The 105,983-nt window shown below is 40.3% G+C and overlaps 1 protein-coding gene and 3 long non-coding RNA genes across 14 annotated transcripts; 3 read left to right on the forward strand and 1 right to left on the reverse strand.

Annotated features, from left to right (window-relative positions):
* The first annotated feature begins 9,438 nt into the window (after positions 1 to 9,438).
* Positions 9,439 to 19,593, forward strand: LOC309542385. Its single transcript, XR_014224225.1, has 2 exons — positions 9,439 to 9,631; positions 16,768 to 19,593. It is a non-coding gene; the product is annotated as an uncharacterized lncRNA (long non-coding RNA).
* OSBPL8 (oxysterol binding protein like 8) lies at positions 17,501 to 90,340 on the reverse strand. Of its 10 annotated transcripts, none has more exons than XM_082241084.1 (25): positions 90,131 to 90,340; positions 74,558 to 74,645; positions 70,075 to 70,111; positions 64,881 to 65,018; positions 48,642 to 48,712; positions 47,968 to 47,994; positions 46,251 to 46,346; positions 44,276 to 44,377; positions 42,925 to 43,128; positions 40,976 to 41,060; positions 40,020 to 40,188; positions 37,556 to 37,781; positions 36,442 to 36,626; positions 35,274 to 35,355; positions 33,797 to 33,895; positions 31,693 to 31,789; positions 31,328 to 31,426; positions 30,046 to 30,143; positions 26,577 to 26,666; positions 25,948 to 26,084; positions 25,472 to 25,657; positions 24,700 to 24,787; positions 23,897 to 23,996; positions 23,535 to 23,637; positions 17,501 to 21,756 (listed from the first exon to the last, which is right to left on the reverse strand). In XM_082241084.1, exons 2-25 carry the CDS (start codon positions 74,597 to 74,599, stop codon positions 21,621 to 21,623), a joined length of 2,697 nt encoding a protein of 898 aa, XP_082097210.1. In that variant the 5' UTR covers positions 74,600 to 74,645; positions 90,131 to 90,340; the 3' UTR covers positions 17,501 to 21,620. The 10 variants fall into 10 exon arrangements, with proteins under 10 accessions (XP_082097210.1, XP_082097212.1, XP_082097219.1 ...); XM_082241086.1 differs by lacking the exon at positions 90,131 to 90,340 and adding an exon at positions 76,856 to 76,905; XM_082241093.1 differs by lacking the exon at positions 90,131 to 90,340 and adding an exon at positions 72,005 to 72,061.
* On the forward strand, positions 53,143 to 61,343 carry LOC309542381. 2 transcript variants are annotated; one of them, XR_014224214.1, is made up of 3 exons: positions 53,143 to 53,481; positions 55,252 to 55,355; positions 60,719 to 61,343. It is a non-coding gene; the product is annotated as an uncharacterized lncRNA (long non-coding RNA). The 2 variants fall into 2 exon arrangements; XR_014224215.1 differs by having other exon boundaries at positions 55,252 to 55,341.
* A 111-nt stretch (positions 90,341 to 90,451) lies between the features above and the next one.
* Positions 90,452 to 95,493, forward strand: LOC309542384. Its single transcript, XR_014224224.1, has 2 exons — positions 90,452 to 93,947; positions 94,102 to 95,493. It is a non-coding gene; the product is annotated as an uncharacterized lncRNA (long non-coding RNA).
* Positions 95,494 to 105,983: the final 10,490 nt, after the last annotated feature.

Here is a 105,983-nt window from a genome sequence, read left to right on the forward strand (position 1 = left end):
CTCTACAGCCCAGACAAGCCCGGATTGGACACTCAATCAACCCAATGTACTTGACCTTCTGGAGAACCTGAGCCTGTTAATCCTTATTATTCCATGCTATTATACCACCACATTCCCAAATCTCTGTACTGTACCCTGGTCAAAGAAAGGCAGGAACATAAAATGTACCATAAAATGGAGAGCATTCTGTTAAAACAGGCACGCTGCTACCTAACTAAATAAATAGAAGACCTTTAAAACTATCAATACAGAGACAAATGACAGTAAGCTAGTCAGTAAGCTTTAAGCATCTCAGTTGCATCTGTGAAGAAGCTGAAATAGAATATTTGCTGTGCATGTAAAAAGCTATTGTACTAGAGCCCATTTTAGGTTGGATTCCAACTTAGTCAGAACAGATCCACTGATAACCTTGGGATATAAACTAGTTGTGATTAGCCTAAATCCCATTGATTTCAGTAGGCCCACTATAAACAGGACTAGGCCTGAATCCAACCCATTGTCTAAGCAGTTTGCCTCCAGGGGAAGGGTAGCAGAAGTGGTTCCCTTCAGATGTTGCTGGACTACAACTGCCATCACCCCTGACCCTTGGCTGGGGCTGATGGGTGCTGGGGGCCAGCAACATCTGGAAGGCACAACATTGGCCACTCCTGCTCTAGAGGGTTGCTAGAGTTTTGCATGGCAGTGGCAACAGGAGCTGACTACAGTCTCCATCTTTAGCTCAGGAGGTACACTTGCCTGAAAATGCAGAGGCCACACCCTCATTTGTATTAGCCAGCACGGGGCTCAAATACACAAGCTTTGGTACTCTGAGCATCACATTCTGAGCCAGCCAGCTACAGGAGGGAAGAAAGTGTGTGTGGGAGAGAGACACACACAGAGAGAGAGAGAGAAGGAGAGTGCATTGCAAAAAGTTCTATTATCTATCCCTACTGTTTCCAGATAAGGATGAGAAAAATGCCTGTCTGTCCTGGAGAGCTGTTTCCAGTCAATATCAATACTGAGCTAGATAGCTCAATGGCATAAGGCAGCTTCCTGTCTTGGACTTCTTGTGCTTATAGGCCTGAGCAGGTTTAAAGGATCAAATGGGACCTGGTTGACTCAGTGTCTATCCTAGTTGAGCTGTTAGATGCAATTGCACCCTCTTGCCACCTGCAGCGACAGCACTGAAACATGGAAAAGAGCAGACCAACAGCTCCCTCCATTGGCAAACTAGCATTGTTGTGGAGATTAAGGCTCCTGTATAGGGATGGACAAACCCCTGTTTCTTTTTTTCAGGGTTCCTCATTTTTCCAAACTTAAGTTCAATTCTCTACATCTGTTTGTTATCTTTTCCAAAAGTCATAATGAAAATGCATTTGAATTTTAGTGTGAATCTCTCTTAATATACACTTTGGAGTGCAATTTTGCCTAATACACAGTTTTGCAAGCAATTTCCCTAAAGCAATGCATTTTGTATTTTTTTTATCCAATGTGCACATTTTTATGCACACTTCCCTAGTAAATTCATTTTTCTCCATATAACTTGCCTGCAGAACCGCATTGCAAAATTTGGAGAAGCGTGAATTTTAAAGAGCAGTTGCATTTTGGTTGGCATCATGTTTCAGGAAGAGCAGGTGCATTCAGTTTTACTTTAAATGCAAACTGAATTGAGTTTCTTGTCCCTCCCTACTCCTGTGTCTTGTGGAACAAGAATGTGAGGACGTCTTGTTCATTGCAGCACTCTGAACCAGCACTCTGTGGCCAACCACAAAAGCATCACCATGTACCATACAGAGTTTTCATTTATTTTGAGAGACATGCAAAACAATTTCTACTTCCACAAAATGAAATTGTGAGGCATTAGAGGAAACAGCTTCACAACCCGCTATTTTATTTATTTTGGCAGGCAATGTTCCTAAAGCATTTCCAATATAGAAATTTTCTAATTTATATCTTCATAAACAAATTGGTCATAATGGACACTTACAAAAGACATTTTAAAAATCTCCCAGGGGCTGGCTAGTCCTGTACTTTTCTCCTTCATGTCCTGTTCTTATCATCTGATCAACCTCATTGTGGTGGTCATATAAACTTTTATATTCTGGAAACTTCATAGCAGAGATAGCATTACTAGTTTCATTCAGTTAAACTCATATCTCTCACAGCCCTTCTTTTTTATGCTTCTGCCCTAAACTTGCTATTCTGGGGGACTTGAAATCATACCAAAGAGAGGGCACCCCTGCACTAATCTAACCAAAGGTTTTTTTGTGGGGGGGGGCGCAGAATCAACACTTTAGAGCATTTTCCTCCCCTGTGGATACTGTTCAGGGCAATTATTGTAAGCACTGAATAATATTTAGCATTCAGTAATAATGACAAAATAACATAGAACATGGCTTCAGTTTCTTTTATATTTTTCAATTTAAGCTGTACCAGACATGAATTCTTTCTCTCAGCAAATTAGCTAAAAAAGAGTGCTTAGCTGGTGAAATTGGTGCCTCATAAATTTATTAAGCAATATAAAATCAGATCAGGCTCGATGGCTTTAGAGATACATTCCCCTGGAACTTGTCTTACATCCTATCCAATTATTAGCATTTCAAAGCTCCCGATCTCCCTTTTGAGCTTCGTAGGAGAGGTTTTTATCTGTATATTAACTTTCTCTACTTTGTAGCTGTGGGATCTCTCTATTTTAGCTGCTAGAAACAGCAACACTGTGTCCTAAACTGGGGTTGGAAAGCAGGCTTGCTCTTTCAAAATGGCTCCATGACCTAACAGATATCATTAAACCTAAACTATGCAGGGAAAAGAAAACCCCACATGAGGGATACATGTTCAATGTGCTTCACTTAATTTGGGCTTGGGAGATTTACTTGGGCCGTGCACTGGATTTGGCTGAAGCCCAAATCCTGAATCTGGGACTGCCAGGATGTGGGGTGTCAAGTGGGAAAGCGCTTGAGAAGGGGCACCCTACAAGACTGAATATAGCTGAATCTAGCCTGCACATATCAGACTTATTCCCCATCAGCTGATGTCAGTGTTGCATTTCATATGGAACCTGCTGGATTGTGGTTTCATCCATCCTACTGCTGTAATGGTTAAAGACCACACCTGCCAATGACCTGGGGCCTTTCTAGCCAATGGTTGCCTCCAATCCAGGTTGAGTGATAGTTGTATGGCTCACATGTCTGCAGCTGCCAAGGTGGTGCAGCCTGAAACCTTGTGGAAACACCATGGAATGAATCCATGGCTAAGCGAGTCCCATGTCATAGCAAAGTCCAGCTCTCAAATGTCAAGGGGCTCCTTTACATTTGTTGTGGCTCCCTTGGCTACTCTTGCTAAAAGGTTGTGAGGAGCACGATCCAAAGCTACTCTCCGCGAACATTTTTGCAGGTGGGAACAGAACCGCTAAAGTTCAGTGCCAACAATTCCCATCCTACAGAGTCAGTCCAGGAGAACGTTGGTATTGAACACCACCGAGAAGTCAAGCGTCATTAACAGGGTTGCAGTACCCCTCTCTGGATAAAAGCCATTCATCGCAGTGACCAAGACTGATTGGGTCCCAAAGCCAGACCTGAATTTGGACTGAAATGGTTCAAAATTGTCGATGTCTTCCAAGAATGTCTGTGGTTGTACTGCCACCATCACTATTAGCAGCTGGCCAATAATTGTCCAGCACAGTTTTTCAATTGTCCAGCAGTTTTTCTTCTTTAGGTGCAGTTGTATAACAGCTTCTTTTACAGTTGTTTAGAGAAAAGGTCCTGTCTACTATATCAAGGGCTGCCAGTTATAGTTTACTTCTGTCAGCCTCTCTGTATCTAATAGTGGGGTGGGAGAGCTGAAAAAAATCATCTACCTATGTACTATCTGAAACCAAAGTGGTGCATTGGTTGCCTGCCAGATGCAAAATATATTGGCATTATTTTCAGCAATCCCACCCCACTATAAGGAATGTGACTAAATAAGTATGTGGTAACTCTGATAACAGCCATAGGGTGATTATATCAAGCAGTTGGAAGATACATATCTAGTTTCAGTGCTTCTCAAACAGTTTAGATCAGTGGTTCCCAAGCTTTTTTTGGCCATGCCCCACCTAAGCATCTCTAAAATCCTGGTGCCCTCCCCCTGTGACATATAATTTTTATTATTCAAAAAGTGAACTCCTATTCACATGGAGGAAGCCTAAAAGGCCATTAACTTGGTCTAACTCATTCTCGAATTGCCCCTCTTAAAAATCAAATTGCTCCCCTGTGGCAAACCTAAGGGGTTTACAGACTGTCACTATTTTACAAAAGCAATTAAAGAAAATTCAGGTATTAAATACAAGTATTAAAGTGGGATGAATTCATTAGAGTGGATTTTATAGGAAGGTAGGTGGCAGGAAAATGCAGGATAAAAATTGCTTGATGTGACACTGTATAACCTCCCCACAAACAAATCAGATTGCATGCTGAATAAACAGCTGGAAAGAACTAGCTGCTCAATAACCTCCCTGAAAACTTTGGACAAATAAATCAGGATGAGTGCAGAGTAAACAGGTTGTCTAGAAGTGAGTTTCATCTATACACCTTCAAGAAAAGACAAATATATACTGTATATTGAAAGGACTTTGGGTCTTCTTCTTTCTTATTGGAAGAGTGACTTAATCAAGATGAATAGGTTAGCTTTAGAGTGCTATCATACTACAGCCATATATTAAACAGATGTTGTTGTGACTCTGCTGTCAGATTTATTTATTTTTTAATGCAGCTAAGGAGATAAATACTGTGTTGTTGTGCTGGAGTGGGATTGCTATTAAAAAATCTGGATCAGAGCAGAACTTGGGCACAGACTGCTAAAGAGAGGTCACTAGGAGGACTCCAGTGATCATTAGCAAAATTAGGCCATAGCTTTTTCATTCCTCACAATTCTTTTACGGTAGCCTTGCTGCATAGCAACAAGAAAGATCACACCATTAAGTTTGGTGGGAGGGAGGGATTTGAAAGCATTTCTCTTAGCAAATCACAGCATCGTTACATAACCTGATTTCACTTTCAGCTGCTGCAACCAATCCTTTTACGATCGCTCCTTCCACAATCATCATTCAATTTAATGCCTAGCAAATATTGAGCCTTTTCATCTCTGTTCTCAAAACCGTAATGGATATTTGTATTTGTATTTCTGCGTTCGGTCTTTGTTCCTCCCTTGTTTGAATTGCGAAGACTTGCCTGGAATATTTTTTTGTTTTTGTTTGCCATACTATTATGAATTCCATGTCTCAAGCTGGTTATTGGAGTTCACACATTAGTGAATTGCTAATAATTCCCCTCTGATGCATATTTTGCATTGAATTCAAAATATTATTAATCCCTAGAATAAAAAGTAAGTAAAGGTAAAGGGACCCCTGAACGTTTAGTCCAGTCGCGGATGACTCTGGGGTTGCAGCGCTCATCTCACTTTACTGGCCAAGGGAGCCAGCGTACAGCTTCCGGGTCATGTGGCCAGCATGACTAAGCCGCTTCTGGCGAACCAGAGCAGCGCACGGAAATGCCGTTTACCTTCCCACTGGAGCAGTACCTATTTATCTACTTGCACTTTGACCTGCTTTCGAACTGCTAGGTTGGCAGGAGCAGGGACGGAGCAACAGGAGCTCACCCCGTCGCGGGGTTTCAAACCGCTGACCTTCTGATCGGCAAGTCCTAGGCTCTGTGGTTTAACCCACAGCGCCACCCGCATCCAGTACAGTAAATAGAGAAAAGAACATAAGAAGAGGCTGCTGGGTCAGGCCAATGGCCCATCTAGTCCTGCGTCCTGTATCACAGCAGTCAACCAGATGCGTCAGGAAACCTGCAACCAGGACTTGAACACAAGACCACACCTCCTGCGGTTTCCAGCAACTAGTATTGAGAACCATTGCTGCCTTTGACCATGGAGGCAGAGCATAGTCATCACGGTTGCTTGCAATTGATAGCCTGTCGTCTGCAAATTTGCCTAATTCTCTTTAAAGCCATCCAAGTTGGTGGTTATTGATTTGTTTGCATTAGTGGATTTTGCAACGCAGTCCTGTGGAGGTTTCCTTAGAAATAAGTCCTACAGTGTACAAAGGAACTTGCTCCCTCTCGGTAGGTGTGCATAGTATTGCAGTCTTGCGCACACACATGTACCTGGGAATAAGTCCCACTTTTTACCCATTTCCTTGCTGTCCATTTATCCCACACTTTCCAAACTGCAAAAAGATTTTTTTTTTAAAAAAAAAGTGGACTTGCTACTCTAGGGCGACAGAGTGCTTTAACTTTAAATGTGCTTTAAGTTCTGGTATATGCTTGAATCCCTCCTGCAAAATACTGACAAGTTGAACTTGCAGGGGGGGAACTTCCCTGATAGCTTTTCTTTTACAGTGGTACCTTGGGTTAAGTACTTAATTCGTTCCAGAGGTCCGTACTGAACCTGAAACTGTTCTTAACCTGAAGCACCACTTTAGGTAATGGGGCCTCCTGCTGCCGCCGCGCTGCCGGAGCCTGATTTCTGTTCTTATCCTGAAGCAAAGTTCTTAACCTGAAGCACTATTTCTGGGTTAGTGGAGTCTGTAACCTGAAGCGTATGTAACCTGAAGCGTATGTAACCCGAGGTTACATACGCTTATTTCTGGGTTAGCGGAGTCTGTAACCTGAAGCGTATGTAACCTGAAGCGTATGTAACCCGAGGTACCACTGTAGATGCATCTCCTATCCACCTATACGCAGACAGGGAATTCTGGTATCTCTTATGCCCTAGGAATATTTGCTTCTAATAGATCTCAGTGACACGGGAGATCTCAGATCTCATTCCAGGACCTACACTTAGAGCTCTGTATTGCACTAAAATGGCAGGTGCAAATCATGCTGTGGTGATGCTGCTATCTCCGAATGACCTAGCCAGTCTCCAGCATCATTTCAAAGAGAAATTTTGTATCTGCTTTTAAGCTTCGTACAAGTACTTTGTGAAACAATGGGGATAATTTTCCATCTCTTGCTACAGTGCCTCTAACCCTCAACGTGCTCCAAGTAGTACAGTGGTACCTCAGGTTACAAACACCTCAGGTTACAAACACTTCAGGTTACAGACTCCGCTAACCCAGAAGTAGTACCTCGGATTAAGAACTTTACCTCAGGATGAGAACAGAAATCGTGTGGCGGCAGCGGGAAGCCCCATTAGCTAAAGTGGTACCTAAGGTTAAGAATGGTTTCAGGTTAAGGACAGACCTCCAGAATGAATTAAGTTCGTAACCAGAGGTACTACTGTATAAGTAAACATGCAATGATGGAGGAGAACAGGGGCCATGTTCTGGGGTGGTCCAGTGCTCTCAAAACCCAGATCTTTTTTGCTAGACTTGAGGTCTCCTGACCCTTCCTGTTTTCCAATTCCCTCCCTCCGGGAAAAAAAATTGCTTATAGGGAATCTGAGTGCACTACTAACTGCAATGTCAGTGAAACGACAGCCACTCTCCATCTTAATTGACCCAGAAGCCTTTGCTTTAGTTCTAACATGTGCATTAGCAGCAGTTCTTGCTAATAGACTGAAAGGTCATGTGGAAGGCTCAATCCACCACATGCAGGACATTTCCAGACTTGTCACTATTTGTGGGTGGGATCCAATCACACAGAAGGAAATTCAGGTTGCAAAATTAGAATGAATTTGACGCTTTTGTGCAACAAACCAACTTTCCCCAAAGATCTGGCTTCTTGTGGTAAGGAAAATGAGGGGGAAATGCACTGGGAAGTTTGGAATAACACTCGCTCTGACATAACATCACCTAACATCTCTTAAATCAAGTAAGAATAATGCTCAATAAATAGATTGCCTGGAAACACCCAAAGTGTACCAGGCCCAGAAAAACCTGCAGATACTTATAGCTCAGAGTACATCCTAACAGCTGGACTCCCCTGCCACCCACTCAGAAAATCAGCTTACATTCGCATCTATACATACAAATGGATACATGCAAATTTATGTCATGATCTGTGCCCCAAATATTTTAACTACTGTATCTAGGAATATCCGTGGAGAGGGAGCTATTCCGCCCCCCTATCTCTGAATTATCTCTTTTATTTTTTTTTCTTAATCCCATGTGATGTTAGATCTAGACCTGGGGAGGAGATATACACTCTAAGTTGAAACGGTTTTTAATATGTAAGCATTGGTAGCCTTGCACTCTTCCTTTTTATTCTTCTAGATATGGTGAAACTTGACCTATGAAACACCACGTTCTTAAGGGAATGTGATTGTGAAAAGGAATTCCCCATCATTCATCAACAGATGTTGTGTTGGCAGACTAAATACATTTTTGGAGAAATTCAGAACATCTATAACATGCCATCTAACTTGGTATGTGTTGTCTTGAACATAGGGAATTGGATATTTGTTGAAGTTTTCTGTCTTTTGCTGATTAGTTGTTCTATATGTACCCAAGAAAAAAAAATGGTCTGAAGCTCAACATCAAAAAAACGAATATCATGGCCACTGGGCCCATCACCTCCTGGCAAATAGAAGGGGGGGAAATGGAGGCAGTGAGAGATTTTACTTTCTTGGGCTCCATGATCACTGCAGATGGCGACAGCAGTCACAAAATTAAAAGATGCCTGCTCCTTGGGAGAAAGGCAATGGCAAACCTAGACAGCATCTTAAAAAGCAGAGACATCACCTTGCCAACAAAGGTCCGTATAGTTAAAGCCATGGTTTTCCCAGTAGTGATGTATGGAAGTGAGAGCTGGACCATAAAGAAGGCTGATCGCCGAAGAATTGATGCTTTTGAATTATGGTGCTGGAGGAGACTCTTGAGAGTCCCATGGACTGCAAGAAGATCAAACCTATCCATTCTGAAGGAAATCAGCCCTGAGTGCTCACTGGAAGGACAGATCGTGAAGCTGAGGCTCCAATACTTTGGCCACCTCATGAGAAGAGAAGACTCCCTGGAAAAGACCCTGATGTTGGGAAAGATTGAGGGCACAAGGAGAAGGGGATGACAGAGGACGAGATGGTTGGACAGTGTTCTCGAAGCTACCAGCATGAGTCTGACCAAACTGCGGGAGGCAGTGGAAGACAGGAGTGCCTGGCGTGCTCTGGTCCATGGGGTCACGAAGAGTCGGACACGACTAAACAACTAAACAACAAATGTACCCAAGAAGGCAGTTAAACTTTTCTTTCCTGGGACTGATATGAGTAATTTCAAAGGAGAAAACTGTTTTTGATCCTTTGATGGAAAGCAGACTTATTTGCATCCTTGTTTTGTTCCCGCCTTATGATTCTGCTAGCATGAAGCTCGTAGAATTTTGATTATATCCACATTGTTGGAGTTTCCTATATCGGTGTGCAATGGTCCCCTAACTTATATTGCTCATTTCAGAACCGAGGCAGAAGATTTAACACCGCGGCGGTTTCCGCTTCAAAACAATTGTGAATGCAGATGATAACAGATGGGAGTGTTCCTCCTGAGTGCATGTTTGTGCCAGATATCCTCGTTACAGCTTGTTCTGAATTGCCTAGATTTCAAGAGCTGCTTAATTCCAGTGAAGGTGAAGAAACAAATAGGATGCTATATGAAAGGCAGACTCTGTGCATCCTAATGAATTTGCTCTGCTTATGTAGAGAAGAAGGATAAGTGACAGCTCAGATGGGCAGGCAAAGAGGCTGCTTGGTAAGTAGAATGAAAATTTTCGAAAGGCTGCTCTTCTCCTGAGAGTAATAAAGAAAACAGAGGGGCAGCAGAATTTAATGAAAGGCTTCTCTTCTTAGATCTGATAACTGGGAGGAAGGGATGTAACACATTTGCTAACCCAGCCAGTGAAGAAGGCATGGCCTATGTGGGGTTAACACCTATTTGCTTCAAAAGCCAGGCGATTCAGCTGCAGGATGGCATTTGCTGGGACACTGGCAAACAACGGGAAGAGGAACTTACATACACCCAGTGCTTTTTTTGGGGGGGCACACAGGGGTACGCATACCCTTAAAATTTTTGTGAACCTAGGTTTGACCTCACTGAGGGGCAGTATTTCAATATGAGTAGAAAAATGAGAGTACCCCTAAACATTATTTTTTTTTTAGAAAAAAAGCACTGCATACACCTTTGCCCTGCTGTGGTGACTACTGTACACTTGTCTGTTTTATTGTGTATTGAATATATGGTAAACTTTGGTTAGTAGGCAGGGCATAAATACTGCTAAATTTTAAATTTAGGTTTTTATTGTATAGTTTTACATTTTTTATTGCTGTGAACCACTTTGATATATATTTTAATGGCATAGCAGAATACAATTTTTAATGAATAAATAATAAACTACAGTACTGCTGAATCTTCATTGCTCAACTCCATAGGCCACACACACACACACACACACGATGGGGAAATCCAAATCAATTTAGCATATTTCATCAAATAACATGCCTTCAAAAAGGAAATAAATAATGTCCCCTCTCCTGAACAAAAGGGGCACTGATGCCTGCCGTTAATTAGCAGATAGGTACTGCAGGCATGATAGGGGTGTCCCCCCCTTTAATGCCTGTCAGAGACTGGCTGGATACTGAGGAGTGGGCACTGGGAGAAGGGAGGTTGGATCCTGACTTGGAAGAAGGGATCAGTGATGTGGGGGAGCCTGTGACAGCCAGGAGACAAGAGCCAGAGGCAGGAGAAGCTGCAGGACTGGAGAGTGAAGAATGGGCGCAGAAGTAGGGGAAGATAGGTCAGGCTGGTGTAAAGGCTTCCACTCCTCCTCCTCCTCCTCCTCCTCCTCCTGCCCCCAACTTCACTGCTCCACTGTCTCCTAGGACCAGGCGAGAACTGAAGAGGGAGAAGCAGTAGCAGGTTACACGCAGGCGTAGTCTTTGCCTGCTTGCGCGCAGCTTGGATGAGGGAAATACAGTATTTATAAAATGTGTCCAGATCTGTTGATTATCTTCCAAGAGCACCGCTGACTTTGAGGCAAAGCTCACTAAGTGTTCCTTTTCTGCACCCTCTAGATGTTTTTCAAATGTTTAGCGGCATATCAGCAGTTGCCAGCATTTGGTAACCGGCACTGTTTTGCATAGCAAGACAGACAGCAATGTAACAGCAACTCAAAGATACCCCTACTGGCAAAACAGAGCTTCCTTGTGGGAATTGCTCTGGATATTGCTTTTACAATTATCTTACTTTTAAGTGCATATGCACGGATGTTTCCATTCCAGCTATTTTTCTGGGGAGTGGCTGCTGTGAGTTTGGAACTGGCATCTTTTGTTACTACTGCTGTATAAGGATGCATGTACAAATGGTTCATTCTCATCCATTCCTGCTAAATATTCACACTTTGATATAGCTTGGTAAGCCTTCCAGACACGGCCATTTTCAGGTCTTTTAGCACTGAGTACATAGGATCATGTTGTAAATCTGCTAAGGACAGAGCAGTAGAGGAGAACTTCTGATTATCTGTGTATGCACATACTATTTTCCTAGCAGATTTAACTCTCCTAGATTTGTTTTGTTTTCTGTTAACACAACAGCGTCTCACTACAGAATATGTGCTTGAACACTAATTAGAGGCATTGTGTATCTCACTAAATGCTGCTGCGCAACTCTCATGCATACCTTGCGATTTTCATACTTTCTCCTTACAGCCCTGCGTCATAATCTATCATTCTGTCCATTTTCTGTAGCCTTTTCAGTGCTCTGGAAAGCACAAGCACTTTGCTCAAGAACACAAAATACCATCCCAAAGCAAGTAACAGAGTGCAGCTGAAGAGCAGGCCACTTCATCAAACCAACCCAAACACTTCTCTTAGCAGCAGGCAGTAGAAGCTGGCAAAATCCTGAGGTAGTTCCATAGTAAACATTGCCCTAATAATAATAATAATAATTTATTATTTGTACCCCTACCATCTGAGTTGCCCCAGCCACTAAGAAGCCTAGGAAGGCCTGAACAATTAATTTCCTGTGACTTGCAAAAAGCTCTCCTCTACTGACAAACACTCTAAAATGGATAAGCCGTACTTTTCTTTTCTTTTACGCAGTCATTAACATTTTCCTCTCGTTTCACACCTCATAGTACTATTTTGATGTTATTGTTCTTTGTGTGTTTCATTGGTTTCTGCAGTCCAGATTCGAAAAGCCTAAGACTGATTTTGAGGGGGGCAAATCCTCCCAGAAAGAGCAGGCTAGATAAGGTTTTGCTCAGTGGGCACATTTCCATCAGTTGGACCAAGACCTGAGAAACTAGGGTTCAAATCCCAATGAAACTCACTGGGTGACCCTGGGCCAGTAACTGCCTCTCAGCCTAACCTAATTTGTTGTTGTTGTTTTTTAGATTTATATACCACCCTTTATCAAAAGCTCCCAGGGCAGTAGACAACATTAGAAACATCTTTTAAGGAACATAATAATAGCATAATAATAAAAAGCATAATAATAAAATAATCATAACAGTCGTCGACGTCCCCTTAAATAGACCATAGATTATTTAATGGCTGAAGGTCTGGGTAAAGAGGAATGTGTTTTCCTGGCGCCTAAAGACATGTAATGGAGCCAGGCGATTCTCTCTGCGAGGAGCATTCCACAGATGGGGAGCCACCACACAAAAGGCCCGTTCTCATGTTGCCACCTTCCAAAATACCAGGCAGGGTTCAAGGATCCTTTCAATTGCAACAAATTAAATTAATGCCACCTGCCCTCCACAATGAGGGGTAGGGACGGAAAGAAAGGCAAACATGGAACTTTACCCCACACCCTTTTGCAAGATTCCTGTACCTTTAAAAGCCTGGTGATGACAAGACTCCTGTCCTGTGACAATGTGGAGTCTCTTCAGGATTTGCACCCCAGGCCTTTGCTTTGAAAGCCTGCTGGTTGGATAGCAGCACTGCAGCACTTGCGTTGAAAAATGGTGGGAGCACTGGTGATTTATTGTAAATATTATTGATGATGTTGTTGTTGTTGTTATTTCATTACCGAGGAGGCAGGTTTAGTCGTTGTTTGAAGACTATCCCTGCCTCCGGGTCTGGCCTTGACCAGATGGATACTGGAAACAACAGGGGAAACCCACATAACCTGAAGGTGTTGCTGTGTAATGCCAGGTCAGTGATGAATAAAACCACTGCCATCCACGACCTGATTGTGGATGGAGGATTTGACCTGGCTTGTGTGACAGAGACCTGGTTGAATGAGGCAGATGGGCCTGTCCTTGCTGCCGCTTGCCCACCAGGTTTCTCTTACGCACAGCAACCCAGGTCATGTGGGCGGGGAGGGGGGGTTGCAGTGATTTTTAGGAAGTCATTAGTTTGCATCAGGCGTCCTACTGGGAAGACCCAGTTTTCTGAGTGCATGTTCTGGAAGTTGGGCAATAGGGGCAGTACAGGATTCCTTTTGGTGTACCGACCTCCCCGCTGCACCAATCGGACAGGATTCCCTGTCCGAGCTGCTTCAGGTCGTGGCGGATGTTCTCCTGGAGACACCTAGTTTGGTTGTCCTAGGGGATTTTAACATCCATGCCGACATGACCTTACAAGGGGCCGCTCGGGACTTCGTGGAAAGCATGGCCTCCATGGGGCTGTCCCTGAATAAGTTGGGCCCAACTCATAGTCATGGATATGCCTTAGACCTGGTAATTCACCTCTAGTGACGTGGGTGATCTGACACTAAGTAAAAGTGAAACCAAAGAAGTGCCATGGTCAGATCACTTTCTGGTGCAACTGGACTTCTCCGCGACCCTTCCCCTCTGCAGGGAGGTGGGACCAATTCGGATGGTCCGCCCCCGCCACTTAATGGACCCAAATGGTTTCCAGAGAGTGGTAGGGCATGCTTTATCCCATGTTGATGGCCTTTCAGCTGATTCCCTGGTGGCCCGCTGGAATGCGGAGTTAACCAGGGCTATCGACTGTCTGGCTCCGAAGCGCCCTCTCCGATTGCATGGAGCCCGGACAGCCCCGTGGTTTTCTTCGGAGCTGAGGGCGATGAAACAATCGCTGAGACGGCTAGAGCGTCGGTGGCGGAAAACTCACTCCGAATCTGACCGGACACAGGTTAGAGCTCAACGTCGAGCCTACCAAGTGGCGATAGCGACGGCGAAGAAGACTTTCTTCACCGCCTCTATTGCATCTGCAGAAAATAGTAGCAGGAGACTCTTTCAGGTGGTCCGCAATTTAACGGAACCACCTTTACCACCGGGGCCTTGTAAAGACCCCAAGATCTCCTGCAACGATTTTGCAGTTTTTTGCAGATAAAATCACTCATATTCGGAAGGAGCTAGACACCACCGTGGGAGCAGGGCCGGGGCGGGAGAGTGCTAGAGCCCTGTCTGGTCAAGTTGCATGGAATCAATTTCAATCCGTTACCCCCGAGGATGTGGACAGGCTGCTTGGACGCGTGAAACCAACCACCTGTCTCCTTGATCCTTGCCCATCCTGGCTAATAAAAGCAAGCCGGGAAGGGCTGGGCGATGGGCTCTGCGGGGTGGTGAATGCTTCCCTCTGTGAGGGAACATTCCCAGATCCGCTGAAAGAGGCGGTCATTAAACCGCTTCTTAAAAAACCATCTTTAGACCCGGCCAGTATGGCCAACTATCGCCCAGTCTCAAATCTTCCATTCTTGGGCAAGGTGATTGAGCGTGTGGTTGCTGAACAACTCCAGGCACGCCTGGAGGATGCGGACCATTTGGATCCCTTCCAATCAGGGTTCAGGCCTCATCATGGGACTGAAACTGCCTTTGTCGCACTGGTTGATGATCTCCGGCGAGCTAGGGACAAAGGTGAAAGTTGTTTCCTAGTTCTGCTGGATCTCTCAGCAGCCTTTGATACAATCGACTATAACATCCTTCTGGACCGTCTAGAGGGGTTGGGAGCTGGGGGCACTGTTATACAGTGGTTTCACTCCTTCCTCCTGGGCCATGTTCAGAAAGTGGTGGTGGGGGATGAGTGTTCAGACCCTTGGGCCCTCACTTGTGGGGTGCCTCAGGGTTCCGTCCTCTCCCCCATGCTTTTTAACATCTATATGAAGCCGCTGGGAGAGATCATCAGGGGGTTTGGACTGGGTGTCCATCAATATGCAGATGATACCCAGCTCTACCTTTCTTTCAAATCAGAACCAGTGAAGGCGGTGAAGGTCCTGTGTGAGTGCCTGGAGGCGGTTGGAGGATGGATGGCGGCTAATGGATTGAAGTTGAATCCTGACAAGACAGAAGTACTGTTTTTGGGGGACAGGGGGCGGGCTGGTGTGGAGGACTCCCTGGTCCTGAATAGGGTAACTGTGCCCCTGAAGGACCAGGTGCGTAGCCTGGGAGTCATTTTGGACTCACAGCTGTCCATGGAGGCGCAGGTCAATTCTGTATCCAGGGCAGCTGTCTACCAACTCCACCTGGTACGCAGGCTGAGACCCTACCTGCCCGCGGACTGTCTGACCAGAGTGGTGCATGCTCTAGTTATCTCCCGCTTGGACTACTGCAACGCGCTCTACGTGGGGCTACCTTTGAAGGTGACTCGGAAACTACAGCTAATCCAGAATGCGGCAGCTAGACTGGTGACTGGGGGCGGCCGCCGAGACCACATAACACCGGTCTTGAAAGACCTACATTGGCTCCCAGTACGTTTCCGAGCACAATTCAAAGTGCTGGTGTTGACCTTTAAAGCCCTAAACGGCTTCGGCCCAGTATATCTGAAGGAGCGTCTCCACCCCCATCGTTCTGCCCGGACACTGAGGTCCAGCGCCGAGGGCCTTCTGGCGGTTCCCTCATTACGAGAAGCGAAGCTACAGGGAACCAGGCAGAGGGCCTTTTCAGTGGTGGCGCCCGCCCTGTGGAATGCCCTCCCATTGGATGTCAAGGTGATGGATAACTACCTGACATTCAGAAGACATCTTAAGGCGGCCCTATTCAGGGAAGCTTTTAATGTATGATATTTTAGTGTTTTTTTGTTTCTGTGGAAGCCGCCCAGAGTGGCTGGGGAAACCCAGCCAGATGGGCGGGGTACAAATAATAAATTATTATTATTATTATTATTCTTAGTACTATATATGCAGTGCTTTTTTCTAAAAATAAGAAACAATATATTTAGGGGTACTTTCATTTTGACTCAAGAAAGCCACCATTTTATAGTTCAAATCAGGGAAAATAAATACAGTAAATGGACAAAAGTACAAAGAACATGCATTACTCATATTGAAATACTGCCCCTCAATGAGGCCAAACTTTCATCAGTAAAACACTACACATCCATATACCACACTGCTTCACACATTAAACGCTCGCTTCCGCCTGAGACTCAGGAAACACCATGACAGGGAATGAGGCCGTCATCGGGGGTAGCAATGGAAGTGACGATTCACCGTGCTAACGAAGAAACGAAAATTTTTTAAAAGTTTCTTGTCCTGTTAAAGAGTCAAAGAACATTTAGGGGTATGCACCCCTCTGCGTCCCCCCAGAAAAAAAGCACTGTATATATGTTTCTCTGACCGTTATTGTTTTAATATTATGTCAAATGACGCTATAATTGAATGCTTATGGGTTTGTTTTCGGAGGCTGTATTAAATTTTACTTACTTAAAAAAATGATTAGTATTATGAGTTTTTCATCATATAACAGCAAGCAAAGGGATGTTTGCAATGTTAGTAATGATTTACTTTCTTGTATAAGAATAGCATGACTTTTTTTGGTTCCTCAGGGATCCAATTTGTTACAAAGATTGGTTATTATTATTTAATGTACTGCTGTTATAAAAACTGAATAAAAATAATTACTTTTTTAAAAAAAGCAGCAGCAGCCAGGTCGGAGTACTACATTTCCAAATTGCCTATTCTTCAACCTTTTTACAACAAACCAGGCTCTTGAGCTTCCACGCTGTCGTCTTCCAGCCCAGTAAACTTCTGTCCCAGGGGCCGCTGAGGAGGTGGGCAAGATGGCGCCATTATCTCCAAGCACTGCACTGAAGAACTGGAACTTCTAATGCTGGGTTTTCCCCTCGACCCCTCGAGGTACCTATTGCATCCACGTTCGGAGGCTTTGAAATGGTTCTGCTGAAAAATGCCAGAATGGTCTTATTTGAAATGGGGGAGCCATTTGCTTTGGGACAGGTATGGGCCAGCTTTTGGGGGCTAGTGGGGACATTTCAAGTTTTGAGACTGCTGTGGGCTCCAGTCACAAAATGGCATGGCTCGATGCAAGATGGCTGCCCAGAAGGAAGGCATGGCACAACGTACAATGAGAGAGTACCTGGCTGAAGCTTGACCGATAATTGTGCTTCCATATCAGAAAAGGCTTAATCTGTTGAATTTCTGCCTGGCACACAGCTCTTAAAGGCAGGAGAAGACCATTTTCATCAATTATCAACCCTAAACTAAAGCGTGGCTTAGTGACTAATTCATGTAGGGGTCACAAGGAGGAGAGGTCTAGTGAAGAGGAATATTTCACTGTAGCTTTTCAGTTTTTATATGACTGTGTAGTAGCAGGTTTGTTTTTTTTAACTCAATATTTTAACTTTGAATTATAAATGAGTCTTCTCAAGAGTAGCAACGACTTTTAGGTGCTGGTTTCAGCCATACAAAACAACTCAAGTGTACTGTTCTTGATCACAGCTCTTTATTTTATTTCTTCAAGTGTACAAAACTATTGACCAATGGTAGAGCTTTAAATTTACAAATGGCCTTTTGAACAAGTTGGAACTCAGCTGTACATTTAAGCATGCAACACACAATTTCCACTTCTTTTAAAGGAATTACTTGCTTCTCTTATCACACTGCATGCAGCATGATTTTTTTTAAAAAAAGAAAACAGTGCAATAATAATGCTACTTTACATGATATGTAGAAACAAAAAACTTTCATGAATAGGGTTTTCTTCTCTCTATATATATAAAATATGTGCATTAACATTCACATTGTCTGACATAACTTCTTACTTTTCCTTACATATATTGTATGCAACTGGATTAACCACTGGTCTGTACAGCTTTAGTAAAACAGCCCATTTTCAGTTTAAAAAGTGTAACAGTATAAAAATCCAAGCAATGTGTTAAAGTAAAAAAAAAATGTGGTGGGAACTGTGTGAAGCTCAAAAACTAAAGAATGTGAACAAGAGTTCAAGAATAGCAGAATGCTTTATATTTAAAAGTGCTTTCCAGATTTGAGCCAAAGTTTAAATCCACTAAAAGTGTTTTTTGGTTCACACAAGGAAGCTATTTGATTAGAAGTGTTCTTTTCCACAAGCTCCATCAAGAATTGGAGACCTAGTTTTCTTTCAATTCTTAGTAATTTTCCTCCTCACATCCCACACACACTTTTGTTCACAAAAGTTTATTTTCTCAGAATATTTTGACCCATGAAAACCAAAGTGAAGCCAAAATAATCTGTCTGTGACGTTATGATTTTTATTATGGCTATTTTTGTAGTATCACAAACAAAGCATTGCAGCTTCATTGTATAAGAAGACAACACTCCAAAATCTGGAGATCTTGTTGGATCCTAGTCATTACTAATTATTCTAAGAAAAAAAATCTGATGTGTTCTTCAATAAATGTACCATATCTTTTTCAAATTGTTTGTTTGAAAGTTAATATTGGAAATATAGCAACTTCCAAGTTTAATGAATAGATATGGCACAACCTTGACAACATTGTTATCATAAACACACCTCATCTCTGTGTGAATTCCATCAAGGCACTATTACAATACTCAAGTTTCTGATGGCCTGCTCTCAAAAGATGCCCCAAAATTGAGGATACAGTAGAAACATAGCAGTCACAAGAGTTTAGCAGTTAAGTATTCTATTTACAACAGGATAAAAACCATGAAGAAAGAGTTGTTAAAGCAAGTAACTACCATCGTGGTAGATGAGATGAATGTATTTAACTCTCATTCCATTTCATTAACATTGAATTGGCAAGAAGTTTTTCCCCAAAGGCACAGGAGGGCAGTGAACTGTAACATCCTTTGATACATACAGATTAGCTGTTAGAATGAACTTTTCATGAAAAGGAAGCATGCTGTACTCCTATAAGGGATGCTTAATAGTTAAAAACTAACCTAACACGTGAGTTACAAGTTTTTGTGTATTGCCAGAACTCTATTTACTACTTTACACCCAACACATTTAGTTTCTTTTTAGGTATGTTAATGGTTACATGGCATATTAAAGGCTTATAGTGCATTTCTTTTAAACAAACAGCCATAAATATGGCAGTAACAAGCAATTCTGAATATTTTCTACTTCTGTACATAAAATATACACAACTGAGTGAGAAATCAAGTGCTCTGCTTTAAATACTAAAAATTAACAGGAACGTCATTGCCTTCAGAGTTCTATAAACTGTACAATCAGGGTTTTTAGAACTATGTCCAGAAAACAGTTGGTCTGAAGGAATTTAAGGTCGTATACACATAGCTAAATATTATATATGAACAAACTAGGCCTATAATCAACCACATAGTATAAAAAAAATGAATCAGGCAATAAATTCCTTTGTTTTGCTCACGCAAGGAATTCTGTAAAGGAGCAAAGCAGGAATTTAAATTTTAAGAGCTGTGCTTTTTATATTTGAGACAGGAGAAGACAGGACTCTTGTGACTTAACTTTGCCACAGAAAGTTTTCTTAAAAGCAAATAAATAAATAAATGCCCCAAAGAATAAAGCAATTGAATACGTTTTCCAGCTCTACCAAAAAAATGCACGGACAGAACATGTGCGAGCAGGCTGAAATAGAATATATTAGGTATGCACATGAAGCAGACGGGGCGAAAGTCCAGTGAAAGCAAGTTAACTTAACAGTTTTGACCACTGGGTATTGCAGTGTATGAACAGCTAGTTGTCCCAAATGCTCACTAATACATATATATATCAACCTCAGCATAAATATTTGGTGGTGCTACTGTCACCGGAGATCTTTTACCAATTTGTATTTGTAACTATGACAGCATCCCAGGCAATCTGTAAAGCATCCAGCTAGGCAGACTAAACTGCCTGCTACAACCACGTTAAATCTTAACTTTTGATTTGCGGCACTAGAAACCTGTTAATACACTGTTATGGAATTGTGTGTTAAGTGTGCACTATTTGATGCGTATTTAAAGATGATTTTTAAAATTTGGATTTGGCAAAAAGTCCACAAGGCAGAACAAAAGGGAAAGAAAGACAGGCAAGACCAGGATGGGAAGCCTGTCCAAATATTGCTGGACTCTTAACTCTTCACTTTTACAGCCAGCAATGATGGGAGTTAAGAGTTCAACAACATCGGGAGGGCCACAGGTTGTCCATCTTGGGCTGGACATATGCAAATATTAAACCAGAATGAGCTGAATCCAGGATATCTTCCTCTGCTTAAGTTGTTTTAGACTACATAACAAAAGTAGTAAATTGACAGCTTCTTATATAACATTTGACTGCTAAATCGATCGACAGCGTGCCACATACACATGTCTTACTGAAAGAATTTATATTTGCTGTAAAATAAGATCACTGAAAATTGGGACATCCTACTTTTCTGCATGTTGCCTTGCATCTTAAATTCATACTATATATGTCATGTAAACAAGCAGAATAGCAGGACTAAAAATTGGTTTTGAACAGATTTGTCTTTTGGAAATTTGAATGCATCCAGTAAGATTTGAAGACTGGGTTTTTTTCATTTACAATGAGTGCTAGGATCTAGGCCCCCTCAAAGCGAATGTTAATAAACAGCACTGTGTGGGAATTACCTGGCTCCTGGGATTTATTCTTGAAACGCTGAGGTTGCTACCCAAGACTGTATATTATAGCATAACTGTTCAGACACAATTACATTCAGATGGCTCAAATGGCTCCATTAAACCCAATGTTTGTTGAAAGCCATGCTGATGCTTCATTACCCTAGAAAGTCTTTTCTGGTATCAAACAGAACAGTTTTTCCACCCCACAGCTTCCACTGTCTGCACCTCAACATAATGAGTTTCTGAAACTGTTCACTGTATAATACAGCACCTTGCAATTTGCCAACAAACGATGCTGTTTTGGAAGAATTGAATTGAATGTTGCTGAGCACACAAAGCTCTCTCTTTGGACTGTTGTAATGGTATTTCTCCAAAATTCACTAATGTGATCAATGGAATTCCATTTTCATAAACTTAGGAAAACTGCAGATAAGTAACAATCACAGAAATGTGCGATTAATGAAATGTTGGACTAACTGCGTAAACATCTTTTAATGGCAATGAACAACTGAGTAGTTTAATCTTTTTACCACTATTAAGTTTCCAAATGAGTATCACTGGATATAATTTTCCTAATGAATGTATGAAGACCATAATTCCCACTAAACTCTGAAGACGTTTTAGGTTAGAATTCACTTGTTTTGTTAATATGACCACTGGAGATTATATGATTACAGTGAAGAAAGATATGTGTTTTTGAATTCCCAGACTGCTATATTCTGTACTGGTATTTATCAGAGCAGTCTACAACACTTTAGAATATGCAAGGCGGTTATCCAGCGTTTTAAAGATGCAAAGAGAAAAGTACTGGTATGTAAGCATTGTCCATATCATCTGGATAGGACGGAATATAACGGACATTGCTCCATGTGACTTAAATCTTCTGTGTCCCTGTGTTTTAGATAATATTGCCTTATTTGACGCCAAACCAAGATGAAAATATGGTCCCACGAAGAACATGATATTTCCACTTCATATATTCATCTGTCCAGTCATTCTATTTAAACCAGTAATTGATTGCAAGCTGCAGGAGAATCATCAGTAAAATGAAGACATAGTGCTTGAAGTTAAAGAAGTTATTATCTGGAGTCTGTGAGCTTGAAGTCATTCTGGTTCTTAGAGCTGTGATGTCTCTGCAAAAATGTATGAACAAAAGAGGTGAATTCAAAAGGTTGCTAATTCTGAAACCACAGAGTTATTAAAATATAACATACTAAATACATGGCAATTAGATCAGGATTTGTTCCAGCTATTTTAGAAATTCCTACAGTACTGATTTTCACCAGCATCAGAGGCCACAATTAGAGCCTTGGGATGAAACCCCAAGATCTAAAAATGGGGGACCAAAGGGGGTGGGGTTCACTTTAGAGCTGGCACAAATATGTGGGCCCAACATCTACAAGCTCCAACAGTGAAATATTTGGAAATTTCTGCTCCAAAGTAACTTTTGCAAAAGCATATATTTGGCTATTTGGGGCATGATTAAAGCAAAAGACAACTGCTTTAGGGATGGTAAAAACTGAACAAAAAGAAATACCACATGACTATTCTCTAAACAATGCTCCTATACAGTTGACATTAATTTCAAAGGGATTTTGGCGAGAAACAAACATTAGATCAACTCTTTATTTAGAAAACTAAAACAGAGTCACATTTTTGATCTGTGAAGCTTTAATGAGTTTCAGTAGTAGATCTATCAACTAAAGTTTTAGTTAATCTACCATAATAATATCGAAATTTCTGGTAATCCACTTATTCAATGTGGAAGATTAGACCTAGATATTAACTCTCATGCCATAGACAAAAATGCCTGATAACTATTCTTAAGAGGGGGGGGCGATCTGGCTGCGACATCTGTCACCCCATTGATCGCCAGGGTTGATTCGGCTGATCTGGCTGGCTAGGCGGGTGTCCCCTTCCTCCCTCACCGCTCCATGTGCGTCCCTCCCGAAGCTGCGCGCTCGGTGGAAGAGGACGACCATCCCAGATAGAAGGAGTGTACCGTTCTTCGGTCAAGGGTATACAATAGCTGCGCTCCCCTGCTAGAACCTCCAAACAAGCTCAAGAGTGTACAATTATATGTTGTTTTCTGTTATTTTGTTTTGTAAATAATATAGAAATTGGGAAATCTGTGGAAGGGAAATGGGATTGTCCTTAGAAAAGCATGTAAAGGATGGGTATTTTGGTTTAAACTGAAGTTTATAAGTTAAATTTGGTTAACTAAGAAGAATCAAGTAAAATAATAATAAGGTAAAGGAGGGAGATAAGAACTTGCTGAGTAAACTATTGAAGTTGGAATGCAGGAGGGGGAGGTGTGGGGAAGTCTAGGAAAGTGGTTAAGAAATTAGGGATTTGAAATTATATGTGTTTGTATTTGTGTTTGTATGTTTGTGTTGTGTATTGTCTGTGTGTGTGTAAACTTTGAAAATTCAATAACAATTTTATTTTTTTAAAAAAAGATAACTATTCTTAAGAACGTAAGAGATCTTATGATCAAATGTTGTCTTGTTTTGGCCAAGACAAATACAAGAAACAAAACAGAGGATGAATATTGTGCAGATCTAAAGGAGGCACCTGAGACAAGTACTCCATGAAACAAACATGGAATTTTCCTACTACTGAACAAAACATGGGTAGAGACACAATAAAACTAGTGAATTCCTGGTCCACCCCACAAGTACAAAGAAACTGGTTAAAGAAAGTTCGGAGATTATATTGCGTTCATTTAAAAAACTGGTCATGCGTCACTAAAGAAGTCTGATTTACACATTTGAGAACTGATGACCTACAAGGATGGTTTGATATAATGTGTTTATTTAGCAGCTGATTCATGTATAAATAAGTGGCATTTTTTATTTTGACCAAAGCACTCGCGGTAAACATAGACAGAAAAACTTTCAAAAATACACACCTTCTAATGTCTTCTTGCGTCTCTCTTATAGATTCAATGGCACTTTGCAGTTCACCAAGGTCTAGCGTCTTCTTTCGGATTCTTGCACTGTGTTTGTGTTGTGCTTCAGAAGTAATTCAAATAATGCAAGATAGGTTAAAGAATGGAAATCTTTAACGAAGGCAAATGCTTTTAGTTCACCAAACAAAATCACGCAACTTTTCTCTTTTTCTGCCTTTCATAACTCAGAACAAAAAACCTGTTCCCAGTCCTAAAATAAATGTAACGTTTTACAACACAACCTCTTTAGTCTAAAGGAGAAGAAAGGGATGTATCTACTACTGCATTCTATCTGAAAAGAAAAAAGTATAGTGTGAACTTACCTTCACTACCAGAGGAGTCCTGATTATCAGGTTCTGGCGATGAGAAGCCACTCTCCCCTTTCTTCGATTTTGCAGACCTCTTTATTTTTGCAACACTAACCTGCAATTCATAAGACTTATCTGCTCAGTAACAAGACAGATAAAACACTTGCTGTGACAACCTGCTTTGATATTAGAAAGAGGTCAGTCTGTTCATAATTTTGACGAGGTATTGTGCTCTTTAGAGTGGTCTCTGTAAGGCTGGAGGGATTGACTTTGGTTGTTGTGAACTTTGTGGGGTGGAAGAAACATCTGACCATGTTATATGAGACTGTTTGAGGTATATGGAAGAAAGAGAGCCTCTGCTTCATAGGATTAGTGATCTGGGTACTGCTATAAGGGCTGCTCTTTGAGACCAAAACCTCTGGGGCTTGGTGTTGGAGATTCTATGGATATTTTTGAGAGATACAAGGATTTATAAAAGACTGTGAAGGAAGTGAAATAATACTGTTTGCAGTAATGGGGCCTTTCCTTTTGGCCTTGCAATACCATTAAACCCAGGGAGAAGGAGGAGAAATCAACAACCAGCTTTCATGTTTGAAATGCAAGGTAAGGATGGGAAGGAGTTATGCTGACTGCCATTTAGCTTCTTCAGTTCTGCTAACAGTGAACTTTCCTTGCTTATCCTCAGGTAAGAAGGAAGGATTTCATTACAGTTTTAATCTCTCCAATGCAACTGGCCATGAGACAAATATTGGACTCTGCATTCTAAAGGATAATCTGCTGTTTTTTACTTGCCCACGTAATATCATACAAGAGCTTACCATTGGTGTCCGATGTCTGACTTTTGTTTGGATAGCACAATCTTTTTCAAACTGTATCATATCATTCAGTGGATCCCAAGGTCTTGTGCTGTGGGCAACAGAGAATGGACACAGTGCAAGTTAAGTAAGTCTACTCAAAAAGAGGGAAAAATCATCCTGTTTCTTTTCAAAATGTAAGGTACTAGCATTTCATGAAGATCAAGAATGGAATATGCATCTTGTCTGATCTGGAAGGTCTCTTCATCTAAAGAAAAACATTATCTGATATATCTGCATGAAGGATCATATTACCAGTCAGACTACATACTATAGCCAAGTATGTAGTTTGTGACAAGCTGTTTCAAAATTGTTTGCTAGTATCCCAAGTAGAAGGGACGCGGGTGGCGCTGTGGGCTAAAGCCTCAGCGCCTAGGGCTTGCGGATCTAAAGGTCGGCGGTTCGAATCCCCGCGGTGGGGTGCGCTCCCGTCGTTCGGTCCCAGCGCCTGCCAACCTAGCAGTTCGAAAGCACCTCCGGGTGCAAGTAGATAAATAGGTACCGCTTACCAGCGGGAAGGTAAACGGCGTTCCGTGTGCGGCTCTGGCTCGCCAGAGCAGCGTTGTCACGCTGGCCACGTGACCCGGAAGTGTCTTCGGACAGCGCTGGCCCCCGGCCAATAGATGTGAGATGGGCGCACAAACCCCAGAGTCTGTCAAGACTGGCCCGTTCGGGCAGGGGTACCTTTACCTTTACCTTTATCCCAAGTAGAAAGGGAAAGCAAACCAAAACTTACTCTGCAAATCTGTAGTTCCATTCCCCTGTGAGTGGATCTGGCTCAAACAGTTTGCATACCCACTCTTCATCTGCAAGTTTCCTTTCTTTGGCAGCCTTTCTCTGTGCTTCTTCAAGAACACATTTCTCCTGAGTTGCTTCCGATTGGTCTTTGTTATTTATAGCTCGGGTCACATGTTGCCAAAGTCTAGCACATACAAGTAATACAACTGTTAAGAATCAGACACTGGTCCAAATATATTCATTGCAAGTTTATTTCTGTTGTATCATCTGAACAAAACTTACAATTACCACATAAGCTTGATTTCAATTTGTTACCTATTTTAGAAATTATTTCTCCAATTTACTCCAACTCAAGTTCCTTTATTTTTTGCTGCACTATGTTTTTCACCCTCCACCCTTCCTGCTTCCAGCCATTAGCTGCATGATGCTTGCTATGTATTAATCTATAAGAAAACAGGTTTAATATGAACTTACTTCTCTGACTCAAAGTCACCTTGCTCCTCAAACTTCACTGTGTATCTTCTTAATCTGCGCTGTCTGATCTCGGGTGTTGGATTCCAGAATGTCTCTGAAACATCTGTCTTTTTGTCCCTAATAATAACTTCACTGTCCTGTAATGTTTAACATATTAGATTACTTTGTAGTCAAAGAGTAAACAATCTTACAAAGTCAATAAGAACAAAGACTTCCTTCAGAAAGTCACTTTTTGCAACCATGAGGTTTGTTTTGCCAGTTTGGCATACGTGGTTGGGGACAATTTAAAGTCATATCTGAAAATAGATCTCTTATTTCAGCAAGAGGAACTTGATTTAAGGGAACCTGATTTACTTTCAGTCAGGTTTTGACCTCAGATGCAGTACTTCTGCAAAACTTTTTGCTACCAATGGAATCTAGAAAACAAAGAATCTGAAGTGAAAGTCCAAATTTTTGAAAGGCCTCTGAAAAGGTACAATAAATATTTGATGTGAATGGCAATTAGGGTAATCAAAGGGGGATGGGGGGGGAATGTGTCATTCTTAACAGAATTATGTACCAATAATTCAATGAATGTAAGAGAAATTTTAAAGGGCTACCCAACAATTGAAAATAAACATGCTACTCACCCAGTGGCCTTCCAGAGTAGCTAGCACTTCTTTTCCAAGTTTAATTTTCCCCATTATCTGATTAACACTGTCATTGCTGCCCAAAAATGGCTATTAAAGAAAAAAGATTAGATGCTTGATAATGCTGTGTAGAACTTTATAATGTCTCAGTTAACACATTGCATTATGCCAATATTTTAAAACAAATGATGGGTTTAACGTAAAAGTTCCCATAGTGCTCCTTCCTTACACCTATTGTGCTGCAGATGAAGTAAGCCAAAGGGAGGCTTGCCATGTCTTCTGAACCCAGGCACGTGGTTTGTTTATTCCCAAATCATGAGCGGAAACCAGTATTTGTTCTACTGCTTGTGGTTTGTTTGGTGGGAAACCAAAAGCTCATGTTCAGAGGACACAACAAGCCAGATCTTTGGTCTACAGAAAATGACAGCAGTAGGAGAGAAGTTCTTTGGGAACTTCTGAGCAGTGTGCACCAGCATGCTGCTCATTCACATCAATGTACTGTTTATTTAAAGTAGGGTTTTGTGTGACAAGCAAATTAGGCTACTAAAAGCTGCTAAGAGGTTTCTGAAATGTCAGCCTAACACATTTCAAAGATAATATCTGTCATCATTCCCCCAGAACTAAGTAGAATCAAATACTAAAACTTTTCTTCCATTCCTTGAGAAATATCTGAAGAAAATTATCCACAGAGAAAAATTATGCTGGAAGTGCAAAGAACACATCATGACTAGAGCAACTAATAACTATGGCACTATATCTGAGCTACAGAAGTATTAAATTTACTACTTTATTTTTATTTAAATCAGTGCTAGGGGAATCTATGGCCTCTGGATGCTGTTGGACTACGGTTCCCATAATCCCTGGTGTCCAACACCATCTGGGAGGCAGCAGGTTCCCCATCTCTGGGTAAAATGAATGGATTAATATAAAAGTCTTGTTTTTCTGCATAGTTTCTAAATAAATGTTATGAACTATTCTACTGATTAATAAATACAGCTAACTTTGGGTCAGATTTTTTTAAAAAAACAGAGTGAGTTTTTTGCCCAAAACTGTAATATGCTTAGGGTTGTGCTGTTTACTGAGAAATACGTCTCACTGAGTTCAATAGGTAAGTGTGAAAAGAATTGCAAGGTACTAGAGGGTTTATTATGATGATTATCACCATCACCACTAATATTCAAAGGTTGCTTCCAGCATTTAAAAAATAAACTAGGCCAGTAAAAGAGGTCTCTTTTTTTAAAAATAATAATATTTATTAGTAGTTTCAAAATTATAAAGAAAAAAGAAAACAACAATAACAATAACAATAAAGCAAAAACTTCGTAAGCTAAAGCCTGGAAAGCTGTCAAAAAAGTCTAAATTTCCTTCATTCAGAACTACTGAAACCCCCTTGGAAGCAGGAGAAAAAGGGGGGGGGATTTTGTTTAACCCCTGCAGGAGAGGGAGCGAGAAGGATGAGTTTCCACCGTCTCTAACCTGGGAACGGGGTGTCAGAGACAGAAATTGTAGGTTCATTGACTGTGAATGGAATATTTTGACAGATAGTTAAAGAAGAGAAACAAGCTGATTCCAATGTTGGCTTTTGCATCTTAAAGAAACAAAATATCCGGAAAATATCTGAAAAACAAAAGTAATTTTCCTTTGTTGGACTTGCCTTAAAAAAAATGGGAAAAAATGGATACAAATAGAAATTGTCTCCTCTAGAGGGAGCTTGTTAAATTGTTGCAGCAGTATACTTGAGGACTCAACAGCTGTGAGATTAAAACCGTGGGAAGTCTTTTCTGACCTTGCCTAAAGATGAGCTGGGAGGAAGATTGGGTGCTTGCCTTATGCAAGACAAGTGCCCTGTTGGAACAGATGCATGAGAAGATGGACTTGATGAATGAAAAAATGGGTTTGACTGTTGTGGCTAGTAACTGTGGACAAACAGGGAACATTGATACAGAAATTATTCAGGGACCAACTCAGAATCAGTACTGACTGGGCAAGAACAGAAGATAATGGAGGAGGATGCGGTTGCACCTCAAATAATACAAATGGACAGACCCGAGACCCTACAGGAGCATAAGCCGCTGTTATTGAAGATTGAAGTTGGAATGGGCCAGGGGGAATCTGGTGTTGAGGAGGTTCCTAACTTTGGAGAGACCTTGAAATGTTTTTAAATATTTTTTGGATTTTATCGAGGACTGTGGGGAGTGGGACTTTGGGGAACGGGTGGGTTTGATGAAGGGAGATGGAGACATTTCTGGGTTGGAACCCCCCAGAGAACTACTCCTCAATGAGAAAGGAAAGGAATTAAAAAAGAGACCAACAAAAGACAAGGAAAAGGGCAAGTATAAACAAGAAGAAGAAGAAATGCAGAAGGGACATGGAAGAGACTTAAGGGCCTCGGACATAAGGCTTCCAAGTTGATGGACCAGATGGATTGGACAGTAAGGACTGACACGATCCGAGACCAGGAAGATGAGACGTTGGATGAAGATTGGAAGAAAATTTATAAAGGAAACTTTTTATTTAGGGAATTGGCTAAAAATTAATGAATTAGGGAAAATGTTGGAATGAAACCATATGACTCTAGCAGAAATGATATCAGGAGTTATGTATATTTGAAAACTAAGATTTAAGCTTCAAGGTATTTTAGGGTAAGATAAGGTTAAATAAATTAAGGCAATTTAAAAATAAAGGAATATGGGGAAAGATGGTAAGGATTTGCTGAGGTAATTATTAAGTTAAACTGTCAAGATAAATTTTTTAACAAAAATTGAGAAAGATGGAAAGAATTTGCTGAAATAATTAATTAAACTAGAATACAAAAAGGGAGGTGTGAGGAGGTCAATGAAAGAAGCAAATGGAAGTTATAGATATGTAATTTGGGATTTTTGTTGTTTTCTTTTTTCTTGTGTTTTCAGTAAAAGAGGTCTCATTTCCTCTGCAGAACCAAAAGAATGAATGCACTACTCTGTATTTTCTAACGCTAAATCCACTGGTGCCTATTGTCAGGGAACTGACATCAGAGGAAAGGGAGTTGGTAGGGCTCCCAGAGACTGGGAGAGAGTCAGCAGCCAAAGCAGGGACAAGGAGGGGGAGCGAGGGGTCTCTGGAGGAGGATCTCAGTAATGCTGAGAGAGACGCAGCAGCCCAGGCAGGAAACAGCAGGGGAGAGAAAGGGGTGAGAGACACATCCAGCGAAAATAGCGGGGAGGTGTCAGAAGCAACTGCAGGGAGACCCATGCTTCGCCGGAAGCTGCCACGTCGTGAGTCCAGGAGACGCGTTTCCGTTAAGGAACTTCTTTGCTGGAAGCGCTTCCGCAGGCAGCCACTGTCAGACTCTACTAGTGACTAGAGCAGACATGTCTGAGGAGCTCTGTCACACACAGAGGTTTGTGGGGCCGCACAAACTCTGAAGGGGCACAATTTTAAGCACAAGCAGCTAATCATCCCCTGACACCTATAAACAGGTTTGACTAACCTTTAGCTTGAATTCAAGTGCTGCACTGTATCCAGTTTTTTCACATGTGATGCTAACAGTTCCTCCAAGCTCTAAAGTCATTGTGCCATACAGAATTCCTGTTAAGAAAGAACTCGTTTTAATTCTAATTCTGTTACAAAGTTACCTCCATTTTGTACTTCCATTTCTACCTACAGTATAATTAAAGATGGTATACTAAAGCCCATGCCTTTTGTTACATTCCAAGAAAAATTAACTGACGGCAATATGGATAACAAGAGGAAAATTCCACCAACATGGCTAATCCTTTTCTTTAAAAAGCCACTGTCTATCAAAGGCTCATAAGCCCTCAAGCAACAAACAAAGTCAGCAGAAATCTTCAGCTGGTTAAATTCAAAAATACTAAAATCCTCACTGGAAGACATTACTTATTGGAAGTAATTATTTAGAAGACATTATTTATTCTACTGCTTTATCTTCTCTGCAGAGATTCAAATTGTTTATAAGTTCAAATATGCATAACTACTGTGTGATAACCAACAGCACCATATACGGAGTAACTCTGCTGATTTTAATGAGTCTGCTCTGAGTGTGACCAATGTTTGCTATAATTCACTGTATGTAGCACTGTGTCCTTCATTGTCCTGTTCTTAGGTATACAGAGAATGCCCTCCAAATGTCCCAGCACTGTGCAAAGCTCAGTATGACCTACAGCTATCAATTTCTCTCCCCTTGGAGACTCACAACCCTAATATTCTTTTAGAAATGATGCAAACTATCTGGACTGTTCTTTCACAGAGAGGGCTCACTTTTGCATTGAGTAGGAGGGTTTTAGCATATTTTAAGTTCCATCTATCATGTATACCCCATTATTCAATCTTACATGAAATAAAGGACACCGCTGAATGAAGAAGTGGCCTTTGTGCAGCACAACTAAATATTTATTGAAGGATTTTTGCAGACAGAATGTGTCTTCCAAATTAGGGAAGGACCAAATTCCCACAAAAAAAATGATTTTTTGTATGTGAAAATTGGGTCATACTCTAGTCCATGATTTCTCACGGGCCAAAACAAGCAACAGTTATTTTTTAGCAATCATTTTTCTCCCTGAGTTATGGTTATGAGGAAACGAAGAAACAGTAGTCATTTCTTCTCCAGTTTCTTCACTTAATCACACCTCCATACAAGTCGGCCCAGACTTTGTCTCATTCTCAAGCTATCTGTGCTTGCCAGAAGGCAGGGAAAGCACTTGTAACAAGAATGGATAGTAAGTAGGTTGGATTGGCCAAACTGGTATTTTTACCTTTACAATGTGCATATGGCATGGTCATTACATATTCCTCTCCTCTGTTTAGGAACAGCAGTCGTCCTTCACCATCCAGAATGGCAGATAATGAATTTCCTGAAAGAAAATAAAATGTTAAGATTCAAAGAAGCACATCCGGAGAACGTACAGAAGATTTACAAGACTAAATAGTGTCCTCACAGAAAATTCTGTAGACTAATATTAATTTAAAAGAACTATGGCACTCTTTTTTGTGGAGAGAAAGCTATTTCAATTCATTTTTATCACTGCATTCATCAAATTCTTATTATTTAACACACTTTCATCATTAAAAAATAGGCACATTTTTGTAGACACTGAAAACAAGTAACACAAGATCTTACCGTAAAATTTGGATTTGGCCAAGATATTACCACTAAGGCAAAATCCATCCTTTCGATTGCTTACATAGAAGGCAGATATTGGAGGATGATGAGATACCTGTTGAAAGCAACATAATTCAATATAAGGTGAGTTGCTGTGAAAATCTGTGGCAACAAAGGGTGCAGAAGAATTATAATTTGGAATCCTAATCACTAGGCAAGTGGATGTAATTCACCAAATACAGTGGTGCCCCACAAGACGAATGCCTCGCAAGACAGAAAACTCGCTAGACGAAAGAGTTTTCCGTTTTGGAGGTGCTTCGCAAAACGAATCTCCTATGGGGTTGCTTCGCAAGACGAAAATGTATTGCGAGTTCCTGCGGGGTTTTTTCCCTTTCCCCCCTTTTTCTAAGCCGCTAAGCCGCTTATCAGCTGATCCGATAAGCCGCTAAAAGCCGCTAATCGCGCTAATCCGCCAATGGGCTTGCTTCGCAAGACGAAAAAACCGCTAGACGAAGAGAATCACAGAACGGATTCTTTTCGTCTTGCGAGGCACCACTGTATGTAGCTACACACCAAGTATTATTGAAGATAATTGTGCAAAAACATGACATCAACATAATTAAACTAACGAACTAACCAGAAACCTGCAGTAGTTATGACTGCTGATAACTGGCTTATTGTTAAAGAGAAAGTAATAGTTACAAGTGAGTCAAACTGAGATACACATGCACATACCTCACTATTGCATTTCAGGCACCAGTTTTACTACTAGACAGAGCCACCATCTTTTCTTAACCATTACTTATTATTTTGCCCTTAAATTAGCATTCCACTCAGAGTAGAGTTTCTCTGTTGTGGAGAACCCATCAAACTTGAGATACTCAAACATATATCCGAAAAGAATATCTACACATGGGCTAGAAAATTTGAGAACTGTAACATGTTATTCTTAATTAAGGTGGGAAGTACAAACAAGTCATATCCAAATATAGAGAACCATTCTCAAACTTCATTAGTCAGTTCTCAAATGAGTTGATTATGCATGTCCTGCATATAGACACATTATCACCACAACGCTTGCCTTCAGATTATCAAACTTTGTGAAACAAATTTACGGGTTTCGAAGCATCACCTAGCGTATCAGAAAGAAGCTCAAATTTTGTTAGAATTCCCAGCTGCATGATTGCAGTAATGGGATTTTTGTCTTTCACATGACGGTATATGTTTTGACTCCACAAAGTGGGAAGTGACGGAGACAGGATGTTTGTGTTACTGTGTTCCGTGAAGTGGGACTATTGTCCTTTGTTCTTTTTCTCTTTGCTGTCTGATGCCAGAGAGAGAGGGAGCCATGTTGCAGTGCTCCGTGTGTTTATATGTAAATAAAGTAGATTAGCCGAAATGCTGAGTTGCTGAGGTCTTTCACGCGCATGATGTGCAAACTCTGCGGACCCCTAAGTGTGCGGGTTGGCATCGGTCGCTGTGATGTTTGGGCAGAAGAAAGCTTTTGAAGCTCACGAACGATCAACCAGGAGGGTAGGAACATGCCAGTCGGGCATGTGTCTCTGCCAGGGTCCTACTTGAGTGTAGGCTGAACTCCTGACAAGTCCTCAACAAAGACTTGGGATGACGGTGGCTGAGAGATTCCTGCTGACATTTGAAGGAGATATCCACAGTGTCACATGGAGTATTTTGGAACCAATGTCTATGGAATGGAATGGAATCTGTCTAATCTCTGGAGTTAAGATTCTTTTGGAAAATATGTTTAATGTATATCCCAAGTCTAATGGGTCTTCCTCCATAAAAATTGCAGTCCTGTAACCTTTGTATGAAAGATTTATATGATCTGAAGAGAAACCAGTCACTTGTCCTTTTGGTGTTTCCTTCAACATAGGAAAGAGCCCTAGGCCTAAAATAATAAGAACCGCAATCTAACTGATATCCCTAAAACAGGAAAGGAAAGAATGAAAAATAAAACATGCTAAAATAGAAGTGTTATGGTTCTATTATGCCAAGCTCTCCTCTGGTCATCTTCATATATTTGATGACACTGTAAATAAAAACAAAACTTGAAGAAATGCTGGTAGTTATAAAAAACACACGTATTTGTTACATTTGGTAATACCTGTTCAGCTATATAGTAAGTCTTGCTATTTGTTATTGGATGAACCCACAAGCAACGGAAGGTCTCACCGAGGATAGGGTTGTAGGGTTTTTTAAGTCCCTGAAAAGAGAGACAATTTTTGCTAAGAAAATACATTCCAACTGAAAAAGAAGGGCCTAGAATCATAGAATCATAGAGTTGGAAGAGACCACAAGGGCCATCGAGTCCAACCCCCTGCCAAGCAGGAAATAGTTTTCAATTTGTAAGTATTTAAAGGAAAGCCCTACGGTGACATTCTCTCTCAGGATAAGCTATGGTAAATTTCATATTTGTAGGGCATAGAGGCACAGCAACTATGGAAATGTATTTCTGTGATTCACATTACATTTTATTAAACCAGTCCAGTAGTCAAATCACTAGACAACATTGCCTGCCAACTTTGCACTGTAGTACCACAGTGCTCACATCCAAAGCAGAAGAGGCAGCACTGTGTGTTTATTTGACCACATACTAGTTAAGTATTTAACTGACTACCTTTTTAATCCACATTTCCTCCAAGGAGCTCGAAGTGTTGTGCATGGTTCTCCCTCTCCCCATATTATTATCACAACATCTCTGTGAGGTAGGTTAGGCTGAGACACTGTGGCTGGCCCAAGGTCGCCAGTGAGCTTCATGGCTGAGTGGGGCTTTGAATCCTGGTCTCCTATGTCTCAGTTCAACACTATGCCACGCCAACTCTCCATATGGCATGTCTTTCACAGGGACCTTTGCCATAGCTGCTATTTGGTGTCTGAGGAGTCAGTCAACCAGACACAGAGATGACTGATTACGAGTCTTTAGGGAGAAAAAATAATGTGCAAAAAGTATGCCTTTCTTAACACAGAGGACTATATGTATTGATTACTGTGTATTAGTTGTGCTAGCAGAATGATTTGCGCAGGAGGATAGAAAACCAGGATGGTTCTCACAGGTAGCTGTGCAACAGACTGCTGAAGCCCTGATACTTTCTGATGTACAACTTGCTGCACAACAAGCTACTGCTAACACAACTATTGTGCTAGATTTTACACTGCACAACCATTATTCTCACCCTTAAGCTCCCACAAGAGCTGTCACTATTTTGGGGCTGAGGGTAAAACTGATCAATGGCCCATCCTCCAGAAGCCACATGGTATAGTGAGCATGGTCATGGCCCAAAGTGTTCATGGTCACAGAAGACCTTTATAATTAAATTAAATTTTTAATTCAAGAAGCTGAAGAATGGCAGAAAGGGGCCCTCTTTAACCCACCCTGCCAGCCACAGATATAACCAACAAACACCATGATTAAAGCCACCACCCTACCATCCTACAGGCTTATTATACTAGTATCCAGAAATAGTCTACATGAGTATATAGGCAAATTTTGATCTGCACTAAAGTGTATGGGGGTGGGGGCAAGGAAAAAGAGTGAAAGGGGAAGGGATTTGCTACCACAAAAAGTGTTCGGAAAGTGTTACCTTTGGCTTTTTGTAGAATCCTGACAAATACCATTTCACAACTTGTTTCATACGATTGTAAGCATTCTCTTCAAGGGCAGCTCTAGAAAACAAGATTTGTTAAGCAAATCTAAGTACTTTTTTGGACACAGTCTTTATTTTAATTAAAGAACAATGTACAATAAAATTTCAAAACTATTAACATGTGGATAGAGTAAAAAGCAGATCTTGTCTGTACACAATAAAGAGCAGTGTACAAAAGTGTGAATAAGAACTAATTCAAATACAAGATGGAAATACAATTTAAAGCCAGTAAATATATATAACAAGGCAGAAGACAAAACAAGTTAAAACTCAAAAAAAATCTTGTATACAAACTAGAAATAATAACAACGCTAAAATGCCTGAGCAAATAAGAAAGCCTTCTCACAACACTGAAAAATTTGCTATGTGAAGTCCTTTAGAAAGAAATTCTAAAGTCGGGGCAAAGTCTAAAGCATAAAAGGCCCTCCGCGGGTGGTGCTGTGGGTAAAACCTCAGTGCCTAGGACTTGCCGATCGTATGGTCGGCGGTTCGAATCCCCGCAGCAGGGTGAGCTCCCGTCGTTCGGTCCCAGCTCCTGCTCACCTAGCAGTTCGAAAGCACTCTTAAGTGCAAGTAGATAAATAGGTACCGCTTTATAGCGGGAAGGTAAATGGCGTTTTCGTGTGCTGCGCTGGTGCTGGCTCGCCAGAGCAGCTTCGTCACGCTGGCCACGTGACCCGGAAGTGTCTTCGGACGGCGCTGGCTCACGGCCTCTAGAGCGAGATGAGCATGCAACCCCAGAGTCGGGCATGACTGGCCCGTACGGGCAGGGGTACCTTTACTTTTTTACCTTGTAAAAACCATAACAAACCCCTAACTAAAGGCAGTACTTGGATCAGCACCTTTCTTGGTGCTCTCAAGACCTGGACAGGTTGGTGTGGGTACAGACACTCCTTCAGGTACATGAATCCCAAGGTACTTAGGACTTCAAAGGTAAGCCCCACAAAAGGAGGGAAAATTCCAGGGGCTAGAAGTATGACTTATTGCAGGCCTGACATGTTTTACAACTTATTAAGAAAGCAATGTTAAAAAATGCTTCTGAAAACAAAATACTGAGCAGATACATCCAGTTAGTTTTTATTGTAGAGAAATGAAATCAACTCACTCAGATAAGAAGTCTGCATGATAGTAGTAATCAGAGAGTTTATCCAAGAAAGAACGTGTTTCCAAAATAAACGTGGGCAGCACCACCTTGGAGAGGTCCATTCCTGGGCGTACTTGTTTTAGTAATGTCCATATCAAGCTTTTGTTCTCTTCTGATACTGTTTCTGTTTGGGAAGCTTCTCCTGCCTTCAACAACAACAAAGCAGAATAGAACATAAACATGATACTAATTGAAAGAGCACATTTGCAGAAGGTATTTGGTTTCAGTCACCGTGGTTCAAAATTGCCAATGCCTTCTCTATTGACGCGGGATGAATTCATATTTATTTTGCATTGGTCAGAGCCCATGTTTGTCCGTAAACTTGCTTCACCCACCCATCAAAAATACATAATGCTCCAAAGAACAACTTAAGAGAAAGCACTCCAATTGACTCAACTCTGGGCAATTTATCCCTAAGCAGTTTTGGTTTTTAAAATTAAAACCCGAAGCCTGCAACCCTGAATGAGCAAGGGCCAAAATATAACATGTGAAGCAATTCACATGCTGCAATTAGGAAACGTGAACTATTTTTTAAAAAACACCAAATAGCTATTTATCAAACCAAGGCTAGATAACCTGCAACACACTACAACTTCCGACTCGACCATGAGATTCAAAATTTCTGTTTCACCTTGATTAATGCCCTTGGGCATGTCCTTGCTGCTCTTATCAGTTGTCAATCTAGAATAATCTCTGTTTACCTTTGGGTCGGCTCAGGTGACTGGCTGGCTCTTAGCATTTCGATTTGTCAAGTTATTTCTAAATCTGCATCAACTTTAGCCAACCATAGTCTCTTGGCCAAATCCTACCAGTTTCTTTTGCTTTTTATGGTGGCCTCTTATGCTTAGATATGCTTTAAAAATTAACCTACCAAAGCAATTAATCTACCAGTGGTCTGAAAACTGACCTACAGCTAGAGGGACATAAGACAAGAAAGTGTGTGATAAAAAGGCAAAGGAAACCATTTTGCAATTCAAATATTGCCAGAATGACTGCCTTTCCAAGGTACAATTTTAGTTTCAAAATATTAAAACCAAAACATTACTACTGCATAAAAACACTTTTTTTTTTTAACCTCTCCAAGCTCTTCATGAACTTCTTCCAAATACGTTGTTTCCTTGATATGATCAGGTTCAGGGTCAATGTACGAGTCATCCTGCCGCTCAGATGTGTCAGTGTCACTTTCTCCCAAGCCATCATTATCCGATTCATCGCGATCATGATCATTTTCCCTATCTGATTTATCAGAATACAAATCTGGATCTTTGAAGTGATGCCTTTCGATTTCACTATCATTTAGCCTTAAAAAAGAAGAGATAGGTTTCAATCCTGGGGCTTTCCTTTATACAATTTAGCAACTCAACTCAACTTATGGCTTTTGAGTGGTCAGTTCAGTAAACATTAGGCACGATCAAGTCAAATTTAAGCACTTTTCAGTCTCAACGGAAAAATTAAAAGCACATTTAAATGAGTGGGACACAGGAACACTTAAATTTGACTGGGATCTATCCCAAGTTTTAATTTATGCAACATCAATTCCTAAACTTTTTCATATGGTTTTACCTCTGTTTATACTATAGCATCATTACTTTATCACTAACCAAGTAACTATGCATATAAAAAGAACTGCAATTACTACAGCTTAGACTGCAATTGTATGTTTTTGCTTAGGTTTTATAGCAGACCTTACCCCATAGGCTCAGAGAAACAATCCATACTTTCCATTTTAGCTGTTTAAAATACATTTACATTTATACTCATACATAGGTAGTGATCAAATTAAGAATGTACTAAGCTTGCCAATTAAAATTGTAGATAGCATTTTAGTATTAAAATATATAGCATTTCTTGCAAAATACATCAATATGAGTTAATACAGAAATGTTTGTACAGCTACAACACTGTAATTAAAGGAATCATTGCAATAATTTATCTTTGAATTGAGTGCTACAGTCACAGTGTGGGGTCTTTTAGCAGTTCAAGCCACTGTTAAGTACCAGCATTGTGACTCACAGCTAACTCAACCAATCACCGCCCTGTAGTTTGTTGCTCCTGCAGTTGTACTGAGTGACTGAAACATAACAAGTGAGTTGAAGAGGAGTAGTAGGTGTGTGGCAATAGTTTCTATTTGTAGCTGTTTCATAACTTCTGGCAAAACAATAGCAAACCAGTTCCGTATCATAATGAATGTTTACTACAGGTGCAAACCCTATTCCAGAACTGGTGGTACTCAGCTATTTAAATGTCTTTGGGAGGGAGAAGATTACAGGCAGCTCCCCATTTATGCACGTTCAATATGAGTCCAACTGTGTATGTGGAAGTGTATATGGAACTGTGTATATGGAAGTGACCAGGAAACGTCATAAAGACATCACTGAAATGTCACTAAAAAAGCAGGGCAGGGGGCAGAATGGGGTGTTTGCAGGCTTTTCCAATGGCTTTCAAATATACACGATTTCACCAACGTGTGTGATGCCTCAGTACGTAACCCCTGTGTAAACTGGGGGCTACCTGTATAGCCTCAAGGTATGATGGAAATGGCCAGGAAATTCTATTTCCCAGGTCCCCCTACAAGTCAGTTCTATATTGATAATTGTTTTTTTTGGGGGGGGGTTAAGGAAATCATTATTGTGTTTGCAGGGAACAGCAAAAAAAGAATTGTAACATTATTGAAGGGTGCAGGGCCGGAGGCAGCTTTTAAGTCATTCATTTGCCCATCTACCTTGTCTACATGGACCCTCTAGCAGTGTTAGAAACTGAGATATGGAAGCACCTTAAACCTAGCTTATGGGTGCAACAACGGAATGTCTAGGCACATTTTTTAAAAAATAAAAATACAAAGCTGAAAATGAATGAACTGCAGCTAAAATATTCTGTTCATTTTTTACATGGTCTTGTAACCTTCCCCTGCCCCTAATATTCTTAAAGAGGGTCTCTTCTCCAGTCTTCAGAGGGTAGCTGGAAGTGGGGAGGCAGAAAAAGGTCCTCCTTTCTTTTCACTCTGCAGTGTTAATCCAAAATCTTAGGCGCAGTACTGCACCCAGAGCTCAGAAACTGCTTGAGCATTAATGAACTTCCCCGTCACAAAATGCGCCCAGAACAATGGGAGTTTCGAACACTGCCCTCTAGCATAGGTCTTCACCAGCCTATGAGAAGACTATGAGGTGGATGGTGTAAAAGAAAAAGGGAAGGATAAAAACGTCCTTCCACAACCATAAACTAGCACATATAAGAACACAATTGCATCCTTAAGCATATCTGTACTCAACAGGTTAACATGTGAATATATAAAGAAACTAAAAAGTTACTTTTAGATACCATTATTTTCATACCATGTGCCTCTTGTGTGCTTATTTTAAAATTCTAGTGATATTTTCAGTAATTATAGCAAGCAGCAGGTTTGCCAAGACAGTGAAAAAAGTAACCAATAAAAGAAAACATTGGAAAACTATTTAAACGACAGTAAGAATGTAACCTTGGAACAGGCTTCATGACCCCCACCCCCACCACAATAAAGGTTATAAATCTGAACAACTTACGGGAAGCTTTCACTACTATGCACGTTGTTTGCACGTAGCAGACCATAGAAAGACACGTGTGCACCATCTGTTAAGGTCACTTCATGCTCTTTACCTTCTCTAATCATTGTGCGCTTGAGCAAACCTGAACACTTCAAAGCCAGCTCCAATGCATCCATCCAACACCTACCTAAAAATACATATTTTTGGTTAGTATAATACCCTATGTTATTGAGTTCACCATTTGAACAGTATGCTAGATCTGCATTTCATATGGATGTACCTTTAAAGCGCAGAACTAGGATTTTATATCTGACCTCTTAAGACCAGAAATGATTATCTGTGCTCTTTCAACACATAGCCAGATTCGAACCATATTTTTGGTTAAGTCTCATTTACTTCAATAGGACATGTTTTTATTCATGTATGCTTGGGACTGCAGCACCAGTAGCTTCTGATATACTGGTGTGGGAAAGGCACTGAACTTCGGTCTGTATCCAAAAAAGTCTTCCCCCGTTAGCACAAGGCGTTCCTCTCCCTCTTCTCTTTCTGCACACCCCCTCTCCCATCTGTTCTCAAGGTTCCCCTCCCCGCAAAAATACCCTATGGAGCAGAGGTGGGAGAAGAGGAAGTCTCACTGCACAGGTGGGGGAGTCTGAATATATAGCCACAGAATCAATGAGTCATGTACATTCGACCAGCTGTGCCTTATAAGTCTTATAAGGCCAAAGTCTTCTGCAGGGAAGCTGTACCTATATTGCACTGTCTTTGTATTACCAAACTCTGGTTTTCATATTTTTTAATCCACATTTATCCTACTGTGAATATTTTGAGAAAAAAATCTGGGGACAAAAAACATCTGGGCTACACATGGTGTTGCTGGTAAAAAAATATTTCCTGAAACTGTTCAATCACATTAGGATTTACTGTGTTACCCTTTGGAGAAAATGTTATTTACAGAATGTGCTTTTATTTACCATCTGATTCTGAAGCTGCTCGGATGATCAAGTAGCTGCTGGGTAATGGTTGTGTTATGGATCCAACCGCTTCACCTTTAGGACCCTTAAAATACAAACAATATAGATGGAATAGTTTTAGATTAATTTGAAGGCACAATTTTAATGAAATAGCTAGGATTCTCTGTCAATCAGCAATTGCTATTGCAATAACTCTATGTGACCAATGGTCATACTTCACTGGAATCTGCTCTTCAGATTAATTTTAAAAATATCCCCTATTTTGTATCCCCCTCCTCTTAAAAGGTCTTTAGAACAAAAATTTCCAGGTGCTTCTCCCACTCACTCCTGTATTATTATTATTTTTTAAGAAAAAAACATTGTAGAGGCCAAAATATTGGTGGCATTAAAAACATGAATTACTCATTCATGTTGGGGTGGGAAGCAAGAAAGAAATGACAGCAAGAATACATTTAAGTAGAACATGCAGCTGGCAAAGAAGAAAGGCACAGCCAACACCATCTGTACACTTCCTTTCTTCAATCACTGTTGAGAAATGGGAAGGTAGCTCAGCTACAAGAAAAACGTCACACATTTCGGTCTGGAGAGTTGGAATGATCCTCATTTGAAGCTCATGGACTCCCAAATGTGTGTAGATAAACAAGAGGGGGTGGACAGAGTACGCTACAACTTAGTACATAAGAAGAGTCTGTGGATCAGGCCAAGGGCCGTCTAATCTAGTATCCTATTCTCAAAGTGGTAATCCAGCTACCTGTGGGGAGCACACAGGCAGGACCCGAGCCCAAGAGCATGCTGCCCCACCTGCGACTCCCAACCACTGCTGCGTCTGGCAGTGGAGGTGGAACACAGCCATCATGTAGCTATTGACAGCCTTCTCATTAATTAATTAATTAATTAATTAATTAATTAAATCTTCATTAAAAACCATCTAAATTGATGACCATCACTTCATCCTGTAGAAGCAAGTTCCATAGTTAATGATACGCTGTGTGAAGTCAACCTTTCCTCATAAGGGAGCTGCCCAGCCAACCACCCAAACATTTTGGTTAGGTTTACTGGTTAGCATTCAGAATATTCAGTAGCAGAGCCAAAAGGCATAGAAGTTATACTGCCTCGTGTATCAAGAGATCCAAGCATCATTAAGTGTAATTATGGATTCTCACAAGAGATCCATCCACAAATGGATTGGGCCCTTTTTGGTTGTCTTGGGGATGGAGGTACATGCCATTCAGGTGATGCCTTTGTTCCTAATATCCTGGGCTGATTTCTGCTGCTAACCCATTTTTAAGTGGACTCTAGGTGGGATATGGAGGCACTTTGTGCTCTCCAGGTACAATCTTCTATCCTCCTGTTGGATCCAACCTCTCTTATATAACCTCTTGGTAATCCCAGTAAGTTTACAATGTAATTTTAAGCAAAAGAATACAAATATACATAAGACCAATAAAAAGTAACAAACGTAATTCTCACAATACACAGGCTAAAATAGGAACTTAAAACAGCAAAGTAAAAATGTGGCAATTTTTGATGTTTTAAAAGAGAATCTTCCCAATACGATTTTAAAGCACAAATCATTAAAAGGCCTGAGAGAATGAAAATATATTATCCTAATGCCTACAAGATAATAAAATAGGTACCATTAGGGATTCAGGAGCTGTTACACAGCATTACTGTGCACATTTTATATGGGCAAAGATTATGATTAGTGGCTGCTTTCACTATAAAGACCACACAGGATTATGCAAAAGGCCAATACTTCTCCAATGCAACCACACTACTCAGGGCCTTGGGATGTCAGAAAATCAAGCAAATTTAGCAAAGGGATAGCTGAGCTGACAACTGAAAGCACACTGAGAGCATTAATATTTAACAGTGCAGATAGGTTTAATGTGTCATTGGTGTAATGTTCTATTCAACGCCACCTGCATTAAGAATACATATTCACTTACCTTAACAGCCCAGATGGATTGCTCCAAAGGATGGAAAAGCTTGAAACAAAATCCATCCTTTTTTGAAGGCCGCTCAATGAGTTCACAAGCGTTCAGAAGTACTGTTCCCACCCACTGGCCATTTTTGGGAGTTTTGTAAATAAGCAGTACTCCAGGTTTCAACACACACCAAAGTTTGGTCCAGCTTTTCAGTGTACCTCGAATCTTAACAGAAAAAAGAGAGGCTTTTAATTTTAAGTACATTTTAAGTACATTTCAGTCCCAATCCCTCCTGGCCAAGCAGTAAGACCCTTCTTACAATATACACAACCAGTTCAGAATTGCAAAAATGAATAAGAGTTATTCAAATCTCACGCAAATACTTATAGGCACAACACATCTTAATGTTTGTATACTGTTAATTGAGCGTAACTAGTAAATCAAATTACCAAAGGATATCAACTGCACCATGCAGGCAGTATTCCTTTAAAATGAAAACCAATTTACTATGTCAGAAGTTATTTTACATATGTAAATAAATACAGAAACTTGGGATGATTCCCATGCCTGCAGAATATGTCTCAACAGACACCAGTAGAGCCTACCGGTTAGGGAATGTACTTGAAATATGAAATGCAAGTTCAAATCCCTAATCAGAAACGAAGATCACTTTGTAGCCTTGAACAAATCACACTCTTTCAACCTAATTTAACTTTCATGGGTTTGTGAGGATAAAACATTGCCTTTGAGAACAGCAGGATACAAATGTAATCAATCAATGAAAAAAAGTAGTATGTTAACAGCCCTTACACTTTAGCCAATACAGGAAAACAAGGTACAAACAACAAGTTCAGGTGGAATATTTTATTGATCAGCAGAAGTAATTTAATTCTCCTGTGACGTGCAAGAAACACACTGACATTAAGCAGCTTAGATTATTTGATACCCGTGCTACTTTTACGTCCTCTTCCTGGAGCTATTCATATCATCATTGAAATTCACACATTTGAAACTCCCAGAGCTTTATGCTATCATGTATGAAATGTGGCTTGGTGAGTCTGCAAGAAGGAATCTGTTTTAAAGTAACAGTTTCCCGTTTCCAGAGGAATCACTCATAATTCACATTGTATTGAATATAAAGTGATCACCAATTCAATTAGTCACTGCAGACAGATGTAGCCATGGCAACCACTGTAAAGCAGTGGCAAGGTATCCCCATTGGTTCCCTATGCATCAAGTACTGAGCCTCTGGGATATAATTAATCCTAGTGGTAAACATCAATCAGCAACCAACTAGGATCTGAATTCTTTTACATTCTGACAAATAAACAACAGCTACAACTTTCACTCAATATTACACATAATTCCTGACCTTCAGCCAGTCAGCCATAACAATGACTGATGGGTCTGTGATTGTGCTAAGTAGTTCTTTTGTGGCTCTTTTCTTTTCTTCCCTGTAATTTTTCTTTTGAACCTGTAAATAATGAACGAACAATAAATTCAGAGGGTAAGAAATTTAAGAAAATGGAAGTCGTGGAGCCACAAATGCAAAGGTCAAAACAAACTGCAACATGCTTAGTTCAATCCACAGTAGTATGAAGAAAACGAAACGAAACAGTTTTAGGACAGCTGTTTATCTATCAGAAGAAGTGGCATTACATAATATTGCCTTCAAACTAATTTCATATAAAGCAGGAATGGGGAACCTGAGACCCTTCAGATATTAACTCTACAGCCCCCATCAGCCCCAGCCAGCCAGCATGGCCAGTGGTCAGGGATGATGGGAGTTCAGCAACATCTGGAGACTTGAAGTAGGGGTGGGTTATGATATATTGATATTTTGTCTCTTACTACTATGAACTCCAGACCGCAATAAATGTTTCATATTTTTTTACCCTGTAATATATTGAGAATGCACTGCCCAGCTTGCAGGCAGGAAGCAACACTTTACTGCAAAGTCAATGGCCAGGTTTTTTGCCTGCCCAATCTGCAAGGCATAAGCCCATGCCGCCTCCCAGCTGGTGTTGCAGAGTAAAAGGCTTTACTTTGAAGTAAAAGCTGCTTTCTGCCTGCACAATCTGTAAGGCGCAAGACAGACCCAGCATAGCAGTAAGCTTCCCTGCCAAGGCAGGGAGATTCTGATCAGCAAATATCCAGTGGATTTGCTCTTGTTTTTGTTATGCAGGTTGGTTTAAGGCACACACCTCACCTCTTGCTAGGAAGAATAGAGACCAGCTTCCTGACAGATCTGATAAGCAAAAATGTTTCTTTCCCCCTCATAAGATCCACATGGCAGAATAGACACCCAGCATATTATCAGGCTAAGCACAACATTAGAGTCTCTACTCTGCCTAGCAAGAGCCTCGTGGATCTTATTTGCTTGCTTATTGGAATCTTTGGTCCTCAGCAGTGCTGTGGACAGAGAATCAGCAAACAAAGTTTCTTCTTCCTGATCCGATCAGTGTAGCTTGGCTTGGCTCCTGTTTCTGTACAGGCAAGGAAGCAACAATTTACTTTTGCAGTAAAGGCTTTATGCATTTGGAAACTAAGATGCGGACGATGCTGATGACTGGGCTGCTGCTGCCAGTTCAAATTTTAATTGCTGGTTGTAGATATATAGTGGTGCATTTTAAGTATTGTTTTTTAAGCAGTTTGTTTTTATTATTCTTTATTCTATGACTGGTATTTTTAAATGTTGTAAGCCGCCTTGAATTTCAACTTGGCAGGATATAAATATGTTATATAATAAATAAATAAAATAATATGAGAGGCAGTGGGGTGGAAGAACCCATGGAACGCTTCTCACTCAGCAAAGTAGTAATGGGCTGGTAACACATTTAATATTTCCAGCAGAAACAAGTCATGCCACGTTCAAAGTGGTGGACAGCTTCTGTGCATCCCTAGCAGTAACAACCAGCACACCATATATACTTTATCTGTAGCCTAGTTTTTACAAAGGTGATGAAGTCATGTCTGGGCTACACCATTTTAGACCACAGGTGGGAGTTAATAAGGTTGAATAATACGTGCATGAAAGTGAGCCCATAAACAGGCTTACAAACTCAATGAGAACCAGACCTGCAGAGGGCAAAAAGTAATTTAGCTTCTTTTGTGTCCTCTCCCACACTCTAGAACTAGAGGGCTATGTTGGGGCTAGAAAAACACAGTGAATTCTGGAGAAAATTACGACATTGGTTGACGTAACAGTAGCACATCTTGGAATGTTCTATCATTTCTTTAAAGTTATTGTGTATCTCACATTTATCTTCTGAGGCCACTGAAAGGTGTCGTATTCCATAGCCAAAAGGCTGGAGATGGCAGGTTTTCTATTCTGGAAAGCAACTCACCTTAAGAGACTCCTTCTTTGTGAGCTTGGTAGTAGAGGAGCTGGGGGAGGAGGCAGTGATGTCCTTCTCAGAGCCATTATAAAGCTTAGATTCTGACTGAAAATATACATAACACAAGGAAATAATTAATGAAGGATTAGAGCAGTTGCTGTTCAGTCAAACTTCAAGCGAAACATAGAAGCCACAAGTTTTTCAGATTGCTGCTTGCTCCCTTTATGTCGCTTCATTTAATCAAGGCATAGAAAGAGCTTGTAAATGAATCCTTCGTGTGGTACTTCAAAACGTTGGCTTCTTCTGTCATATCATTTAACAATAACCCAGTTTGAAGAAAGGAGTCAAAAACTTGGCATTGTCCACTGAGCTTTACACATGCAAACACAAATAGCTTTTCTTGTCCAGTGCCACCTACGCACTTACTTACCCCCTGGCCCCTCAAGGAAAACATGGAATTTCTCCAGACTAAGATCTGCTCCCTGAATCTGTTATATCGGTGTTATTCAAATACATTATTACAGCCTGCTTTCCCCAAAACACCCTAATTCTAGAGATCCATAACTTCACCTCACTTAAGTGCCTTTACTACTGAAAATATTTCTTTATTAAACGTGCTGCTGTGGCATCACATGGCTTTTATTTATCCTGCCTTGAAAGTTCTAAAAATGGTTTCTCTGCATGTGCCACCCAATAGCTTGGCCGGGGGGGGGGGGGAACGGGCTGGTTGAGAATGACGGATGAACCCTGCAGAGTTGCAGAGCTATTCTAGCAGTCTATCATCACTCAACATTGGTTGATAATATAACCAAGTTAACTCATTAGGAACGTCTCAGCATCTTGTACTAAAAATAAACTTTGGATGAGTTACAAGGCATTTGTTACCCTGTATAGCAAAACACGTTTTATTGACACAAATTGTTTAATACTGAGATGCCCAGGAACCAGCCAAATCTGCTGGCTAAAATTAAGGCTACCCCCCCAAAAAAAAACTATTTTACTCAGTTTTCAGAGACAGACAGAGGAAGGGAGGGAGGGAGGGAGGGAGGGAGGGAGGGAGGGCACACACATAAACACCCACCAATCTCAAGAAAATGAGACAAAAACTCTAATCCACCAAGCTCAGTCACATGTACACATACGAAAGTACATACTTTCTTAACCTGGATTGGCACAGTGAAAGCTTTGGTCACCTTGGCTTTTTATTTCTATGAGGAGAGGAACTCCAACCTTGTTGATTCTCCTTGAGCTCTCAATGGCTTTTCATACAATTGACCATGGTATCCTCATGGACTGGCTCCATTCAACAGAAGTTGGAGGCAGTGTATTACTGTGGTTCTGTCCCTATTTGATGGCCCAAGTTTAGAGAACCGCTCTGGGGAATTTCTGTTTGTTCCCATGGGAATTATATTGTGGGGATCAATTCTGTCTTCCATGTTGTTTAACACCTAAGTGAAGTCATTGGGTGCCATCATCAAAGGATTCTGGATGAGTCATCATCAAGGCACTCTGCTCTATATCTTTCCCAACAGAAGCAGATGAAGCTGTTCAGAAGCTGAACTTGTGCCTGGGGGGACGGGACGAGTGGGTGGTCTGGATGGGAGCCAAAAACCAAGCCTGAACCCTGAGAAGGGTTCTATGGCTTGGTAGTTTGTATCTTGTTCAAGTGTGAGTTGCACTCACCATAAAACATATAGCATGTAGTACAGTAGAACCCGCAACTTACCTGGGGGCTATGTTCTGGGGATTGCGCCTAAAACCAAAATCATGTATAGTCAAAATTCATTGGATTCAACGGCAGAGAGGATTGCCAAAGTCATTTTCCCCAGAACCCCAACCCCCTTCTATTTTTTAATTGACATGCATGTAAAGCTGAATGAACACAAGTGAAATGCACATAAATTGCAGGTTTACTTGTGGATTCTGCCTTGTCACTGGAGGCTCCAATGCCTACTGCCAGCTATGGCTAGTTCATCTAAAATAATATGCCTCATACTTAACCGAGTAGCTAATAAAATTCACCCACTGCATCTCCTGAGGCCCACTGCATCTCCTGAGCAGCCCTCACTTTTTTTCACAAACCGGCTTTAAAAACAAATATTAGTGCTTGCTTTTGTGCTATAACCAAAGATTACAGATAAACATAATTCACCTTACTATTTACAATAAGCCACAAATGAGATAGGTAGGGAAAAGATTAAATTAATTGCAACTACGTATCCAAGCTCACTTTACTGTATTTTTGGTTTTTATGGAAGCCGCCCAGAGTGGCTGGGGAGGCCCAGCCAGATGGGCAGGGTATAAATAATAAATTTATTATTATTATTATTATTATTATTATTATTATTATTATTATTTGCATCAAACTGAACTATGCCGTCTGAAGGTTAAGGTGCTCACCTTGCTTTTTGACATTGATTGCGTAGAATCATCTTTACTTTGTGAGGCATCATCCTTCCCTCTGTCAAAACCTTGAAGAGAAATTGAAATGGTTGCAAAAAATCAGTGTATCCCATTTGCCATTAATCCTAAATAAGACAAAGCTATTAAAACTCTGACCAAATATACTTAGGGACATGGTGTATATGTCACCATTTGTTCACCAAATGTTTCTGTAATTCCTTTACAACTAGGATTTTTTTTGTTTAATATTAAAGCCATGTTGTGTGAGACCTAGGGTCCAAAAGTGGTTATGTTCCCAACCTACAAAGTTCAAAGCATGAATGGTAGTTATCAACCCTGTCCCAATTTAATACATTTGTATTTTACCTTCCAGGCATTCAGAGGTACCTCAGTTACTCAGTTATATGAAAATATCCAACTACAGTACTAGTAGCACGTAGCACAATATAGATAAGCACAGAGAGTTTCAGTCCATAGGAGAACTGGCTTGCCAGCCCATCCCCAGGTTACAGCAGTTCCAACAATGCAAAGCCTTCTCATCAGGCATCAGAAAAATAAGATGGAAGTGGAATCTAATAATAAATTCATGATCGAGTAAGCCACTAGGATTAGGCATTATCATATTCACACCATACCACCACACACATCCAGGGATGTGAACTAATCAATGGAGCATAAAACAGAATGAAGCAGAGCTTGCGCAAAGCCAAGTAAGGAGAGTAGTGCTAACAAGCCGTTTCAACTCATTGCGTTAATAAAGGCAGATTGGAGTAACTACATTCTTCAAAGCGGCAAGTGAATTCACTTATCTTAATCAGAAATTCCTCAGGAATTTCAAATGTTATCTTCCTGGTAAACTTACCAGGAACTTGGAAAACTCCCTAGAACAATTTGGGATTAACTGAGATTTGGCAGCAACTTCTACATGCACAGCCTTTCTTGGGACATTTGTATGGCCAAGGGGCAAGGGCCAGTGCGCAACATCTTACTGCTCCAAGCATTCATGTACCTTGTGATACGTCTAGAGAATGGGGCTCATGACACCACAATTAATGTCTAGGGTGCTCTACTCTTCATACAAAGTCAGTGAGCAAGTTACACGCACATAAACTGGTTTTAAAAAAGAAAGAAGGAATGTGAATCATATGCCAACTACTGACATATTCAACAGCATGAAATACATAATGACAGATATTGTGTTTCCCTCGCCCAGATAATTCATGTAAAAGGCTATAATTAAGGTAGGTTTGCAGTACCTAAGTTAACTACACTGTCTTGAATTTGAGAACTAGCACACATACATCTCACTTTGTCATCTAAATGCCAAACTGGACTTTTAGTAAGATATGGCAAAAACTCAGTAAAAATAACAACATACTTTCTTACAAGAGTTGTTATGCAACTTACTGGCTTGGTTTAGATATCCTGAAAACCAAACTATGAAAAGGAAACATGCGATGTTGTGGTTACATTCAGAACTCTGCAATAAGTGACTGAAGCTGCAGTTATACAAGTACAGCAAATCTACTTGTCCTTTGTTTTGTTGTATAAACGTTTATTACTTACACAAAAAAACATGAAAAGAGGGAGCATTATTTCTAGTTTCCAGGGGATTCACATCATGTTTTTGTTGAAACTACTAACTACAAAAGAAGAGGTAGACAACTAATAGGTACATTAAAATGAAATTAGCTTGAAGTTTGCAATTGTGCATTTTCAAGACTGATCAAGTCCATTAGAACCAATGCAAACTAGATATATAACATGAGTATTTCCAAGTTATTATTAAGGAATGTAAGGATTAAAGCACACAACACTGATTAACATGGCCTCAAATTTTACATTTTAAGATTACTTCTAACAGTCAAAAGTCCTGCTATGTTGTCTACTCCAGATTTCAAAAGGACCTGCACCTAATTAGAAGCCATGTTCCGTTTACTTGAAAATCATTTGGTTGTAGATTCCAGTATGTTGAAAATTCTCTTAAATTGCAGGTAAGAAAAACACCACCCATATTCAGTCAAGTATCATTCTCATTATATAATATCATCATCATCATCATATACAATCACACGCAATCTACAATGAGGCACTCCGTTCTTAATGCTGAACTTAAAGAAAGCGCTGCCCGAGAACACATGCCAACCATGAATCATTATTTCCAAATCTCATTTTATTTTATTCAACATGAATCCAGGTGCTTTTTCAGCTTAGAAAATTTCTTTTTTTAAAAAAAAAAAATTGTATTTGTAGAAGCTTTTACAAGAAATATTTTCATGAGAACATTAAAAAGTGAGACAAAACAAACCTCGAAAGACTGGTGAAAGTGCATTGTATCCTCCGAATGAAGCATTCCGGACAAGTTTCCGACCATCAGCCCGTGGAGGCAGCGAAACTCCAGCACATGAAGAAAACCTACGTCGCTGTGGACCTTCTGCCTTCATGAGTTAGATGCTCTGTATAATGATTATTTTCATTCAGAAGGATGACGGGAATAAGAACGTTGCAGAAAGTCTTTTCCCTTCACATTCAGATTAGCAGCATGCAAGACCCACAAAGATCAAGTGCCATGTGCACACTTTGAACTAGGAGAGATGCCAGGGGCTGTTGAACTTTGTAACCAAGCTAAGAGATGTTTATGAATTCAATCCAAGCTGCTACCATTCCTCCATCAATAACATGTCATATTTCAGTCAGCATGCCCCGAGACAAGCTGTTACTCTTCATTGTTTTGCAGGCACCAGACAACTGTCATGACAAAGTACATCAGAATGGAGGAGTTATTCAAGAAATTCCTTGGCTGCCTAATCATTCAAGCTCTATTTTATTGCACACAGAACAATTATGAGTATACTTCTCAAATTCACTCAAGAAAATTAAGAGAAGGAATCAGAGAAGGAATTTCCATTAAATGGAAACCCATTTATTTTCAGTACTTTTTATTGTGGATTAAATAGCATTAGCCAGCAAGAACTCACATAAATGGCTCTGAAAGAAAAAGCACTGCTTCTGAATGCAGTATTAGGGTACATTTTAGAAGGCAGGCACTAACTCATATCATTTAAGCAATACCACCAAATAGACCCTTGCCAAAATAATTTCTGATACAGGAGTCAGAACTTCCGTCAGCAATTTCCAGAATTTAGCACAGAGTAACAAGTATCAAAAAAGAGTAAAGTGTTTATTGATGACTTTGCTTTTTAACATAATTAACAACTCCAGAGAAAGGGGGTCACTTTTTTCATTAAATAGTTTAACATGTTTTCAACATGTTTAAATATAAGCTGTGGTATTTGCTCAACACTATACAACAACAATACTCGATAAATATAAGTAAAAATGTTATCTTCAGAAACCACAGGCTAACTCTTTTGATGGAAACAATTGAAACAGAATTTACACTTAAAATTAAATTTCATTCACAATTTTGCAAGCATTTGACTGCTTCACTTGCTCATCATGCAAATTAGTTAGGTGGTCAGTTTTGCCTGCTTTCCATTCGAAATGTCTAACTTTATACAACATTTTTAATTCAAAAAATCCCCTTTCAAGTCAATTTCTCCTTCCTTTGATGAGTCATTAAAAAAACCAACAGATATTCTATAGCTGAGATCCAAGGTTGTTTTTTTAAGCCATCATTTTTGCCTGAATTCACGAAATGAAATATAGCAAGAAATCTAAAAGCTTGTTCAGTTGGGGGGGGGATCAAGAAAATTCTTAAGATTTCAAACTATTTAATCTCATTGACTAACAAAACAGAAATGACTTGGATCCAACTATTTGTACCATATAACAGACTTTTTTTTTAAAAAAAAAATCCGTTTAAATCTGGCAACTGTCAGGTTTAAGCTATACAATAAAAATATATTAATTTAATTTACTATATTTTTACCCTGCTTTTCACACAATTACTGTCTCCCAAAGTGGCAAAGAGAGAGAGTATGCATGTGTGTAAAAGAAGGGCCCACCATCATCCTATTCATATTCTTTTGGATCTCCTGCTTTTCATTACTAGATACCAAATGTTCTGACCCATTAACAGAACACAAACCACTAATACATCCCTCCCTGACCTGATGGGGAATCCTCATCCTCTGAGCTCACACAGAAGGTCACACACATCCTGTTAGACTCCTTTCCCTCCTGCCTGCTTTTCCAGTATAGAAGTGAGAAAGTGCCAGCATTCCGCAATAAGATATTCTGCTTTGGATACTCTTCATGCATCTCACTCTCAATTTCTCACGCTGTATGTGAAATCCATATAACTCTACATACGGACACAGCTTAGATCCCCTTAACAGCTAGAAAACTGTTAACTGAAAGCTATGACAGAACTTAGTTCTCATATGTACAATCTGTTACAACCTTTGTACCACAAAGGCTCACATTATATTTTTTCACTTTAATAATGGGAAATGTCATGCTATTTAAAAAGAAAAAAAAGTGCAGTTTCACTATTTATTATAATGATACATATTATAATATTAACACACCCACAGAACCTGTTCTTGAGCGTAGGGATCTAAGGACGGAACTAGAGGTTACAAGAGAAACAATGGTTTCCATAGCAACACCAAAGTGGGAAAGGGAGGAGAAAATCAGTGGGGTGGGGGAACAGTAGTATTTAGTATCTAGTTCTCTATCCACCAGTTCTACCCTACAAATCCACACACACACCCCAACTGGCTATTTAAAATTTGTATCTCCCCAGCCAGGCCATGAATCTGGAAATAAACTCAACAGAGAAAAAAACAAGAAACTTTGTGAAAATAAATCACCCAGTATGGGAGGATTAAGCACCCCTCCCTCCGCTCCCTCTTGCCACCGGCCCTTCTTGGTAAGTGCCTTTTACCCTATAATACGCTTGTTAGCCATGCAAACACTAATGGATGGTAAACATTCAACAAGGAGTGCACCCCAAATCTGTCATATGGTTTAACTACTCAAAAAAACAGGGTCTCCACCCTCCACTTAGGTCCAGGCTCCGAGGGCCTTCTGGCGGTTCCCGCATTGTGAGAAGTGAAGTTACAGGGAACCAGGCAAAGGACCTTCTTGGTAGTGGCACCCACCCTATGGAATACCCTCCTATCAGATGTCAAAGAGATAACAAATTGTACAACCTCCAATAGATATCCTGAAGGCAGCCCTCTATCAGGAAGCTTTTCATGTCTGGTGTATCGTGTATGTTTTATATTCTATTGGAAGCTGCCCAGAGTGGCTGGGGCAATCCAGTCAAGATGGGTGGGGTACAAGTAATAAATTATTATTATTATTATTATAGATAAACATGAATCAGAAGATATCTGGTGAGAAAGCATAATCGTTATTAAGTAATGTAATTTTGATTCAATATTCTGAAGCAGAGGGTTGTTGTGGTTTGGTTGTTTTTTTTTACATCTATGCTACAGCACCAATATTTTCTACAGATTTTCCCCCAGGCATCACATGTTGAACACTCATACTAATCCCTATTACTGTAGCTTATTTCTGCTCAAAGAGGTCTCTAATCACTTGGTGATTTGGCATGCCTGCTTGGAAAGGCAGTTCACACTTGGACCTAGTTTTGCCTGTGATGTTCTGCTTTTAGCTGTAGAAACAGACTTACTTGCAAGATGGAATGTTCCATTATGACAAAAAATTCTGACACACAGAAAGGCACCATACCAGGGGCAAAGCTATACTGTAATCCTTCTTTGCAACATCTAACTTTCTATAGGCAAGGTGTGTGTGTGTTTTTTAAACTTGAGCAACTTCCCATCACGTGAGCCCTCACTTGAAGTCTGAAACAGTTCATCAAAGACACAAATATGCCACTTTTAAATCTCCAGGCCAAAGCTGATAGTGGAACACTACTGCCCAAACTTAGTTTTTATTTATTTATTAAATAAATAAATAAATTTGTCAGGTATAAAGTGGTGAACCTTTACATATATCCTCCTTGTATCAATTTCCATTGTCTAGGCTTTTTTATATCAGCCTTATATCAAAATCCTACATATCTTTCCCCCTTTCCTTATATCCCTGCTCCAAATTCCCAGGCCTAACTTCCTCACTATCTATCTTTTTCTTCTTCCTGATCTCTTTATTGATCTCTATCTCCCCTTCCTCTTTTGCTGCCCCACCCTCCAGAGCACTCTCTACATCAGGAAGGCAGCAGGAACAAAGTGCAATGTGACTTGTTTCCACTGCGTATTCCTATGTCAATATGATGGATCTCTTTGCAGACTGTTTTTTACACTGTGGAAACACATTTCAGTGCCAGCAATATTCTATTATTCTTTCCCATAACCCACAACACACAGCTTTTGGCAAACATCCATTCTTGGGATTTTTTGATTATTATTTTTGCTACTTCCTCTGTTAATTCATATTTCTTACTCATGCATGGTGCATTGAAAGGCATAAGAACCTCACAGCAGTCATAAGATTCTAGAGGAGAAAACGGGCTCAGCACTCTTTCACAACAAAACTTATTTCATTCTTTGACATTTATATGCTGCCGATTCAATGCAATTAAATCCAATGTTAAAGGGAAAGGGTTAATATTTTGAAAAATCTTCATTAAAAATTGTAAAGATAAAGCATCCTCCATCTTGTAGTCTGGCAGGGGACAAAATGAAGAAAGAGCCAGAAGAACAGCAATTTGAGACAGAGATGCATGCAGAGCAGCAAAAATAACCATCGATGCTCCTCCAAGGTAAATTCAAGAAGGTAATCAACAATGATAGCTACTTAACAATTATTATTTTATTTGTTACATTTATATGTGCACCAGTTTACTCCAGTAAAAGTACAAGATTTAAATACTGAAACATGGCGACTTAAGCAATGCATAGTTTCAGGAACCAAAAAACAAGTTATCTTACGATTGGATCATTTAAGGCTGCAATCCTAACTACACTTATCTGGGAGTAAGCCCCCTTAAATTCAATAGGACATACTTTTAAGTAGACATGGTTAGGATTGTACTGTTCCAAAACCTCGTTAAAATGCAACTGAGGCATGGTTAAACTCCACAGAAAACACAATTAACAGTATAGTTTCTGCACAGGATACTGGAAAAAACAAATGGGTGTCAATTATTGTATGCACAGAAATAATCTGTTTCAAGTAAAAAATATTTGCAGTGGTTGTTGGTAAAAGAAAAAAGGGGAAGGGGAACCCTTCAACCACTCTGGTGACTACTACACCTTGAAAATTCAGGTTCACTATTAAGATGGTATTGTTCAGCCAGTGAGACAAAACCATACAAGATTCTAATGAAGCCCAAAGAGCAAAGAAATTGTAAGGATTGCAGGGTCATTAAGACTATGAATACAGAAGGCGATCAGTGAAAATAATCAAAATGTGTTAGCCATTACTTTCAAAGCCTTATACCAGGGTTCCCTAATCATTTTGGGGCCTGAGGACACATTCAGAATTTTGAAAAACTGACAAGGGTACAACCACAAAATCACTGCTATTGATGCATAACCATTCACAAAATGACTGCCTCCCACTTAAGATCACCCTCTCCAGATTAACTCCCCCCCCCCAAAAAAAACCCCTCTCAGAATCTTCCCCATCAACTCTATCATGACTGTACCAATCATGGTCACTCCTTTCCCTCCTCCAACTTTCCCTCCCCTCCCCCTCATTACTTTCACCTCCCCCTACCCCCATGTCCTAACCCGCTGCCCCCATGTCCTTGCCAGAGCAGGTGGAAGTGGCATTTCTGTATGGGAACCACAATGAATTGGGGGGATTCTATAATGCCCACTTTGAAAGGATATGGGAGCTACTTGGGTGAGGAGTTATGTGACTGGGAAACAGCCTTTGCAGGTAATCAGGCCATGGAACTGCAGACCCTGATGTCTGCAAGTCCTGCTTTGGGAATGCCCACCCAACACTGCCTGGTACTTGCACAAAAATTGAACTGATGGAGATTCTTCGCTACAAGACTGTAGCTAACAAGATCAAGAACAAGAGTCTTGGCTATGGGGGTGAGCAACACTGATGCAGAATACCTAACAAGAAGAGTCATTTTGGTGTCATATACAAAGTAAGGTTATTACAAAGGTATTCAGCATTGCTAAGTCACTCTCTTGGCATGAGCTTTGCCACAAAAATCACTTTAACCATTTGGCTAGAACACTAAGCTTAAGTAACTGATCTTTCTTTGTCCTTTTGTTTCTCCCTTTAAGTATTACAAAAATCAGTGTAGCTGAAAATGTTGAGTGTTTCTGGTGTATTTATATACTTTTTTGGTTTTCAGTTACGCAGAAATAACATTCACATATTATGGTTCATTGCTTATTTGTATCTAAAAGAACAGCTTCCAAAAATTATTCCCTAGGGGGTCATTACTGAACATTACCAGTTTTGATATTCAGCATGATTTTAGTCATTATTATTATTACAGGAATAATTAAAGAGCCTTGTTGGAACAGATAAAAAGTCTACCTAATCCAGTATTCTGTTCTCACAGCGGCTGACTAGAAGTCTACAAACAAGTCGTGAGTACAACAACTCTTCCTCCTAGTTGTTTCCCAATAACTGATGCTTTTAAACTATTGAAATTAAACATCATTGCTCATTTTCAAAATATATTTGGTGCTCTGTTCCCGACAGCTATTCAGATGGGTTTGAATTCCATCAGTACTAGTTATTTTAACATATAGCGCTAATTGTACTATAACATGGCATATTGCTATACATATGCCGCACTCATTAATTTGGCTATCAATGAATTTTAATCTAGAAATACATTAAAGTTCAATTGCATGTTAAAAATGCAAATTTTCTACTTCAAAATAATAAACATAAGCTGAAATAAGAGCAAAATAGGACATAACCTTGACATATGCTCAACTTGAAATATAAGGGCTTTTTGAAACCGGCCCCCCAAAATTAATCCTTTTGCTGCTGTAACAGCAACAGATATTAGAATGTGTTAGATATCCAAGACAACTCACAAAATCAATTTGTGATTCTGTGTTCATCCAGAGGTGGTGGTGTTGTGGAGAGTCAGCTTATTAGTCCCACTACTGTCAAGCCACTTTTCTGGTTAATATGATTAAACACTACAACACACAAACTTATTACATCAACAAACCTACCATAAGAAAGAAACCTGTAATTAAATCTGCATTACCTACATCTATGTGACCTTCCTCATGCAATGAGTTTGTTTGGAAAACAAAGTCAGCTGCTAGTAGCTATCAAGCTACAGCTGTGTAATATGCAATCCAACTTAAAATATATTTAGAGATATACTTGCCTTTAGAGATGTGTCTCCAACTCACATGAATGGAAATCCAAAACACAAAACAACCGTATATTACAAGAATGGCAAACTGTTTTACAACCCAAAAACTAGTTATCCCCAAGGTTGACAGAATCAATGCAATCTAAATTTCTCCTGAAGCAGTTCCTCTCTGTACACCGGGTTACAGCTCAGGCACTTTTTATAAAAGCAGCTTGCATCTCAAACTGCTCTGTTCCACAGCTCCTCCCACACACTTGTTGACTACTCAGGTTTCAGTTATTTTATCCCAAGCAAGACCTCTGAATTACAAGGACAACAGATTAGGCTCAAATGGGTCAAACTGGCCAAAAATTCCTAAAGAAAGATTTGTTGACAGGTCCTTTCTTTACAACAAGAGAACAATAAGCCAAGACAAAAAGCTCTATTCTAATTATATATCCAGGGTGAACAAATACATATAGAGAGGAAAACAGGATCTCTGCAGCAGCCTTGCCACTGCTCTATGCATATTCAGATGCCTTTTAACACATAGGGTTCCTCTGCTAATACCCAATCAAAATGGTTGGACACAGCACACACAATTCTGCTCAATGCATTCTGGTAGATACTTTAAAACTAGTTTAGACAGTTTCAGCAAAACAGACAATCCCCAAATAACCCGCAGAGAGCTTGCTTACCATGAAGGGGAGGTTAGATAGAATATGAGGCATGGTATAAGAACGTAAGAAGAGCCTGCCGGATTATGCCAATGGCATTATGTTCTCACAGCAGCCAACCGGATCCCTGTGGGAAACCTGCAAGCAGGATTCTCCCCTCCGGTGGTTTCCAGCAACTGGTATTTAGTAACATTACTACCTCCAACTGTGGAGGCAAAGCGTAGCCATCATAGCTAGCAGCTATTAATAGCCCTCTCCTCCATGAATCTGTCTAATCTTCTTTTAGGTTGGTGTCCATCACTGCCTCCTGTAGGGGCTAGTTCCATAGTGTGCTGCATGCAGTACTTTCTTTTGTCTGTCCCAAATCTTCCAACATTCAGCTTCACTGAATGTCCAGGAGTTCTAGAGTAATGAGAAAAACCTTTCTCTATCTACTTCCTCCAAACCATGTGTAATTCTATAAACTTGTGCTTGACTCAGTTTAGACTTTTGTAACAATGTGCTTACACTGTTTTTTTCTCATCTACCATTGCGTTGCCCTGTTACCCAGTGAGGCAAGGGAAACTGCAGCCTGATTTGATTTGATTCATATATATAGTACTACTGCTACTAAAGTGCAGGTCTTGGTAACCTTAATTACAAAATTTAAAAAAAGCTGAAATCCAAGATCCTTGCTGTGCCGTGTCTGAAATGCTCCATTCTGTATTGCACAGCATCTAAATGACTACTCTGTAACTTGGTTCCACTCCCGTCATTATCAACAAAAAAACCCATAAGGTGGCAATCTTTTAAAGAGCTGTATATGAAAGGGATCCCATCTGAGAAGAATGGAATAGTTAGAGCTGCAGAAAGCTTATGAACTGTACATGTCACAGGACGTGTGAATACCACCTTCATATATTTTAGTGGTAAATGGATTTTACACTGTGCAAGCACAGAAACATGTACTGGTACAATACACGGATGTCCCCCTCCCCCAATCAAAGTAAGATATAATGGTTTGAAAGGAAAATGAAAAATATTCTAGTCCAATGCTTTGCCCCAATGTTCTGGGGTTTGAGGAAATAAAACATCAAGTTGAAAGGGAAAAGGAAGGTATTTAAAATAGTTTTCACACTTTTCTAGGAACTGGTGAAAATCTTTGAGTTGCATGTGATTTTGGCTTTATGTGCTATCCCTGGAACAAGACCCCCCCCCCCCACATAAGTGGCGAGTTGCCTGTACAAAGCCCTTAAAGAATTGGGTCCAGTGTACCATCAGAACCACTGAAATCATCTGGAGGAGCACTGTTAATTGTCCCCAATGTTACAAAGGACTGACTGACTACAGTTAGAACATTTAGTGTTGCTAGTCCATGGAACACTGCTCCAACAGAGATGTTTTGTGCCTACAGTTGTTTACTTTTTATTAGTCTGTCACCTGAATGATTATCTGCATATGTATTTTAAATTCTGATCTTCTATGTTTTAGAGCCTGATATTTTTAATGAAATGGTGGCATACAAAGTCCTTAAATAAAATTTCCCCAAATACCTACATTTGACAAAAAACACATTCCATTCCATTCCCCTATAGTACTTTTAGACAGATTGACCCAAAACTACAATACTGTAAGAATTCCTTAGGTCCGTTGTTCCTACCAGTTAAAGGACTGTTCCCTTATCCCTTGGCACCCACAATTCTACTCACAGTAAAATCATTTTCTTCACTTAGAATGCAAAATACACTTTAGTCAATGAGTTGCTGTGTTACATTATAGACCAGTCAGATATGTATGTACAGAGGTTGTTGAGATTGAAAATGCGGCAACATGTAATGACTCAAAGGCATTGTACTACATTCAAAGACATGTGAATCAACTATAAACTGTTCTTAATTTTCATATAGTAGATGGAGCTGGCTTTCTGCTAGCTTGATAAATGTTTACCAATTTAAAAATAGCAATATATACGCAGGCATTTTACAAACATAGTTGTCTAAAATGTTGGACATCAGCTGTACAGTAGCGATATGAATGTTCCTGCCTACTTAAAGTATTAGAGAAGGTCAAAATGGTTAGTTGAGCAGCCACAATCTCTAAGAAAAACTTAAACAGGAGACCAACAGAAATTAACATTTTAGAATTTAAGTTTATTGTCATATTTATTTCCAATATTTTTATAAAACAAACAGGACACAAATAAACAAAGCCAATAGAAAGGAAGGAAGAAAGAAGAGTAAGAGTTCACTTATCAGGGGAAAGGAGCCGAAAATAGTTACAACAAGAAAAAAACTGTTCACAGAATTGAAGAGGTACCTATGAGACAATGGGTGGTGGTATGCCATGCACTCAAAAGGATGCAGCACTCAAGACTTCTACTCTTTGGTAAGCAGATGCAGAGGATTTGTTCTTCAAGTATTGGAGTGCTAGCCATTTTAACTATAGCAGGGCATGAACATCTACCTCTTGTGGGCTTCTGAAAGGCCTCAGACCACTCAATATTTTAGAGAGAGATTCATGTAGGAGAATCTTAGACCAGTTTCCACATGATTTATCTGAAAGCACATCTCTTCTAAGAAGAAAGCCACTACTGGCATTGCCACATCATGTGTAACAATAAGTCAGGGTTGAATCCACATTGCCAGCTTTTAACTTCAAGTTGTTTATTGTTCTGAAGAATCAGAATTGTGTCAAGTCGGTTCCAAACATCAGTTTTTGTTGTATTAAATGCAATCAAAAGGTCCAATGCTGAAAAGCAGATAGTGGCAAGAGTTGATGTAAAAGTCCTCAAACTGTGGCCTATAAATCACAAACTCAATTCAGTTACAGATAGGTAGCCGTGTTGGTCTGCCATAGCACACGAAAGCTCATACCAAGAACTAACTTAGTTGGTCTTTAAGGTGCTACTGGAAGGAATTTTTTCATTTAAACTCAATTCAGGTGATCCATAAAAGGTTGCAGAACAGTGCTTGGTCCTGCACTTGATTATTATTTTTTTTCTGATGCAGATCAAGGTTGTTTTGACTCAGCTGGATTATCAGACAGGGAAATCCATGATTTTCACAATATGGTGCTGAATTGATTATGCTGGCGCTAAAGAAAAAGTGCCCTTAAAATGTGGCATGTGTTTTGATTTGATTAAAAATAATAAAGTAGTCAGAGGAAAAAAAGCTTGCGAACAAGAACCAATGAACATCAGCTCTATTTTTCTCTTACAAGACTACATTCAACCTTCCTTCCACAGTAAGCTAGCAATACTTGAATTTGAAAAAGTATGGTACTGCCTCAGAGTCTGTAACAGTCCTGGAGGACTTGATCAGCCTTTCTTGTACTTAACAAATCAAAAATACCTATGCACAAATGACACTTGTGAGTGTCTAGATACCAAACCCTCTTGAGATGAATGTAACAGAAAATGAAAACTTCCAGCACATAAACACCAATACAGCTGTTCTCAGTAAACCCAGTTGTCCTGCTATCTGTAAACATGGATTTCACCAAAGAATAAACTTAGCATGGTTGAAGGAACTGAAATGAAACTACCCTCTGAGAACACAGCATGCCCCTTTGGCTCCCACTACTGTGGGGAGGAGCAAAGTTAGTTCTTCCATAATGCATGGATCCAAAAATGACCTATTCTGAGAGCAGCGGCAAATAAAAAGCTTATAGGATAGCCCATGAACGTACCGTGGATAGAGGGGAAGGGGGGCCCTGCCATTTTGTGTAGGAGAACATAATTGGTCTCACAAGTGAATTTGCAATCTAAAGAGGGAAACACAGGGAGGGTGGTTACAAAAATGAGACATGTCGCTGGGTCTGGGAATGTTACAATGCAGTGGAAGGTGAATAGATGTAATCTTCCCTTGGACTGTACCACTTGGAAAGTTGTATGACATTGAGGATACAATTCTGCAAAATTGGCAGATGTTTACTTCATCTCTAAGCTGTGAGAGCCTGTTAATAAAGCAACCACGTTTCTCCATATGAACTTGAGTATCCATATGTATATGGCTGTGTGTCCTTCCTACGGCTCTAAGTCAGTCCCAGAGGATCCAGGGACCAAAAGCAGGGGGAATAAAAATCAATGATTAGTATTTTTTCAATGAATTTTTTAAAAAATTATGTCAGAATGACATTGTCACAAAATGTTGTGAATACTAAATTTCCTTTAATTAAGTATGGTAATATTAAATTTTGGTATCATATGGTATAAGGATGTTAACTATATAGTTTACATCTCAACTGATCAATACCTCTGCCAGAGACATAGTTTAAGGAGGCGTCTGTATGTAAGTGATGAACCAATTTGATCACTTCTCAAATGTTAATATTTACACAGGCATTTCATTTTCATCTCATGAAAACAAATTGTTCTGGTTTGCTCAGTAAATATCAAGCCCTATTTCGACCTATCACTCACAGGCATTTCATTTTTGTTTGATACTCTGTTTTTGTGAGGATGGGGCTGTGCCAAGGTAGAGTGAAGAAGAAAGAAACAGCTTTGAAAAGAAGAATCATGGAATTGTAGACTTGGAAGGGTCACCTGAAAATGGCAACAGCCTGGAAGTGTCCTCACTCAGGAAATGCTTAAGCAACACAATGAGTTTCAGACTAGGTTACTGGGACAAAACAGTTGTCGTTATTTAAGAATAATGAACCATGATGAACGCTACAAATAAATTATAATACAGGTCAGGGATGCCAACATGGAACCCTCCGGATGTTGTTGGACTACAACACTCATCATCCCTGTCTACTGGTCATGCTGGCTGCTGCTTTTGGGAGTTGGAGTCTAACAATCTCTGGAGAGCACAATGTTGACTATCGCTGTTCTAAGTAATCTGAAATGTTACAGGAAGAAAGAAACAACTTGCAACTTTCTATATACCAAATTCAGCTTGCTTTACCTGCCCATTCTCTTCAAGTTTTGCCCAAAAAGGCTGCATAAGTTTACAACAATATGCACACACACATTATTCTACAGACAACTTGCCATAAAAAGCCACGGGTAACTAGCCATAGGGGCTAGTAGTGACAACTGATAAAAGGAAGAAAGGGCAAGTAATGGCACCAAACACATTCAAGCTAAATATTCTCTAAAATCGTCATAATGCTGCTTTACAACCCATCTCACTATGATTTTGAAAAGAAACAAAAACTATAGTAATTGGAATTAGAAATTTTGAAATATTTCCATTTTCTTGGTAGTTTATTCAGCTTGCATTTGGTCTGGAAACCTGGCAAGCATAATCTCTGCTACAAAAAATGAGCAGCACAACAGCACAAGTTAAGGTTTCTCTCTTTATCAATCTGTGCATCAGAAAGCTGAAAAGATTCCCCAAAAGTAGAATTGCTCTTCCTCAATTCAAAGAAGAGTTCTGAGGCAACTGGAAGCAGCTAAACATTTACAGCCCAAATCCTTAGCATTTTCTCAGAAGTGTTATTTTGGGCAGTGAGGCTTGTTCCTAGGTAAGTGTGCACAGAATAGCAGCTTTACAGCCTACAGTATGTTTACTCTGACAGAGATCATGCAAGCATGAACAGGAGAACACTATTTAGCAAAGGGCAGACTAATCTGCAAGCCTCCAAATGTTACTGGATGACATTTCCCATCACCCCAGTCAATGGTAGTTCAATGGTAAGGAATGAGTATATTTGTAATCCACCAATATCTGGTCCCACCCCCTAATTTATGTAGAGGGTATTAATTCAACCAATTGGTGTTCTCTGTTATTAAGAATCATTCTAATCAATTCAAATCTGAATCGCAAGAGTGGAAACTATTCACAAACTGCAAGGAATTTCAGGCAGTACAAAGCACAAATTCCAATTTTTAACCTTTCGACTCTTCATTCTATGTGTACAAAACTGTCTTACAAATGCTTTTAACATGCATACAAATGCAACCTTAAACAGCAGACTGAAAAGGGAAGACATAAACTTACACATTTATTAAGGTAATAAATTATTTTCTGAACCAGATGAGAGGCAAAGAACAGAGAACAATTTTCAGCTCATCCAAAGGATTCCACATTTTTAAACAGTTTTTACTGAAATGTAGATGAACACATTTGCTGCAAGAGCTGCAGTAACTATTGAAGACATTATGGGCTGTGGAAGCCTGTGTATGGGCTCCCATTGGTACAATGAAGCTTTCCTCCCTCCTCCTATCCCAGATCTGCTCTGGAAGGTTGGGAGAACTCCCAGAATAGCGTGGGACAATGGGAGAGGAGGGGATTATTCAATCAGACAAGCAGAAATGCTTCTGCTGATGAAACAATCTATTTAGGGCTAGGTTGAATTCCACCCTTTATCCAGTTTGACATTCCAGTCATCTAATGAAATGCTTCTTACCATGGCCATGGACTGTTCCTGGACTAAATGATGGCTGCTGTAGATCTTTGGTTGGAGTAAGATAGCCTTCTTTTCCTTGACGCTGGCTCATCTTTCCTGGACTCAGAACATGAGCTTCATCATTGTTTGTTACCACACCTGAAAAACAAAGAGGATTATTAATTAATTATTCACTGCACACGGTGTTTTACAGAGTACAGGTCCATGCACGAGGAGAAGCAAAGGAGGGGGACAAACCGAAGGCAAGGTATATAGGAGGCCAGTCCAATTCCCAAGACACTGCGATCTACTTCCAATTTAAAAAAGCTGGCAGTGGTCTACCAGAGTTGAGCTTTTTGGGGGGAGGATGCCCCGGAGTTGTTGAGCTTAGGCCAAGTTACAGCATGGCATGGGAATGAGAGGCTTACACCAATGGCTTCACACAAATGGTGGGATTTGAGGGAAGGGATGCACTGGATATAAGAGCGGGAAGATCAGGGTGGACACATTAGTCTTCAAAATGGACATGCTATTCCTCACTCCCTACAACATTTCATGAGTAAAGACATATGAATGTCTTCCAGTGTTACTAAGAGTAAAATGGGATTTGCTGCCCCATGTGGTCATCCCATGCCACCCTGATAACTTTAAAATATCATTTCAGGCACAAGCCTATGAACACAGCTGCTTCCCAATCCAGAGGTCTATAAAACTTCTTCCCATATCAATTTCAGAAATTTTTGTGTGCAGCATTTTCAGTCCTACCTATACTATTAATCACATCTTCCTATAACCTTTAGACCAAACATTCCCAATATTAAATTTCTAAAGCTAACCAAATAGTGGTACCAACAAACTGGACAGATCCTTCCATGTTCAAAAATTGAAAAAGTTATGTCTTAGAGTTGTACATGTTTTAATTAACAGCTTAAGTAATACCCAAAACATCATAACACCCATTCATAGATTCAATCCCAAAAGAGTATAGCTTTTATAGAGGATCAACTTCCAATCTAAGAAAACATACCTGTTTATTTTTTAGATACCGCTGTCTTTTTGTTAATAAGAATTGCACATTCTAATGTCATGCCATGTTGCTTCAAAGCCCCCACTTTTTAAATCTTTCAATACTGCTACATTGCCCTCTAGAGACTTCACTATGAAAGTGCAAATTTCTTCCGTTTTTCCATCAGTAGTGATTCTGTTCTGCTCTTGGAAAATATCACACTCTCAATATTAAAATATTCACCATAAATTTATTGTGGTTAACAGACCAGAGATAAGACCAAAAATAAAGCCATATAATGTACCATACTCTTAAGTATAGGGCAAAATGCAAAGTAAAAGTTTGGGTAAAGCAAATTCTATGGGATATTTCTTTTCCAGACCTTTTGGCTTACTCATCCGCAACCTGCTCATCTTGTTCCTTAGACTTTTTTATTATGCTCCTTTTCAGTTAGCTGCTTATTTTAGGAGTATTTTAGGAATATGCATGTATTTAAACACAGTGTGGCTTTTACTCATAATAACCAAGAGGTAGACTCTGTGGAACATCTTCCTTTTCTTTTTGTAATGTTTATGCTGGAGCTTATTGGCAAATGATTGCCCAAACTGGCTGAACTACCTAGAAGGTCAGCTCCATTTTATATAAAATACTTGCTGGGATATAAAATCCCAAAGGCTTCAACCATATAGGTACACAACCATACAGGCTGGATCCTCCACAAGCCCACCAAAATATCTAATGTATGTACAAAATATCTAATTAAATTACTCCAACATACAGCTGTCCAACACACATAGGCATAAAAGCATCCTAGTTCTCAAAGCGTTAGTAGAATATCTGAGATGTACCACTTCCAAGTGGAAACTCGCATGTTGAATATTTTAGGATACAAATAAATCCCATCCACATAGAAAAGCAGGTATCAGGGAGAAAGTTGCATGGGGTTTTAAATATTTTTCAGATGGAGGAACATTTGATTCTGCAATTCAGCACATGCACTTAGAAACAGAACATCTCAGAGATTTTACCCCCTCAATGATAATTAGGGCGTAATTACCAAGACTACTCTACCGTAGAGAAGATCCTGACATGACAGGTTAAGCCAGTGATTTATCTGCAGAATTTTAAAAAGAATCATCAGATCTCCCTTTGCCAGAACCTCCTATTCTTCCAGGAGATTGAACAAAATCTCTTTTCCTCAGCCTCTTTTTACACACAGCAACCACCTATCCTTTGCTTCCCACTCAGTTCAACCTCTTTCCTTTGGGAAAGCAGGGGGCCAGTAGAGATTTATCTTGCCTAGGTTGACTTGAGCTGGTCCTGCATAGCTGTTCTCTTCTTACTAAACTACCAAACCCTGTCCCAGTTATAAACACAGCAATATAAACCCACTGCATCCCCTAGTGGCAGTTGCCACTCTGTAAATATGACACAAACTACACTTTTCTTCATTGATTCAACGTGGCAAATGAAAAACATTATAACACTGAGCACACAAGACTTTAGGGAAGGGAAATGAATTAAAATATATTCCTGATTTTTCATTCTGAACTTTGAAAGGCTTGCAGCCCACCCCCCCTCCCTGAATCCTCCATTTCAAATTTCATACGGGTAATATGAGTCATATTGATTTTTATAAAGGAACAGAATTTGTGGTTTTAATAGATTGTCTCACACCTTAATTACAGAATGACTCCCATGATTCTTTAATATAAGCGTAATGTGGGCAGTAATTATAATAAGAAATACACCTAGTTTAGTCTCATACTTAAAAGGAGAAGGCTTAGCCCACTAGAAGGATTAAGTATCTAGTTATGAGGTAAAGTCTTGGATAGGAGTTCATTCGGATATGTTATTAAGCAACCATAAAAGCTTTTAGTTGCTTGAAACCCACTTGTGTTCAAAGAACAAGTGAGCTGAGCTACCGCACTGGTGGGAAATCTGTGGCCTTCAGATGTTGCTAGACTATACAACTGCCATCATACCTGACCACTGGCTATGCTCACTGGGGTTGATGGAAGTTGGTGTTTAACAGGTTCCCCATTCCTTGGGGTACAATCTGCAAGGGAAGGAAGGGAAATCCTCTTCTCAACTTGCAGTCACACACACTGAATGTGGATACTGAGAAGAGATCCCAGACACTAACATAAACCAGAAAAATAGGAGTCCAAACTCTCACCCTTCAATTCCAGTAACATGATTTACTGAAGAGGCACCTTTCAGTGAAGGTGGAACTTCCAGGTGAGACAAAACTGCTGCTCCTATATAGGGCTCAGTCTAAGACTAACTGCTGCTGAAGCAACATCCGAGCAGGGCAAACTTTGAAAATATGGCACCCTGTGCAAGGCTAAAATTTGTATCTCATCCCCACCCCCCCACCTGGTTGTGACTAGACACTATCCAACAGGAGCCCCACAATGCACTTATGACTGCATTCCATTCAAGCACTTCCCTGGCAATCTCAACTGAGAAGCTGGGATTGGGCGAGAACAAGTGACAAAATACTGGTGTTTGAATGTTGAGTAAATGCAACGTTCACACAGCAGAAATTCAGTTAAGAGCAGATATATTGATTGGCGCAACTATACACTTTGCTTTTTTAAAATGACTACAGAGTGCCTAAACTGTTTAAGAAGTACAAATTCAATACAGAAATTCACACAATGGAACTAGTTGTGTGGAACTTTGGATCTCACTCTCTACATATGATGTCTCAAGACTTTTCCAGTACAAAAAGGAGCTTGCCAACCTTGCTCACTATAGTAGTGTGTTACAATTAGTTAAGAGAAGAGCTCTTCAACAGAATGGTGTCAGCTATCTGAGAAGACTTTAGCAGGCAGTTCCTTTTAATTGTATTCCAACAGGAGTAGTGCTAAATATTGCTTATTTATAGCCCCAAGAGAAATATTTGATAGCTGCCTATATATTTTTCATTTATCTCTCCAATATTGGGTTCTAGCAAGAACCCCTGGCTGGATTAGGAACATGCTACTGAATCAAGGCCTCTCAGCTGCTTTCTCTTCAAAATAGGAGCAGTAGCATTATGTACACTTTTTAAAAAGCTTAAATCAAGTAACACACTGTTTAGCCCCCCCCCCCCCCGAAATGCCATGATTCTTTGCATTACACAGTAAGCCAATTAGAGCTTACCAGGACTGCATATGCTCCTGGAGAGGAGCTCATCCCTCTTTGCTTCTCTCTCTAGTCCTTTTTTATTCCCACACTGCACTGAGCTAATCCATGGTTTGGCAAAGTGTGGTGTTCAAACCTGGGCTCACAGTTAAGCTCTCATCTTGTTAATTTTGAGTTGTAGACAAGAATAAACCCTGGCTACAGCTCATGGCTAGTTAGGAGAGAACTTCACCACACACTTGGGTTTTGGTGGCATGCTAAACATGCGAATAAAAAAGGCTGGAAGAAGCAAAGCATCTGTGACCCACAGCCATAGTTCGGCTTACTGGGTCATGTGAACTAGGCCAATGAAATTTTCTTCAGAACTATTGCATTATTCACATGCAAACTTATGCAGATTTAAAGCAAAACTCAGATGATTAATTGAATAAGATTTCCTTCATCAAGCAACAGCACTGCTGTAATAAAATCAGAATACTGAGATATAATCCCACAAGAGAACCTTAGTAAATTTAAATAATTAAATAAAAAATAGCTAATCAAATATAGCTAAAGATATTTAAGACAGCAAGTCAATATGGAACAACACAATTCTGTGCTTTATCTATTTGCAAGATCTTTTACCTCTTTACTATCACATGGATGGCTACTAGCTTCCACTTTGCTATTAAAACAGGGAGATTATCACCAACAGAACAAGGTTACTAGTCACTATAGTACAGACTAAATTATACTCTAATCAACAGAGCCATATATATGTGTTCCATTTTGAGAATGATTTAAATTTAGTTTTCCAACTTTAAAAAAAACCTAAGGCCCCATCTATTTTCACATTCTTGTTTATTTTCTTAAGGCACAGCAGACTTAAGCTTGTGCGCATGTACACACACATGTGCTTGCACACAAATGAACAGTTTCTGTAGTTCAGCTATTCCACCTCCCTCTGCTACTTTGTGTCTGATCATTCATTAAAAGCTCGGCACTTGACAGTGTCTAGTGGAAGAACCTAATCATGTCACGATCTGGGAATATGATAATATAGCTCTTCACATGTTGTAGCAGAAATCATTTACTTACTTGAGGATCCCTGGCAGTCTTTGATCTCATCATGATGCTTGAGGTGACGTGCAATTGAGTACGCAGAACAGCAGACAAAAGCAGCAAGGCCAAAAATGGAGAGGGAGAATATAGCAGAGGAGGCAGCCACAATTAAAGGCAAGAGAGAGAAAGGGAAACAGCATGTTAGTTTGAAACTAAAAATAAAAAATGCACATCATACCTGATTAATTTTCTTAAGAACAACACAGCACCAAAAAAAACAAGAGAAAACAAAACAAGTGTGCTTAGCAACAGGCCATTATTAGCTTTGCTACAGTTAATGAATGACTAATTTCTCCAGAAGTACAAATACTTTTCAAAATTATTTTTCATTTGTCCAATCACATAACACACCAACTTCCACTGTAAAAGGGATGCCTTTTACAATAAAGGAAGTTTAACTTTCATTCAATCTATTAATAGTAGAAAGTAGCTGCAGAACTTAAAATCAAGTCTTTACCTTCAGTTGACAACAGCTAACTAAATTATACTGTATAATACTGCATCAAATATAGTGAGTTAGAATGGAATCTTGTTCTAATGAGGGAGATGCATACAATATTGTCAAGTATATTATTAAAAATATGGATTTCAACTAGGCATAATAATTTCTTCCAACAGCAAACTGTGGTAGCTGAATGAATATCAATTTGGAAGCAAAACAGGGTAACCCAAAAAATGGGGGGTAAAGTGGGGGAGTAGTCCATAGGCAGCCTTGGGGAAGTGGGTGAGAAAAACGTTTGATGAATAATATGAAGGTTAAAAGATACTCCCTTCCTTCAACTACAGTGAGACAAGTCAACATTAGGCAAAGTGAGGCAACTGCTCCAAGCAGCGGTACCACCACCACCAAATGTCCTTTCTGTGCAACTCCCATTTCCATTTGTTGCTACACAACCTCTCCTGGGTATACCTCTAAACCGGCATGTTGTCTTAGCATGATGAAGAATGCAACCTGAACATCATGAGAAGATTCCAATTTCCATTCAGCTAGAGCTCTAAATAGAACTCCTCTCATAGACGGGATATTCTACAACCTTTGGGTTCACACTTAAATGATATAAAATTACATACTGATACAATTATACAATATTCTTTGTTATTATTAAGCATTGTTTTAAAATTGCACCATGCATTTGAGTTATTTAAAACCTGACAGGCACAAACCACTACTAATAGTACATCAAAACTGTTAGCAAGAGTTGCTGTAAAAGGCTGTCCGTCTAAGCAGAGGAAGAGCTGCTTGGCCTTCTTCATTTTCGCCTCTCCTCCCCTTGATCAAACATGTCTCCCCCAGCTGCTTTTCCACTGGGAGGGGGAGTAGAGATGAGTACAGGAGTAGGGGGAGTTCTTCCTTAGGGAAGAAAATTAGCTGTGGGAGATTTTGAACAATACATTCTGAAGGGAGGGTAGTGTAGTCTTTCTTCCATGGTTACTTTTAATATAAAAAGAAACACAGACCATCACCCACGTCTCTTATGGCCCTTACAGATATGGGAAAGCCAGAAACACATGTGTCTAACAGTTCTTTGTCATTCAGCACTTTAGTGGAGAAAGAAAAAAAATCATGATAAAATCAGAAATGTATGATTTTTAAAATAGTATCCTTTTGGAGGCGTTCTTTTGTTAAAAGTGAAAGATCTGCTATGTAGTCTAAACTTGATTCGTACCTACCATAATAAGCAACTGTCTAAATAGTTGCATGACTGAATATTTACATGTTCTTTGAAGCAACCAATGAACATCACTATGACATGAATGTTAATTACTATAATAATAATAATATTCAGTATGCATCTGAAATTCATTATGCTTAAACTATGGTGTTAACTAAAAACCTTACCTCGAATCTATTAAAATCTATTAAAATTCATTATGCTTAAACTATGGTGTTAACTAAAAACCTTACCTCCAATCTATTAAAATACTTCCTTCTCTGTTTAAAGATTCCTGTCTGTTATCTCTACTAAAGGAAAAGAAAATGTACCATATTAAATCAAGTTGATGGGGTGGGGGGCTAGCATAGCTCAGACTGTGTGCTTTAGTCTCAGGATCAATCCCTAAAACCTCCAGAGAGGGATGAGAAACATCTCTGTCTGGAATCCTAGAAAGCTATTGTCAGTCAGTGCAGACAATAGTAAGCTAGATCAGGGGTAGCCTTCCAGTTGTTGGTGAGGGCTTGGGGGAGTGGGGGTTGTGGTTCAACATCTAAAGGAAACCACACTGGTTACTCCTGAGCTATGTGGTTCTTAGTCAGTTTGAAAAACATGGGGAGTGGATCATGACCCACTCTGAAGTGGGTTAAACTAGCAACACTTTTGCTAAGAAAAGTAGGAAGATCTGCACACAGTCAAAAATAAAAATAACAATCAGGACTGTGTCCCGTATTGCAGATAAAAGGTTATAAGCAAGTTCAGTATCTGAAAAGTTTGAAAAACAACTCGCTACAAGAGAACTTTTGCCTTGCATTGGCGGTAACATAATTAAACAATGTTCAAGATTATGGAATATGTTTGCGCTGATAATGTTATGGAGGCACTTTGGGACTGTTTGAAGTTAGCATAACACATCTGAGAGCAATGCTACACATTTTAATGGACTTTTATTTTACAGTTATAGATTAAAATAATAATAATGGTAAGTCAAACTGTCATGAAACAATAGATTGAGTGTTGCAAATCAACTAGAATAATCACTTGCTAAATGAATGTCTTCCAAGCTCATTGTGAAAACTACATGTCATCTCTCATGCAACACTTTGAAGGAAAGAGGAGGAGAAAGACAGAAATAGCATCTTAAGCATAAATGACTCAGATGAGTCTTACAATGGAGCAACTATATTATCAGTACTTACATGATAAAATAGAGCAGAGGATAGTCTAGCCACTAAGACCTCCACAAGCCTGTACAACTGAGCAAATGCCAACAAGAGAAGCACTGAAATGGGAAAGCTGAGTGAAGCAGATAAAAGCTGATCGTCCAAGATTATTGTAATGGCCAGTATGTAAATATTTCAGCACTGCATAGCTAATTACTTTCAAGGAGCTCCTAAGCAACAGGCTAACACACAAGTCTACTGAGATCTGCTACTGCTATATTGTACTCATGGAAAAAATCCCTATATATACTGTACTGCCTCAAACTAATTAAAAGAGCTAAACTACAATTTGGCATATAAAAATCACAGTTCATATTATGTAGGAAATAAGCTAGAATTTAGTTTTTCAAACTCTTACAATGTAGCAGTTTACTTGTTGAATATAACAATTTATATAGAAGAATATGACTTCTTCAAAAACTGGGATTCAACATTTTCTATCATGCTGCTTACCTAATTAGAGATTTAGTTATTTCTTTCACTTGTTCATTTAAACATTTTTCTAAATCTCAAGCTGATTCTGGTGAGCCTAGAATACAGGCACATCCATTAGAGACAGGAAAAATGAATAATTTCACTAGTCAATGGCATCTATTTGACTTTGATTTTTTTTTGTCCTGGCCACAATATCATTAAATTGAAGCTTGAAATTAAGAAGTATATTCCAATTTGGTTGTGTTATCTCACACTCCTACCTTCCACATGGTTCAGGAAAAGCAGCCCCATTTTCAGAATGGCATTTTGTTTAACACTGAAATCTTCTATGCTTTTTCTGTTCTAACAATATTCCAAATCTTTGCAAACTACCACGTGATGGAAGGCGGTTGCTTTCACAATTCTTTATCTACCACTACCATTTCCTGTTGCAGTTGCTCTATATTCTGCTTCTTGTGTAACCCTGTTATTTCTTATTTCCTACCAGGTTCATCATGAGTTTCCTACTGGACCAGTTTAAACCAGCCACCACCAACCCGGGGCCCCCCAGAAGCTTGGGACTACAGCTCCTGCCAGCCCAGCCAGGCTGATGAGAGGTTTAGCCCAAGAGACATGGAGGGCAACAGGTTGGTGGCAGCTGGTTTAAATTAAATCAGAAGTGTGAAAAGGGAAAAAGCAAGCAAGCTGCAAGAGTTTATAAAAAGTATATTTGATATTCAATTTGTTGGGAAATTTTTACACTGTAGACACACACTGCAAGGCTCTACTCTACACTTTCTACTAAAATTCAACTGCTTTTGTGGTTTAAATTAGGTGCTACCAAAAGAACAAAACCATCAAAGCATTTCCCTCTTTTTTTCTTTTTTGAGGGTAGGGAATTCTTCTGACGATATGTGCTCAAACCTCAAGTAACTCTCTTTTACACACCTTCCCAGTGGGGCAAATTGTTGATGTTTATTGTAAAAGCAAAGGGGCACTCCTATTACCACTTACCTGTGATTAAGTCCCCCTGAACTCAATGGAATTACTTCTGAGTAGACATGTTTAGGATTGCAGTATTAGCTGGTTGTGAAGCTAGATGGCTGTCTGAGGAAATGCCCTTTGTTTAAGATTTAACCATTGCCAGTCACTATGTACAAAATTACTTACCGAAGTTCTATCCGGCTCCCCTTCAAAGCTAGTTGTCTCCATAATGAAGCAGAACTTGTCTTTCACTTAAAGTCCTTCCATTCTGTATCTATCAAGAAAAAAAAACACCTAAAATTAACTGTGAATATAGGTAACATATTGCAACTGAACGAATTACCTTTGATGAGTAACACAGCAGGACATATTGTTCACCACCAATACAATTTATTTCTAAAAATAAATAAATAAAGCAGTATTTGTAGATGATATACTGCTGACTATGTTAGAAAATAAAGAAAAGGTAGATAGGTGAGCAAATTTTGTTCTCCAAAGTATTTACACAATAGCTAACTGGATACAGATCGCTATTCAGTAATAGGCTATGTGAAGATTATTTGACTCTCAATTTAAATCAGTAAGTTGATGACAATAAGCTGATGATACAATGAACAAGCTAGAATTGATTTCAGAATTCTTTGCAGTTCAGTGGTTGTCAAAGAGTGTGGCAAGCCACAATAGTGTGGCAGGAGGGGATGGCAAGTGTGGCGGGAAAATTGAAGGACAATCAAAGAAATATTTAATATAGCATATAGTATCAAAATAGTTGTTTTTTAATTTGCAGAATATGGATAGATATATTTTCAAAATGAGAGCAAGAACATCAAGTGCAGGGCTGCCATACATTTGGGATTCATCCTCCAAAAATAGCGTCCGGGCAGATTTCTCAGAAAGTGATTAAAATGTCCAGGAAAATCTGGGCACATGGCAGCCCTTGGGGGGGTGAATTTCCTAAAAAATAACTCAAAAAAACCTCAGCAATTTTTGTGTCTGGATTTTAACTTTTTGAAATATGGCAACCCTAACCAAGTGATGCTACAAGCTCACATCTCTCATTGAGCTTGTATAAATACTTAAGGTACATATGTAAGAGGCTCATTTATAATTATATTTTGGGAATGATTCATGCTTTATACTTTCTGGGTGTCCCAGGATATTACAAAGTAATTGTGTCCAGTGTTATAAATCAAGCACTGTTAGGAGCTGTTTCTTTTTGTTTTCCAATGTATTTCTTATCCATAAAAAAGTTGGTGTTGCACGGGCAATTTTTTTTTTCCTGAAAGCGTGGCCCAGAGAAAAAAGTTTGAAAACCCCTATTGTAGTTGATGTTATTGGCCTTTGGGAAATCATGAAAGGACCTCTCCTCAAGATGTTATAGGAGCAAAAACGGGGGGAAACATAGAAAGCTGTTTTAACCATAATTGGTGCACTGGGAAGTTGGGGGTTACAGCTGAGGAAGGAAAGGTCAACCCTTCTTCATCTGATGCAACCTCCATGAAAATAACACAGCCCTCTAGCAATTAAGTTTTTTTAAAAAAAGCTAAAGCTCCATGTGGTGTGGTAAGTGAAAGAGAGGAGGGGTGAATGGGTGCTGTGGGGGGGTTGTATGAATGCATGTGTGTGTACAAGAGAGGGAATGACCCCATCGACTTTTTGCATTGGGTGCGTCTAAAACAGGCATGTGGCCCCCAGGCTGAAAAAGGATTCCCATATCTACTGTAACCTATTTGCATATAAATCACTTCTGTTTAAGAAGTTTCGAAGTACCATTTCATCATCATTATCAATGCCAATTAAATTCCCACAATCCTGTATATGCCATCCTCAACAACTGGTCTACAGTATCTGCAGCCATGATGTGAACTGCTTGCAGAAATTGTGGTTTCCACTAAATTCTCTGTATTGAATATAAACAGTACTATCCAATAATTCTGAAAGCACGGCACACAGAAATTTTTCGCCATTGTACAAGAACTACTGACAGTGACTAGTGCTGGAAAAAGTTTATAAATCCACCCTTCCCCTATAAAAGAAGCCAAAATAATTTTGTTATTGATGTTAGCAACAACAGAAGTGCCATAACAGAAATAAGGTTCTTTAAATCCTTAAGATCAAAGAAGCAAGATGGTAAAAGAAACACATCCCAGCAGGAAATATTTCTTTCATTCTCTCTAATAACACACAAACTTCTAGATAGAGACAGATATCAAAAGCCTGTTTGCATCAATGTATTTGAGCAATGCCAGGACAAAAACAAATCAATAAAAATATATGCAACTAATAACCTAATCATATGTATATTTACTCTGAAGTCATTTACTTCCAAGGTGGCAGTGCACATAGCATTGCAGATCGAGGTCCAGTTGCAGTATAAAGATCCCACTCCAATGAACCACTGTTTATCAATTCAGGAACAAGCCTTGTACCTTTCTAGTTATTCCTTCCCACCTCCCATCATACACTCAGCATTGATTAAGATACCTGGTTTGTGAAGCCACAGTTTCTTGTGTTGTCTGAACCATGAAACAGTAGTTTTAAGGCTTCCCCCAAATCAAGACCTGAATGTAGAATCAGATCCTGGTTTGAAATGAGGTGGTTTTTTTGTTTTGTTCAAACTTCCTAGAAAACTGTGGATTAAAGAAACCAGGAAGATTCCATCAATGGTGGACACACAAAGGGAGAGGGAAGCGTTAGGAAAAATATGTGAACACTATCATTATCAGATGAAGATACTAATGTCTGCAGTGGGCCTAAAGAAAACTTCAGCTGAATTTAACTTTTAGAGGTAAGGCCTCATACTTACTGCACAGAACAGGCAAAGCCCTGATTATTTTGTTCCGAACAGCAGTGGAAGCCATGGTAATGTTAGCAACTCCCCCACCCCACCCAGCAATGTGTAAGGCTACAAGTTCATGCATCCATGCATTTTGCTGTAACTCCACCACAGTCCGACCACAGGATCTACCCCCATAGGCTATCTATGTAAAAGAAGAAGTGAGGCATCTAATCATAGCCTGCATTTTTATCAAGGCTTATAGTTTGATTAGGGTCTGTATTTTAAAATGAGCTTAAAGATTTTCAAATGTTTTATGCCAGGCAGAAGACCAGCTGCCTAAGTACTTTGGCAAGATGTTTATCCTCCTGGACAAGGGGGCCCCCTGATTTATAGCAGAAAACAATTCTCAAAGTCAAAGGGAATTACAGGCTGAAGAACAAGGCTACACTGACCCTACATAATTAAAAGTTGGTAAACAGTAAAATAAAACCATGTGCCTCCATTAAACTTGAGCCATATCTTCCTAAGGTTAAAGGCCAAGAGCAAATGGCTAGAGAAGGGGAATGTAAACAGAAGAGGCTTTTTTATTTCCTATTTTATTTTGAGGCTGTAAACTAGTCCTTCCTTTTACATTGAGAAGGTTTATTCTTCTAAAAAGCTATCTATGATAATGTATGAAATATACTGGCTTAAATGTAATTATGCAAAGGATCTAGAAAGAAAGAAATGTTAAATTCTTATTTCATAGGGTCATATTGCTGTAGGAGACCAGGGGGGCAGATGAGCCCAGCCCCCTGCCAGACAGGAGGCGCCATTGAGCACTCCTGATATATGGTTGTCAGGCCTTTGTTTAAAGACCTCCAAAAAGGAGATCTTTCATTGATGATGCATGAGAATGTGAACCCAAGATCTCTGACATCTGTTTAAGATAAAAATTTAAAATTATTAACCATCTGTTTTGGAGGGCAATAGGGCAAGGAGGGCAAGAGGTGAGCTGGTAATTAAGGTTCCTTGTCGAGACAAATGTAAGATATATGACTACTTATTTGTCATTTATAGATAGAAGAATATATAGCTTTTTGTATCCCATAAAAGGCAATAGGAAATGGGTGTATCTTTTAGGATTGGTTATACCAATCAGCCAATGGGAAATTCAACCAGGCTGATTGGACAGAGGCAGCCAAAGGAGGAGCAAGGGGCCTGGGCTGAGGGAATATAAGTGCTGGCCATAATGGCAGGAGCCCAGGCCAGAGCTTGGTAACCATATACCACTGTGCCTCTCATTTATTTGTCTGACAAATAAATTATTATTTTAATTTCTCTATTGCTGCGTTGAATATTTCATTCCAGCTAAGCGTTAACCACAAGCAGGGTGCTACAGAAGGAGGGGGTGAATTTGATACTGCCTTCTGAAATATACCAAATCTACATGGCCACCAAAATGAAATTTGAATTAAAATATACATACTAAAATAGAATGGCCAAATTTCATGTTATTTCAAAGTTTTAAGTTTAGTCATTTGCTTAGGACACAGGACTTACACATTTGGGGACAGCAAAGGGTAGGGATTCATTGATTTATTCCAGCCTCACATTTAAACCACAAAATATATACCAAAATATATATTTTAAAATGTATTTAATCTCAGTGTATGCATTCTAAACATATTTTATTTTAAAACATGCATTTATAAAATATGTTTACACTTTATAAAGCTGAGAACTGTATCGCAATATTTAAAGAAGTGCAAAACCTGAAGATACTTATATTCCAATCAGTGTATTATTCCAGAGGCTGTGATTTAAGTCAATTTGCTTAAAATGTGGGTCAAATGAAGTCTCCACCATCCCCAGCAAAGGACTTCAAAATAGTTACTGCTCGGTCATATAACACATATTTCTTCTCCAATCAGTTACAGAGAGAAGATTCTGCAGGCAAAATTTTTGGCTGTATATTCTAAAAATAAAGACAATTCTTAACAATGATACATGTTCTCTTAGCCAAAGATATTTATGCTTCACTTAGATAGAAATGTAAAATTCAAATTTATAAATGGGGGAAAAAATACTACACTCACTTATCCAACAGATGGGCATTTACAAGTATTTTCCTCATTCAGCAATTAAGGCTTAAGTGAGAAGAAAATGAAGTAACACCTCCAACGCTTTCAACATGCAACTGCCACCTATTTCTATATACTGTTTATAATTAACCTGCATAATCATTCAGTCCAAAACATGAAAATGCAAATTGTCATATTGTATCTTCAGAAGCAGAGGAACAGATATTTAAATTATTTCCCTATTCGGGCCAATTCCTAACACCATAGTAAAAACACCTTTTGTCAACCAGAGGTTGCAATATGTAGCAATATGTATTTACTGTGAATCCCATGGCTTACCATGTTTATGAAACTTGCATGGTCATCTTATCCATTTAGTACTACGGAAGTCTGCATAATTACAATGTTTCTCATTCACTCAGATGAGACGTATAAGCTCATTTACACAGAGTAGTTTTCAAGCAAAAGTTGCTTCTCTCTTCACAATCTTCCATTTTTAAAATGTTTTTACTGAGCTTTTAAACAACAACATACAAAAAACAGAAATCTAAAAATGATATCCAACAGTCTCACATGAAGGAAAGTTACCATAATATAACCTTCCCTGTTACCTGGCAATAATGTTACTTCCCTTTCCTTAAAAATCACAAATTCTGTGTCAAAGTACTCTTGCAGTCCACTTGGTATGAAAAGTTGGGCCAACCTGATATAGTTAATTCAGAAATAAGCAGCCCTAATTTCAGTAAAGAAGACATGGCTGCTTGTTTTTCTCACTACTATATTTTATTTAAAGTCAGTCCCTTATGGGCTTCAAAATGACCCAAGAAACTACAATGCGCAAGCTTGATTTGAGTGCCGCAAACAAGTTAAATACATGATTAAACATGGTGTCTTTGGAGTCGTACCCCACAAATCCATTCAAACTGTTATAATGGAAGCAGTAACAATGTGAGTAAATGTGGGGAAGTCGGAAAGTAGTTATTTCTGACAAAACTACATTGTGGTTATAGTATGCAGCATAGCTTCATTTTCAACACAACTGCATTTTCAACACAAATAACTGCTGAAGTATTAGATGTTAAAGCTTTTACACTATCACAGATCAAAGTCAGCAATGCTTCATAAATGAGCAATTCATTACTGTAATTAATGGAAAAAAATTACTGATAAAAAGAAGGTAAGACTATAAACAGGAACTAGCTTTAAGGAAGATAATATTACCAATAAATGATATCACCCCTTTGGATAAACTACTGGAAAGGCTACTAATTAAGGTAGCCGTGTTATAGCCTTGGGCTTCTTTGGAATTACTGAAAATCAAGCTTTCCAGTTTGACTTGACACAAATAGAAAGGTAAGAATGAGAGGCTGTCATGTGTTAATTGGGCAATGAATCAGAGTACCAAATCACAGAGGTACTTTGTGGCAATAATGTTAAGCAGTCATTCCAAAAAGGCATCCCATATGCTATGTGCAAGGAAGTACTTTGTATATATGTCATACATTCACAATATCCCATTTCTAGGAGCTCCACTACCCTGTCATGAAGGTGGAGAGCAGAATTCCTATGCCCATAAAGATGATCACTTAGCAACCAAGTGGCAAAGGGAAATTAATTCCAGGAGGACATTTACATCTCCTTTGCCAAACAGTAAACTGACTCTTCATAACAACTCCAGCATGGCATGTGGCAGCTCCCACAATAAGCTGAGAGACCGGGAGGCTTGTAGCAATATGCAGCTTCTATTTTCAGGCCAAATCATTTCAGAGATAAATGTTTGAACAGAAAAGAGACAATGCCAAACTTAATGTCTCAGGATTGTCAGCTGCAAAGCACACTGCTTTGACTCCCATAGCTCATACTCATACGCTTTGAGGGTTGTTGTTTTTTTTTAAAAAAAAAAATACAATCAAGCAGTATATACTGTTTGTGAACCAGATAAATAGGTTTTACCCCATTAAGCAACCATTTTGCTTCGGTTAAACAAAAATGAGTTCCTCTCATATTTCAGAGTTCAGGACAAATCACACTGCTTTTTACTCTTCACCATACAGAGATGCTATGAAGGAGTAAGGGACATGGGTGGCACTGTGGTTTAAACCACTGAGGCTCTCGGGCTTGCTGATCGAAAGGTCAGAAGTTCGAATCCATGCAAAGGGGTGAACTCCCGTTGCTATGTCCCAGCTTCTGCCAACCTAGCAGTTCGAAAGCACACCAGTGCAAGTAGATAAACAGGTACCACTGCGGCGGGAAGGCCGCTATCTGCAAGGCCCTTTCCACCTGGCCTAGGGGGCGGGGCCCACACTTACCAGCCCCACAAAAGAGACTCCTCATGAGGCCAGAGGAACATCACCCGACTATTGTTTTATTGATTTATTGATTTAGTATGCTGTAAACCGCTTTGAGGTTTTTATTAAAAATATAAAGCGGTATAGAAATAAAAAATATATATATAATAAAATTAAGTAAACGGCATTTCCGCGTGCTCTAGCTTCCGTCGCGGTGTTCCGTTGCACCAGAAGCAGTTTAGTCATGCTGGCCACATGACCCGGAAAGCTGTCTGTGGACAAACACTGGCTCCCTTGGCTTAATAGCGGAGATTAGTGCTGCATCCCATAGTCACCTTTGGGTGGACTTAACCGTCCAGGGGTCATTTACCTTTAGCTTACTATGGAGTAAAGTCCAAGCTGTAGACATGATGAGAAGGCTACAAGAGATATAATGGCAACAAGACAGCACAAGAACTGCCTAAGTGAGTCTCCATTTTTTTATTGTATTGTTTAATTTCACTGCACACAGGTGGTGTAGTGACAATAAAAGTTTGTTATTATTTATTATTATTATTATTATTATTATTATTATTATGCTGAAAAGTTTCACTAACAACAAAAAAAGAACATGGAAGTCTCTTGCAGTGAACTGGAGACTTTCTGCAAAGAAGAAACAACCATACCTCTAGGCAGTTTCTTGAGCAACCTGCGAACATTTTAGACAAATTCAAATAATCTGTATAACCTTTGATCCTGCTTGTTCCTGAAAATACATAGCTGTGGGCAAACTAGTGAGCAACTCAGAAAGTCTTTCTTAGCAGAAACTGAATACCACTGACAAAATATTGCACCATGTTAGTGAGGTCTTGACACAGCCTTTCTCTTAGCCGTTGAGGATTTTAATAATAGATAAAAAAAACCATCAGCAGATAGCAGAATTGTAAGAATTAAAGATTTCTAAAGATCAAGATAAATAAAAGATCTTTAGTACCAAAAGGTCATTAAATTTGACATCAGATTAGCATATCCAGGGAGAGAATACCCCACACAGCACCTCTGCTGCAAAAACCTTCAGATAAAGGGCAGCTGGGGAAAAGGAGGGAGAATTACCGTATTTTTCGCCCCATAAGACGCACCGGCCCATAAGACGCACCTAGATTTTGGGGGGGGGGGGAAATAAAGGGGAAAAAAATTATTTCCCCCCCAGGTGCGCTGTGCTACACCAGGAGCTTGGGGTGTGCGGAGCTCAGCGCGCCCCAAGCTTCTGCGTGCCGGCAAGGTCTCCGCTAGCGTGGGAGAGCCGGGCGCTTCTCCCAGGGCTAGCGGACCCCTGCGCTAATCCAGAAGCTTGGGGCAAGCTGAGATCAGCGCGCCCCAAGCTTCTGCGTGCCGGCAAGCAGTCCGCTGCCGCCCCAAGCCTCGCGCACCCGGCAGGAGGTCCCACCGGGTGCGCGAGGCTTGGGGCGGCAGCGGACTGCTCGCGCGCACCAAGAAGCTTGGTCCGCTGCCGCCCCAAGCCTCGCGCACCCGGCAGGAGGTCCCACCGGGTGCACGAGGCTTGGGGCGGCAGCGGACTGCTCACGCGCACCAAGAAGCTTGGTCCGCTGCCGCCCCAAGCCTCGCGTACCCGGCAGGAGGTCCCACCGGGTGCGCGAGGCTTGGGGCGGCAGCGGACTGCTCGCGCGCCCCTAGAAGCTTGGTCCGCTGCCGCCCCAAGCCTCGCGCACCCGGCAGGAGGTCCCACCGGGTGCGCGAGGCTTGGGGCGGCAGCGGACTGCTCGCGCGCACCTAGAAGCTTGGTCCGCTACCGCCCCAAGCCTCGCGCACCCAGCAGGAGGTCCCACCGGGTGCGCGAGGCTTGGGGCGGCAGCGGACTGCTCGCGCACACCTAGAAGCTTGGTCCGCTACCGCCCCAAGCCTCGCGCACCGGCAGGAGGTCCCACCGGGTGCGCGAGGCTTGGGGTGGCAGCGGACTGCTCGTGCGCACCTAGAAGCTTGGGGCGCGCTGAGCTCAGCACGCCCCAAGCTTCTAGGTGCGCGCGAGCAGTCCGCTGCCGCCCCAAGCCTCGCGCACCCGGTGGGACCTCCTGCTGGGCGCGCGAGACTTGCAGGCATTCGCCCCATAAGACGCACCCCGATTTCCCCTTCATTTTTGGAGGGGAAAAAGTGCGTCTTATGGGGCGAAAAATACGGTAATGTGTAGGATTAGGAGATCACTATTACTACAAATGCTACAAATTATAGATTTATTCTACTCTGCCTCCCTCCAATAATACACACCAAGATCCTTTAAATGGCCAGTAACCACTTTCTTTCACTTCTCTAACAAGTGGGCAAAGACAGTAAAATAAAAGCAGAGTCAAGATGAAAATGAGAGAATGGAAATGAAACAAGAGCAGCTAACATATGCAGAACAAGACACCATCAGCAGAAACAGGATAGGAGGAAGCAAAAGGTAGTCACCACTGCCTTCAACTTTACAAATCCTTAGTCAACAACTAGCTTTATACAATTTTAAACAGAGGAACAGAACCACATAACAATGACTTCACTAGAAGGAGAAACTCCAAGACATACTTTTAAGATTGTCTAAAAGCTACTTGCTTTGGAGCACTTTTTCTGGAGTGCAGCTATATATCCTGATTCCCATCATTGCACTTGGAACTCACACTGTCACCACAAGCAGGTTGTTTAAAGGTTTTATTTAGCAATTCAGTACAGCGCACAAACTTGAGCCTACAGGTTACAATGTCATAAAGCACAGAAGACCTCTAAGGTGCATGACTAGGTACTGCTAAGACGTTTATCCAACAAGTGACACATATCCTAGACTCTGCTTTTGAATGAATGGGCATGACTATTTGTGCAGCAAGCAGCCCAAGTCTGAAGACTGACCAAGCAAATGGGCACGCCTCTGAGCAGACTGGGCATGCAGCACTGGCATGAGCTGGTGCTGGTGCCCTTGAAGATGAAGGCATCAAGCTGGCTCACTATCCATTTTCTACCCAGGTGCCTCTCTCAAAGCAGATAGCCCCTCCCTCACAGGAAAAGAGTCTCAAGCCAGCTCACTTGCAAGTACTGAAGCCTTCAGAAGGCCCACAGGCAATTCACTTGAGCCCTCCTGTGGATCTGAACCTCTTCATCCCCCAACTTCCCGTGAACCATCCACTTCTTGGGTTCCTGAATCATCAATCCCCAACCCACTAGAGCCCTTGTCCAGATTAGATTCCTCCAGGTCCCTGAGCTCCTCCCAGTCCTCCTTTGAATGATATCACCCTCTCCAGGAATTCTCCAGGTGACTCACAACACCATATGGCCTTGGGCCTTCTTTGTGGTAGCTTCCTCAATCATGAGATCCACTTGCCTTACTTCTCTTACCTCTCACACCATTGATAAAGCAAAATAAAAAATCAAGAAGGCTGTCAGTTGCTACATTTTAATGAGTTTTATAGACAGCTAGTTCATTTTTACTTGTAAGTGATTTAGTTTAGAGTTACTGTATTTTATTTGTTTATTTGTATAAGCATTTCACTATTTTTGTAAGCCACTGCAATAATATTCCATGTTAGTTAACATAATAAATAAATAGGATGAGTCTATTAGCATAACATAAAATTATCTGTGTATATTGCAGCACATGCAGCTCAGTTTGCAAACCGTCACACGCCTTTTTCCGCTTTCCACACTTAAAACTAATGTTCTTAAACTGGCAACAAGCCTGCTTACTGCTATATGAATCTGCAGTTTGAGCAACAGTGCTGCAGAATCTTTGATAAGATATCATAGCAAGTGTAAATTTTTCTAAGTAATCTATGCAAGTCAGCCAAGGCAATCATTTTCCAAATTATTTCCAAAGGCGGCAAAAGCAGAATAAGATCTTGAAGACCTGATAGAGTAAAGTAAGTTTACAGACAGTCCTCAAAGCACTTGTACAGATAGAATCCCCAAAGGAAAAACCATTTGAGAATTGTAAGCATACACTGAGAAATTTGAAACTAAATCAACACTTTAAAGGATGGGAGGAAAGCAGAGGAATACAAAATAATATTAAGACAAGGAATGCATGGTTCCAAAGGCACTCATACACTCTAGTTTGAAGAAAATTTGCCTGGTAACTCTGCATATGAAAAAGAGTAAACAATAGAACAGTGGTGCTATATGTGGCACACTAATTTATCTCTGACCACTAGAGAAAACTATTATGCAAAAATATTATCTGAAAACTATCATATTTAGGGAATCAGGAACAAATCTGGGTAACTACATATTTTTTAATGCAATGTTAACATTTTATATCAGATAGTAATCTGATCTATATAATTCAGTGAAAGGGTTTTTTTAATGCATATTTGAATTGCACACCCTAGACGACTGAGCTGCAGTCTAAAATTAAGCTAGCATATTGTTCTGTTGGCTGCTACAGATATTTGCACAGCAGTGAAACCAACCAATATTTGTTTTTGGTTTAGAGTTCTGTTCTTCAGAGAGCCAAGATCCAGTTGCATCCTTTTGGGGATTCACAAAAATGCCAGCAACGTAAATAAAGAAAACAAATCACTTGTAGTATATGTGCAACATATGTGAAATGACTAGTTTTCATGAGATTTTTTAGGACTGAGGGCCCTTGAAAAAAATGTAAAAATAAAATTACTCCACAGGAAACAAAAATAATGTTTGCAAAATTTCTAATGAAATTAGAATCATTTTACAGTGAAAAAGATTTTTTTAAAGCCCTGCATCTGTCAAGACTCCCAGATATATTAAAGGTAGTGTGCAATAGAAAAGCAAATGTCAGCAGACAAACTTTCCAATCATAAGCTGATTCCGACATACTTGAAAAAGTAGAACTTGGAAAAAGGATTTTGGAGGTAGAGTCACAGATTAAATCATGCTCAAACTGAATTTGTACAAGGAAATCCTGTCTGCTCTCAAATGGGAAAGAAAAACGTTTTTTGCTATACGGGAGCAAAATCACTGAGATTTCTGAGAAAGGCAGCCCAGTGGGGAAAGATATACCTCAGAAAGACATCCAATAAAGAATGAAAAAATCTTAACTGCAATAACTGTTACTAAAGAAACGAGGCAGCAGGGAGAACAGAAGGAATACAGTAAATGCGGGGCAAAGGAGATAAATGCACATATTACTGAAGGACGTATAGCTCTTTCCAGCAGTCAGCCCTCAAGCACCTGGGCAATCACAGAAACAGAACTATACACTTGCATGCATGCACTCAAAATCCTGTCTCTTGTACAATGATTTTGAAGACAATCACATATATTATAAATGTCTATGCTGAAGTATTCTTCCACAGCTGTATGGTCTCTGTAGTTACAAAAAACAAAACAGACAAAGCAGTATCCTTATTAAATTCAATAAACTTGTGTTGGCATGGAAATGTGCAAGTTTTTTAGTTACACAGAACCATGAAGCAGAAGTGATCTAGATCACAAATTCACAAAAATCAGGATTAAGGTTTTAATCACTTTAAAGTGGCCTCTTCACAAAACAGTATTAGTTGACCAGACGAAAGAGATTTGTGTATGTAAATAAGCTCCATTTTTTACAGCCCAATTCAAGGTGCTGGTATTTACCACTGAAACCCTAAACAGGGCCAAGATATTTGAAACACTCCCTTCTTCCATATGAACCTGCATGTCGGATAAAATAATAATCCAAGACACTGCTGTATACCCTACCACCAATAAAAGGTTAGTTAGCAGAAATATGGACAGGGCCTTTTCTGTGGCAGCACATTGCTATGGAATTCTCTTACTAGGGAAGTTAGACGGTCTCCATCACTGGCCCCCATGACATTAGGGTGGGCTATGTATTTTTTATTCTACTTGCCTTTTGTTTTTTTAATTTGAGACTGAAAGTTTAACTCTGCTCTTTTGGTTTTTGGTTTTTGATATTCTAATCCTGATATAGTTTAAATTGGTTTTTATTTCATTTTAACTTTTGTAACCTGTCTTGGGGCCTTTAGGGAAGAAAGGTGATTTATCCACAAATAAATAAATGTTTGGTGTTATATACATCCTAAATGTTGTAACAGAAGAATTCACTGGATCATGGACACAATACAGTAATCAATGCTGTTTAATTTATAAAAGGTGAGCCAGTGGCGATGAGCCACCAGAAACTGGAGCTAGCCTCATTTCCAGAGTCAAGCACGAGCAGTCGGCGATGTGGAAAATGGGATCTAAAAGATCCCAATACTCCTTACCTGCTATCACCACTGCTGATAATTCTCTTTTCCCCACCCCTATTAAATTTTCTTTTGTCTTTTTCCTTTCATATGCCCACTGCATTTATGTTATTTTTTAACAGCAAAGTATCCAGAAGCTAGATTCTGGTGAGGTTCCCAAACAAAAGGCTGTAAAACTCTTGTACTTGCAACCTACCTCAAGTTGGTGACACTGCCAGTAAAAACAGCCCTGCCTTTACAGATTCATGCAAACAGAGACCTGTTCATTGCCACGACAACTGGCAAATTATGTATGTATGCATGCATCATGCTGGATTCACCACAAAAATATATCCTCCTGCACCTGCAGCGAGTGCAAAAGACATGTTGATGTTTGCTAGGATAGAGGCGGCATCAGCACAGGGGAGGTTATTTCAAACAGTCAAACCAACTACAGAGTATTCTTAAACCTGCCTTGGTACTAAAAAATTGCCCAATCTTGCCAAACACAACTGCAGGCCATATCCAGAAAGTCTAGTTGGTCCTCTGACCTTGCAACAACTCATCCTTTCCTCAGATGTTTTACAACTCATTTTTTCCATTATTTTCTGTAGCTGCAGAATTTCTGAATGGTGCAAGGATGCACCGCAGAACTGAGGGAGAGTTTCTATTGATGCAACTCTGTTTCTATGTTATAACACCAATCACAAAATCTAAAGTGTGAACAGAATCATGACCTATTTAGAAACATGTTGTTGGCATCTGTCTGTCTCCAGAGAAAAAAAGTGCACCTCCGGGGTTTAAGTCAAACCACTGCGTTAGCAGCACCTGAGTGACCTCCCTGGGATGCAAGCCTGAGCAGTGTGTATGGAGGCCCTGGGCTGTCCAGAAGAAAAGATCCCTCCTTTTGGCCTTGGTGATGTGGTCCAAAGGAAAGGAAAGCAATGTGTTTGGCACCAGCTTGGCTGCAGGAGTTGACAGAAGGAGGCGTATAAGGCGCCATCCAATTGTCTTAGGGACTCCACTCCAGATTTGTGTTATATCCCGCAAAGCAGCAGAAGTTTAGAATCATAGTTTTCCTCCTCCTAGATGGGTTCCCTTCCCTTCCCTTGACAAGCCCCATTTGTCACTCACTTCCCTCTGCAGCACATGAAGAACCGCTTTCTTGATCACCGGACCCGTTATTGGTCTCATCCTCTTAATCTGCTGGAGCCTGTCTTTGAATGCAGGGGAAGTCCCTAACTCACTGAAGGTTTGAGACACATCAGTTATACTCACCTGGTTTAGCAGGCCAGTTGAAGAAGTTCCATGGGTGTGGCCACTGTCACATGCTGACAGCTTCTAGGAGCCACAGGTGAGAACTGAGTGTGGGGTGGGGACAAAGGGCACAACATGTCCCACTAGAGGTAGTATTTCCCACCACAACACCCCATATACCCCTTCAGAAACAAGCACTATATAAATTAGAGGGGTGTGCTGGCAGGTAAATTTGCATAGAACCAACTAGAAACTGCATTCATAATTATTTAGGAGCACATAATACATACCTTATCCTCAGAATAAATAACCCAGCTGCTGCCATACACTCAGACTCCTAGTAAACAACTGACCAACCCACTTGCACAGGGTTGACTAATTGGAGGAAGGAAAGCAAGTACTGAAAAATCCATGTCAAGTTGTGGGACCTGCCAATTATTGGTAATGAGAACAACAAGGTAGGGTGTGATTACTTTGCAACTTATATGGCACCACCCTATTGCCTGGTTTTCTTGCTTAAGCCTCTTGCAGCACCTTTCAATTCCCCTCCGCCCGCAAATTGGTTATATAGCTATCCCTTAGCAGCTCTGTAGAGGGGCAGGCCGGCAGGGTAACTGGCACTCTTAGTTATAGGTGGAGGAAACCAGAGAAAAACTGCCTGATTGCCCTCTATTTACAGGAAGTTACTGAAAACACGTGTTCTAAACCTAATATATAAATATGATGAATTCAAGTAGAGTACGGCACATTAAAATGTGGCTTGTCAGGAACCTTTATCCACCTGACCTATTGTTACAGAGATAGAACCCACGTGGGCAAGACCAGAGAGCAGGTATAAGAATTAGGACTCACTCCCAGTAGTTGCCAGTTTCCATCGCTTCCACCCCCGCTCCCTTGGGCCACAACAGCTCTTTAACTTTTTTTATGACAGCAGCACCGGCAGGAACGGAGTCCCCTCTCGCCTCCGTGACTGCTGTCAGAACCCGCCAGGGCTGAGAGACGTGCCCAAGGTCACGCCGCGCCAGCGCCCAACCCGGGACCCCCCCCCCTCCCACAGACGCTCGTCTGAATGCGCAGGGCCCCCACCCCGGCGTCTTCCCCACGGCCGCGCATCCTCACTCTGGGCCAGCAAACGCCCAGTGGGACAAGGGCGCCCCACGGCTGGCTAGGGCAACGCCCCCCCACCCCACCCCCGTCCTTCTTACCTCGGTTCCCAGGGGTCCCCGGGCGAAGGGGCGGAGTGACCCCCTCCGTCCCCCGGACCCGCCACCCCCGGAGAAAGGGGCCGGGCCAGAGCGACCAGAGATGGCTTGAGGAGGAGAAAAGCGGAACGCCGCTGAGGGAAGCGCTGCCTCCGCCGCTCCCCCCCCCTCACCCCGCCGCTCGCGCTGACTGAAGCCGGTCGGCCGCGCGCCCGCCTGCTCGCTCTTCTCCCCCTCCCCTCCTCACTCTCCCTCGCGGACTCGCTGCCGTTGCAGGTTCGGAGTCGCCGCTTGATGCTCTCATCAACGGCCGCCGCGCTACCTCTCTATCGCCTCCTGCGCACAGACCCTGCTGTGGAAGGGGACCGGCGCACGGAGGGCGGGAGGGGGGAGCCTTTCGCGCGCAACCACGCCCTTCTCGGGGATCACGTGATAGGGGATCCTGGGCACGGCGCTGAGGTAACAGGCGGAGACGCCGCCCTCTGGGTTTTTATTATTTTTTTAATCCGCTCGTTCTGCAGAGCTACATGCAGGCCTCGCGCTGTGGGCCCGCCCTTTTTGTCTCCCGAGGTCCCTGCGCAGAACAACCTGGCGAGAGAATACGTACTTTGGCCTCAGTTCACACGCACGCATATATACACACGCGCGCTCTCTTCTTTCCCCAGGGCCAAGCAGCTCAGGACTTCGGGTTGGGGGGCGTGCGCGTTCAGGGCGCCACCCCATAGACAGAAAAGGCATTTTTTTTTGAGCTTTTGCTGCAATCGTCGCAGCAGGATATTTAGCCCAGATCATCACACCCCCGTCTCCCATCAGGGTTGCAACCTCTGGAACTGCATTACTAGGCATTACTGGGGAAGATGTGGAATAAGCTCAAATAATCGTAATCTTTTTTCCATTAGTTTCCTTCCATTAAAACAATGTTTTATGTAAGATCTGAACTGTTGCTAAAAGCAAATTTTAGCTCATTCATCCGGGACCTGAAATTATGTTAACAACTTAAAACGTCTGGTTTTGCAACTATCCAGCTAGCTGCTGCTTCCTATACATAGCTGAAATCATTATCGGAGTTCTTCGTGTTTGATCTTGCAGCCCCCTCCCTAGAAACTTCTTAAAACACTGCATCTTTCGGACAAGCCGCACTAATTTGGAAGTATACTCTTTGGATGCGTGATTCTCTACACTGCCCCCCACGCCTACTTTTACATGTAGCTTAATAGCTAAATATACTTGTGTAATGGACATGGATGGCTTAGTGATGGCTGCTTAAGACTAAAAGCTTGAGAAGAGTTAATGTGTGCTTAAGCCTATTGAGTTCAGCGGGTTTAGGCACGCCTCTCTTGATAGGATAGGCTTGGATTGTACACCATAGTTGGTGACTGATGGTTGTTAGTTACTGGACACCCACCTACTGTAGTGCAGTTTGTAGGAATAAAGTTTCACAGAGTTTTCCTTTATCGAGATGGGCTACCAAGTTGAGTTTTTGTAGAATGCTTCCAAAAAGGGGGGAGGAGAGCTCCAAGAGAATTTGCTTTCTTACCACTTTTATTGAGCTAACATATACTGCTGAGAGCAGCTTACAGAATTGAAATATAGAGACAAGGAAGTGCCAGCTGATTGTAAAGCATATAAGGTGAGCGGGTGTTTTTAGTGTTTCCACTAATATGTGAAGGGAAAGAATTAAGAAACTGCTCCTTCCCTGCTCACAAGCACTAGTTTAAGTGACGCTGGCTTTACATAACATGTAGAAGAGAGGCTGGATCTAAATGCAGTGGTAAAGGTAAAGGGACCCTTGACCGTTAGGTCCAGTCGTGACCGACTCTGGGGTTGCGGCATTCATCTCGCTTTATTGGCCGAGGGAGCCAGCGTACAGCTTCCGGGTCATGTGGCCAGCATCACTAAGCTGCTTCTGGCAAACCAGAGCAGCGCACAGAAACGCCGTTTACCTTCCCGCCAGAGTGGTACCTATTTATCTACCTGCACTTTGACGTGCTTTCGTAGGAGGTGTTAAAATGAACTACCATGCCAGGTTGCAGTTAGAGCAGCATCCCCAACCAGGTACCCTCCAGATGTTTTGGACTACAACTGGCATCAGCCCCAGCCAGCATGGCTAGTGGTCAGGGCAATGGAAATTGTCCAAAACACCTGGAGGGTCCCTGTTGAAAATTACATCCTGGACAGCTTAATAGGATGGGTTGTCACAGCTTTTACTGTGAACTAAAATGTTGCTTGACACCTATAGACTCATAACTCAGAAAACTGTTCTGCATTTTTGGCCTTTATAACAAGCTTTCCAGCTCAGCAGCCTTTTCAGTAAGCATTTTTCCATTTTCCCTTTGTGATATGACTGCAGCACAAAAGCTTCATTATCTGATTCTAATGTTTGTTTACATCACAGTTCTGTTCCTTGAAGACAGGTTTTGCTGTCTTCGGTGTATTTTATTAATAATTCTTCCCTTAGAGCAAACCTCTATAAATAAAACTCCTACGTAAAAGAAATATTCCCAAGAGCCAGACATTAAATGCTCTCCAAGTGTAAGATTTCAATAGATTTGCTAACTCCCTATCTTTAAACGGCTTCGGCTTGTGAGCTATGGAGGGGGAGAAGATGGTCAATGAATCTACCTTCCCTGTCCCAGTTATCTTGTTTTCTAGATGGAAGTGGAATACAATGGAACCTTGGTTCTCAAATGGCTTAGTTGATGAACAAATCGGAACCCAAACGCCGCAAACCCAGAAGGAGATGCTTTGGTTTGCAAACTTTTTTCGGAAGCCAAACATGCTATGCTTCTGTTCTGAGTGCTTCTGCTGAAGTCTGTCAGCTGGCGAGTCCCGAGCACCCATGCAACACAGAGGTGATATTTGGAGCTTATATTTGGTGCTTTTGTTTTTCGACTTTTTCAGTGATTTTCTTTTTGCAACTTTTTCGGTTTATTTGTTTTTGTGACTCTGTGGAACCCAGTTCAGCTACGGTATTTTCAAAAGCACTCTTGCAATTTGATTGTGTGACTGTGCGGAAATGGATAAAAGCTGCAAAGCCAAGAGAACCATTAACAGAACAACAAGTCCATGGGCTTGCAAGTGAGTAGTGATGATGTGGAGGAGTTAGTGAAGGACCACAAAACGGAACTCACCACAGAAGAACTTCAAAACATTCTGATGGAGCAGCAACAGACAGCAACTGAGGAAATATCTTCAGAGCAGGAGGAGAGCAGAAAAAGTGTATGCAGTGCAGTGATCAAAGAAATGCTTGCAAAATGGGCTGATGTGCAAACTTTTGTTGAAAAATATCACCCTGATAAAGCTGTTGCAATTCACGCCACTTACACTTTCAATGAAAATGTGATGTCTCACTTTAGACAATTTTTAAAACATCGGAAAATGCAACTCTCAATTGAAATTTTTTTAGTGAGGAAAAGAATTAGCGGGTCTGAACCAGATGTCAGTGGTTTAAAAAAAGCAAGGGAAGGAATGGTAGGAGAGGAGTCACCGATTGTGATTCTGGAAGAGGACCCCGACCCCCCCATCCAAACAACAATTATCATCAGTGCAGGAAAGAAAAAATTTAATTTTCATTTTTATCATGTACAATACCGTTTTATTTATTTTACAGTACAGTACATTGTTTATCGCTTTCATTTTATGGGTCATTGGTCTCGTTAGATAATAAAAATAATGTTAAATCGCTGTTTTAGGGGTTGTTTTTAATCGTCTGGAACGGATTAATCCACTTTGCATTACTTTCTTTGGGAAACGCACTTTGGTTCTCGAACGTTTTGGAAATTGAATGGACATCCGGAATGGATTTAGTTTGAGAACCAAGGTACCACTGTACTGTTTTCTCAAGAGGGTGTGAGACAAGGATGGACTATTTGATGCACAAGTAGAAATTGCTAAATATTCACTTGTGAGCTTTTAAAGGGCTTTTGAGAAAATAGTTGGGCAGGGCTCACTTTGTTGTGCTGGATGCCATTTAGATGTTGTTTATACTGTATCAGTTCAACCTAAAGAGAAAATTGGACAGCCCAGCAACCACTGATACTTGGAATTCATTCAGATCCTGTTCCTTAGGAGACACTACAAGCAAGTTTTAAAATAAATTGTACATAATATTTTGAAATTAAAAAGCTGTTAAAAATAGTTCCATGGTGTTTAGCTTTGGCTAATCTATTTACATTTACCGGTAAGTAAATTGTAGAGGAGTTGCTGACAAACATCTGCATGGGTGTTCTGCTCTCATCTAGTAGCTCAAGTGATGCAATGCTAATCTTCTAATTGAGAATAATAATGTTTATGAAACTTCATTAGAGACCTAAATACTTAAGCATACTACTTAAGTGAAACCGATGAGAACAAAAGCAAGCAAGAAACCGGACAGAGCAATTCTCTTCTAACGTTGCACCAGAACCAGACATAGACTAAGCACAATGCCAGATGAGCAGCTCTTACATTCAATGCATGCTAAGTCTGGGAGAGGAGGATAAAAACACATCAACCAGAAAATCAAACATTTCCACAGCCCACCAGTCAGGGACTGTTCCAGCAACATAGCCCACATGCAACACTGAAACGAACTCTTAACAGTGGGAACATGTCCCCTTTGTCATAACACACAGCAAGCAAATATTGCCAGAGCACCCACAATTCATCAACCCTAGTGGCAATGCCAACAATATTGCTTCCAATTCCAAAGCACCCTTACAAGTATTCCGATCTTCTTCACGCTTCTCACAATCACAACTTTGGAGCAAAAGAGAATAAGAGAGGAATATCTCCCATTGCACTGAATGCAATGATTTGGAATTGAATTTTTTTCTCCTAGGTCTGGGACTAGTGTAAAGTTATACTTTTGATGAGGGTGTGGCTGAAGACTGAATGTTTGTGGCTCCCATGTTAGTGTACTCCTCCCTTGTGCCACTCGGTGTTATGTATGCCAGGGGATCCTGTGTTTCATTGTAATGCTTTTTGAATCTCTTTAGCTCCTGTGCTTTGCAAGCCTCAGAGCTCCAAGGTGAGGCCCTTTTCGCAGTCTCATTTTATAGCACTAAATGACAGTTGTGTTTAAGAGGCCTGCTACTTCATCATGACACACTCATGAGTCCATTTTCTGCCAGCTGAGTGTTCCAGCTGTAATCTCTCAGCCAACAGCTCTTCAGTACTGTATAAGATTGATTAACAAAAGTAGAAGGGACTGTTGCTGAGTTGGGCACATTCATTGATTCTATCACAAAGTAGATTCCATTCTCTTAACATTGCTGGGTTGAGTGGATTAAAAAACATGAGTCTTAGAGCAACTGTTAAAACAATTACTCATAATGAAGGAAGAGCAAAATTTAGTTCACATGACTTAATAAAGAAATCACATCAGACCTTAGTGGTGTGATTTCATCTCTTTATTTCATCAGCATGAGTTACACTTCTAACAAAAACACAATATAATTAATTCATTTATAGTCCCTGGCAACACAGAACTGAGAAGTCACGAACCTCAGCCTTTCAGATCCTGAAATGTCGAAGTCTAATACATAGAATTTTTCAAAGTAGTTAGATTTTGTGGAGAGGATCAGTGGGAAGAAGACAACCAGCAGCCAAAACTACTTAGAAATACAGCTGGAAACCACCTTATTAGTCAATCCATGAAACAAATAGACCTACACAATATAAATACAGTGGTGCCCCGCAAGACGAATGCCTCGCAAAATGAAAAACTCGCTAGACGAAAGAGTTTTCTGTTTTTGAGTTGCTTCGCAAGATGAATTTCCCTATGGGCTTGCTTTGCAAGACGAAAAACGAAAACGTCTTGCAAGTTTGTTTCCTTTTTCTTAACACCGTTAATACAGTTGCGACTTACTTCGAGGAGCAACTCATAGAACGCGGTGTGGTAGCCTTTTTTGAGGTTTTTGAAGACTTTGGTGATTTTTGAAGCTTTTCCAAAACTTCTTTTAAACTTTTAAAACTTTTTTTTGGGGGGGGTTGGATTTTGGGTTGGGGTGTTTGGAATTCAAGGACTTGCTGTTGGGGAGGGGTTTGCAAGAATCTGGAAGCTTGTGTGTTTTTTTCTGCATTTTTATGATTTTCTGTGACCATTGGGCCACTCTGCTGTTTTTTTTTAAATAATCTGGATTTGAATTTCTGTGTGGTGGGTGGCTGGGGGAACAGTTGAGAAGGGGGTTCTTCAGCAAGAAGCAAAGAGTGGAAGAGGAACCTTCTTCGAGTTGTCCCCCAGAGTCTTAGAAAATGTACTGTACACTTTGTTGATTTTTAAATGTTTTTCTGTCATGTTTAGAAACTTAATTTATTATTCCTTCAATTTTTGAAATGCTCTTTACAGTATGTGTGACTTTAAAGAGCACTTAATAAACTCTTGTTGTACCAAATTTGGCTTTGTTTGGACTTTTTTTGACCATAGGAATGCATTAATTGAATTTCAATGCATTCCTATGGGATTTCGTGCTTCGCAAGACGAAAAATTCGCTAGACGAAAAAACTCACGGAACGAATTAATTTCGTCTTGCGAGGCACCACTGTAACAGATTTCCTTAAAAGTGGGGGAAATATGCTTTTGACTGGCAACAAATACATAATCCCCCTGTTCGCCTTTTCCACTGAAAAAGCTATGCTAAAGTTGCCTCTTTGGGGAGGAGAAATCTCCTGTGACTTTGAAAAACACAAGGCAAGCAGAATATAACAAGTGAGTTTTTGTCCCCACTGCATTTTTACACTAGTAAAACCTTTGCCTGCTCTAATTTTGGTTTGGTGTGGCTAATAAAGGCAGAGGGAAGGCCACTGGCTGCCCTCATTCCAGGAATATCCCAGTGGTGAGTGGACACAGCTTTTACAACCCAATTCTGTGTATGCTTACTCAGAAACAGGTTCCACTATGTTCAACTAGGCCTATTCCCGGGTCAGTTTAATTGGATTGCAGCCACAGGAAAGGGAGAAAGCCCTTGAGTGCACAGTCTCCCTCGCTAAGACTTAATGCTCCCTTCTGTAAAGCTTTCAGTAGCTCATTGAAGGAAAATACATTATTTAGGCACTTCCAATGTGGCAGTTAATATTTGCTAGCTAACCCTGAACTTTTACAAAATCCAGAATTAGCACTAATACAGCAGCATACTCTTTGATGTGGGACAACCACACTCAAATCCCTTTACTTGGCAATGTATTGAAACTCTTTGTACTAATAAAACAGGGATTGATGGACCCCAAACCATCATGAGGTCTAGTTACAAAAATTGTAAATAAATACTTCTTGGGCTCAAGCTTCATTCTCTGCTGTGCTTTTGTGTTCTTTTATCTCCCTTGTTGTACTAATTTGCCACTATGAAAGTCCTGCTTACCTTTCTCCAGTCATGGATATTTAGTCTTACTGCATTGGAAGAAGCTCACTTCTGAATGTTTCTACTCGTCCTTGCCTTTCTGAATTCAGTAGAATTCCTTCGGGATATTTTATACACAAGAGGAAAAGGCAAATTTCAAAAGTTTAAGCTGAGATTGCTGGCTTCTCAGCTGTAACCAGGAAACGTGGAGGCCGTTTATTACTGTACTGTGTTTTTGATGAAGCAAGCACACAAATGAATCTTGGAACACTTCAGATATGAAGTGGTTTGTGACAGGAGTGGGAAAACTTTTTCAGCCCAAGGTTTTTATTATATTGAGGCTGCATGCCACAAGTAGGCAGGGTCAGAGGCAAGAAGTGGGCAGAGTAACTCCTACCTTTGTGCAGAAAACTACATTCCAGTTATGCAAGTGTTAGCAGTTTCTATACACTCACTGCTCACGTGCACATCTTTCACCCAGGCAAGCAAGAAGCATTATTGCAGTTCAAGGACACATTAGAGCCAGGCAAAAATACTTGAGAAGAATGTAGAGCAGATCTGAGATTCCTCAGCCCTTGTTTACTGGGACATGAGCTTTTATATACTCAAGTCTACTGCATCAGATGTATGATGAAAATGGACATCTTTACACTGGGGGTGAGGGACCGTGAAGGATTGAACAAATTAAAAAGATGAGAATGAATGATAACATGAATGAAAAATTACTTCCTAGCTAAGAAGTAGCTCTATCTGAGCCATTTTTTAAAATTTCCATTTTGTATTCCGCAGGCAATCTCTTCTATCATCCCTGACAGAAGAATTGCTGAAGAAGAGAGGTAAATTAAGAAGCTCTACTGGGAAAGACTTCTGCCTAGGACAAAAATAATAATAGTACTTACTTTAACCACTGCCTTTTTCTGGACAAAAAAATTGGAAGAGGTTGGCAGCTTGCAGTTTTGCAGTGAGCTCTCTCAGCTCTGCTTCATATACTGCATTTGTAAGGTAAAATGATTTTGCATGTACATATGAAAATGTAAAGGATAAATATGACAAGCTTGTTTGAACTTGTGTATTATACAAATACACCTGCCAAAAGCCTTGGCTTGGGTGTCTGATTAGCTTACACCCATTGGCAAACACAGGTGTGTTTTAAGTAACTATCATTTGACTGAACCCAGTGTCTTTTCTCATAAACCTGATTTTATACGTACCTAGGTTGGTAAACAGCTTCATGCCATGGAGAAGAAGCATAGGCACACCAACCCTCCCATAAGCAGATAATGTCACCTGGAAGCTGGGCACTCATGTGAAAGACTGATTGCATGAAAATCCTAATTGTGCGATTCTTCTCCCCACCTTACATTTATTGGAAAGGTCTCTTTTGAGAGAGGAGTGGAAAACCTCATGAATAGGCTCTCTACATGGTCAGTGCTTGGAGCACCCGGGTTGCAAGTGATATTATTTGTGGGGGAGATTGGAGACAAAACCATTCTATCTCTCCATAATAAAAAGCCAATTATTAGCTAAAGTATGTGTGAGCCAGGCTGCAGTTCTACGCACACCTGGGAGTACGCCCCAGTTAACACACTTTGGATAGCTACTTAAGCATCACCAAAGAAAAAGAGAGGTAATGCATCAAACCTCTCCCCCCAGCCAAAAATAGAGGACACAGATTTGCAAAATATCTGCATGGGCCAATGCATATGTATTGATGGAAATTTAGAAATAATTACTGCAATTTAAATAGAAATGCAACAACTTCACCACCACGGGGAAGACACCGAACAGATGACTGAATGCCGTCTCAGTGTGTTGTCCAAGTGCTTAAGTGATGATGAGTAACGACAAGCCCCTTTTTAATGGTACTTTGTCTGTATACTGGACTCAGACTTGACAGTCCTTTGAACAGGGAACTGTCATCTATGAACTAGGACATATGGCTACACTAGAATTACTTTTGACTCCTTACTCACACAGGATGTTCCTGGAGCTTATGCTGGCAATCGGTTAGGTTTCCTTCAATCTATTTATAAGAGAATTGGATGCTCTAAATAAGAATGGGGCATGGTCCCAGGCTGCATCTTTTCTGAGCTAGACTCTAGTTCTTGTTTTGACTTAAAACAGTGCTGGATTTAAAAGCTGTGGTTATGTTACCAGTATTTTTGATACAGAAGTTTCCAGTTGACCTCTACAAGGCTTTTAAAGAATTACTTCCAGAATAAATTAAGCCAGAGTCATAGAGCAGACCCACTGAAATTAATGAACATGAATGAGGTCCATTAATTTAAGTCAGTCTACTCCTGAGTAAAACTTAGTTGAATACCACCCACAATATTTACTGTAATGTCATTTAAGCATATTTGACTTAAATAATTTTTCTGGATTGCATCAAGGGTCAGCAGTCCTTACAGGGATCTAAATTATTATTTGATTTGGTATTATCACCATCCCACAATGTTTAGCTTATTTCTCTTTTTCAAGATACTTTTAAAAGAGGGAAAGAAATGGTGTGAGGTTGTGATGATCTCAAGAGAGAAAGAGGGTTGGGTGGGTCTGGCCTCAACCTCCACTGGCTCCATCCTTAGCCCTGCCAATAGCTATCATATCTTCCCCAACCTATTTCCTCTTAGGGAAATGCAGACCTTAGTGGTAAGATTTCCCAACCCTTGTTTAAACTAACCTCAGTTTCAGAGTTCAACATAATGACAATCTGCAGTTAGTTTGAACCAGGAAGCAGATGTTTCCAACCTCCATCTTTTCTCACCAAAGGAGATAAATATGGGGTTATGCTCAAGGCTCAGGCAGGTTCATTCCCAGATCACTCAACTATGGCTTAACATTATGTCTGAACCAGGCCAGAAAATAATGAACAGCACAGTTAGGGCCACACAGGGCATGGAGCTGCAAAATCTAGGTCCTAGTGTTTTTCTGGACACTTCATTATGTTCCATTCTAGAGAATTCTAGAGAACATGACCTAATTCATGAATTAGGTAATGCCATAATCATTGGAACAGGAACTCGAGAAAGATTCTGTGTGAGCATGCCTTATGGAGAAGGCTTATGCAGGAACACAAATCTTTTGTTTTTGTTGACATGGGACCTTGATATCTCCCCCATTGAATACACAATATATCTCATTACAAAGGTCTTTTGTATGCTGGCTTGGTACTATACAAAAATTTCTAAAACAATTTCACATGGCTAAGAAAATGGATACAAATTCATCATTGTTTAGCTGTGTTTTGATTGCGTGATTAACTTCACCAGTAGATGCTAAATATCAAAATATCCTTGACCTTTAACATATCCTATCTTAGGTCTTTGTTCTGTTTAGCTGCTATAAACATAACCTCTTTTCATAATAAAAAAAAATTTATTATAGAGCCTTGTTTTAATTCTATCTGCTTCTGAAAGCTGAATATAAGATTATTACATTAGTGTGTTTTTGTAAAAGGAGCTCCACGGCTCTCATATGAATTCTATGATGGACATTATCTGATTTCAGCACAGTTATCATTTCTGACAAGTCAGCAAGATAATTCTAGTTTTCCACTATCCAGTACCAAAAGGAGGTCCTTTCCTCCAAAACAATCTATTTTAGCTGTAGCTAAAACAAAACATTTTTTTCTCACCAACATTTATCATGCTGTTTCCCCAGTCAAATATAGTCACCTCTACCTGCACAAAGACTTACTTGCTCATAGCACATGACATTTCCATCATATTATATTTAGCTGTTGCAGCAGATTATTAATTTGAGAGCCTTGATGAGATGAATTGCTTGGCAGCAAAAACACAGAGTACACCTGATTCTTCTCCTGTTCCAACTGCTGGACTCCAGTATCTGTTTTTTAAAATCTGTTTGATCATAATTTAGCTGTGTTGAAAATGGGTTTGTCATGTTTTTGCATATTAAATATTTGTATCCTTACTTACCTGTAGCATACTCATCTTGATAGCAAAGAGCTGTGGCTTTGAGTTAGTAATATCCTGTGTTTGGTTTTTTTTAAAAAATAATTTTTATTAACTGGCCAATCACATCAAATTAAATCATATCACATAAATTCCGAATTACAAAGCCGAATTTTAAATTTTGTTGGTGGGACCCATATTTCAAGATCCGAAGGGGGATTCTGATCATCTTCTTGCTGCTGCGTTAATGTCCCAATCAGTCCCAATCAGTCCAAACAAAGTTCATAGTTCTATCCCATCTTATCTTGCTGTTTCCACATCACATCTTGTTCATATATTTTCTCTTTTTTCTTTATGATCTCTTCTGATAGTCTCCTTAAGCCGATAAACACCAATAGTAATAATAGTCCTGTGTGAATTTTCCATTCTTCCAATCCTCAAATCGAGATGGTTTCCATATATCGTCTCCTTCATAGATAACATCACTCTTTCCATCATAGTCTCGTAAAGCTGTCGCTCTTAAGTCCCACTGAGGAGTTTAACCCACAATATATAAACAGCTCTATTTCTCTCTTTCTCCTCCCAGACTCAAGACCTCCGACAGAACTTCCCAAGATGGCGACGGCATTTTTAACTGCGTCATTCCTAAGCTCTTACACATTCCACGCTCTTCTTAAAACGTGCTTTGGTTCGAAAGTTTATCTCTACACAGCCTTAAATCCACAGTTTAAGTCCTTAAAACGACATTTCTGACTCGTGAGGGGAGGGGATTCTTGTTTAATCACATAGGGAAAGAAGGGAGAGTTTTTTCCCCTCCCCCATCAGTCATTTGCCGTACCTTGTCTTGGCGTATCTTCTCATGTTTTATTCTTATCTTGTTTTGTCAGAGATCTCTTCTGTTAGCAGTCTTTACTCCCCCCTTCTTTCTTGAAATATGTGCATTCCTTTCATCCAAATTGTTTCTTTTGAAGTTCTTGCATCTAGTGGTGCCAATCAGGGACGGTGTCCAGGAGTGCCAAAATCCCACAGGAGGGCTTTGTGCCTAGTGCCCCCACCCCCACAAATTCGGGGGTGGTATAGGGCACAGCAGGCAAGGGCCGTCCCCCCACAATCCTGGGGGGGGGTTAAGGAGGCTAATTACCCCCATCATAGCCTCCAAATTACCTTGTGTGGGTCAGAGAGATGTTATTGTCAGCCATCTTCCAATGCGCCCCCTAGTGGCCCCCCAAGTAATATCCTGTGTTTGTTTGATAATGGATTAAGCTTGTTGGGATGCCAAGCACAGTCACTATTAGAGCTATAGCTGTGTCAGTGAAATTACATATTTCAAAAGCCAATTAATCAGTGACATTGGCCTCAGAGTACTGCTATTTTTGCCTCATCTCATAGGGGATAAACATGGAAACTGTTATGAGTATTTCACTGTTAGCCTCCATTTTGTGCTCAGGGGTGAACCAAAGATGGGTTTGACCTTTTTTATAATCTTGCCATTGATTTATCTGTGCTTGACCTTCTTGCCAGTAAGATCCAGAAAGTTCATTTGACTCACTAGAAAGCTAAGTTGCAATAATGGTAATAAGGTACTGGTGAACTAAAGATCACTTTCATACGCAAGGTGCAAGCTTCCTCTACCACACAGAAATTCCATAGAAATGTAGACCAGATAAAACAGTAGCTTGTGCAAGGCAACAAGAAGTCCCTTGCCATGATCATTGTTCTTGATAGGTAAATCCATTCAGGAGGACTATATACAAGGTAAAACCTTCCAGATGAGTCATCCTTGCTTGTTTATACGCCACAGTCTACCTCTTGCCAGAACCTTCCCCATTACATTACTAGGGTTTTCCATCCTGAAACCCCACCTCGATTTTACCCAGTCCCCTTTAATTCCCTTATTTTGATTGCTTCTTATCGGTCATCATGCCAGCTCATGATGCATTATTTTTTACTAGAAAGCTTAGGCTTTGGGTACCTGCCTTTAATCTTCTGGATAGGTCAGGCTATCCATTTAGATACAGTGGTACCTCAGGTTAAGAACTTAATTCGTTCCGGAGGTCCGTTCTTAACCTGAAACTGTTCTTAACCTGAAGCACCACTTTAGCTAATGGGGCCTCCTGCTGCTGCTGCGCCGCCAGAGCACAATTTCTGTTCTCATCCTGAAGCAAAGTTCTTAACCTGAAGCACTATTTCTGGGTTAGCGGAGTCTGTAACCTGAAGCGTATGTAACCTGAAGCGTATGTAACCTGAGGTACTACTGTAAATAGTATTCTGGAGTAGCAATAGGAAGACTTGATTTCTCTCCACCCCACATTCATATCATTGACACTATAAATGAAAACATATTCTCCAATACAATCCACGTGTCTGTGATTGTTTTGGGTTCCACAAGAGGAGTAAAGTAAGAAAACTCAGAATAGAGATAAGATATTATGCTTTCCCTGCTAAATCCCAAGGCACAATGCTCTGTTCCCCCTTGCTCTCTAAGTTTGCAATTAAGTTTGTGCCAATGCATATATCAGCTTTCCTGATAATGCGAGTGAGTGGATGAGGGTTTTTTTTTCAACTTGGCGTCACTAAGCCCAGACTTTCTCTTTCAGATTTTATCCAACAAGAACCTTACAGCAATCTGATAGGAATTAGTAGAAGTCAATTAGAAAATAGCCCATCAGCACTGCAGAACATCTGCTTGGAGACTGCTACGTTTTCATGCAGGTTCACAAAGTAATTTGCTGATAACTTTCCATTTTAAAAATGGTGTGGGTTTTCACAAAAGGATAGTCAACCATGTTGCTGCTATCGCACAGCTCAGCAACTCACTTTTAAATGTTGTTTACTTTAAATGAAGTTCCCTTTGTGGTTTTTTCTCAACAACACCCTTTATTGATGCTATGAACTGGCAGCTGCTGCTTCATTCTTTTATACTGCTCTTGACTGCTGTGCCGCAGTTGTCTGAGATTTGATTTTCAATCTGAAAGTTGCCAATTCAACACGGTGAAAAAGTCCACAAAAGTAAGTGCTGCTGTACATTTTTCATGACTGTTCAAAGCCCCTTGATTTGCTGCTGCTTCAGCACCATTTATTTTTTTTAAGAGGGAGTATTCCGTTATTTGTTGCATTACTGCATTTATTCACATCTCTGGACCAGGTAACAATTGATGGCCATATTGTTGGTTCAATTAAGGCAGTGACATCTCTTTTCTTCTTTTACTACAGTGGTACCTCAGGTTAAGTACTTAATTCGTTCTGGAGGTCCGTACTTAACCTGAAACTGTTCTTAACTTGAAGCACCACTTTAGCTAATGGGGCCTCCTGCTGCTGCCACGCCGCCGGAGCACGATTTCTGTTCTCATCCTAAAGCAAAGTTCTTAACCTGAAGCACTATTTCTGGATTAGTGGAGTCTGTAACCCGAAGCGTATGTAACCTGAAGCATATGTAACCTGTGGTACCACTGTATTTAGATTTTCTGCTGATGATCTGCAGAACTTTGCAAATGAGCCATGGCCCTTTTATATAAAGGTATTTATAAAGGTATGAATGTATTGTCATTTCATAAAAGATTGGGGTGGTGTACAACAGAAAACACCATTAAAAACAATACAGAGAATCATTAAAGTGACTGGCTAATAAAATAAAAATAAGAAGCAGCATTGTGTTTTTTTTATAAGATATTTATTAAAGTTTTCAAAAAGTTACAAAAGTGAAAACACAAAAAATACAAAGAATAAAAATAGTTAACAGAGTAAAAAGAAAAAGAAAAACGCAACCCCTCCCACCGTGTAAAAAAAAGAAAAGAATGAGAAAAAAGGAAAAAAGGAAATTCCAAAATAATAAAACAAAAAAAGACAAAAATGCAAAAATCCCTAACCTTTAAAAACATTTAAAAACAAATTCATTATTTCCAGACCCTTAACTGTCATAGCCTTCTTTCTTGGACCTCCTCCTCCTCCCTTCCTTTGTATCCTAGTTATTAATTATCCCAGCAAATCCTTTATCATTACATTACCCTAGACTATTATGATCTTATCTTTCTATAATAGAATAAACCTTAAAATTTAAAATTTTAATCTTAACCTTACCAGCTTCTTATAATCATAATATTCTTTCATAATTCTTTAAGCATCTTTGCTAGAGCCAGGTAATTTCTTCCAACATTTTTCTATCATTCATCAACTTTACAAAACATTCTAGTAATGAAAAGAAAGAAAGAAAGGTACAAACAAATCCAATTTTTATCCAACGTCCCTTCCTCCTGGTTCCAGGTTTTGTCAGTCCTTATTCCCCTCAGTCAAGCCCATTAACCTGGTGACCTTTTGTCCGAGGCCCTCAAGTCACTTCCATTTTTTTTTAAATATAATTTTTTATTGGTCTCAAGTCACTTCCATGGCCCTTCCGCAGCTCTTCTTCATATTTGTAGCTGTAATTTCCCTTATCTCCTGCTCGTGGTAACTCCAGCTTGACATTGTCTCTTGCTCGTGGTAGCTCCAACTTGACAATGTTTTTAACCCTTCTCAACAGATCAGACCCTTTTCCGTATTCGTCGCTGCATTCCATGTAGACTTTAAAAGCATGTTTCAAAGGCCCTCCAAAATTGAGAGTCCCCGTAGTCCCAAACATTTTGCAGCCCT

The sequence above is a fragment of the Podarcis vaucheri genome (assembly GCF_965113315.1).
Source record: "Podarcis vaucheri genome assembly, chromosome: 10".
Classification (NCBI taxonomy): domain Eukaryota; kingdom Metazoa; phylum Chordata; class Lepidosauria; order Squamata; family Lacertidae; genus Podarcis; species Podarcis vaucheri.

Coding starts and splice junctions, on each gene's coding strand:
- OSBPL8 (XM_082241084.1), bottom strand. CDS start 74,599: ATGGAGACAACTAGCTTTGAAGGGGAGCCGGATAGAACTTCG. Junction 41,061..42,924: donor AATCCATCTGGGCTGTTAAG/GTAAGTGAATAT, acceptor TTGTATTTTAAG/GGTCCTAAAGGTGAAGCGGT. Junction 25,658..25,947: donor GGTGACTTTGAGTCAGAGAA/GTAAGTTCATAT, acceptor TGTATGTGCTAG/ACTTTGGCAACATGTGACCC.